The sequence below is a fragment of the Aotus nancymaae genome, unplaced genomic scaffold (assembly GCF_030222135.1).
Source record: "Aotus nancymaae isolate 86718 unplaced genomic scaffold, 86718_ANA_hifiasm-v0.15.2.pri h1tg000028l, whole genome shotgun sequence".
In the NCBI taxonomy this organism is placed as follows: Eukaryota; Metazoa; Chordata; class Mammalia; order Primates; family Aotidae; genus Aotus; species Aotus nancymaae.
Window position 1 is genome coordinate 39,470,621 of NW_026988441.1, and position 138,789 is coordinate 39,609,409.

General features: G+C 54.6%; 3 protein-coding genes, 1 long non-coding RNA gene, 2 other non-coding genes and 1 pseudogene across 11 annotated transcripts; 5 read left to right on the forward strand and 2 right to left on the reverse strand.

Moving 5' to 3' along the window:
- Window positions 1–7,443: 7,443 nt before the first annotated feature.
- On the forward strand, window positions 7,444–16,882 carry LOC135276673 (uncharacterized). The gene is made up of 3 exons (XR_010344198.1): window positions 7,444–7,637; window positions 16,464–16,561; window positions 16,763–16,882. It is a non-coding gene; the product is annotated as an uncharacterized LOC135276673 (long non-coding RNA).
- A 7,592-nt stretch (window positions 16,883–24,474) lies between these two features.
- TRNAV-CAC (transfer RNA valine (anticodon CAC)) lies at window positions 24,475–24,547 on the forward strand. Its single transcript has one exon. It is a non-coding gene; the product is annotated as a tRNA-Val (tRNA).
- Window positions 24,548–26,430: 1,883 nt separating this feature from the next.
- DPP9 (dipeptidyl peptidase 9) lies at window positions 26,431–78,068 on the forward strand. 5 transcript variants are annotated; one of them, XR_010344379.1, is made up of 22 exons: window positions 26,431–26,645; window positions 29,286–29,376; window positions 35,410–35,666; window positions 44,528–44,640; window positions 46,455–46,628; window positions 46,704–46,872; window positions 48,912–49,025; window positions 49,462–49,590; window positions 51,563–51,624; window positions 54,168–54,268; window positions 57,144–57,321; window positions 58,467–58,629; window positions 62,708–62,787; window positions 63,918–64,070; window positions 64,778–64,913; window positions 67,604–67,749; window positions 68,560–68,706; window positions 69,927–70,079; window positions 70,232–70,366; window positions 70,716–70,858; window positions 73,532–73,643; window positions 76,720–78,068. XR_010344379.1 is itself a non-coding variant. In XM_012436335.3 (21 exons), the coding sequence occupies exons 2-21, from the start codon at window positions 29,321–29,323 to the stop codon at window positions 76,810–76,812; spliced, it is 2,679 nt and encodes an 892-aa protein (XP_012291758.2). In that variant the 5' UTR covers window positions 26,433–26,645; window positions 29,286–29,320; the 3' UTR covers window positions 76,813–78,068. The 5 variants fall into 5 exon arrangements, 4 of the variants coding, with proteins under 4 accessions (XP_012291758.2, XP_064238123.1, XP_012291757.2 ...); XM_012436335.3 differs by lacking the exon at window positions 70,232–70,366 and having other exon boundaries at window positions 26,433–26,645; XM_064382052.1 differs by lacking the exons at window positions 26,431–26,645; window positions 70,232–70,366 and having other exon boundaries at window positions 28,703–29,376.
- Window positions 78,069–81,362: 3,294 nt separating this feature from the next.
- LOC135276836 (5S ribosomal RNA) lies at window positions 81,363–81,481 on the forward strand. Its single transcript, XR_010344394.1, has one exon. It is a non-coding gene; the product is annotated as a 5S ribosomal RNA (ribosomal RNA).
- Window positions 81,482–83,908: 2,427 nt separating this feature from the next.
- On the forward strand, window positions 83,909–100,063 carry MYDGF (myeloid derived growth factor). The gene is made up of 6 exons (XM_012436298.3): window positions 83,909–84,090; window positions 87,146–87,196; window positions 91,020–91,081; window positions 96,008–96,089; window positions 96,766–96,838; window positions 99,536–100,063. The coding sequence occupies exons 1-6, from the start codon at window positions 83,917–83,919 to the stop codon at window positions 99,613–99,615; spliced, it is 522 nt and encodes a 173-aa protein (XP_012291721.1). The 5' UTR covers window positions 83,909–83,916; the 3' UTR covers window positions 99,616–100,063.
- A 4,783-nt stretch (window positions 100,064–104,846) lies between these two features.
- On the reverse strand, window positions 104,847–117,724 carry TNFAIP8L1 (TNF alpha induced protein 8 like 1). 2 transcript variants are annotated; one of them, XM_012436296.2, is made up of 2 exons: window positions 117,688–117,724; window positions 104,847–105,410 (listed from the first exon to the last, which is right to left on the reverse strand). In XM_012436296.2, exon 2 carries the CDS (start codon window positions 105,405–105,407, stop codon window positions 104,847–104,849), a length of 561 nt encoding a protein of 186 aa, XP_012291719.1. In that variant the 5' UTR covers window positions 105,408–105,410; window positions 117,688–117,724. The 2 variants fall into 2 exon arrangements, with proteins under 2 accessions (XP_012291719.1, XP_012291720.1); XM_012436297.3 differs by lacking the exon at window positions 117,688–117,724 and adding an exon at window positions 117,167–117,268.
- A 19,301-nt stretch (window positions 117,725–137,025) lies between these two features.
- Window positions 137,026–138,125, reverse strand: LOC135276829 (small ribosomal subunit protein eS10-like; annotated as a pseudogene).
- Window positions 138,126–138,789: the final 664 nt, after the last annotated feature.

The following is a 138,789-nucleotide window of genomic DNA, read 5'->3' on the forward strand; positions in this document are numbered from 1 at the left end:
TATTTTTAGTAGAGACAGTGATTCACCATGTTGGCCAGGCTGGTCTCGAACTCCTGACCTCAAATGATCCACGTGGCTCGGCCTCCCAAAGTGCTGGGATTACAGGTGTGAGCCACCTCGCCCGGTCTCAAGCTACAATCCTAAGCCCCTTTGAGCTCAAGGTGTCCGGTCCCACAAGAGTAATATTTCCCAAATTGTGGTCAGACACACTGCCCGCCTCTGGGGCCACTGGGACTTTCTGGGGACTGTCCCTGGCTCATCAGTTGTGTCTGTACAGGTCTGGGTGCCTCTGTCGCCAGCTGTGAGAATAAGGGCTCAAGTTTCAGCTCTGCTCGGCTGCTGCCGGCCCTGAGCAGGTGTGGGCCTGGAAGTGAGGCTGATTGGTGAGGACTGAGCCTGATAATCCCCGTGTCCCTCACAGCCCTTGCAGAGATTCCCAGCTCACAGATGACGCCAGTTAGTGGGCTGAAAACAGAGGGGGTTTGTGTTCAAGGTGTCTGCACCAGGTGTCTACCCACTGGTGGATGGGTACGGACTGTGCCCACCCAGGGGGACCTTTGTCAGGAGACAGGATTTGTAGGTGATCTTTTGGTCTGGGTTTGTCCCATGTCTAATTCATTTTCTTTCTTTCTTCCTTCCTTCCTTTCTTTTTCTTTCTTTCCTTTCTTTCTCTTCTTTCCTTCTTTCTTTCTCCCTCCCTCCCTCCCCTCTTTCTTTCTTTTCTTTCTTTCCTTTCTTTCTCTGTCTCTCCCTCCCTTCCTTCCTCCCTCCCCTCTTTCTTTCTTCCTTCTTTCTTCCTTCCTTCCTTTCTTCCTTTCTTTCGTGTTTTTGTTTTTGTATTTTTGAGACAGACTCTTGCTCTGTGGCTCAGGCTGGAGTACAATGGTGTGACCTCGGCTCACTGCAGCCTCTGCCTTCCGGGTTCCAGCAATTCTCCCACCTCAGACTCCTGAGTAGCTGGAATTACAGATGCACACCACCACGCCTGGCTAATTTTTATATTTATTTTAAGACAGAGTCTTGCTCTGTCACCGGGCTGTGTTGCAGTGGGTCAATCTCTGCTCACTGCAACCACCACCACCTCCCAGGTTCAAGCAGTTCTCTGCCTCATCCTCCCGAGTAGCTAGGATTACAGGCGCCCACCACCACACCTGGCTCTGCTAATCTTTGTATTTTTAGTAGAGACGGGATCACGAGGTCAGGAGTTCAAGACCAGCCTGGCCAAGACGGTGAGGCTAAAGCGGGCAGATCACCTGAGGTCAGGAGTTCAAGACCAGCATGGCCAACATGGTAAAACCCCATCTCTACTAAAAATACAAAAATTAGCTAGGCATGGTGGCGCGTGCCTGTAGTCCCAGCTACTCAGGAGGCTGAAGCAGGAGAATCATTTGAACCCAGGAGGTGGAAGTTGCAGGGAGTGTGATCGCACCACTGCACTCCAGCCTGAGTGACAGAGCAAGACCCTGTCTCAAAAAAAAAAAAAAAAGAAAGAAAGAAAGAAAATGAGGTAGAGGGAGTGGGTGAGAGACTGGGACCCGGAAAGAACTCAGTGTCCAGGGTTCTTCAGACAGACAGGCAGCGGGGAGGGGGCAGGGCAGCCTCATGGCCCCAGCACTAGCTTTGGCACCTGGTAGACCAGCGCTGAGTCTCACCTTCCCTCATCTTTTTTTGCCGGGGGGATGAGTCTCGCTCTGTAGCCCAGGCTGGAGTGTAGTGGCGTGATCTCAGCTCACTGCAACCTCCACCTCCCGGTCCCGGTTCAAGTAATTCTCTTTCTTCAGCCTCCAAGTAGCTGGGATTACAGGCACTAATTTTTTTATTTCTTTTTTTAAAGAGACAGGGTTTCATCATGTTGGTCAGACTTGTCTTGAACTCCTGACCTCAGGTAATCCACCCACCTCGGCCTCCAAAAGTGCTGGGATTACAGGCGTGAGCCACCTTGCCCGGCCTCTAATTTTTGTATTTTTTAGTAGAGATGGGGTTTCACCATCTTGGCCAGTCTGGTCTTGAACTCCTGACCTCATGATCCACCCACCTCGGCCTCCCAAAGTGCTGGGACGACAGGCCTCCCAAAGTGTCACCGTGCCCGGCCACCTTCCCCCATCTTATTTGTCTTACACAAGAATAAGGACAGAGCAGGAGGGTGCTGTGCCGGTGACCACTGCCAGCCTTGCTAAGGCTGCGTTCATCTGCCCTTCCAGAACACTGAGTATATTGTCTGTTAGATCCAGGCAAAACTCATACCAAGACAGCAAATGTTTTTCACAAACACACACACACACATACATACACATACACACATACACACACATACATACACACACAGACACACACAGATACATACACACATACACACATACACACAGACACACATAGATACATACACACATACACACATGCATACACACAGACACACACAGACACAGACACACATACATACACACATACACACACACACACACATACACACGCAGAGAGAGAGAGAGAAACTGGCTAATACAGACAACATCCTCCTGAAACCATGGTGACTAGTACAGCTTGGGGGTGGGGGCGCTGACGACATTAATAATTCTCTGTGCAGATTTTTCCAGCACAGCTTATGGTACTAGCAAGGCAGTGTGTGTGTGGGGGTGGGTGTGCGTGTATGAGTGACTGTGAGTGTGGACGTGGGTGCACGTGTGTGTGTGTGCGTGACTGTGTGTACATGCATATTTGCGTAGCTGTTTGAATGTGCATTGCAACCCCATGTGTGCGTCTCTGCGTGGCTGTGATACGTGTGTGCACTTTCACAAAGGTACTCAGAGCTGTGAGTGCACAGCAGGGTTCCTTTCCATGAACCGTGTGATGGGTTGTGTGCATGTGTGCGTCTGTGGTGTGACTGTGTCCTGCACTTTTCTGCAGTCTTTGTTTTCTGGCTTTCTGTTTCTTGGCTTTTGTGGGGCTTTTTGAGACAGGGTCTGGCTCTGTCACCCAGCTTGCAGTGCAGTGGCACAATCTCAGCTCACTGCAGCCTCCATCTCCTGATTCAAATGATCCTCCTACCTCAGCCTCCCCACCTACAGAGGCCAGGTACAGTGGCTCACACCTGTAATCCCAGCATTTTGGGAGGCCGAGGTGGGAGAATCACTTGAGCCCAGGAGTTTGAGACTTGCCTGGGCAGCATGGAAAGACCCTGTCTCTAAAAAAAATAAAAATTAAAAAAATTAAAAAGGAAGAAAGCTGGTAATGTGGCTTACACCTGTGATCTCAGCACTTTGGGAGGTTGAGGTGGGTAGATCTCTGGAGGTCAGGAGTTCAAGACCAGCCTGGGTAACATAGTGAGAATCCATGTCTACAAAAAAATAAAAAATTAGCTGGGCGTGGTGGTGTGCGCCTGTAGTCCTAGCTACTCAGGAGGCTGAGGCGAGAGGATCTCTTGAGCCCAGGAAGTGGAGGCTGCAGTGAGTTCGCAGGCGTGCACCACCACACCTGGCTAATTTTTTTAATATTTTTAGTAGAGACGGGGTTTCTCTATGTTGGCCAGGCTGGTCTTGAACTGCTGGCCAACATAGTGATGGATGATCCACCCACCTCAGCCTCCCAAAGTGCTGAGATTAGAGGTGTGAAACAACATAATCTACCTTATTTTTTTTTTGAGATGGCGTCTTGCTCTGTCACCCAGGCTGGAGTGCGGTGGTGCAATCTCAGCTCACTGCAACCTCCACCTCCCAGGTTCAAGTGATTTTCCTGCTTCAGCCTCCCGAGTAGCTGGGACTACAGGTGCAGGCCACCACGCCTGAATAATTTTTTGTATTTTTAGTAGAGACAGGGTTTCACCATGTTAGCCAGGATGGTCTCAATCTCCTGACCTTGTGATCCACACGCCTTGGCCTCCCTAAATGCTGGGATTACAGGTGTAAGCCACTGCGCCCGGCCTCTTTTTTTTTTTTTTTGAGACAAGATCTCGCTCTGTCGCCCTGACTGGAGTGCAGTGGCATGATCATGAATCACTGCAGCCTCTACCTCCTGGGCTCGAGATCCTCTCGCCTCAGCCTCCCGAGTAGCTAGGACTACAGGCGCACACCACCACACCCAGCTAATTTTTTATTTTTTTGTAGACATGGATTCTCACTATGTTACCCAGGCTGGTCTTGAACTCCTGACCTCCAGAGATCTACCCACCTCAACCTCCCAAAGTGCTGAGATCACAGGTGTAAGCCACATTACTTTACCTGCTTTCTTTCCTTTCTTTCTTTCCTTCTTTCTTTCTTTCTTCCTTTTTCTTTCTTTCTTTCTTCTTTCTTTCTTTCTTTCTTTCTTTCGAGACAGGGTCTTTCCATGCTGCCCAGGCAAGTCTCAAACTCCTGGGCTCAAGTGATTCTCCCACCTCGGCCTCCCAGAATGCTGGGATTATAGGTTTGAGCCACTGTACCCGGCCTCTGTAGGTATTTGAAACTGCCTGTGTGTATGTGGTGTGTGTAACTGTGTGTGAGCAACTTGTCTGTTTGGACATAGGTGTGTGACTGTGTGGGTCACGTGCAGTGTGTGACTCCAGAAGTGTGTATACATATCTCAGGTGTGTGTACAAGAGGGATGCTTAACGTGGAAAATCAGGAAACAGAGCTCTGTCATCTAGGGAGCAGCGTGGGCCCACAGCTGTTTCCGGCTTTGAGAATCGTTTGAGTTCTCTAAGACGCTCCTCCCGGCGGAAACGGGGTGAAAGGTACAGGGCCTGCTGTGCAATTTTTTTTTTTTTCATACAGTCTCGCTGTGTTGCCAGGCTGCAGTGCAATAGCGTGATCTCGGCTCACTGCAACCTCCGCCTCCCGGGTTCAGGTGATTCTCCTGCCTCAGCCTCCCAGGTAGCTGGGACTACAGGCACATGCCACTACGCCCGGCTAATTTTTGTATTTTTAGAAGAGACGGGGTTTCATCATGTTGGCCAGGATGATGTCAACCTCTAGACCTCATGATCCGCCCGCCTTGGCCTCCCAAAGTGCTGGGATTACAGGCGTGAGCCACCGCGCCCGGCCTGGCTGCGCTATTTTTGCAAGTTCCTGTAGAGCTTATTGTTACTTTTAAAACAAACTTTTTAAATATCTGGAAGTGAGAAAAAGAAATGTGAACTTCACACATTGTGTGTATGTGTGTTCTCAAAACAAGCAGGAGAAAACAGAAGAATCTTGACAAATCACGGAGGGTTTTTTAAATAAGCCTTTCACTGAGAACTCACGTCGATGTGCCCAAGCGTCCCAGGTGGAGGTGGTGACCCCAGCGCTGTGTCGGGGAGGGGAGGGGCTGGGGCGGGCAGACCCAGGCAGGTGCGGGGGTGCGTTGTGCAGGCGGCCATCTGGTGACCCGGGAGTAGGCTGGGAACGCGCTGAGCGGCCCAGGGATCAGGCTGCCTCAGGAAATGTGTGGGGCTTCCCCGGTGGAGGAGAGGCGATTTAATCAAGGTGCAGCAAAAAAGTCCGTGGGGGCAGAATAGCTCGTGGGTGTTGTCGGGTCTCCATGTGCAAGCCTGGAGCCTCAGTCTGAAGTCCTGCTCGTCTCGGCTGATGTCTCCCACCCACCGCCTGCGTTCACCTTTGTCCCTAATCGCCCGGAGGCGGAGCTTCCCCGGACCAGCCCCTCACCCAACCCTGCCATACTAACTGTTCTTATGGTAATGTGAATACCTCTCACCCACCCCGGCCATTGTAACTGAACTTGTGGTCAGGTATACTCCCTTGCCCCTACCCCCCACCACTGCAACTGAACTTACTCTGCAACACCCCTGCCCCCCGAAAAACTACCCAAACCTATAAAACCAATTCCTATTCAACCGCCCTTTGCTAACGCCCTTTCGGCCTTAGCCCAACTGCACCCAGGTGAAGAGACCAGAGAGACACACAAAGAGAGACAGAGGCAAGACTAAACACGCAGAAAGACAGGAACGGAGATAGTGACAGCGATAAAAAGAAAAATGGAAATAGAGAGCTAGAGACAGAGACAGAGAAAGACAGGGACAGAGATGGAGAGCTCTAGAGAGAGATGAAAACAGAGAGAGACAGAGACAGAGAGTCAGAGATACAGAGTAAGAGACCCCAGTCCAGGAGCAGTGGCTCACACCTGTAATCCCAGCACTTTGAAAGGCTGAGGTAGGAGGATCACTTAAGGCCAGGAGTTCAAGACCAGCCCGGCCAACGTGGCGAAACCCCGTTTTTACTAAAAATACAAAAACTAGCTGAGCGTGGTGGTGCGTTCCCGTAATCCCACCTACTCGGGAGGCTGCTGTAGGAGAATCATTTGAACCTGGGAGGGGAGGTTCCAGAGAGCCGAGATCGCGCCGCTGCACTCCAACCTGGGCGACAGACTCCATCTCAAAATAACAACAACCACAAAGAAACAGAGATGGGGACAGAGAAAGTCAGAGACACAGAGCAAAAGACCCCAAAGCAAAAGAAACAACCGGAGACACAGAGAGACACAGAGGAACACAGAGACAGGGAGAGACCCAGAGAGAGACTGAGCCTGACTCCAGGCAGATGGCACCGACAGAGCTTCACAAGAGTCCAAAACCCCACCAGAGACAGAGACATGAGGACAAGGAGAGGAGAGACAGCAGTCAGGCCCGGCCGGGAGGTGATAGTGGGAAGAAGCTGTGGGAGATCCGAGCCCTGAAAACCAGCGTTCCTGTAAACAGGAAGCTGCTGATCTTTGACGATCTAGCCCGGGAAGGCCCCTGGCATCACTTCCACAATACTCTGTTGGCTGAAGCCATCCAGGCCTGCCCAGGCTTAAGGGAAAGGGAACCAAAGTCAGCCTCTCCGTGGCAGGAATATTTTTAAAAAGCAAGTGGACTTTTTTTGTTTTTGTTTTGTTTCTGAGATGGAGTCTCGCTCCGTTGCCCAGGCTGGAGTGCAGTGGCACGATCTCTCGGGTCACTGCAACCTCCGCCTCTCGGGTTCAAGCGATTCTCCTGCCTCAGTGTCCTGGGTAGCTGGAATTACAGGTGCACGCCACCACACCCAGATAATTTTTGTATTTTTAGTAGAGACAGGGTTTCACCATGTTGGCCAGGCTGGTCTCGAACTCCTGGCCTCAGGTGATCTGCCCGCCTCCTCCTCCCAAAGTGCTGGAATTACAGGTGTGAACCACTGTGCCCGGCCCCAGACTTCTTTACACAGGCCTCCAAATAGGCAAACATAAATGCTGTGAGGCCTCTCACAGTCTCGCCAGAGAAATCACACATTGTTTCTATTCTTTTTCTATCTTTTTTCTTTTTTTTTGAGATGCAGCCTCTCTCTGTTGCCCAGGCTGGAATGCAGTGGTGTGATGTCAGCTGACTGCAACATCTGCCTCCCGGATTCAAGCGATTCTCCTGCCTCACACTCCTGAGTAGCTGGGATTCCAGGTGCCCGCCACCACATTCAGCTAATTTTTGTATTTTTAGTAGAGATGGGGTTTCACCATGTTGGTCAGGCTGGTCTAGAACTCCTGAACTCATGATCTGCCTGCCTCGGCCTCCCAAAGTGCTGGGATTACAGGCGGGAGCCTCCGCGCCCGGCCACACTGTTGCTTTTACTGCAAGTTTGTTGCTCAAAGCTAGTTGCCTGGTCATCCCAGATTCGAGGAGAAAGGAACAATATTTCACCTCCGGATGAGAAGAATAGCATGTAAGTACAAGGATGTAAACGGGCCGGGCGCGGTGACTCACACCTGTAATTCCAGCACTTTGGGAGGCTGAGGTGGGTGGATCACAAGATCAAGAGTTCAAGACCAGCCTGGCCAACATAGTGAAACCCGGTCTCTACTAAAAATACAAAAACTAGCCAGGCGTGGTGGCGCGCACCTGTAATCCCAGCCACTCGGGAGGCTGAGGCAGGAGAATTGCTTGAATCTGGGAGAGGGAGGTTCAGTGAGCTGAGACTGCACCACTACACTCCAGCCTGGGTGACAGAGCAAGACACTGTCTCAATTAAAAGAAAAAAAAAGGAAAGAAGTGAGAGAGGGGAGGAAAAAAGAGTGGTCATCTGAGAGTTTAGTACCCAAAATCTATAAGGAACTGACACAAGTCAATAGCAACAAAATCCAACAGGATTCAACAACGGGCAAAGGAACTGATTAGACATTTCTCTAAAGGCACGCGGATGACAACAGACACACGAAAAAGCGCCCAACTTCACTAATCATCAGAGAAATGCTAAGCAAAACTACAAGACTAAACCGCCGTACACCCATTAGAGTGGCTATTACCAAAAAGACAGATGTCACCAGCATGCGTGGGGATGTGGAGGAAGGGGAACCCTTGTGCTCTGTCGGTGAAAATGGAAATTGCTATAGCCATTATGGGAAACAGCGAGGAGGTTTCTCACTCAGGAAGTTAAAACTGGAATTACCATATGATCCAGCAATGTCACTTCTGGGAATACATCCGAAGGAAATGAAATCAGGAGGCTGGGGTGAGGGCAGAGAACAGGGACAGGCGTGGGAGGGAACGGGAGACTATTGCTCTGTGGGCAGGATTGCTGCTAGAACAGGAACAAAAAATGAGTCATCCGTGAGATCGTTGAGAGACAGAGCCTTAAGATGTCACTGGGCCTGGAAGAGCAAGCCGTGGGAAGGGATGGAGAGAAAAGGAGGGATTCGATATTGTACCCACCTGCAAGGGAAATGGCCTGTGTGCCCACATGCGTGTGTCGCGTGGGGCTTTGCATGAACACACCAGGGAGCCTGTGATGTGGACCATGACTCTCTGTTTTTTTTCTTTGAGACAGAGTCTTGCTCTGTCACCCGGGCTGGAGTGGCATGATCTCGGCTCACTGCAACCTCTGCCTCCCGGGTTCAAGCGATTCTCTGGTCTCAGCCTCCCGAGTAGCTGAGATTACAGGTACCTGCCACCATGCCCAGCTGATTTTTTGTATTTTTAGTAGAAACGGGGTTTCACCATGTTGGCCAAGCTGGGTTTTTTTTTGTTTTTTGATATATATATATATATTTTTTGACAGTCTGGCTCTGTTGCCAGGCTGGAGTGTAATGGTGCGTATTGGCTCACTGCAACCTCCACCTCCCGAGTTCAAGTGATTCTCCTGCCTCAGCCTCCCAAATAACTGGGACAATAGGCGTGAGCCACTACGCCCAGCTAATTATTTGTATTTTTAGTAGAGATGGGGTTTGATCATGTCGACCAGGATGGTCTCTATCTCTTGACCTCTTGATCTGACCTCCCAAAGTGCTGGGATTATAGGCGTGAGCCACCGTGCCCAGCCATAGGCTGGTCTTGAACTCCTGACCTCAGGTGATCTGCTCACTTCGGCCTCCCAAATCCTGGGATTACAGGTGTGAGCCACTGCACCCAGCTGGACCATGACTCTTTCTTTTTCTTTTTTTTTTTTTGAGACGGAGTTTCGCTCTTGTTACCCCGGCTGGAGTGCAATGGTGCAATCTCGGCTCACTGCAACCTCCGCCTCCTGGGTTCAGGCAATTCTCCTGCCTCAGCCTCCTGAGTAGCTGGGATTACAGGCACGTGTCACCATGCCCAGCTAATTTTTTGTATTTTTTTTTTAAGTAGAGACGGGGTTTCACTATGTTGACCAGGATGGTCTCGATCTCTTGACCTCGTGATCCACCCGCCTTGGCCTCCCAAAGTGCTGGGATTACAGGCTTGAGCCACCGCGCCCGGCGACCATGACTCTTTCAAGCCCTCAACTCAATCTTTGAATTTCTGGGTGAAGAGCACACAGTGGCTGAACTAGACAGAGTGCTGGGGCACAAAAATTACCCCAATTGTCCCAGGCGTAGCCGTCCCTACAGTCATGACATAGCATATTGTATCAGAGGATGCAAAGTCTCTGCTTGTGTTTGTGGTGGAAACAGTGAGATCTCAGAAACCAAGGATGTATCTGTTAGGGAAGGGTGTGTTTAGGACTGGAGAGCAGTGGGGTTATCACAGCTCACTGCAGGCTTGAACTCTCAGACTCAAGCCATCCTCCAGCCTCAGCCTCCTGATTAGCTGGGACTACAGGCACGCACTGCCAGGCCTCACTACTTTGTTTTTTTTTTGAGATGGAGTCTCTTTCTGTTGCCCGGGGAAGGACAATGGCGCAATCTCGGCTCACTGCAACCCCCACCTCCCAGGTTCAAGCAATTCTTCTGCCTCAACCTTCCAAGTAGCTGGTATTACAGGCACGCGCCGCCACGCCTGGCTAAGTTTTGTATTTTTAGTAGAGACAGGGTTTCACCATGTGGGCCAGGCTGGTCTTGATCTCCCGACCTCAGGTGATCCACCCATCTCGGCCTCCCAAAGTGCTGGGATTCCAGACTTGAGTCATTGTGCCTCTGTCTCTTTTTTGTCTCTCTCTCTGTTTCTTTTGGACTCTCTCTCTCTCCCACCTGTCCCTGCCACCTCCCTGTCTCTTTCCCTGCCTTGGTGGTTCCTGGCTATCTCCATGGTGATAAGTGAGCCTGCACCTGTCTGGTTCCTACCTCTGCCTTCACCCCCTTTTAGGTCTCCATCTATCTCTGGCTCTGTCTCTCCTTCTCTCTGTCCCTCGTTCCCTTCCTGCCTTCATCAGACCTGTGTGTGAATCTCTGCCGTGCCCCTCCCCTCTGGCCTCGGTCTGTGTCTGCGGTGTGCTCCCTCCGCTCCCCATCCCTATCCCTGCCTAGAGGAGAAAAACGCTGTCCTGCTGAGCGAGCGATGCCCCCCTCCTCGGTTACTAGGGTGCTTGCTGGATGGGGGACTGCGTGCGCCTCATTACCCTAATGGCTGGTGAGGCCGCGCAGCCTCCCAGGAAATGGGCCACTTAAGCCTGTTCCAGCTGATGGCAGAGGCCGCTTCTCCCCTCGTGCTCGGCAGAGAGAGGGGGCCAGAGCAGGAGAGGAGGGGAGAAAGGCGGGAGGAAAGGAGAGGAGGAGAGGGAATGAGGGACTGCAAGGTGTCGGGGACACCTCCACTCTTCAGGCCTGGGTGTGTCCTGGGAACCTGTGCCGGACCGGCTAGGGGCTGGGAGAGGCTGGGCCCGAGGGGCTTCTTCTAAATGCACACACACCTGCCACTCGGAGTCGCCCCAGGGCCACACACACTGAAAATCACAGACACTCCCTACCGCTCAGACAGCCCCTGAGCTCTCTCCTGTCCCTCTAGGGCCCCTGGAGACAGCCCTGCAGGATCACACGGGTATGTGCCCAGACACACACACACACACGCACGCGCGCACACACACACACAGGTGTGCACATGCGCGCACACACGCGTGCACACACACACACAGCCTTGGAGCATGACTGTCTCTCTGGACAGACAACAGCCTCGGGACAGGATTCCCGGCAGAGACCCATCACAGCCCAGCCACAAGCTCGTCCAAGCACTTTCAGATAGTCACGGGTACACACACACACACACACACACACACACACACACACACGGTTACAAGTACAATCACGAACAGGACACAGACATACATTCATGTGCCCATGAACACGCCCATACACGGGCGTCCCCATGCACACAGATGTAGCCACAAAACACAGTCACAGAAGTGCAGATCATAGCACACGCTCTCTCTCCCACACACGGTCAGGCGGGGACGGTCGCAACTCCAGAACATTCCAGCAAACTAGACTTCACACGCAACACAGAGGCTCACAGGGGCTGGGCGCGGTGTCTCACACCTGTCATTCCAGCACTTCAGGAGGCCAAAGCAGGCAGATTGCTTGAGCCCAGGAGTTCAAGGCCAGCCTGGGGGACATTAGCAAGACCCTGTCTCTACAAAATACAAAACTTAGCCTGGCGTGGTAGCCTGCATCCGTGGTTCTGTAGCAGGAGCGGCCGAGAGAAACAGACCTCTCAACACCGAACTGCAAAGGAAGAAGTTTGTTATTATTATTATTATTATTACCATGGCTGGGAGCCAGGTGATGATTTGTCTAAGTAACCCAGGTCATGTAACAAAGAGAGGCTCTGCCTTTATATAGGCTTGCACTCTAGATACTACCTGTGAAAGAATCTTAGGTTTACAGCCTTAGAAATTCCGAGTGAAAGGGTTTGGGATTTACAGCTTTAGGAATCACATATGAAAGGGTTTCGGGTCTACAGTTTTAGGAATCTCATGTGAAAAGGTTCTGGTCTCTGGATGGAGGAGTAGGGTGGGGGGTTTGATCTTGTTTAAGTAAAACCAGTGTCTTCCAAAGAGTTTCCCCAATACCAGGCGTGCTATTTACGGGAAGGTGATCCAGGAGGTGGCAGTCCGCCAGCCTTTTCTTCTATTGAAATGCAGCGTGGAAGTCAAGGGGGAGGTGATCCCAGATGCCTGGGTCTCCTTCCTCAGTTCCAGCTACTCGGGAGGCTGAGGCAGGAGGAGGGCTTGAGCTCAGGACTTCAAGGCTACACTGAGCTATGATTGTGCCATTGCACTCCAGCCTGGGCAACAGAGCAAGACCCTGTCACAAAAATAAAATATAAAAGATACACTCTGGGCCGGGCGTGATGGCTCACGCCTGTAATCCAAACACTTTGGAGGCCAAGGCAGGCGGATCACCTGAGGTCGGGAGTTCAAGACCAGCCTGACCAACATGGTGAAACCTCGTCTTTAAAAAAAAAAAAAAAAAAAAAAAATTAAGAAAACAAGTCAGAAACAGTGAAACAAAGAGACACATAGGAAAAAGCCTGGGAGGGTCCCCAACAAAGCTTCCATGCCCTCTTTTTTTTGAGACAGAGTCTGTCTCTGTTGCCCAGGCTGGAGTGCCGTGGTGTGATTTTGAGTCACGGCAGCCTCGCCTCTCAGGTTCAAGTGATTCTCCTGCCTTGGCCTCCAGAGTAGCTGGCACCGCAGGTGTCTGCCACCACACCCGACTAATTTTTTATTTTTAGAAGAGGTAGGGTTTCACCTGGCCAGGCTGGTCTTGAACTCCTGACCTCAGGTGATCTGCCCGCCTCTGCCTCTCAAGGTGCTGGGATTACAGGTGTGAGCCACCGCACCCAGCCCAGAAAAGGACTCTCCTAAAATATATAATCCCATTATCATCACCACCCTTGCAGTAATCCTTTAATAGTATCAAATAGCCTGACAAGGCCCACAGATATTTTTATAAAACTGGTTCATTCATTCAAATCGGGACTCAAATATCCCACACACAGTGATGCAACACACTTTTCTTCTCTTTTCTTTTTCTAATCTAAAATAATTTTCAACGAAAAGTTACCAGTGGGGAGTGGAATTATTAGTGGCTGCTATTTTCTTGTGGTTGTCAATGGTAATGGTGACAGTTAAAAATTTGTTTTAAAAATGTTAAATGGGGGGCCGGGCACGGTGGCTCACGTCTGTAATCCCAGCACTTTGGGAGGCCGAGGCGGGTGGACCACGAGGTCAAGAGATCGAGACCATCCTGGTCAACAAGGTGAAACCCCGTCTCTACTAAAAATACAAAAATTAGCTGGGCATGGTGGCACGCGCCTGTAGTCCCAGCTGCTCGGGAGGCTGAGGTAGGAGAATTGCTTGAACTGAGGAGGCGGAGGTTGCCGTGAGCCAAGATCGTGCCATTGCACTCCAGCCTGGGTAACAAGAGCGAAACTCCATCTCAAAATAATTAAAAAAAAAAATGTTAAATGGGGATGGGCACGGTGGTTCGTGCCTGTAATCCCAGCACTTTGAGAGGCCGAGGCGGGTGGATCCCAAGGTCAGGAGTTCGAGACCAGCCTGGCCAACACAATGAAACCCCATCTCTCCTAAAAATACAAAAATTAGCTGGTTGTGGCTGCATGTGTCTATAATCCCAGTCACTTGGGAGGCTGAGGCAGGAGAACCACTTGAACACGGGAGGCAGAGGTTGCAGTGAGCAGAGATCGCGCCATTGCACTCCAGCCTGGGCAACAAGAGGAAAACTGTCTCAAAAACAAAAAAAAAAAAAAGAAAAGAAAAGAAAAGAAAGGGAGAAGATGGGACTCACAGAGGAGGGTGAGTTCCTAGAAGATGGGGAGTGGGGGTTAGAGAGGAGATGGGGAAGGGAAGGTCCCTGGGAATCGGAGATTCTCCGTGGTAAGGCCTTAGGCAATCCTGGAGGACGTCCAGGAGGTATGGCTGGCCTTCCCTCAGGTTACTCCTACCCACCTCCCACCTCTTTGCCTCTGGGTGTACCCCCCACCCCCACCCAGAGCCACAGTAGCTACCAGAGGGACAGAACAGCTGATGCTTGTTGACCAAGGAACAGAAGTAAAGGCCATGGGAGAGGGAAGGAGGAGTGCTGGCTGGGTCCCACTGTCTCTTCTTCTCCGTGGTTGGGGGGGCTTGCTCTTATGGGGCAACCCCATCTTTCTAATCAGCCACTGGCGGCAGCGGGCAGGTGTGAGGAGGAAGAATTGAACTGCACCCCCTTGGGTTTTTGGGGGTGTCAATGTATGTTCCCACAGTATGTCTCTCCACACAGGTCTCTGTGGACCCGAGGACCCCTCGCTGGCACCCCCTCCCCGCGTTCACGTGATCCCCTGCCCCCTTTCCTCCCTCCCACCTCCTGTCCCGGCCCTCTGGGCCCCTGCTATCTTTAATTGGCCTTCGTGAAGCTGAATTCATTGAGACTCTGACAGCCGGGTAGGGTGGGGAGGGGGAGGGTCAGGCCGAAGCTCCCCCGCCTCCCTGCCTGGCTAATTTGGGGGCTCTATTGCCAAGAGGCAGCCCCCCAGCCCCCTCTCCACTCCCCTCCGCGGTTGGATTGCTTCCGCAGACAATGCTGAGAGCTCCTTGTCCTGAAGGGCCGGCAGCTGTAATTTAGTCTAATTCAGCCCAGGAGGGAGACGGCGATTACAGCTAATAAACAGACCCCTAATCAGCTCTCTCTCCCACCCCACCCCTGCCACCCAGCTCCCCTCCCCTCTGGGGAGCCCTCCCTTCCCCCAGCCAGGGGAAGGACGGAAATAATAGAACAGCCCTGCCCTCTGAGTCTCAGTTCTGTCTTCAAGAAATGGGCATCGCTTTGAATGCTGCCAGGCGACTGTGTGCCCAGCTGCACCGTGGTGGCAGGTGCAAATCAGACTACTGTGGAGACACCCCTGGCCCCATCCCTTCCTTGGCTGTCCCCTCCCTGTCTCTCTCTCTCTCTCTCTCTCTCTCTGTTTTTTGGAGAGAGTCTTGCTCTGTGGCCTAGAGTGCAGTGGTGCAATCTCGCCTCACTGCAACTTCCGCCTCCAGAGTTCAAGCAATTCATTTGCCTCAGCCTCCCAAGTAGCTGGGACTACAAGTGTGGGCCACCGTGCCCAGCTAATTTTTTTTTTTTTTTGAGATAGAGTCTCACTTTGTCACCCAGGCTATTTGTGTGCTTTTTTTAGTAGAGATGGGGTTTCAGCATATTGGCCGGGATGGTCTCAATCTCTTGACCTCATGATCCACCGGCCTTGGACTCCCAAAGTGCTGGGATTACAGGCGTGAGCGACCGAGCCTGGCCTAATTTTTGTATTTGTAGTAAAGACAGGGTTTCACCACGTTGGCCAGGCTGGTCTCAAATTCCTGAATTCAAGTGATCCACCCGCCTCGGCCTCCCAGAATACTGAGATTACACGCGTGAGCCACTGTGCCCGGCCTTAATGGTTTATATTTCTAAAACTTATTTTAGAGACAGAGTCTTGCTCTGTTGCCCAGGGAGGAGTACAGTGGCACAAACACAGCTCACTGCAGCCTTGACCTCCTGGGCTCAAAGGATCCTCCTGCCTTGGCCTCCCAAAGGCTGAGATTTCAGGTGTGAGCCATCCCTCTGGTTGATGGCTCTCTCTTTACTCCGTGGTAAGTTCAAGGTCAGGGTTTGTGGTGAGGTTGGGGGCAGTGGGTCAGGGTCCTGGCAGAACGAGGCTGGTCTGTTCCAGACTGGGTACCAGAAAGGCATTCTACCCACAGGAGTGTGGGAAGAGCTAAGAGAAACCGATCATGGGGTGCCGCCTGCAGGGCCAGCAACACCAGGGCGCCTCACCGCCCATGGCGGGCACAGGGGCTAGGGCCTGCTGGAGGGGAGCTGGGGGCCAGGCCAGGCCGTTAAGAAAAAAAAAAAAGCCAGGCGCGGTGGCTCAGGCCTGTAATCCCAGCACTTTGGGAGACCGAGGCGGGCGGATCATGAGGTCAAGAGATCGAGGATGAGACCATCCTGGTCAACATGGTGAAACCCCGTCTCTACTAAAAATACAAAAAATTAGCTGGGCACAGTGGCGCGTGCCTGTAATCCCAGCTACTCGGGAGGCTGAGGCAGGAGAATTGCCTGAACCCAGGAGGCGGAGGTTGCGGTGAGCCGAGATCATGCCATTGCACTCCAGCCTGGGTGACAAGAGCGAAACTCTGTCTCAAAAAAAAAAAAAAAAAGAGACAAGGTTTCAACATGTTGGCCAGGATGGTCTTGATCTCCTGACTTCAAGTGATCCACCTGCTTCGGCCTCCGAAAGTGCTGGGATTATAGGCGTGAGCCACAACGCCTTGCCTTTTTTTTTTTTTTTTTTTTTTTGATGAAGTTTTGCTCTTGTCACCCAGGCTGGAACACAGCGGCACGATCTCGGCTCACCGCAACCTCCGCCTCCCAGGTTCAAGCGATTCTCCTGCCTCAGCCTCCTGAGTCGCTGGGATTACAGGTGAGCACCACCACACCCGGGGAATTTTATATTTTTAGTATAGACTGGGTTTCACCATGTTGGCCAGGCTGGTCTCGATCTCCTGACTTCAAATGATCCACCCGCCTCGGCCTCCGAAAGTGCTGAGATCACAGGCCTGAGCCGCCGTGACTGGGCCCTAGGTACTTTCCTTCTTTTAATCTTTTTTTCTCTTCTCTGCAGCCCTTGCTGAAGTTTCCTGGTGTGGTTCAGCACCAGGTGGGACTGGCCCCCAACCATGCCTGCTGCGAAGGCCCGCCTGGGGACCGGAATTTATCTGCAAATACAAGGCTGTGGACTGGAGGGGGGAAGTGTCTCACTTTGAGAGGCTGAGGTCTGGGGCTGGGAGTGGGGAAGAGACGGTAGGCTAAGAGCTACGGGGGTGGGGGTGGGGAGACACCGAGTGAGGCCAGCTGTGCTTCTGCTGACACCTAGTGGAAAGATGACACTATTGTTCTTTTTTATTTTTTGAGATGGAATCTCTGTTGCCCAGGCTGGAGTACAGTGGCACGATCTCGGCTCGCGGCAGCCTCTGCCTCCCGGGTGTAAGGTTAGCCGTGAGAAACAATAGCTCCAAAGTCAGGCAAGCATGCTTTATTAACCCGCCGGGCTGCCCCAGAACAGCCGCAGGAGGCAGCCCTGAGCTTACAACACGAGGGGTTTATATGGGGGGAGAGTTTCGGGACTGAAATCATTTATCAGTTTGTAACAGGCACAGAGCTAGTTTGTTACCTTGTGACAGACTTACAATACATGATTCCGTGACTTTTGTGGTGGGAGTTTAAAAAAAGAAAACCCAGGATTTTTACAGGTATGTGTCAAACAGGAGTTTACACGTGTGGATAACAAACACTGGTTTTCCCTGTCCTCCCCTAGGCTGCCCGGATGGCTGTAATCAGGTTTTGCTTAATCGTAGCGCGTCTGGCAGCCTTGCTGTGGCACCTAGGGAGGGTTCAGGAATGCAGCTGCACAGCAGAGTGGGGGAAGGGGTCACTCAAAGGGCGGGGGTTTCTGAGGCAGCTTGTCTCCAACTCTGGGTTCAAGCGATTCTCCTGCCTCAGCCTCCTGTAGCTGGGATCACAGGTGTGCGCCACCATGCCCGGGTAATTTTTGTATTTTTAGTAGATACGGGGTTTCACCATGTTGGCCAGGCTGGTCTTGAACTCCTGACCTCAGGTGATCCACCCTCCGTGGCCTCCCAAAGTGCTGGGATTACAGGCATGAGCCACCATGCCCGACCCCAAGAAACCACTTTAAAGGAGTGTTTAGTTTGGTTTGGTTGGCTGGTTTTTGGCAGGTTAGTGAGTTCTCAGGACTTGTTGGGGTTTCTTGGGGAGGTGATATGTTCTCCCAGGTTTGCCCCCTCCACTAGGAAGTCCACCTGTATTACCTCACTTCCATCACCAACCCCCAAGCCTTTTCTCTCCTCTGGCCGGCTATGCATTTGTTCATAATTTTTTTTTCTTTTTGGAGACAGAGTTTCATTCTTCTTGCCCAGGCTGGAGTGCAATGGCGTGATCTCAGCTTACCGCAACCTCCGCCCCCAGGTTCAAGCGATTGTCCAGCCTCAGCCTCCTGAGTAGCTGGGATTACAGGCACGTGCCGCCTTACCCAGCTAATTTTGTATTTTTAGTAGACCTCAGGTGATCCGCCTTCTTCGGCCTCCCAAAGTGCTGCGATTATAGGCATGAGCCACCGCGCACAGCGTGTTCATAATTTCAACAAATGTAAGCCAGGTGCGGTGGCTCATGTCTGTTATCCCAGCACTTTGGGAGGCCAAGGCGGGTGGATCACTTGAGGTCAGGAGTTCGAGATCAGCCTGACCAGCATGGTGAAACCCCGTCTCTACTAAAAATACAAAAATTAGCTGGGCATGGTGCCTCATGCCTGTAATCGCAGCTACTCGGGAGGCTGAGGCAGGAGAATCACTTGAACCCTGGAGGCGGAGGTTGCGGTGAGCCCAGGTTGCGCCATCGTATTCCAGCCTGGGTGACAAGAGCAAAACTCTGTCTCAAACAAACACACACAAAAAGTTTCCTGAGACTTAGTGACACCATAGGAAACAAAAGAGACTAAAACAAATAAGAAAAACTACTGCCAGTGAAGCTTATAGCCCGGCTAGTGAAACGGAGAAAATAGCAAACAGATCTACAAAATGTGATTATTTCAGAGACTAAAAAGCCATTGGGAGGATATGTTTATTTTTATGTTTTTAAGATGGAGTATTGTTCTGTTACCCAGGCTGCAGTGCAGTGGCATGACCTCGGCTCACTACAACCTCCCCCTCCAAGGTTCAAGCAATTCCCCTGCCTCAGCCTCCCACGTAGCTGGGACTACAGGCGCCCACTACCACGTGTAGCTAATTTTGTATTTTTTGTAGAGACAGGGTTTCACCGTGTTGGCTAGGCTGGTCTTGAACTCTTGTCCTCAAGCTGTCAGCCTCCTAAAGTATTGAGACTGCAGGCATGAGCCACTGCACCAGCCTGGAAGGACATGTTTAAATGACAGGTACCAAGTTTGTGGGTTCCAAGGTCAGGTAGGACAGGCTACCACTCAGCCAGGCTCAGGCAGGAAGGACCCTCTGAAGAGGGAACCTTGGAACCAAGACTTGAAGGAAGGGAGGACGTGAGCCTTGGAAACACCTGGGTCCGCCAGAAAGCACAGCCCGTGCAAAGGCCCAGGGGCAGGACAGCAATTGGCGTGTTGGAGGAGCATTGAGGAGGAGCAGAGTGAGCAAGGGAAATAAAGGGAAGAAGGGAGGGCAGAGGGGATGGGGCAGGTTGTGCCAGGTCTGGTAAGACATGGGGAGGACTCGGGCTTTGACCCTGAGAGAGGTGGGAGCCATGGAGGGTTGTGGACGGAGAAGGGAAGGGATGGGATGTCACTCAGGTGCTCAAAAGCACCCTCTGGTGGCTGCTGCTGGGTGAACATACCGTGGGGATTGAGGGCGGGAGCTGGGGTCCAGGTGGGGGTGACTGTGTTGGCCCAGGTGAGTGATGCTGGAGGCTGGACCAAGGAACCACTGAGTGGGAATGCTGTGATCACATACTAGGTGCATTTTTTTTTTTTTTTTTGAGAAGGGGTGTCGCCCTGTCACCCAGGCTGGAGTGCAATAGCATGATCTCGGCTCACTGCAACCTCTGCTTCCCGGGTTCAAGCAATTCTTCTGCCTCAGCCACATGAGTAGCTGGGATTACAGGCACACACCACCATGCTGGACTAATTTTTGTATTTTTTTTTTTTTTTTTTTTTTTTGAGATGGAGTTTCGCTCTTGTTACCCAGTCTGGAGTGCAATGGTGCGATCTCGGCTCACCGCAACCTCCGCCTCCTGGGTTCAGGCAATTCTCCTGCCTCAGCCTCCCAAGTAGCTGGGACTACAGGCATACGCCACCACGCCCAGATAATTTTTGTATTTTTAGTAGAGACAGGGTTTCACTTTGTTGACCAGGATGGTCTCGATCTCTTGACCTCATGATCCACCTGCCTCGGCCTCCCAAAGTGCTGGGATTATAGGCGTGAGCCACCGCGCCCGGCCTAATTTTTGTATTTTTGTAGAGACAGAGTTTCTCCATGTTAGCCAGGATGGTCTTGAACTCCTGACCTCAGATGATCGTCCGCCTCTTCCTGCCAAAGTGCTGGGATTACAGGTGTGAACCACCACACCCGGCCAACTAGGACTTTCTGAGCAAGAAAGGGGACACTGAGGGGGCAGGGGCATAAATTGGGAATGTCCTAGCCAAAGCCAGGTATATGGTCACCTTAGCTCGAAAGAGAATTGGAGGCTGGGCATGGTGGCTCATGCCTGTAATCCCAGCACTTTGGGAGGACAGGGCCAGAGGATCACTTTAGGTCATGAGTTTGAGACCAGCCTGGCCAACATGGTGAAACCTGTCTCTGCTAAAAATACAAAAATTAGCCAGGCACGGTGGCGCACCTGTAATCCCAGCTGCTCGGGAGGTTGAGGCACCAAAACCGATTGAACACGAGAGGTGGACGTTGGAGTGAGCTGAGATTGCACCATTGCGCTGCTGCGGCCTGGGGAACTGCCGGAGACTGTCTCCAAACAAAAGAAAAAGATAATTGGAGAAGAGAAAGTGGAGCTGGAGAATGAGGACATCTCATATTCAATGGGTTTCCCTCTAAGGAGAAACAGATGTGTAAATGGGTAACATTGTGATCGAATTGTAGCAACAGGGATTTCCTGGCGTTGGAAATCCAAAAATAGGGGATTGGTTAATTAGTTGGAATTCATCAAACAATGGCTAATGCCTCTCTGTGTCATAGCTCCCCTCCTCCAAAAGGTAAGTTAGAATCCTAACCCCCTGGTTTCTAAAGAACAGGACCCTATTTGGAGATAGGGTCTTCACAAAGGCAATGAAGTTAAAATGAGGTCATTAGGGTGGACTGTCGGCTGGTAGCATGGATATCCTCATAAAAAGGGAACATGGGCTCTGAGCTGCAGCTCGCATCTGTAATCCCAGCACTTTGGGAGGCCAAGGCGGGTGGATCACCTGGGGTTAGGAGTTCGAGGCCAGCCTGGCCAACATGGTGAAACCCTGTCTCTACAAAAAATTAGCTGGGTGTGGTGGTGGGAGCCTGTAATCCCAGCTACTGGGGAGGCTGAGGCAGGAGAATTGCTTGAATCCAGGAGGTACAGGTTGCGGTGAGCCAAGATTGTGCCATTGCACTCCAGCCTGAGCGACGAGAGAGAGACTCCGTCTCAAAAAATGAAAAATAAAAATAGGCCGGGCGCGGTGGCTCACGCCTGTAATCCCAGAACTTTGGGAGGCCGAGGCGGGTGGATCACGAGGTCAAGAGATCGAGACCATCCTGGTCAACATGGTGAAACCCCGTCTCTACTAAAAATACAAAAAATTAGCTGGGCATGGTGGTGCGTGCCTGTAATCCCAGCTACTCAGGAGGCGGAGGCAGGAGAATTGCCTGAACCCAGGAGGCGGAGGTTGCGGTGAGCCGAGATCGCGCCATTGCACTCCAGTCTGGGTAACAAGAGCGAAACTCCATCTCAAAAAAAAAAATAAATAAAGTCCAGGCACGGTGGCTCACGCCTGTAATCCAAGCACTTTGGAGGCCAAGGCGGGCGTATCACCTGAGGTCGGGAGTTCAAGACCAGCCTGACCAACATGGTGAAACCCCATCTTTAAAATAAATAAATAAAAATTAAACAAAAACAAAAACAAAAAACCCGGAAGAGTACCATTATGATAGTGAGGTTTTTTTGGTTGTCGTTTTCTAAGATGGAGTCTTGCTCTGTCGCCCAGGCTGGAGTGCCATGGTATGATCTCACCTCACCACAATCTCTGCTTCCCAGGTTCAAGCAATTCTTCTGTCTCAGCCTCCCAGGTAGCTGGGATTACAGGCATCCACCACCAAGCCTGGCTAATTTTTTGTAGTTTTAGTAGAGATGAATTTTCACCAAGTTGGCCAGGCTGGTTTCAAACTCCTGACCTCAAGTGATCTGCCCGCCTCAGCATCCCAAAGTGCTAGGATTATAGGTGTGGGTCACTGTGCCTGGCCTAGAATACATTCTTAGTGTTGTGAGTTTTAATATATCTACTTTTAACGTTTCAATATGTTTTCAACAGTGTTCTGAGGGAAATAACCATTAAAATACATAAAAACAGGCCAGGCATGGTGGCTCAGCCTTGTAATCCTAGCACTTTGGGAAGCCAAGTCGGGAGGATCTCTTGAGCGCAGGAGTTTGAGATCAGCTTGGGAAAGATAGCGAGACCCCATCTCTACTAAAACTTTTAAAAATTTGCCAGGCTTGGTGGCACGCACCTGTGGCCCCAGCTATGTGGGAGGCTGTGGTGGAAGGATTCTGTGATCCCAGGGGGTCGAGGCTGCAGTGAGCTGTGATTGCACCACTGCACTCCAGCCTGAGTGACAGAGTGAGACCCTGTCTCAAAAACACCCAAAACCAAACCCCTCAAAACACATAAAAACAGGCATTAAGAGGCCTTGCAAAACTCCAAGAGTCTGGCAAATCACTACCAAAACCTGTCTCGATGGAAATTTTTGACAATTTGTTCATGATGGAGTTATTTGCCAGTAATTAATTTTTTAAGTAATATTATGGCAGGGTGCGGTGTTCAGGCCTGTAATCCCAGCACTTTGGGAGGCGGAGGTGGGCAGATCACTTGACTTCAGAGTTCAAGACCAGCCTGGCCAACATGATGAAATCCTGTCTCTACAAAAAATACAAAAATTAGCCAGGCATAGTGGCTCATGCCTGTAATCCCAGCTACTAGGGAGGTTGAGGCATGAGAATAGCTTGAACGTGGGAGGTGGAGGTTGCAGTGAGTCAAGATCGTGCCACTGCACTCCAGCCTGGACAACAGAGAGAGAGAGAGAGAGAGAGAGAGAAAGTATTGAAATATTATTTATCATGATTATTGAGAGTTTTTTGGCACCTCTTTAATTTTTGCACCTGGTACCAGTACCTTACAATGCCTTAGTCTCCTCACCCTAATCCCAGCCCTGCAGGAGCGAGCGTGTGTGGAATTTTACAGCAGTCTGATCCTAATTTCTTGCCATCATACCCCCACTCCTTCTACTGTCTCTTTAAGAAAGAGGCTGGGGGCCGGGCGCGGTGGCTCAAGCCTGTAATCCCAGCACTTTGGGAGGCCGAGGCGGGTGGATCACGAGGTCAAGAGATCGAGACCATCCTGGTCAACATGGTGAAACCCTGTCTCTACTAATACAAAAAATTAGCTGGGCATGGTGGTGCATGCCTGTAATCCCAGCTACTCAGGAGGCTGAGGCAGGAGAATTGCCTGAACCCAGGAGGTGGAGGTTGCAGTGAGCCGAGATCGCGCCATTGCACTCCAGCCTGGGTAACAAGAGCGAAACTCCGTCTCAAAAAAAAAAAAAAAAAAAAAGAAAGAAAGAAAGAGGCTGGTCATGGTGGCAAAATCCTGTAATCCCAGCACTCTGGGAGACTGAGGCAGGCGGATCTCCAGGTCAGGAGTTCAAGACCAGCCTGATCAACATGGAGAACCCCTGTGTCTACTAAAAATACAAAATTAGCTGATCATGATGGCACATGTCTGTAATCACAGCTACTCGGGAGGCTGAGGCAGGAGGATCACTTGAACCTGGGAGGTGGAGGTCCGGCCTGAGAAAGCTCTTTTACAGAGTAGTTGGGGTTGGGTGCGCTGGCTCACGACTGTAATCCCAGCACTTTGGGAGGCTGAGGTGGCCAGATCATGTTTGGTCACAAGTTCGAGACCAGCCTAAACAACATAGTGTAGGCCCTTCTATAAGTCACCGTCTCTACCAGGCACATTAAAAAAAATTTAGCCAGGCGAGGTGGTCCCTGCCTGTGGTCAGGGCATTCCAGGGGCTTAAGTGGGAGGATTGCTTGAGCCCAAGGAGTTGGAGGCTGGAGTGAGGGATGATCGTACCACTGCACTCCAGCCTAGGCAGCAGAACGAGACTCTCTCTCAAAAAAAAAAAAAAAAAAAAAGAGTAGTTTGATGATCTAAAGCAAAATGGCGAATATCAAATATCAAGTACAGATTTTATCTATGAGATGAACTAAGAAAGAGTTCATTTGACCCCTGGATGGGTTTCTGGGCCATTTGACTTGCATTGTTTTAAATGGAGGGTGGACTGATGATAAAGTAAGAAGTGTGTGTGTGTGTGTGTGTGTGTGTGTGTGTGTGTGTGTGAAAGGGTGTCTACTGGATTTCTTTTTGTCTTCCATACTTTCCTTCTTTCGATCTCTACTGTCTCAAGTACAATAACAGCTATTCAGGAAGAGCCGATATTACTTGGCTGACAGCAGCAAAACTGTTTCTTTGCCACACTGGAATGTAACAATCTCTCCAGTATTATCTCTATGTGAGAGTTCAAAGAATTATAGTCTTTACTGGTTTCCGTAGTGTAGCGGTCATCACGTTCGCCTCACACGCGAAAGGTCCCCGGTTCGATCCCAGGCGGAAACACTGGTGCTCTTTTCCCTAATGGAAGAATGTTATTTTCAGGTTTCACCGAACCAGCAATTCTGGTTCCCTTCTTTCTCTTCCACCTTCCTACTGCCTTTTAGAAATTTTTATGGTATTTGGAAAGTGATTTCAAAATAAATTTAGGCCGGGCCTGGTAGCTCACGCCTGTAATCCCAGCACTTTGGGAGGCCGAGGAGGTGGATCACCTGAGGTCAGGAGTTTGAGACCAGCCTAGCCAACATGGTGAAACCCCATCTCTGCTGAAAATACAAAAATTAGACAGGCGCGCTTGTAATTCCAGCTACTTGGGAGGATGAGGCAGGAGAATCTCTTGAACATTCGAACTGGAGGTTGCTGTGAGCCGAGATCGCGCCACTGCGGTACAGCTTGGGCGACAGAGAGAGACTCCGTCTCAAAAACAAACGAACAAATACAAAAAATAAAAATTGCAAACTGATGAAAACCATGCGTTGGCCGGGAATCGAACCCGGGTCAACTGCTTGGAAGGCAGCTATGCTAACCACTATACCACCAACGCCACGACGGAAAAAAAGCACTTCTCCGTATATCCTTAATAGGGGGAATCACGTGCTTGGCTGAGCGATACCAAATCACACGGGGGTGTTTTTCCCTACCGCACCGGAAGATGTCGCTCTTGGGCATTCTGCGCCGTACGCCGCCAGCGCCACTCCGCGAGGTCACCCCTAACGCCGCGGACGTCTTGGTACGTGCCTGGAGGTGTCCAATCCCAGGCCGCCGCCTGGGCCGCTCAACTTCCGGGTCAAAGGGGCCTCAGCCGGCGGGTCCCCCGTGTCCGCCACCGCTGTCGTCCCCCACGCCCGCCACTTCCGGGGCCGCAGTCCTGGGCATGGAGCCGCGAGCGTGAAGCGCCGCTGGCCCCGGGACGCCCTGCCCAGCCCGGCCGCCACCCCGCGCCCCGGTGAGCATCGCCCGCGCGCGTCGTCCCGCCCCGGCCGCGAACCTGAACCCGCCATTGACCGGCCCCGCCTCGGCTCTGACCCTGCACTCGCCATTGCCCGGCCTCCTCGCACCCTGGCGCCGTCATGCACCAGTCCCTGGGTCCCTCCGGCCCCCTGCCTCGTTTCCCCTCCGCCCTGGGCCCCCCTCCACTTTCTTTCCCTCCTGGATTCCTGCGCTGGCCAGGCCACCTCCTAGTTTCTCCCCTTCCCGGCCTGGCCTCCCACCCATCCCGTTGCTGCCCAGGCTACCCGGCTCTGACCCCTTCCGGGGGTGACCGCACCCAAGAACGCCCTCGCTGCTGCAGATCTTGACACCCTGTCCCCTTCCGTGCAGGCTCTGGAGTTCCCGGTCTCCCTCTCCCCATGCAAACGCTATATGTGCACAGAGGCCACTTCCCTGGACCTGCATCCTGTCATCACCCCTTTACCCCTTCCCCCCACCTTCGCCCCAAGGCTTGGTCTCCCTCGACCCAGTCCTGATCCTCAGCCCCACTTGATCCCTCTATTAAGGTCATCCAGAGACCGGTTTTCCTGCCGAGGCGTTAGTGGTGTGGTTAGCATAGCTGCCTTCCAAGGGGCCGGCCCACAGGGTCCAGCCCCCTTCTCTCAGCCTCCCTTAGCCGCCCACCTTCTTCCCACTCAGCCTTAGGCCAGCCCTGACACTTCCCTATCCAGGCTGCCTCTGAGCTATTGAAAGTGGGCTATGCCCTTCGCCTCCACCCCCTGATCTTTCCCTGGGGCTCCCTGAGGAAGTCACTTGCCTCCTCAGCAAGAACCAACCTGCTTTCGAGTAGCTGGGACTAAAGCCCAGGAGGTGTGGACTGTAGGCACCAATCCCTGCATTCCTCGTCTGGGTCCCGGGGGAATCGGCGCCCGTGGGATGGCTTCTCTCCCAGATTCTGTCCAGGGCATGGAGGCAGTGCTGCAGGGCTTCCAGGCAGAGCTAGAATCTAGCCAGGTAGAATCAGATCTGGCAGTCTGCAGCTTCTGAGTGAAGGGGAGACTGAACGGCTGGCCAGTGCTTCCATTAACCTGTCACCTTCATGACACATTTATCCTATCAAGGTCTGTGTCCCACGCCTGCAGCTGGAATGGAGGCTCTCTGGACCCTTTAAAAGGTCAGTTGTGCTGGGGTTTGGCAGCCAGGAAGGCTGGGGTGGGGGCTGGTGGGATTCCTTTGCCTGCTGTAGAATATAGAGATTGGCAGGAAATGGTTTTTTGTGGCTCTGGGTCGTTGTCTTCTCCAGGGCAGTGGCTGCAACTTTCTGTGCACTCGCCGAAGGCTTTTATTTTTACCCCTGTACCCCTCTAGCTGCCCCTGGGAGGAACTTTCTGAAGGGTTCTGGGATAGAAAGGGGAGAGTGCTGATTTCATCAGGATGTGGTGGAGGGGTGGCTGTATCCCCTACGCTGCCTGACCTGATCAGTAAATGGTGAGGATTCTGGTTCCGTGGCCCCAGGCGTAGATACTGTCATCCCGTGTTCTCGATGGGGAAGTGGAAACTCGGAGAGGTTCAGTGACTGCCCCAGAAGTAGCAGAGTTAGGATTTGAACCCCTCTCTCTGACACCAGAGCCCACGCTTTTCACCACTGGACTGAGAGTGCAGCCAGTGTTGCTTCGTGGTAACTTTACACTTAACCTCTTCCATTAGATGTGAGACAGTCTCAGTCTGTCGCTCAGGCTGGAGTAAGTACAGTGGCGCGATCTCAGCTCACTGCAACCTCTACCTTCTTGGTTCAAGTGATTCACCTGCTTCAGCCTCCTGAATAGCTGGGATTACAGGCTTGCACCACCACGCCCGGCTAATTTTTGTATTTTTAGTAGAGACATGATTTTACCATGTTGGCCAGGCTGGTCTTGAACTCCTGACCTCAGGTGATCCACCCGCCTCTGCCTCCCACAGTGCTGGGATTACAGGCGTGAGCCACGGCGCCCAGCTGGCCCTTTCTTCTTTAAGCCTTTGAGGAACTGCCTGTCATGGGACCTGGCTTACCTGAGAAGGTATTTGGGTGTCAACCACACAAGGGGTCCCTTTGACTTTAGACAGCATCCAGGAAAGGACAGCGGCTCATTCAACCTGAAATGCTTTTCGAGGGCCAGGCACTGTCTGGGCTCAGGCAGTCTGCTGGGACCAGGATAGATGTGGCCTGCCCTGTAGAGCTGACCTTCCAGTGCTGAGTGCCGCCTCACTCACAGCAGGGTTTCTCAGCCTCGGCACTGTGACATTTAGGGTTGGCATGGTAGAGGGTTGAACAGCATCCTTGGTCTCCACCGGCCACGTGCCTTCCTGCACCGTCCCAGTCATGGTAACCAAAACTGTCCCCTAAAGGGGCCAGTTATCCCCAGGCGAGGCCCCCTGGGTTAGGGGATACCGTGGACCCCCAAGAGACTCTGTGTCCCCTGATCCTCTGCTCAGGTCCCAGGAGGCTGCACACATTGAAATCCCTACCCTGAGTGGGGAGAAAGGAGGTGAATCCCAGGAGCTGGGGGTTCCCCTGGTTTAGAATGCTGATCCCATGGGAAGTTTATCCCGGTATTAATATGAGTGTAGGAGCTGAACTCAGGTTTCTTCCCACATAATGGATGCAGGGGTCTCCGGCTTGACACTGCTGAAATTTGGGGTGGATCTTTCTTTTTTTTTTTTTGAGACGGAGTTTCGCTCTTGTTACCCAGGCTGGAGTGCAATGGCGCGATCTTGGCTCACTGCAACCTCCGCCTCCTGCGTTCAGGCAATTCTCCTGCCTCACCCTCCTGAGTAGCTGGGATTACAGGCACGCGCCACCATGCCCAGCTAATTTTTTGTAGTTTTAGTAGAGACGGGGTTTCACCATGTTGACCAGGATGGTCTCGATCTCTTGACCTCGTGATCCACCCGCCTCAGCCCCCCAAAGTGCTGGGATTACAGGCTTGAGCCACCGCGCCCGGCCACTGGGGTGGATCTTTCTTTAGTTCTTTCTCTGAAGAACTCTCTCTAGGGTGGGTCATCCTGGGCACTGTGGGGTGCTAAGCTGCATCCCTGGGCTCCACCCACTCCATGCCAGGGGCACCCAAAGTTGTAACAGCCATAAACATCTCCAGACATCACCCAGTGTCCCCTGTGGGGGAGGGGCGAATCATCCCCAGTTGAGAACCGCTCTCCCAGGGGAAGGGGAGCACAAGAATGATGGTCCAGGCCATCTTCGCGTCTGGGTGTAGTGATGGGGCAGTCAGGTGGCATCTTCAGATGGGCGCTCAGGAAAGACCTCTGAAGAGGTGATATCAGGACCCACAGGGTAAGAAGGAGCAAGTCCTATCCAAAGCAGGGAACTGGCATTTCAGGCTGAGGGGCGTGCCGTGCAGACCGCAGTGTGCTGGGAAGGAGGGTGTGTTGAGGGACCAGAAGGAGGCTAATGAAGCCGGAGGTCACAGTCAAGGGCAAAGCGAGAAGCCAAGGTCACCAGGGCCATCAGGAAGCATCCACAGTGAGGAATTTTGGATTCTTCTGTTTCCAGCAGGTGCCCTGGGGTGGTTTCCCCGGACTCACTTGAAATTCCCAGGGAATTTCACAGAAACCTCCTGTTGAGAAAGATTCGAGTCTGTCCAATGCCGCAGAGCCTGAAGCATCCATCATCCCTTCACAATGCGCTTGGCCTCAGGGTGCTCCTTGGAGGCTTGGAGGGCGGCCTGGAGACATGGGGAGGGGGTGACAGGGGCAGGAGAACCCACTCCCCACCTGCCCAGGTGGCAGCCCTGTGGTCTCTCTTCCCGCTCGCCCGCAGGCACCCCTGCCCTCCTGAGGTCAGCTGAGCAGTTAATGCGGAAGGTTAAGAAGCTACGCCTGGACAAGGAGAACACCGGAAGTTGGAGAAGGTGAGGCCGGCCTTGGAGGCCCTGATGAGTGGGGACGTGGCCCAGCTTCCGGAATTCCCCAGTGAACTGAGCTCTGGAAGGCCCCTTCTGTCCCTCTCCCCTGGCTTCCCCCGCACTTCGCCATGTCCCCAAGGCTGTCCTGGTTATTTGAAGCGAGGAGGCGGCATGTCCTTGCGCGGGGTCTCCCCTCAGCACTGTGGACGTTGGGGCTGTAGTGTTCTCTGGGGCGGGGCTGTCCTGGGCACCGCAGGGTGCTAGGCAGCGTCCCTGGCCCCCACCCACTCCATGCCAGGAGCTCCCTCAATTGGGACAACCACCAGTGTCTCCAGATATCACCAAGTGTTTGCTGGGGGCAGAATCACTGCTGGGTGAGAACCACTGACCTCACTGGAAGCATGTGGGTTTTGGGGTCCAAGGGATTGGGGTTCCACTCCCCTTTCTCGCGGGGTGACGTTGGACAGGACATTCAGCCTCACTGAGCTTATTTGAGGAAGACCTCAGAACTGAAGCGCTCTCCTGGAGTCAGCTGCGGATCGAATGCAGTTAGACACGCAGCCCCGGGGCAGTCAGCAAACTCCACGTCTCAAGCCCTGGCAGGAGATGAACAGGCGGCAGGAATTCCTCAACCCTGCGGACATAACTCAGTATAGGGTTTCGGTTTGTTTGTTTGTTTTTTGAGACGGAGTCTCGCTCTGTCGCCAGGCTCAAGTGCAGTGACTTCGATCTTGGCTCACTGCAACCTCCGCCCCCGGGTTCAAGTGATTCTTGTGCCTCAGCCTCCCAAGTAGCTGGGATTGCAGGCACCTGCCACCATACCCAGCTAATTTTTGTATTTTTAGTAGAGACGGGTTTCTCCATGTTGGCCAGGCTGGTCTCGATCTTCTGACCTTGTGATCCGCCTGCCTCGCCTCCCAAAGTACTGGGATTAGAGGTGTGAGCCACCGCGCCCGGCCAGTTTCTAATACTCTAAGGCGCGTTTGCTTTGACAGAGCACACGCAGTCGGGAAGGGAATGGAAGAACGACCTGGGGAGACAGGGATGGTATGAAGGGCTCTGACTTCCCTGGCCGTGGGCTCTAAAACCGGGCAGTCCTGGTATCTGGCGGGCACATGCCTTAGGGATCCGTTACCGAAGGTGATCCGTGTCCCTTCCCTGTACACCCTTAGTGTCCCTTCTGGGCACAGGCTGCAGAGTGACTCTGTATAGGTTGCTCATCAAAGCTAAAGACCTGGACAGTGCTGGGGGCAGTTTGGGTGGCACAGAGGATGGCGTGCTATTTCCCCGGCAGCCCTTGCTTGCGGGGGCACTTGCCTGGCCCGGGCTAGCTGCCTGAAGTCCACTTTGAGGCATTTCCCCATCCAGTGCATGGGTAGGACCCTGCCTCCCCACTGCCATCTGCCCCTTGCCCCATGTCAGCCAGTGGCTTCTGACTTTCTTTCTGTCTTACCACCTTGTGGTCTGCCTGAACTCAGAACCGCAGTTAGCATTGAGAATCTGCTTCCTTCTAGGCGTTTGAATACTTCCCCCAACTCTGACTACTTCCCCCAACCCCTGCCTGCCACCGAAGCATCAGCTCAGACGCTGAGATCACAGCGCTTTGGAGCTGGGCGCCGTGGTTCCACCCCCTCATCCCAGCTATTTGCTAGGTTGAGATGGGAGGATTGCTGGAGCCCAGGGATTTGAGACCAGCCTGGGCAATATAGCTAGACCCATCTCTCTCTCTCTTTTTTTTTTTGAGATGGAGTTTCATTCTTGTTGCCCAGGCTGGAGTGCAGTGGTATGATCTCGGCTCACCACACCGTCGGCCTCCTGGGTACAAGCGATTCTCCTGCCTCAGCCTCCCGAGTAGCTGGGATTACAGGCGTGCATCACCACGCTTGGCTGATTTTTTGTATTTTTAGTAGAGAAAGGGTTGCTCCATATTGGTCAGGCTGGTCTCGAACTCCCGACCTCCAGTGACCCGCCAGCCTCGGCCTCCCAAAGGGCCAGGATTATAGGCGTGAGCCACCGCACCCGGCAAGACCCCATCTCTTAAAAAAAAAAAAAAAAGAAAAATTAAAAAAGGACATCCCAGATCTGCCACCCGGCCGTGACAGAGACCATGCCAGGAGGTCTGGAGCTGTTTGCTGGCGGCCTCACAGGCCGCACAGGCACCTAGCTGATTGGCTGAAGGAAGGCGTAGGTAGGCTTGAGTTAGTGGCCTGGAATCCACTTTCATCTCTGCAGCTGTGTAAACTCTTGACTCCCCTGAGCCGCAGCATAGGGTGGTGCTAGGTGGAGAAGGCTCTGCACAGGCTCGCCTCCCTCCCTCACTTGCACCAGCCTCTCTGCAATCCGGGCTTTGCCTCCAGGTAGAAGAGAGGTGAACGCAGAGGGCCAGGCTCTGGCACCGAGCTTCGGCCTGTCCGGAGCCTCAAGCTAGAGTCTAGCCACCGCCGGAAGATTCCTGGAAGTTCCTGCCGATGTTTCATTTCATTTCTCATCTCCGGGATCGAATTTTTGCTTCTTGGGCTATCTGTGGTGATCAGAGGCAAGATGGGTTTTGTTATTGTTCTTTGCTATGGAAATAAGCCACGTGGGTCTGCAAGCGCTTCCGGCCAGGCTCTCAGCTCATGGGTGGCTCTAAAGGTCACATTTTTTTTTCCTTTGCTGCCATGAGCCAGGCTTGAATTGGGGCAGCACAGCATAGAGGGGTGCCTGGGCCACTGAGAGGAGCCCCCAGGCTCAGTTTTCTGGGCCTGTTGCCAGCAGTGGTCGGGGCTGTGTGGGTTCTTTTTTTTTTTTCTTAACACACAACTTTGCTGAGATGTGTGGGTTCTTGGGCGTTCAGGCGGTCCTGGTCCCAGCCCCTGCCTAACACTGCTGGTGGCTCCCTGCTGCCTTGGAGGGGAACCGCCTGAGGTTCCCCTCAGGCGTGACCTGAGAGCCCCGTAAGTGCTGTGACCTGAGAGCCCCGTAAGTGCTGATGTCCTTTGGTTCGTGTCTTCATTTCAGTCCTGTGCGTGACCTGAGAGCCCCGTAAGTGCTGATGTCCTTTGGTTCGTGTCTTCATTTCAGTCTCAGGAGGAGGTGAACTAATGAACCGTGCTCCTTCTGGCTGGAGGGCAGGACACGCTGGCCCTGCCTGGATGGGGTAGATGAAACAGGAAGCATCTTCCCCTGTCCTTTCTTTGGGGCCAGCGTTGGAGAAGCGCCTTTGGAAATCAGCCCACAGCCGTACTACTCAGAAGCTGCCTTCCCACGGGCCCCCTGCCCCATGGGCCTTTTGTACGTCCCAGGCTGAGGCGGTCTCTGCTCTCCTTGGCTTCTGGGACCTTCCCATAGGACATGGCTGTCTCTCAGAGCACGGCACATGAAGCTCTCTGGGCTGCACTGTGGCTTGTCCTGCTACAATCGCTGAGCTTGTCACATAGCAGCTCAGGGGGAGGCCAGGGGCCGGGCGGCCTCCACCAAACCCCTTTTGCTCATCCACTCGGCTTTGATTGGGAGCGAGTTCCAGTGCCCTCCTAGCCTCAATTTCCCCACCTGTAGAATGGACTGTCACAAGCCCAGGTGGGGTGATGATTGCAGGGCCTGATCTTTCGAATGCGCTTAGTGACATGCTTGTGGCTCTTTCTTCCTTCCCTCTCAGAGCGGGCTGGGGTCCTTTCTCTGGCAGTGGTCACCCTGTGGAGTCTCCCCTTGGCAAGAGGCAGAGTCTTGCAGGAACTGGCACGCTGCAGAGTCAAGGTGGCCGGCTCATCTGTGCCGTTGACTTCTCTAACACCCGGTCCCTGCTGTCCACTCCCGCGGGTCTTCCCACTTCCTCCAAGCGAGCAGCGACTTCCCCGAGCCAAGCTGTTGGTCCCGGAGGACTGGCCTTCCATTAAGGTCATCAGTCACCCGGAGCCCTCAGAGGGAAGCGAGACCAGCCCCATTGCCACCCTTTCTAAACCACTGGCTCTCGCAGAACTGGGTCATCGCAGCTATGTTTAGATTTCTGTAAAACAAATATTTGCCTGGCCAGTCCAGGCAGGTCGGGGAGTGTGCTAAGTGGCAGGAGTGAAAGTTGGGATGGTGGGCGCCATGACACAGCAGTGGCCGCTCTCAGTGGCTCCTCTGTGCACCCGGCACGTCCCGAGTGGGAGGAGCAGGTGGGATGCTGTTTGGGGAAGGGTGTGCACACTCGCCCTCTCACCTGCGTCTCCCACATCCGCGAGGCTCTGGCACTTCCAGTGACGGACAGGTGTCTCCCTGGCTGGATATTGAGCCAACAGCACAGGTGACCGGGATGGCTTTTCATTCCTTAACGCCCTAGCCTCTCCTGAGACCCAGCGTGTCTCCCAGCGGGCTCAGTGAAAGAGAGTCATTCCACAGTGCTCCGTAGAGTACCTGCCACGTGCCAGGCACCGCCTGAGGTTCTGGAAGCACAGCTAGGAATGGGACAGACGTGGGGGAGTGGGGGAGGCAAGGGTCCCATGAATAACCACTGTGAGGAAGGTGGGGGGAGGGGGACAGCCAGGTGGCGTGTGAAAGATGACTAGAGAGACCAGCTTCAGCGTGGATGGTTGTGAAAGGTTTCTGAGGTCCTGCCGAATATTTTAAGCTGAGATCTGATTAGAAGTTGGTCAAGCAGGCCGGGTGTGGTGGCTCACAGCTGTAATCTCAGCACTTCGGGAGGCTGAGGCACGTGGATTACTTGAGGTCAGGAGTTCGAGAGCAGCCTGGCCAACATAGTGAAACCCTGTCTCTACTAAAAATACAAAAAAAGTAGCTGGGCGTGGTGGTGGGTGCCTGTAATCCCAGCTACTGGGGAGGCTGAGGCGTGAGAATCTCTTGAACTTGGGAGGCAGAGGCTGCAGTGATCCACAGTCACACCACTGCACTCCAGCCTGGGTGACAGAGTAAGACTCTGTCTCAAAAACAACAACAGAAAAGTATATATATGTTAAAGAAGTTAAGCAAAGTGAGGAAAAATGTGCTCGAAGCAGGAGGGCCAGCATGTGTGGAGGCCCTGCGCTGGAAAGGAATCTGGCCTGTTTGAGGAGCTGGGTGAAGGTTGGTTTGGCTGGGGCACGGGGACAAGGAGGATGATATTCAGGGGCCTGGCAGAGGTTGACAGCAGACTTGAGGTAGTGGTGAGGACTGGTTTTGTCACAGGGGCTGTGGGAAACCAGGAAGGGATTTAAGTGATGGGGTCTCGGCAGTAGCTGTGGAACGTCCTGGTGGGAGGCGGTTTCAGTCATTCAGCCAGAGCCCAGCATGGTGGCTCACACCTGTAATCCCAGCAACTTGGGAGGCTGACGCAGGAGGATTGCTTGAGGCCAGGAGTTCAAGACCAGCCTGGGCAACATAGTTGAGATCCTCATCTCCAAAAAAAAGAGTTTTTAACTTTTTTTTTTTTTAAGATGGGTTTTTACCATGTTGGCCAGGCTGGTCTCGAACTCCTGACCTCAAGTGATCCACCCACCTCAGCCTCCCAAAGTGCTGGGATTACAGGCGTGAGCTACCACGCCTGGCAGAAAGTTTTTAAAAATCATTCATTCAGCTAGGTACTGTGGCTCATGCCTGTAATCCCAGCACTTTGGGAGGCTGAGGCGGGTGGATCATGAGGTCAGGAGATGGAGACCATCCTAACCGGTAAAACCCCGTCTCTACTAAAAATACAAAAAGCTAGCTGGGTGTGGTGGTGCGTGCCTGTAACCCCAGCTACTCAGGAGACTGAGGCAGGAGAATCGCTTGAACCCAGGAGGCGGAGGTTGCAGTGAGCCGAGATCTCACCACTGTTCCAGCCTGGGCGACAGAGAGAGACTCCTTCTCAAAAAAAAAAAAAAAAAAAAAATCATTCATTGGAGAGGTGATGGTGGCTTGGGTCTTAGCAGCATTAGTGACATGAAGAGAAGGGGACTACCCCAAGAAGTGTTTAGGGGGCGGGGAGGGTGGCACAGGTGCAGCTCGCCTGGAAGAACCTGAGTGTCTCGCATGGGGCAGCGTGGGGGCAGCTTGCGGGTAGCCCCGTTCTCCCTTCTCATGGTCTTTGCTTCATCCCTGCAGCTTCTCGCTGAATTCTGAGGGGGCTGAGAGGATGGCCACCACTGGGACCCCAGCGGCTGACCGGGGCGACGCAGCCGCCACGGATGACCCAGCCGCCCGCTTCCACGTGCAGAAGCACTCGTGGGACGGGCTCCGGAGCATCATCCACGGCAGCCGCAAGTACTCGGGCCTCATCGTCAACAAGGCGCCCCACGACTTCCAGTTCGTGCAGAAGACGGACGAGTCTGGACCTCACTCCCACCGCCTCTACTACCTGGGTAAGCTGGGCCCTGCAGGCCGCCTAGGCGGGGGCAGCGTCTGGGGCCGCGGTTCCCGGGTCCTTTCTGTTCCCAGAGGTCTGTAGGAGTTGGAAGATCTGCTTGGGTGGCCAGGCCCTCGGCGTGCTGTCCTTCAAGGCTCAGCCACAGATGGCTCTGACTACAGGGAAGGACCGCTGCGGGCTGGGAGGGGACGTCCCCGAAGCGTCAGCTGTGCAGGGAGCTGTGCACAGGGCAGCCCCGCTGCTCCGTGTGGCCGGGATGCTGTGGCTGAAGCTGGCCCGGTGGCTCTGAGCCCGGAGATTGTTTCCAGTGCTAGTCAGCCGGGTCCACCCCCTGAGTCACTTCCCAGCCACCTGGTCCGGGCTGGGTGGGGCTCGTGACGAACAGGACTGGGCTGAACCATTCCCGGAGGGAGTAGGGAGTAATTCCAGGATGAGCTCGACGCGGAGGTGCGTCATACAGGGTCCTGAGGCTCCGGGAAAGCCGCCCAGATGGTGGAACCGGGTCTGCCGCGAGTGACACACAGGGCAGCTTGCCACGTACCTGCAGCCCCTGCTGCAGGCCCTGGGTCGTCACTTCCTCCCCTGGGCACGTGCCTGCACGCGGCTCCTTCTGCATCGTCCGCAGTGCCTCGTGGGATTGGGCTCCCCTGCACCACGAGCGCCGTCAGAGCCTGGGTTAGACTGCACGTCCTCCAGTAGCCTCTGCGGCCACTGCGGGCCTGGCTCCCGTGAGGTGGGCCGTGGATATCTTGACACTGCCCGCTGCTCGCAGAGACCTTAAGAGCTGGGAGGAAGGACACCTTGGAGAGATCAGGCGGGCCCATGTCTTTGAAAGCAGTGTGACACACAACTGGGAACCAAAGGCAGAGCCTCTCCCACTTGGCACCATGGGCATTGGACCTGGATCGTTGTTTGGGGTGGGGTCGTCGTGGGCACCGCAGGGTCCTGAGAAGTGTCCCCGACCTCCACCCACTTCATCCCAGGAGCAGCCACATCCCAGTGGTGACAACCACAGATGTCCTCCAGACATGGCCAAGTATTCCCTGGGGGTGGGTGGCTCCAGGATGCTTGTCCAGGCTGGCACACTCATCCCTGGGACTCACAGAAGAGCCCTCAGCCCCTGAGCCCAGGCCCGTGTGTGCTGCGGCCCCCAGCCAGCGCTGGAACCAGTAAATGGGCATCATCCTCTGCTGGAGGCTGAGCACATGCTCACAGCGGTGACTGAGGTGGACACCAGGTGGTCACCCTCTTCCCGCCGTCAGCGCAGGCCCTCTCCACAGACGGGCTGTGTGGAAATCAGATACTGGTTTGGCAAACAAAGAATTTAAAAGGAATAATCATCCGAAACTGGGATCGGCAGGTGACAGCCGTCTTCAGAAATCAAGTTTTCCTGGTCCCCTTTAGTTTCCTGACGTTTTTGACTGTTCCCAAGCTGGGCAGGAGAGTCACCGTGACAGAGATCATATGGCCCATGTGGCCGAAAATATTTACCGTCTTTCTTTTATTTCTTATTTTTTTTAGAGATGGGGTCTCACTCCATTGCCCATGCTGGGAGTGCTGTGGTGCCATCACAGCTCGCTGCAGCCTGGAACTCCCTGGCTCAGGTGATCCCGCTGAACTCAGCCTCCCAGGTAGCTGGGACTATAGGCATGTGCCACCATGCCCAGACCATTTTTTGTATTTTTTGTAGAGATGAGGTTTTGCCGTGTTGCCCGGGCTGCTCTTGAACGCCTAGGCTCAAGTGATCCTCCTACCTCAGCCTTCCAAAATGCTAGGGTTTCAGGTATGAGCCACTGCACCCGGCTTTTCTGGCCCTTTAAGAATGCTGGCCAATTCTAGGAGAAATTGGACTGGAATGCCTTGAGTTTCAGTTACCTGAGAGAGCTTGTCTGCCACGACCACAAGTGTCCAGACCAAGGCTGCCATGGGCCGCTGCCTCTCTTTTTCATCCTGCAGTTCCGTGGCCTCATGGGCCCCTCGTGCATGTCCACGGTCTCAGGCCACTTGCTCCCATTGGGGTTGCTGTCCTGGTCAGGGTGCTTGGAGGAGCTTTCTGTGGCTGCCATTGTGATGAATGGTGTCCGAGTTAGTGCCATACAGCAACAGAAAGTGATTCTCTTACAGTTCTGGAGGGCAGAAGTCCAAGATCAAGGTATCATCAGGGTCACGCTCCCTCCAGAGCCTCCAGAGGAGAACCAGCCCTGGCCTCTTCTAGCTTCTGGTGGCAGCCGGCATCCCTTGGCTTGCGGCCACAACATTGGAACCGCTGCCTTGATGGTCACACAGCCCCTTTCTCCTCCTCCTCTTCTGTCTGAAATTTTCCTCTGCCTCCTTTTTTTGGTTGTTTCGTTTTGAGATGGAGTCTCTGTCACCCAGGCTGGGGTGCAAGTGGTGCGATCTCGGCTCACTGCAACTTCCGCCTCCCAAGTTGAAGCGATTCTCTTGCCTCAGCCTCCCAAGTAGCTGGGATTACAGGCGTCTGCCACCACACCCAGCTAATTTCTGTATTTTTAGTAGAAGTGGGGCTTTGCCACATTGGCCAGGCTGATCTCAAACTCCTGTCCTCAGGTGATCCGCCTGCCTGAGCCTCCCAAAGTGCTCAGATTACGGGCATGAGCCACTGGGCCTGACCTGCCTCCCTGTGATAAGGACTCATGATGCCATCGGGCTCACTTGGGTAATCCAGGATCATCTCCCCAGCTCAGGAGCCTTCACTTAATCCCAGCTGCACAGGCCTGTCTCTCTATATAAGGTCGCCTCACACCCAAGCTCCAGGATGTGGACACCTCTCTGTCAGGGCCATCATTCAAGTCTCCATGAAGATGCTAAAAGGGACAGAAACTCTCCAAGCTAGCTGAGCCACGAAGCACCCCTTGGAGTAAAGGGAGGGGGCGTCTTATGGAACCCAAGAGCAGAAATTCCCGAGGACCTCAGGAAGCAGTGCCTGGGAACTGCAGTCTTCCAGAAACCAGGCATCTGTCCGTGTGTACCTCTCCATGGATCCACCCCACCTCTCTGCTCACCTGCCCTCCGCAACCCCTCCACGGCCCCCAGGATTCCTTGCCTCAGGTTCTAGCCACCAGCAGAAACAGAGGAGCTTTCTCCAAGTTTCCAGGACAAGGAATCGGATTGACTTTGCATAGATGAGATTGTGGGGTCGTCTGCGGCTTGTGTGTGCGCGTGGAGCTGGGGCCGGCAGGTCTCACAGTATACAGGAGGTGCTGAGGGCCCACCCTAGTGGGCATGAACTTGGCAGAGACCCCAGAATGTACCTAGAGCAGCTCAGACATCAGACTATCCCTTTTGGGGTGACATTCACCCTTCAACTAATCCAGTCTGTCACTTAGCACACATCACATCACATCCAGATTCTTGGAGCAGGCCTCCCTACAGCCCCTGAGTAATAACACTTCTTAGCACTAGCCAGTGTCCAGACTCCAAGGCCAGGCCTGGCCTGCTGCCCAAAGCATAGGACTCGTCCCCTCTGCTCCCTCTGGGGACCTGTGTCCTCAGCAGGCACCAGGTTTGTTGTGGGGCATGTGGAGCTAATCACTGGGGCCCTCCTGCAGGGCTCTTTCGGATCCACATGGTAAAGCCCCCAGTGTCCAGCTAGCGGGACCAGCGGGGAAACGTGCAGTTCCTGCTCCCGGTAAGGTAGGCTGGGGCCGGCTGAGGTTCCAGGCCTGAGACTGCAGCATTGGATACGCCCCTGTCCCATGCAGATCGGCCTCTCCCGGCTGCAAACAGTGACTTCTGTGGCTGGAGGAGGCCACAGGGTTCCAGGCAGCTCTGGAACTCCCTCAGAGGGAAAGCAGGAATTCTTGTCTCCCGGCACTCCAGGCCAAGATCCAGGGGAGAGCCCCAGCCCTGTGTGGATCACAGTCCCCCGCCGGGCCAGCCACTGGGGCCACAGTGCACGGTGATGGGAAGTGGTGTTTGCACAGGCCTGGGTCACCAGGGCGTGGGTGGATGGCAGGTTGGCAGCAGGCGTGTTTGCAGGGGCAGAGCTGGTGAGGGAAGTCCGAGGAGGGACGGGTCAGTAGAAATCCACAGCTCTTGGCAGTCATCTCCAGCCCTTACCTCAAAGGCCAGTTGTCACCATCATGGTGCCACCAGCAGCTTGCCCGAGGAATGTGCTGGCAGGGGCCATTTGGTGATCACTGATTAATCAGCCTGGAGGGAGGTGGCCCCAGCGTCCTTGACAAGGCTGTGGCTTTGGCTTCCTGTTTAGAAGGCTCAAGCTCTCCTGAGAGTCCCCGTTGGACCAGGCCGCCCCAAGTGGGACACAGCCACCCGGCCCCTCCCATCCCTCCTCCTGGCCCAGGGTGCTTTTAAAAATTGAGATGTCATTCACATTGCACAATTTCACTTTCGAAGGTGCGCAGCTCAGTGACCTTTAGCCTTGCACTCACAGAGTTGTGCAGCTATCAGCCCTGTCCACTTCCAGAACATTCCACCATGACAAAAAGCAACCCCATCCCCATCAGCCATCACTCCCCAGCCCCGGGCAACCACGAATCCACTTCCTGTCTCTGTGGATTGGCCTGTTATGGGCATTTCACATGAATGAAATCACACATCACTTGACTCATCCCCACGGGCGGCTGGACTGTCAGGGTCCTGGCAGCTTCAAGGGCTCATAGAGGTTGTGTCATGTTTCCAGCACTTGGGTTCTTTTGCTCACTCCCAACTCTCCACACGATTTTTCTCCTTCCCATACACATCTCACTGAACTTTGCATTTTTTGTAAATCCACTTTAAAAGGAATCCTGTACATCTAATCTTTTTCTTTAAGTACGTCTTTCCATCACTACTGTACTTCACAAGCACACTCCATCATGCATAGGGAACTTGTGTTCCTTGCCACGATCAGAAGTTGCTGTTTCTTTCTTTAAAACAACAAACAAGAGATTTGGGTCTCTTCCTAAGCCGGCGCTCAGCAAGGAGGAGGCCACATTCAGTTTGAGCGCTAAGATCGTGAAGCCCAATGGCGAGAAGCCAGATGAGTTCGAGTCTGGCACCTCCCAGGCTCTTCTGGAGCTGGAGGTGAACTTGGACCTCGAAGCTCGGCTCAGGGAGCTGAATATTATGGCAGCCAAGGCAATTGAAGTTGGTGTTGGTCACAAAGCTATCATCTTTGTTACCCTTCCTCAGCTGAAATCTTAACAGATGATCCAAATCCGGCTAGTATGCAAATTGGAGAAAAAGTTCAGTGGGAGGCATGGTGTCTGTATTGCTCAGAGGAGAATTCTGCCTCAGCCAACTCGAAAAGCCGTACAAAAAATTAGCGAAAGCGTCCCAGGAGCCGAACTCTGACAGCTGTGCACGATGCAATCCTGAGGACTTGGTCTTCGCAAGCGAAATTGTGGGCAAGAGAATCTTCATGGACCTGGACGGCAGCGGCTCATAGCGGTTCGTTTGTACGAAGCACAGCAGAACAATGTGGAACCAGGGCTGAAACTTTTTCTGGTGTCTGTAAGAAGCTCACGGGCAAGGATGTTAATTTGAATTCCCAGAGTTCAATTGTAAACAGAATATGACTAAATCAAATACATGTTCACAGTAACGAACAAACAAACCGGCCGGGCGCCGTGGCTCACGCCTGTAATCCCACCACTTTGGGAGGCTGAGGCGGGCGGATCACGAGGTCAGGAGGTAGAGACCTGTCTGACTAACATAGTGAAACCCCGCCTCTACTAAAAATACAAAAAATTAGCCGGATGTGGTGGCCTGTGCCTGGAATCCCAGCTACTCAGGAGCCTGAGGCAGGAGAATCACATGAACCTGGGAGGCAGAGGTTGCAGGGAGCCGAGATCCGCACCACTGCACTCCAGCCTGGAGACAGAGCGAGACTCCGTCTCAAAAAAAGAAGACACTTTTATTTTAGGTTCAGGGGTACATGTGTAGGTTTGTCGCGTAGGCACACGTGTGTCACAGGGGTTTGTGGTACAGATTGTTTCGTCACCCAGGTACTAAGCCTAGTACCCAATAGATATTTGGTCTGCCGCTCTCCCTCCCCCGCCCGCCACCCTCCAATAGGCCCCAGTGTCTGTTCTGCTCTGTGTGGCCGTGTGTTCTCATCATTTAACTCCCGCTTATAAAGTGAGAACACGTGGTATTTGGTTTTCTGTTCCTGCATTAGCTGTCTGAGGATAGCGGCCTCCAGCTCCATCCTGTGTCCCTGCAAAGGACGTGATCTCATTCTTTTTTATGGCTGCATAGTACTCTGTGGTGAATATCTACCACATTTTCTTCAGCCAGTCCACTGTTGATGGGCATTTAGGCCGATCCCATGTCTTTGCTGTTGTGAATAGTGAGCAGCTTCTGTCTCATCCCACTGAACCCACAGCTGCAGTCACCCCAGAAGCAGCAGCAGGGGAGTTCCCACAAAGGAGTGCCCTCTACCGTCCTGAGATGGGGCTGATTGGGATTCCAAAGCAAGGAACCGTAAATGCCAGGGGGATTAGTCTGAAGCATTTCCTAGGTGGCCTTCTGTGCAGGGTGGGCGTCAGCGTCCTTGCGACAGGCGTCGGAGAAAAGTGCATTCTCTACCCCGGGGTGTCCTCAGCAAGGAGGTCAGGGTGTGGAATCGATGTGAGGGTTGAAGGATTTTGGCTCGAGGCCGGGGCTGGCTTTCAGGGTTTATCAGTGCCTGGGAATGTCCTAGGCCCTGGTTCAAGCCTGTAGGGAGAAACCTGCAGCTGGCTGGGCCATAGAGGTCAGGGCACTCACTCTGTGGTTTTCATTCAGGACACACAAAGAAAGCAGGGGAAACTGGGGGACCCTGCAGCTGCCTGTAACAATAAATAAAAATGGCACAGATACTATTTATTAAGCACTAATCTCAGAGGCACTGAGCTTGTGGCCTTCCTGTTCTCCGCTTCTTAAAAAAGCAAGCGAGGGCCGGGCATGGTGGCTCGCGACTGTAATCCCAGCACTTTCTGAGGCCGAGATGGGAGGATCACCTGAGGTCAGGAGTTCGAGACCAGCCTGGCCAGCATGGTGAAACCCTCTTCTCTACTAAAATTACAACAAAATTAGCCAGGCATGCTGGCGGGTGCCTGTAATCCCAGCAGGAGAATCGCTTGAACCTGGGAAGCAGAGGCTGCAGTGAGCCGAGATCACGCCACTGCACTCCAGCCTGGGCAACAGAGCGAGGCTCTGTCACAAAAAACAAACAACAACAAAAAAAACAGCAAACGAGTATGAGGAGGTCCTGAAAAGAGGACAGCACCAATCTGAGGCTTCCTCCTGGAGAAACTCAGGGTTGAAAGCGGAGGGGCCACGGAGGGGCCAGGCTCCCAGGTGTCTGTGACTCGTCGTTCACTGCGTCATGTTTGTGGGCTGCTGGGCAGCTTTATGCTTGGAGGGGCCCTCCTGGTTTTCCAGGAGAGAGAAAACCAAGGCTTCCCGGGAATTACCGTCCTGCTTCTGCCATTCGCTTTATTAATGACAATGGTACTGTCATCCAGCAAATCTAAGACACAACCAGTTGGAAGATACGCAGTTATTTTATTTGTCACTAAGAAACGATTGCACCTTCCACAGTAAGACCCATCCCAAGCTCAGAGACGCACGTACGTGGAAAGCCGCGGCTTACTGATGAAATACACTGATTTCGCGTTGCGTCTGTTTCTTACCTCATGTAACCCACCCAAAACCCTCACTTGGCAGCTCCCACTACTGTCATTTGCTGCGGAAGCTTCGATTAAATGGGTGGTTTGAGGTCAGGGGTGATTCTGCCCTTGCAAGGGACACTGGGAGATGTCCGGGGATATGTGTGGTTGTCACGACTGGGCGGTGCCCCTGGCATGGAGTGGGTGGAGGACACGGATACTGCTCAGAGCCCCGCAGTGCCCAGGACGGCCACACCCCGGAGGATGGTCCAGGCCTGCATGTGATCAGGGGCGAGGCTGGGAATACTGGACTAGGTGTACGTTTCCCCATTTTATTTTTTTTTAAGGCAGACTCTTGTTCTGTCCCTCAGGCCGGACTAAGACGCAGTTTTCCCCTTGTTGCCCAGGCTGAAGTGCAGTGGTACGATCTTGGCTCACTGCAGCCTCTGCCTCCCGGGTTCAAGCAATTCTCCTGCCTGAGCCTCCTGAGTAGCTGGGATGACAGGCATGTGCCACTGTGCCTGGCTAATTTTTGTGTTTTCAGTAGAGATGGGGTTTCACCATGTTGGCCAGGCTGGTCTTGAACTCCTGACCTCTAGTGATCTGCCCGCCTTGGGCTCCCAAAGTGCTGGGATTACAGGCTTGAGCCATGGCACGTGGCCCTCATTCCTTTTTGACAGTTTTGCCCTCCCTTTAATTCTACATCAATTTAATTCTTGTCCTCTGCTGAAGCCTTGATAAAGTAGGGCCTTGGAGAGCCAAACCCAACCTGTTGAGAGCTGGTTCCTGTTCCTGACTGGGGCCTTGTTCTCTTGTGTGCGATTTCTTTTTCTTTTCTTTTTTTTTTTTTTTTTTGGCCGGGGGAGGTGACAGGACCTCACTATGTTGCCCAGGCTGGTCTCAAACTCCTGGGCTCAGGCAGTCCTCCTGCCTCGGCCTCTTAAACTGCTGGGATTACAGATAAGAGCCACCGTGCCCAGCCTCTGCGTGCTGTTTCTTTGGTAATTTAGGCCATGAGATTCGGCAGAAACATCTCAGGTGGAAGGCCCTTACTGCCTACATATGCAAACCCAGGATCCATCGCTTTCGAGGAGGGCCATCCCGCCAGCGGCCTGGCAGAATGTCCCAGAAGCAGAGGGAACCAGCTGGGCCCAGCCGCAGGGAGCCAGCATCGTGGCTGAGGGCGTCTCCCCATCCTGAGCCAGGGTACCCATTCTAGGCGTTTCCTTTCTCCCCGTAGGGATGCCGTATGGCAGCCGAGAGAACTCCCTCCTGTACTCCGAGATTCCCAAGAAGATCCGGAAAGAGGCTCTGCTGCTTCTCTCCTGGAAGCAGATGCTGGATCACTTCCAGGTGAGCTGTTCACTTGGGCCCTTCCGTGGGCGAGGAGGTGGACAAAGGCCAGCCCCGCGGGCTGCACACACCTTCCGTCGCCTCTCCCGCCCCACCTGCTCTGAGTTCCTGCAAACCGTCCGTGCTCTGGACTCTGGTGGGTGGGTCTTCCCTCGTCCCCACCACCTGTACTCAAGCAGCAGAGAAACTCTTATCAAAAGCATCTCTTCCCTTCAACAGCATCACCAAAGACTGGGAATTAACTTGGCTTGAGGCCCTTTTAGAGAGACCTGTTAATCGTTATTCTTATCCAGCGTTGACTCTCTGGGATGGTGGAGGGATGAAAATGGCTTTTGCATTGGCATGGTTTTGTGTTTGATGATTGGGAGGCCGAGGCAGGAGAATTGCTTTTGCCCAATAATTTGAGACCAGCCTGGGGAACACAGCAAGACCCCAATCCCTACAAAAAATAAAATTAGGCTGGGTGCGGTGGCTCACGGTTGTAATCTCACCACTTTGGGAAGCTGAGGTGGGTGGATCATGAGGTCAAGAGATTGAGACCATCCTGACCAACATGGTGAAACCCCGTCACTACTAAAAATACAAAAATTAGCTGGGCGTGGTGGCAGGTGCCTGTACTCCCAGCTACTCGGGAGGCTGAGACAGGAGAATCGCTTGAAAGTGGAGGTTGCAGTGAGCCAAGATCGTGCCAACAAACTCCAGCCTGGTGACAGAGCAAGGCTCCATCTCAAAAATAAAATAAAATAAAATTAGCCAGGCCTGGTGGCCCTCAACTTGTAGTTACAACTAGTTGGTAGGCTGAGATGGGAAGATCACTTGAACCTAGGAGTACAAGGCTGCAGTGAGCCCCAGTCTCACCAGTGCACTCCAGCCTGGGAGACAGTGAAGCCCCTAAAATAGTAACAATGTAACAATAACATCACATAATAACAGCCTAAGTGTAACAATGTTACAATGAAGCCATGAGCACTGTGGCTGAGATCACGACACACGCCCACCTTCTCCACCGCTGGTTCAGTGGCCCTCACTTTGGCCTGTCTCTGAGTCCCCAAGCCAGCCAATGTCCTTGTATTTATGCTGCTTTTGATTCTGTGTTTTTGTTTTTGTTTTTATTTTTGAGATGGAGTCTCGCTCTGTCCCCCAGGCTGGAGTACAGTGACTTGATCTCAGCTCACTGCAACTTCCACCTCCTGGATTCTAGGGATTGTCTGGCCTCAGCCTCCCGAGCATCCGGGACTACTGGCACACACCACCACACCCAGCTAATTTTTGTATTTTTAGTAGAGATGGGGTTTCACCATGTTGGCCAGGTTGGTCTCGAACTCCTGGGCTCAAGTGATGTACCTGCCTGGGCCTTCCAAAATGCTGGGATTACTAAATCGAAAGCTCTTGATGGGAAGGGATTGTGAACAGGGTAGGAGTGAGGGGAGGCTACATGACTGACACTGGAGACCCGGAGAGAGTACTCTGTTGGTGTGGGGCAGGGGGCAGCTCCTCCCAGGGGCCCCCATCTGCCGTGGAGAGGGTCTGTGGGGAGGGAACTCAGGAAGTGAGGAAACCTCTGGCCCCAGAGTCTCCCCTGCCACCTCCTAGGACACTCAGCCAGTCCAGCAGGGCCAGGCTTGCCAGCAATCTTTGGCCACCCACTGGGTCAGGGGCTCCGGCAGCCAGTTCTGCGCAGTACAGGAAGTTCTCTCTGGCGAGTCCCAAAGGCAGATTCCCCAGCATTGCCCAGGCACCAGGATCTCTGCCCTGGCCAGTAGGGGATCCTCTTTGCCGGCTGACACTGTCCCCTGTCCTCTGTATTTTTCCAGGCCACGCCCCACCACGGGGTCTACTCCCGGGAGGAGGAGCTGCTGAGGGAGCGGAAGCGCCTGGGGGTCTTCGGCATCACCTCCTACGACTTCCACAGCGAGAGCGGCCTCTTCCTCTTCCAGGCCAGCAACAGCCTCTTCCACTGCCGCGACGGCGGCAAGAACGGCTTCATGGTGAGCCCCGGCCCTGGCTGCATGTGGGGGCGGCGTGGCGGCCCCTCCCCCTGAGCCGGGCCTCTCTGTCCTCAGGTGTCCCCTATGAAGCCGCTGGAAATCAAGACCCAGTGCTCAGGGCCCCGGATGGACCCCAAAATCTGCCCCGCCGACCCTGCCTTCTTCTCCTTCATCAACAACAGCGACCTGTGGGTGGCCAACATCGAGACGGGCGAGGAGCGGCGGCTGACCTTCTGCCACCAAGGTGGGGCCAGCCCTCCCGTGCACGGCCACCTTCCAGAAAGGCCCCATCGTCCCCATAGCCAGGGTCTTCCCACATGCACCCTGACAGCAGGCCATCCTCCCGGGCAGACCTCCTGTGCCCGCCGTGTCTCCCAGGAAGTCCTGGTATTCCTACCAGCTCTGTGGTTTTCTTTTCTGTCTTTTTTTTTTTTTTTCCCCGAGAGAGTCTTACTCTGTCACCAGGCTGGAGCACAGTGGTATGATCTTGACTCACTGCAACCTCTGCCTCTTGGGTTCAAGCAGTTCTCCTGCCTCAGCCTCTCAATTAGCTGGGATTACAGGCACCCGCCACCATGCCTGGCTATTTTTGTGTGTGTGTGTGTGTGTGTGTGTATTTTTAGTTGTGATGGGGTTTCACCATGTTGGCCAGGCTGCTCTCGAGCTCCTGACCTCAAATGATCCACCCATCTCAGCCTCCCAAAGTGCTGGGATTACAGACATGTACCACCATGCCCAGCTGCTCTAGGGTTTTTTTTTGCTGCAGGTGCTGGCCCAGCCACAGTGCTCTGGACCCTCTGCCAGGCACCCCTGTGCACTTCTGCCCCTGCATGCCTTCCTCTCCACTCCGCCTGTCCAGCCCCATCAAGTCAAGGCCATATCTCACCTGCATTCTGCGTTCTCCCCACTCCCCTGCTCACCAGGTTTTGAGTCACTGATCACTGCATTTTCCGTCCCATAAGCCGGGCCCCACTTTCCAAACCTGGGCAATCGATGATGTCCAGAGACCTTTTCTTTCTTTCTTTTTTCTTTTTTTTTTTTCTTTTTTTTTTTTTGAGACAGAGTCTTGCTCTGTTGCCAGGCACCAGGCTGGAATGCAGTGGCGCGATCTCGGCTCGCTGCAAACTCCGCCTCCGGGGTTCAAGCAATTCTCCTGCCTCAGCCTCCTGAGTAGCTGGGGCTACAGCACACGCCACCACACCCAACTAATTATTTTTGTAATTTTAGTAGAGATGGGGTTTCACCATGTTGGCCAGGATGGTCTCGATCTCTTTACCTTGTGATCCACCCGCCTCGGCCTCCCAAAGTCCTGGGATTACAGGTGTGAGCCACCGTGTCCAGCCTTTTTTTCTTTTTTTTTGTTTAGATGAAGTCTTGCTCTGTTGCCAAGCTGGAGTGCAGTGGCTTGATCTGGGCTCACTGCAACCTCCGCCTACTGGGCTCAAGCAATTTCCCTGCCTTAGCCTCCTGAGTAGCTGGGACTACAGGGGTGAGATGGAGTTTCACTTTTGCCCAGGCTGGAGTGCACTGGTGTGATCTCACCTCACTGCAACCTCTGCCTCCCAGGTTCAAGCAATTCTCCTGCCTCAGCCTCCCGAGTAGCTGGGATTACAAGTGCCCATCACCTCACTCGGTTAATTTTTGTATTTTTAGTAGAGACAGGGTTTCGCCATGTTGGACAGGCTGGCCTTGAACTCCTGGCCTCAGATGATCCACCCACCTCGGCCTCCCAAAGTGCTGGGATTACAGGCGTGAGCTACCGCGCCTGGCTTTGGGACGGGGTTTCTCCATGTTGGCCAGGATGGTGTCGATATCTTGACCTTGTGATTCGCCTGCCTCAGCCCCCAGAGTGCTGGGATTATAGTCGTGAGCCACCGTGACCAGCCCAGAGATGTTTTTAGTTGGCCCACTTGGGCGTAGATGCTCCTAGTGTGGCATGGCATAAGTGGAGGCCAGGGACACTTCTCCACACCCTGCCATGCCCAGGACGGCCCCACCCCAGAGACCGAGTGGCCCCAGTGTCCACAGTGTGGGTGGGGCAGCCCTGCTTGAAAGCAGTAGCTCCGAGCTCTCCCCTTCTCACCCTCTCTCCCCTCTCGATCCCTGTCCCTCTCTCTCCCTCTTTTTCCCTCTCTCTCCCTCTGTCTTTTCCCCCCGGCTCTCTCTTACTCTCCCTCTCTCTCCTCCCTCCCCCTCTCTCTTGTGCTGTCCTGGAGCCCCTGGCCATCCCCGACGTCCCTTGGCTGCTCATCCCTTGTCGATGCTCTTCCTCCCTCTGCCTAGGTTTATCCAATGTCCTGGACGACCCCAAGTCTGCGGGCGTGGCCACCTTCGTCATACAGGAAGAGTTCGACCGGTTCACTGGGTACTGGTGGTGCCCCACAGCCTCCTGGGAAGGTAGGGCCCTTCCACTTCTAAACCTGCCCCCACGAGTGCTTGTCCTGCTGGAACCAGACTGTTCTTCCTGCCCTTCACTCCTTTCACCTCACATGACCTCCACGGTCTTTCCATCCGGCACGTAGAGGGTTCCTTTATGACTGGAGACATCGCTGCTGCCCTAAGAGGGCACCCAGTTCAGCCCATTGCACCCACGTGGCCACTTCCCACGCCATTTTATGCTGGGAATGGCCCTGCTTTGATTCCCACTGCACAAGGCAGGAAACTGAGGCCCACAGTTGGGACTGGCATAAAGTGTAGCACATGGCAGAGCCGGTGTTCCAGTTGTAGAGACCACGGTGCCCCTTCAGGCCGCAGTGCTGCAGAAGGGGTTAGGCTGATGGCAGGGACTCCACCTCCGCCATCCTCAGCATCTTGCCTGCCCCCTCGACCCAAGGTCCAGAGGGCCTCAAGACACTGCGAATCCTGTACGAGGAAGTCGACGAGTCCGAGGTGGAGGTCATTCACGTCCCCTCTCCTGCACTAGAAGAAAGGAAGACGGACTCCTATCGGTACCCCAGGACCGGTGAGTGCCCGGGCCAGGTGGGGGGGCCGGGCCAGGGGTCTGAGGCCTTGGGGTGTGGCTGGTGAGGTGCGCTGTCCCCCAGGCCTTCTGCGCTGCACATGTGTGCTCTGGACATCTGTCAGGGTGTAGGAGGAAGGCTTCTGCCCTGGAGGGGACGCCCCCTCCTCCTGGCTTCCCATGGCCTCTGATCACATAGCTCAGAGGTAGGCAAGCTGTCTCTGGAAGGGGCCAAGGCAGAGGTGTCTCAGGCTTCCAGGGCCAGTCGAAGGCAGGCGCTCTTGCAACTGCCCCACCCAGCTGCTGGAGCAGAAAAGCAGCACGTCCAGGAATGGGTGTGGCAGTGTGCCAAGAAAACTTGACCGAAGTTTAGATTGCAAATAATTCACCTTGAGATGTATGTGATTTTCACGTTAGCCAGTCTGTCACTCCTGAGCTGTTTGTTTTCTTAACCATCCCAGAACTAAAGAAGGATTTTTAGCCATACGAAAACAGAAGGCAGGCTGGATTGAGACGGAGTCTCTCTCTGTCCCCCGGTTGGAGTGCAGTGGTGTGATCTCGGTTCACTGAAGCCTCCACCTCCTGGGTTCAAGGGATTGTCCTGCCTCATCCTTCCGAGCAGTTGGGACTACTGGCACACATTGCACCAAGCTAATTTTGAATTCTTAGTAGAGATGGGGTTTCACCGTCTCTTTGGATTTGGCCCTCACACTACAGTGGTTTTTGTTTGATTCTTTTTGAGACAGGGTCTCACCTTGTGGCTGAGGGAGGAGTACAGAGGTGCAGTCACAGCTCACTGCAGCCTCAAATTCCTGGGCTCAAGTGATCCTGCCACTTCGGCCTCCCAAGTAGCTGGGACTACAGGTGTGCACCACCGTGCCCAGCTAAAATTGAAATTTTTTGTAGAGACAGGGTCTTCCTTGCACAGCTAATACTTAAATTTTTTGTAGAGATGGAGTTTCGCTGTGTTGCCCAGGCTGGTTTCGAACTCCTGGCCTCAAGTGGTCCTCTCGTCTCGACCTCCCAAAGTGCTGAGATTACAGACATGAGCCACCATGCCCAGCCACTCGCAATTCTTAAAACAGCTTTCCAATTATCTTAAAAGACCTCTGGAGCCAAACAGAGCACACGTGCAGCCCAGATTCAGCGTGGAGGCCTTGGGTTTGCCACCCCCGTGGGAGCACGTAAGAGCATCGCTATCGCCGGTACTCTGTGAGTGCCTGCTCTGTGCCATGCTAGATGGACGTTTCCTGTGGGGTGTTTCAAGCTTCCACTGCAAATGGGCTAAGGCAGTCTTTTCCCCCTCATTTGACAGATGAGAACACTGAGGCTCAGAGCTGTCACCTGCCCTGGGGGCAAGTGCCCTAGGGCTGGAGTTGAGTTTCTCATAGGTCTAGCCAGAAAAATAAGGATTCTCCACCCTGCTGTGGCCCACACCCTCTTTTTGGAGCCTGAACTAAGTCCCACTCTTCAGAAACCTCTTGGGTCCCTCATATTTCGCCATTGGCCTCCCGAGGGTGCAGGTCGGGCGGTCACACGGGCTCCCTCGCTTTGCATGGGACACATCCCACTTGTCACGTTGTTGGTGGTTTCCTCGTGACGCCTCAGGCTTTGCCGTCTGCTCTGGAGCTCTCCCGAGGCAGGGATGGCATCTTCCTTGTGTCTGCGGCCCTCACAAGCCCCAGCTCTCAGCACAGAGTATGGCCTGTGTTCCTAAATGAGAAGGTCAAATGTCACGTCACTGTTGGGAATGCGATCCAGGCCCAAAGTCAGAAGGTCCCCGCCTGAGGGGCATCAGGCCTATACCAGCGGGGCAAGGTACCTGCAGACTGACCGTGGGACACCTGGTTTCTGCTGCCTGCCCCCCGCACATTGTGCACCTCTCTGTGGACGTCACCCCGAAGGCCGGCCCCCCCGGCTCTCAGCATGCACAGGTGATGCCTGCCTGGCACTCACCTCACTTTGGTTTTTGCAGGCAGCAAGAATCCCAAGATCGCCTTGAAACTGGCGGAGTTCCAGGTCGACACGCAGGGCAAGGTAAGGGGTCCTGGCGCATCCGAGAGAATCTCCCAGATGATTTGGGGAAGGGCTGGGTAGGCAGCCAGGCAGGATGGGCAGATCACTCACCTCCCTTCTGGGGGCACTCCCAAGGCCCCAGCCCTGCTGCCTGGACTGCCTGGGGCCATCCCTGCATGTGTCTGGGCCTGCGGTCTGGAATCTGGCATGGCGAGCTGGCCTCCCTGTCTCACAGAGGGGGTCCTGAGACTCAAGGCCATGCCTGAGGTAAGGAACAAGCATCGGGTAGGGGTCCTGCGAGGACAGGCTGGGCAGGCACTCGCAGGCTCCCCTGGGAGGGCGTGATGTGTGGGTCCAGAGCTGCCCTCTCTCCAAGTTTCTAGAACAGAGAACTCTGTGGGGCAGACACCGGGGGGACCCCAGCCTCGGATGAGGTGTTTCTCCTCCAGTATTTCGGACAGATCCTCGGGTCAGCTACTGTGGGGAGGGGAGTGTTCTGGACCCCCCTCCCTGCCACCTCATTAGCATCCAGTAAGCAGGGTCCTCATCACCTGGGGGTCATCTCAAAGGACCCCACAGCCTGGAGGTGTCATCAGTCAGCAAAAGGTGTCACCAGCAGATTATACCTCTGACCATATCTCCCTCGGCCCCTGCCGTCCCAGCCACCCACCTCCAGCCCAGCATATTCCTCCCGTCTCTCACGTCCCCACCCCCCGGGGGCTCCGCAGCCGCCCTCACTGATCAGTTCTCTCGGAAGTTGCAAATCCCATAAGATCTAGAAAGGTGTCAGGAAGTTAGGTAGTGTCACATTGGAGAACTCACAGACAGAGCCCTGGGCGAAAGAGGCTGGGGCAGAGGAGAGTCATTGACGGTGGGGACACCAGGCATCCAGAGACACCCTCGCTTTCCCTGCACCACAGGATGGAAGGGCAGAGACAAACCAAGTAGGCCCCTGTGTGCTTTTGCAGAAGTGACATCATGTTTTGGGGAAGCGTGTAAGATAAAACGAAGCTGTTTTCATAATTTGGAGGGTTGAATTCTTTTTTTTTTTGAGATGGAGTCTCGTGCTGTTGCCAGGCTGGAATGCAGTGGCATGATCTCAGCTCACTGAAACCTCTTGACTGCCTGGTTCAAGCGATTCTCCTGCCTCAGCCTCCTGAGTAGCTAGGACTACAGGCATTGCCACCACGCCTGGATAATTCTTATATTTTTAGTAGAGACGGGGTTTCACCATATTGGCCAGGCTGGTTTTGAACTCCTGACCTTGCGATCCACCCGCCTCCACCTCCCGAAGTGCAGGGTTTACAGACGTGAGCCACCGCGCCTGGCCAGGGTGGATCCTTTTTGACACGATTAGGCTCTCCAGACCTCTTTTGTATTCTTGACAGGAGCATTGTGACACATTTCAGGTGATCAGTCTGAGTGGCTTTGCCAGTGATCCACATGAAACCACCCTTCAGGCTGGGGTTTGGTTTTATTTGTTCTTGTTTTTTGAGACGGGGTCTCACTGTCATGCAGGCCGGAGTACACTGGTGCAGTCACGGCCCACTGCAGCCTCAACCTCCCAGGCTCAAGGCAGTCTTCTTGCCTCAGCCTCTTGAGTAGCTGGCACTCCCGGCATGCACCACCACGCCTAACTAATTGTAGGTTTTGTAGAGATGGGGTCTGTCCACATTGCCCAGGCTGTTCTCGAACACCTGACCTCAAGTGATCCACCCACCTCGGCCTCTCAAAGTGCTGGGATCACAGGCGTGGGCCGCTGTTTTCGTGGCTCCTTGCACTCTCAGATGTGCAGAGTCCTTAGGTGGGCTTGGGTGATGCCAGTCAAACAAGGCAGCTTGGAGATGTAGGGCTGGTGACCCACTCAAGTGGTAGAGCTGGAGGCCCCGCCACCCTTTCTCCCTTTAATCTCCTGGAGATGCCATGCCAGCCCCATTTAGGTGGGAGGAAGACCCAGTCCCCTTTCTGTCAATCCCCTGGAGACGCCGTGCCAACCCTGTTTATGTGTGGGGAAACCCTGGGTCCAGGGGCTGTGCTTGCCCAGAGCCACCTGGCTCTAAGGGACAGCCCAGACCAGAGCCTTTGGGTCCAGGCACACGCTGGGGTGCTGCCATTGGCTTACCCCACCCACCTGCCCCTGTTGAGTGCCTGTACTCATTTGTTTGGGCCATAACAAACTACCACAGACTGGGTGGCTTATGTGGCCAAAATTGACTGTCTCGTGATTCTGGGCTCAGTGTCCAACACCAGGCTGCTGGCAGGTGGCTCCTTCTCCATGGCTTCTTGGTGGCCGTTGCTTCCTGTGTCCCTTTTCAAGGCGACCTCCCTGTGTGTGTGTCCACATGTCTCCCTTGTAAGGACGGCAGTCTTGCTGGATCAGGGCCCACTCTTCTCCGTACAACCTTGCCTTAACTCAGTACATCTGCAGGGGCCCCATTTTCAAAGAAGGTTACGTTCTGGGGTCCTGGGGGCTGGCACTCCAGCATATGAATCTTCGGGGGACACGACAAAATAGGTGTGGGTCACACTGGGCAGGCCAGTGACCCACACCTGTTTCCCTTCAGATCGTCTCGACCCAGGAGAAGGAGCTGGTGCAGCCCTTCAGCTCGCTGTTCCCGAAGGTGGAGTACATCGCCAGGGCCGGGTGGACCCGGGACGGCAAATAGTGAGTGTCTCCGGCTGGGACCCGAGGAATTCACAGGCAGGGCCCTGGGCAGCCACCGAAGCCGCCTCCCGGCCTTCTGTGCCATTCCTTCCACCTGCTCATATGCCTTCCCGCAGTGCCACCGCAAGGACGGGTCTCAGCCCAGTGTCCAAAGGGCCCTCCTGACCTCGGCCAGTTTCAGGATGACACACTGGACTTGTGAGTCCCAGTGCCAGAGCCACCAACACACGCGGGTCTAGTCTCCCAAAGTGGGGAGGAGACCTACAGAGGGGATCTCAGGTGTCCCCAGACCTCAGGCTCAGTCAGAAAAACCGAGTTGCAAAGTAGAGGTGCTCCCCGTACTCACTCCACAGCCTCCCAGCCATGTCAGGGAGAAAATGCTCTACCACCTGCCTAAATGGGCCAAGCCTCAGCGGGCAAATTTAGCCTCTGCCTGTTTTTGGACATTCCATGAGCTCAGAATGGCATTTACGCTTATTTATTTATTTATTATTTTTTGAGATGGAGTCTCACTCTGTCGCCCAGGCTGGAGTACAGTGGTTCGAGTTTGTATTTTTAGTAGAGATGGGATTTCACATGTTGACCAGGCTGATCTCGAACTCCTGGCCTCAAGTGATTAGCCTGCCTCTGCCTTGGCATTCATGCTTTTAAGTGATTGGGGGTCAGAAGGGAGGGGATTCACAGAAGATTTTGTCACATGTGAAAGTAACGTGACGTCCACATCCTAGCATCCATGCATAAAGTTGTGTTGGCACGCAGCTGCGCCAGCCTGTTTCCGGACTCTCAGTCGCATAATTGAGTAGCTGTGACAGAAACTGTGGCCCACCAAACTGAAAGTATTTAATATCTGGCCCTGTTTCACAGAAAAACTGCTTCCCAAGGCCGGCCGCAGTGGCTCATGCCTGTAATCCGAGCACTTTGGGAGGCTGAGGCAGGCGAATCACGATGTCAGGAGTTTGAGACCAGCCTGGCCAGCGAACCCCCATCTCTACCAAAAATACAAAAAATTAGCTGGGCCTGGTGGCGTGCACCTGTAATCCCAGCTACTCGGGAGGCTGAGGGAGGAGAATTGCTTGAACCCGGGAAGTGAAGGTTGCAGTGAGCTAAGATTGCACCATTGCTCTCCAGTCTGAGCGACAGTGCGAGACTCTGTCTCAAAAAAGTAAAAAGAGGGCTGGGCGCAGTGGCTCACACCCGTAATCTCAGCACTTTACAGCCGAGGCAGGTACATCACAAGGTCAGGAGCTTGAAACCATCCTGGCCAACGTGGTGAATCCCTGTCTCTACCAAAATACAGAAAACTAGCAGGGCGTGGTGGCGCATGCCTGTAGTCCTAGCTTCTCCGGAGGCTGAGGCAGGGGAATTGCTTGAATCCGGGAGGCGGAAGTTGCAGTAAGCTCAGATCACGCCATTGCATTGCAGCCTGGTGACAGAGCAAGACTCCGTCTCAAAAAAAAAAAAAGGTAAAAAGAAAAACTGCTTCCCGGCCATGTACAGTGGCTCGAACCTGTAATCCCAGCATTTTGGGAGACCAAGGTAGGCACATCACGAGGTCAACAGATCGAGACCATCCTGGCCAATATGGTGAAACCCCATCTCTGCTAAAAATACAAAAATTAGCTGGGCATGGTGGTGTGTGCCTGTAGTCTCAGCTATTCGGGAGACTGAGGCAGGAGAATCACTTGAACCCGGGAGGTGGAGTTTGCAGTGAGCCAAGATCACGCCTCTTGAACTCCAGCCTGGTGACAGAGCAAGACCCTGTCTCAAAAGAAAAAAAAAACCTGCTTCCCCTGCGCTACACTGCTAGGTCTTCTTTCCTTTTTAAATTTTTTATATTTTTTGAAGAGATGGGGTTTTTCTCTGTGGCCCAGGCTGAAGGGAAGTGGCACCATCATAGCTCACTGTACCCTCAAACTCCTGGACTCAAGCAGTCCTCCCACCTCAGCCTCCTGAGTAGCTGGGATCACAGGCAGGAGCCACTGTGCCTTGCTAATATTTTTATTTTTTGTAGCAACAGGGTCTTGCCGTGTTGGCCAGGCTGGTCTCAAACTCCCGGGCTCAAGCAGTCCTCCCGCCTTGGCCTCTCAAATGCTGGGATGGCAGGTCTGAGCCCGGCGCCCACTCTCATTAGGGCTTCACATCCCTGTGATGCTTCCCTCTGGTTTGGTTTTCGTTGCTCTTTCTTTGTGTGGAGGTGCTGCTTTTCCACGTAGAGCACTGACATCTCTGAAAATAAATTCAAGTTTAAAAATTGTTCATTCAGGCCGGGCGCAGTGGCTCATGCCTGTAATCCCAGCACTTTGGGATGCTGAGGCTGGTGGATCATTTGAGGTCAGAAGTTCGAGACCAGCCTGGGCAACATGGCGAAACCCCAACTGTACTAAAACTATACAAATTAGCCAGGTGCGGTGGCGGGCGCCTGTAATTCCAGCAGCTTGGGAGACTGAGGCTGTAGAATCTCTAGAACTTGGGAGGTGGAGGCTGCAGTGAGCTGAGATCGCGCCACTGCACTCCAGCCTGGGCAACAAGAGCAAAACTCCGTCTCAATAATAAATAAAATAAAGCAAGCTATGAAATAAAGCCTGGCAACTGTGGGCCAGGAGTCGGTGAAGAGGAGAAACTTACAGCTTGCCGCCCTGAGACTTAGGCCACTGTTTCCGGAACACTCGGATCATGGAGGCTTGTCACAAATCCTGTCATCCCCTAAGCACATGCCAGGAAGGAAGCCTGTGGGTGCTGTGGGGTTGCTTCGCCAAGAGCAGGTGAAACCGGTGCAGGAAGCCCGGTCCTGATTCCACCGGGGTTTGGACACTGCACCCCTAGCTTCTCTGCGGGCCACTGAGGCTCCCTGCTTCCCTCCCGTCTTCCCCCTCAGTGCCTGGGCCATGTTCCTGGACCGGCCCCAGCAGTGGCTGCAGCTCGTCCTCCTCCCCCCAGCACTGTTCATCCCGAGCACAGAGAATGAGGAGCAGCGGCTAGCCTCCGCCAGAGCGGTCCCCAGGAACGTCCAGCCATACGTGGTGTATGAGGAGGTCACGAATGTCTGGATCAATGTAAGCGGGGCAAGCGCCAGCTGAGTGCCAGTGGCAGGGGGTTTGCCCTTGCATGGAGAAGGGAGCTCAGGGCTTGGCCATCCCTGGCTAGTGGGGAAGAGGGTCTGGGAGGCTGGTGAGACTGGCTCCCATTGGAGCCTATCCCTCATACATTTTTTTTTTTTGAGACAGAGTTTTGCTCTTGCTGCCCAGGCTGGAGTGCAGTGATGCGATCTTGGCTCACTGCAACATCTGCCTCCCGGGTTCAAGCGATTCTCCTGCCTCAGCTTCCCGGGTAGCTGGGATTACAGGCATGCACCACCACACCTGGGTAATTGTATTTTTTTTTTTTTTTTTTTTTTTTTTTTGAGACGGGGTCTCGCTCTTGTTACCCAGGCTGGAGTGCAATGGCGCGATCTCGGCTCACCGCAACCTCCGCCTCCTGGGTTCAGGCAATTCTCCTGCCTCAGCCTCCTGAGTAGCTGGGATTACAGGCACGCGCCACCGTGCCCAGCTAATTTTTTTTGTATTAATAGAGACGGGGTTTCACAATGTTGACCAGGATGGTCTCGATCTCTCGACCTCGTGATCCACCCGCCTCGGCCTCCCAAAGTGCTGGGATTACAGGCTTGAGCCACCGCGCCCGGCCTGGGTAATTGTATTTTTAGTAGAGACAGGTTTCTCCATGTTGGTCAGGCTGGTCTCAAACTTCCGACCTCAGGTGATCTGCCCGCCTCAGCCTCCTCAAAGTGCTGGGATTACAGGCGTGAGCCACCGCACCTGGCTTTTTTTAAAAATTAGAGACAGGGTTGCTCTGTTTCCCAGACTGGAGTGCAGTGCAGTGGTTCAGTCATAGCTCACTGCAGCCTCGACCTCCGGGGCTTAAGTGGTCCTTCCACCTCAGCGTCCTGAGTAGCTATGACTGCAAGCCTACACCACCATGCTTGGCTAACTTACCTCTTTATTTTTAGAGGTAGGATCTTACTATGTTGTCCAGGCTGGTCTCTCAGACTCCTGGGCTCAAGCAAGTTTCCCGCCCCAACCCCCCAAACTGCCGGGATTATAGGTGTGAGGCGCCATGCCCAGCCTGCCAGGATTACAGGTGTGAGCCACTATGCCCAGCTGCCCCCGCCTTCTGACGTATCTTCTGTCTCCTTTCCGGACAGGTTCATGACATCTTCTATCCCTTCCCCCAATCAGAGGGAGAGGACGAGCTCTGCTTCCTCCGCGCCAATGAGTGCAAAACCGGCTTCTGCCATTTGTACAAAGTCACCGCCATTTTAAAATCTCAGGGCTATGACTGGAGTGAGCCCTTCAGCCCTGGGGAAGGTGAGCAGAGCTTGACGAATGCTGTTGACTCATTGTGTTAGTCACATGTGGTTCAATATGCTGTTTGTTCATTGACCGGCTCCCCACTCAGCAGGCACGCCCTGCAGGAGGGGGTACAAGGATGGGCAGGAAGCCAGGCTTCCCCAGTGACTGGTCACGATCTGGCAGGGCTTAGAGCAGGCAGCTATTGGCTTATTCAGGCAGCAGATTTACTGAGCACCTCCCCTGTGCCAGGCCCTTAGCATGACCAAGGGTTGGCCGCCTATGGCCCACAGGTCAAATTCGGCCCGCCAGCTGTGTTCATCAATAAAGTTTTATTGGCACTGGGCCACAGCCACTTGTTTACAGACTGTCTGTGGCCACTTTTGTGCTGTAGCAGTGGAACTGAGTAGTCACAGCAGAAACTGTCATGCAAGGCCAAGATTTACTGTCCAGCCCTTTGTAGAAACCCTTGCTGGTGCCTGCTGTAGGTAGTAGTAACAGAATTATTCATCGTAAACAAAAAAAAAAAAAAGGAAAAAAAAACGCTCTTGGGGCATTCTAGTGGAGGAGGCAGTATTCCACAAACCAGAGGTACTGCCTCTGGCATGATGAGCGTGGAGGAAGGAAATGCAGTCAGCAAGAGGCTTGAGTGCAAGGGGCCTTCTTTCTAGAACGGGAGAGCATGAGGATGTCTCTGGATAGCGTGCTGTGGAGCGGGAGCCTGGAGGAGGTGAGGGGTCCACACAGCAGCTCTGGGCAGAGCCACAGCCCGTGCAAAGGCCCTGGGGCAGGACTGTGCTTGGCATGTTGGAGGAATAGGGAGGAGGCCCCTGTGGCTGGAGCAGAGGGAGAACAGGGAGGAGAGGGTGGGGAGGGAAAGAGCAGATAGCGCAGGTCCTGCTGGGCCTCCAGGAGGACTTGGCTTTGACCCCGAGGGAAACAGGGAGTTGTCACCCTCACCTCGGTTTAAGATGACTCCTCGTCCAGGCACAGTGGCTCACACCTGTAATCCCAGCACTTTGGGAGGCCGAGGTGGACGGATCACGAGGTCAGGAGATCGAGACCATCCCGGCTAACATGGGGAAACCCCATCTCTACTGAAAATACAAAAATTAGCTGGGCATGGTGGCACACACCTGTAATCCCAGCTACTCAGGAGGCTGAGGCAAGAGAATCGCTTGAACCTGGGAGGCGGAGGTTGCATTAAGCTGAGTTCGCGCCACCGCCTGGTAACAGTGAGACTCTGTCTCAAAAAAAAAAAAACCAGATGACTCCTCTGGTTGCAGCTTGCACGGGCCCAGGGGCTGGGGGAGGCGACAGGCTTGCTGCCATGGCAGTGGCTGAGCTGTCCTGGTAGGTCTGATTCTGGACATGCTCTGGCAGCTGAGCCCACACCGTCTGCAGTGGAACGGGTTGGGGATCAGAGAGGAGGGAGGCAGCGTGGATGCCCAGAGGTGTCTGCAGGTCCAGCCTGAGACAGACTCCGAGAGGGACTGTTTGAGGAGAGAAAAATCCAGAGTCGGGTTTGGACGTCCAAACCCGCGGAGGCCAAAGCAGGAGGATCGCTTCAGCCCAGGAGATGCTGTGTGGGCCATTTCCCGTGCCTCGAGCTTGGGGAACCAAGCCAGATTCCTGGCGGGAGCGTGGGTGTCCTTGCACGCTGACGGTGTCAGTCTTGGGATGGGACAGAGCTCTCAAGGGTCGAATCTGAAGAGAGAGGCAGGGTGGTCAGGGAGCCCAGCCTGGGCTCTTTAACGTTAGAGCAGGGACACCGTGGGCGCTGGAGCTGGATGGTTCTCTGTGGCACGGCCATCTGTGCACTGAGCAGCATCCCTGGCCTCCAGCCGTGACAACCAAAGATGTCCCTAGATGTGGCCCGGTGCCCTTTGGGGGCAGAGGCCACACAGCAGCCAAGGCAGGTCCCAACACAGGGGACAGAGACTCCAGGGATGGAGGCGTCCAGGAGTGCAGGAGCCGAGGGGAGAATGAGCCAGGGACGGGCGATGCCATAGGCTGCCTCGGAGCTGAGTGCGAACTGAGGGGGCGGGGGGCGTGGTGACAGCTGCTTCAGGCCAGTATTGGGGTCCTCCTGGGTGGGGATCTGTCTTCAGCTCATCGGTGTTTTGCTTTCTGGCTGGCTGGCTCAGCCAGCACTGCCTGGCTTTGGGATTTCATGTAGATGCTTCTTTTGCCCCCATGAGAAAATGGGCCAGCCTGAGCGTTCATGTTTCAAATGTAGTCTCGAGTGGAGCTGGCAGCAGTTACTGCCCTCCAGGGGCACGGACCCTCCAGGCTGCTGCGGTGCCCCCAGGAACCCCCCGGCCTGTGAGGTGGGCACACCAGGTTTCCCAGCACCCTGCTCGGCCCCCAGCACACAACACACATCTCCTAGACAGCAGCTGCACGGCAAGGAGGTGACCCGAGTGATATCCCATCAGAAGGAACACGCTGGGACTCAGGCAGGACCCTGGGTCCCGGGGCTGGGTAGGAACCCCTCTCCTCCCCAGGCCCCGATACCACAAGTAACCCCACCCAGACCTCCACGCCAGGGAAACCAAGTCTCCTCTCCCGTGCTGTTCATCCCTCCCAACAGACAGGTTTGCAGCGGTTTGTTTAGACCCAAAAGGTTAAGAGAGGACAATGAGTCCTCATTTACAGACTCTCAGTGTGTTTCTGCTGCGTGCTGTGACGCGTCCCACACTGTCATTCTTTACTGGTAAGAATGCAAAAGTGAGGTCAACCCTCCCAGCCCTGAAAAAACCAGTCATAGAACCAGCAGAGCCTTGGTCTCCAGCCCTAGCGCTTTCACCAATGTCTTGTTCCAGCCAGGCACGTGGCTCACACCTGGGTTTCCAGCACTTTCAGAGGCCAAGGCAGGAGGATCGCTTGAGCCCAGGAGTTTAAGACCAGCCTGGGCAACATAATACCCTGTTTGTAACCACCCTTGCCCCCCACCAAAAAAAGTCGGCCAGGCGTGGTGGCTCATGCCTGTAGTCTCAGCACTTTGGGAGGCCAAGGCGGGTGAATCATCTGAGGTCAGGAGTTCGAGACCGGCCTGACCAACATGGAGAAACCCCATCTTTACTAAAAGCACAAAAATTAGTCTGCGTGGTAGTGGGCGCCTGTAATCCTAGCTACTTGGGAGGCTGAGGCAGGAGAATCACCTGAACCCGGGGAGTGGAGGTTGCAGTGAACCGAAAACATGCCATTGCACTCCAGCCTGGGTGACAAGAGCAAAACTCTATCTTAAAAAAAAAACAAAAAAAACTCTTGTTCTACAAAATCCTAAAGTGTCCTAAGAGGTGATGGACCCGGTTGGCTCCACTCTCCCCTGTGCCACACACAGATGTCATGTGGCCTTTGGAGGGTTCTAAAATTGGGGAATCCCAATAAAAATCCAGATTCCTAGTTTCTTTTCTTTTTTTTTTTAAAAAGACAGGTTCTTGGCCGGGCACAGTGGCTCACGCCTGTAATCCAAGCACTTTGGAGGCCAAGGTGGGCAGATCACCTGAGGTCAGGAGTTCAATACCAGCCTGACCAACATGGTGAAACACCCTGTCTTTATAAAAAAAAAAAAAAAAAAAAAAAAGGCTCTTGCTCTGTCATCCAGGCTGGAGTGCAGGGGTTCCCTCATAGCTCACCACAGCCTCAGCCTCCTGGGCTCAAGCGATCCTCCCAGCTCTGTCTCCCAAGTAGCTTGGACCACAGGCACATGCCACCATGTCTGGCTAACTTTTTTTTTTTTAGAGACGGGATCTCACTATGTTGCCCAGGCTGGTCTCAAACTCCTGGCCTCAGGCGACCCTCCTGCCTCAGCTTCCCAAAGTGCTGGGATTATAGCCATGAGCCAGGCGCCAGCTGGTTTCTCGTGGGAAACACTGGGCCTGCCATCCACGTGGAAGGAATAGGCCTCACAGGCCTCCTCGCCTGTCTGGCAGGCCTGACCCAGTGGCCTGTGCTGGCGTGTGAGTTCATGGCAAGCTGGGGCTTCAGCGGCTCCGTGGCAAGTTGGCTCGGGTGGAGTTTGGCCTGGGTGCCTTTGTGCGCCTGCACTGCCTCCCAGACCCCTTCACCTCCCTTCTTTCTTTCCTTCCAGGTGAATTTAAGTGCCCCATTAAGGAAGAGATTGCTCTGACCAGCGGTGAATGGGAGGTTTTGGCGAGGCACGGTTCCAAGGTACCAGGGTCTCCTTGCCGTCCTCCCCTGCTCCACACACGGGTGTTTTACACACACACGAACATACATGCATGTGCACACACTCACGCATACGTTCACACAGACCTGTGAGGACTCTGCTTTAAGCAGTTTGCAGGCCTCAGCACAGCATCTGCCGTACACACAAGCCAATCATTTCATCACATCCCTGTCTCATCTTGAACGTTGTGCCATTCGGGTGTTTTATCCTTTTACCCTGAAATTAAGAAAAATGTTGGAAGCCTTTTAGAAATCATGAAAGAGGAAGCATGTCCTCTGCAGGGCTATGCGTGCAGCTGCCTTGTGGGACGAGATGCTCCCCGATCTGGAGGCCTGTGCCCCACTGTCCCAGGAGACCACTTATCCTCAGTTTCTTCACCAGGGGTCCCTGGTCACCCCAGGCTCCAGCTGCCTCCACTGGCCTCTCAGGCCCTGGGCACAGGGGCGACTCCCTCTCATCCCTCGGGGCTCTGTGGTCTCCTGGCTCCTTTCCGGGCATCAGCCAAAGCCTGCTGGCTCCCAGCAGCAGCAGTGGTTTGGAGACTGTTAGTGTCGGAGCGCGGGGGAAGGAGCTGCTGCCGCCTTCGGGCCAGAGGGCCCTGGTGCTTACGCAGTGCAGGCTGCCGTCCCGATCCTCCAGGAGACCCCACTTCGGTGCCTCCTGGGACTTTTCCAGGGAGGTAGGGCCCTGCCACTTCTGAACCCAAGCACCTGGGTCGAAGGAATGGCTGACCAGGCCGGAGTCTGCCAGGTTCCCTGGAGCCTCTGTCTCGGGCGCAGTGCCCTCCCTGGCCTTCCCACCTGGCTCTGGCAGTCCCTCCCAATTCAAGCCCGGAAAGAGCCATCTGGGGGTGGAGTGCAGGCTCCGAGTCCCACCTGAGGACATGCAGTTCCCAGCTCCACCAAGGGCTGCTTTTGGCCCCCAGGGCCAGATAGGCGCATCTCTCAGGGACGGTTCATCTCCAGCCGGCAGTCAGAGCCAGACTTGGGAGAGAACAGAATGCACCCCAAGTCCAAGGAGGAACATGGGGTCCACTTCCGTGGGGCATGGAGAGGAGCGTGGGCTTAGAGGCATCTGGGATGTGTCACAAGGATCCCCTATCCCCCTGCAGATCTGGGTCAACGAGGAGACCAAGCTGGTGTACTTCCAGGGCACGAAGGACACGCCACTGGAGCACCACCTCTACGTGGTCAGCTACGAGGCAGCTGGGGAGATCGTGCGCCTCACCACACTCGGCTTTTCCCACAGCTGCTCCATGAGCCAGGTGAGCACCGCCCAGCCTCAGCACCACCCCATGCCCATCCAGCAGCTCCCAGCCAGAGCAGTCTCTGATGGCCAGGCACAGTACTCAGGGTCATTCTCAGGGTCTCGCATGCTCATAGCTGCCTCGGGGCAGGCGGGGCCCACCCCTTCCTCCCTGGGAATTGCTTACCCAGGAGGCAGGGGTGGGCACCGCCTGCCTCAAGGAGTGAATTGCCCACCACCCCCCGCAGTGTAGTAAATGGTGGAGCCCCTCAGTGCCTGTCTGATGAGCCTGGGCCCTGCCGCTCTGTGTGCAGTGGTATATGGCCCTTAGCCTCTCGGAACATTCTAGAATGTCAGGTGGTAGCCATGCAGAGGGCTACCCCTAGTCCAGGACACGAGTTGGCTGCAGTTTGCCAGCTGTGGAACCAGAAAGCACGCAGGCCTGGGCAACGGCAGAGCCTTCAGCAGATCCCAAGACGTTAGTGACTGCCCATGGGCCCCTGGCTGGGGGACAGGCGCCTCCTAGCCTCAGCTTCCTGCTCTGCAGAAGGGGGCAATGGCAGTGGTGCACACCTTGCAGCAGTGAATGGAGCTTTGAGGTTTTATGACAGGCAGGGGCACAGGGATGGGAGCGGGTGGGAGGGAAGCTATCCCAAAGCTGTGATGGGCACTCAGAGGAGGGGCGCAGCGGCATCCCCTGGAGCTCATTGCCCCATTCCACCCCAGAACTTCGACATGTTCGTCAGCCACTACAGCAGTGTGAGCACGCCGCCCTGCGTGCACGTCTACAAGCTGAGCGGCCCCGACGACGACCCCCTGCACAAGCAGCCCCGCTTCTGGGCCAGCATGATGGAGGCAGCCAGTGAGTAGCCCCAGCCCCCCGCCGCCCCGCCCAGCCCCACAGGAGCCTCAGCTCTCCAGGCTGTAAAACGGGACAAGGGCCCCATGCTGGGATGAGAGGCAGAGGCCTAGGGGTGGCCTGCTTGGCCTCCCCCAGCACCCAAGCCCCTCCCAGGAGCCTGATAACTCATCAGAGGACGTGACCGACAGCCCCCGCAGTCTGTGGGCCCTGCCGCCCGAGACAGTCCTGGGTCTCAGCTGCAGTCAAGGGCTGGACTGCATGGAACCCAGTAGGGATGTCGCTCCGTGCCAACCCCCTGCCCAATGACAACCAACGAGACAGACCCTGTCACTGGGGAGCTCCCAGGATAGTGGGCAGGTGACGAGTAAACATTTTCATCAGCCGGGCATAGCGGCTCATACCTGCAATCCCAGTGCTTCGGGAGGCCGAGGCAGGAGGACTGCTTGAGCCTAGGAGTTTGAGGCCAGCCTGAGCAACATAGCAAGACCCCCCTCTACAAACATGTTTAAAATTAGCCAGGTATAGTGTTGTGCACCTGTAGTCCCAGCTGCTCAGGAGACTGAGGGGAAAGGATGGTTTGAGCCCAGGAGGCGGAGGCTGCAGTGAGCTGTGATTGCACCACTGCGCTCCAGCCTGGGCAACAGAGCAAGACCCTGACTCTAAAAAACGGTAAAACTTAAAAACATTTTGACCAGTGGTGGTCCGTGCAGGGGTGGCCGGGACCCCCGAGTCCACCCACGCTGGCTTGAAACCCACTGGTTCTCAAGCTTTCGCTTCACCTTCTCAGGGACCCTGGAGTCCTGGCCACAGTGGCATGTAGAGGGTCCTTTATGGTGTCCCGTGCCCAGAGGCTGCCACCCACAACAGCACTGTCATTCCAAGGCCTTTGTCAGGAAAAGGAGCAAGGAGTCCGTCACATGCAGAGCCTCAGGAAATGAGGCAGCCCGACACCTTGCCCCAGAGCCTGGAGGTTGGCCAGAACCTTGCACTGGTGACCCTGGGTTCCAGCGCTGGCCCCATCACACACGTCAGTTTATCACTGTGAAGTGTCCTTTATCAACGCAACTGTATACACAGAGTGCAGGATGAAAGCCAGCTGCCCAGCACACTCCCAGGCTCCCAGGCGTCACTCAGTACAAAGACAACCACTCTGGCCCTGGCTCTGCCGTATTGCTGGGCTTCCGGAACATTCTAGCCACAACACATTTCTGGCATATGTTGGGGGGGTGTGGGCTGGAAAGCATCTGTGATGCCCTCACCCTCCGAGCAGAAACAGATCCCAGGCCTCCCTCCAGAGCTCAGTCCCCTAATCTCCCATCTGCGCCGACACGGGCAGGAGCTGGGGCACTGGGTTCAGATGAGGAGACGGGCCAGGGAGGGCAAGGGGCTCAGAAGGGCACGCGGCCCAGCAGTGCGGCAGAGACCGGAACCCCAGCACCCTGAGGAACGAGGGCCCTGTTTCCTGAAACTCTCAATCTGTGCCACGTTTGAAGACTGCCTGCATTAGGAGTCGGCCGACGGCTGCCAAATCCAGCCGCGCGCCATCTTTCTCGTGTGGTGTGTGGCCAAAGAGACACAGCGCACAGTGTGCCCTGCCACACCATCCCCTGAGCCCAGTGGATTTGCCGTCTGGCCCTCCACAGTAAACCGCCAGCCCCAGACCTGCAGTGCCCTTTACTCAATAAATTGTCTCACCACATTTACCTACATACATTTCTTTAAAGAAAAAACTTTGGGCCAGGTGCGGTGGCTCACACCTGTAATCCCAGCACTTTGGGAGGCCAAGGTGGGTGGATCACCTGAGATCAGGAGTTCCATGACTGGCTGAGGTGACTCCCGCCTGTGATCCCAGCCCCTTGGGGAGACCAAGGCAGGTGGATCACCTGAGGTCAGGAGTTTGAGACCAGCCTGGCCAATAAGGTGAAACCGTCTCTACTAAAAATACAGAAATTAGCCAAATGTGGTGGCGAGCACCACCCACGCTGGCTTGAAACCCGCTGTGCTTCTCAGCTACTCGGGAAGCTGAGGCAGGAGAATCGCTTGAGCCCGGGAGGTGCAGGTTGCAGTGAGCCAAGATCACACCACTGCACTCCAGCCTGAGTGACAGAGCGAGACTCCATCTCAAAACAAAAACAAAAACAGAAACAAAAAAAACAAGCAGTTGGAGACCAGCCTGGCCAACATTGTGAAACCTGTTTCTACTAAAAATACAAAAACATTAGCCAGGCGTGGTGGCGCATGTAATCCCAGCTACTGGGGAGGCTGAGGCAGGAGAACTGCTTGAATCTGGGAGGTGGAGGTTACAGTGAGTCGATATCGCAAGACTCTCTCTCAAAAAAAAAAAAGAAAAGCCCCCACCATCCTAATTGGTCAGCCACTGTTGCTTTGCAAAAATAGCAGTGACCCTACTCAGGAGGCCGAGGTGGGAGGCTCGCTTGAGGCCAGGAAGTCAAGACCAGCCTGGGCAACAGGGAGAAGAGACCCCATCTCTACAAAAACTGTACAGATTTTATTTTCATTAAAAAACAATTTTTTTTCAATCATCAACCCTCAGGAAGCCTAGGAGAAGAGGGGGTGCTTCGGCCCACCCTCTGAGGCTTGGGGTGGGCGGTGGAACAAGGGTGCCAGGCAGATGTGGCTTCCCTGCCAGCCGGACACCCAGGAGGCCACAGCTGCCCTGTCTCCCGCAGGCTGCCCCCCGGATTACGTGCCTCCAGAGATCTTCCACTTCCAGACGCGCTCGGACGTGCAGCTCTATGGCATGATCTACAAGCCCCACGCCCTGCAGCCGGGGAAGAAGCACCCCACCGTCCTCTTTGTGTATGGAGGCCCCCAGGTGGGTGCACACCTGTCCCCGGGCCCCCACCCCGCCATCCACCCAAGGACTCCCCGGCCACTCACCCGGTGTCCCAGGACCCTGCCTGTCCTGACGACACAGCGTTCTCGGGGTGTCTTACTCCTGCCTCAGTGCCTGTCTGCATGCTCCCCGTCTTTCCTGGATGCCTCCCCTTCCCTCTCCGCCTGCTGACTCTCCCCTCTTCCTCTGGGAAGTCCCCTAGTCTCCAGGTTGGGATACAAGTGGCCATGGGCCCTGGGCCCAATTCCCGGAGCAGGGGTCGGGAGTAGGCAGCAGATTGGCAGGTGGACCATCTTAGGCACGGATCTCACCCAGAGCAGCTCTGCCCGCCTGGGGGACACAGGGCGATGTCTGGGGACTTTGTGGTTCATCACAACTGGGAGTTCTGGCCTGGAGTGGCTGCTCAGTGCCCTGCAACGCCCAGACTGGCCCTAGCCCAGAGAATCAGCCACCCAGTGTCAGTGGTGCCAGAGTGGTTGTTCCAGGCAGGACTGGGGCAGTGGCCCAGCTGAGGAGCCCTAGCAAGGTCTCAAGTGCAGGCCCCAGAGCACAGAGGGCCCCTCCCACCTCCTCACTCCCAGGTGTCCATTCAGAGCCTCCAGGGCTGCCATGGCCTCATGCCGAAGCACAGGCACCTTCTTTAGGCTCTAAGGCCCCAGCCAGGCCCAGTCCCCAACCCGCCAGCATCTCCCCAGCCCGCCGGCGTCTCCCCTGCCCGCCGGCATCTCCCCTGGCCTGCCCATCCTGCCTGGCGTCTCCTGCTGGACTTCTGCCCTCACTTCCCCACAGGTGCAGCTGGTGAATAACTCCTTTAAAGGCATCAAGTACTTGCGGCTCAACACGCTGGCCTCCCTGGGCTACGCCGTGGTCGTCATTGATGGCAGAGGCTCCTGTCAGCGGGGGCTTCGGTTCGAAGGGGCCCTGAAAAACCAAATGGTAACAACTCCTTCCTGCTGGGTCCTTCCGGTCTTGGCAAGGGAGCCCTGGGCCGTGTGGGCGTGGACGTGAGGGCAGCTCTGGAATCCCACCCACAGAAGGGCACTTCTGGCTGGGGTGACGCAGGCTCAACGAGGTGGCCTTTTAGAATGAAAGGGGACATATGCTTGCTGGTCAGCCCTGGGCTGCACCCTGCAGGGACACAGGCATCCATGTAATCTGCCTGGTGCCTGAGCACACACAACTCAAGTGGCTGCAACCCAGACGCAGTCAGACACCGCGGGACGGGACGGGTCCTCAGGAAGTCCCAAGGGCGGGGCTGGACAGGGCTGGTGGCGATGACACTGGCGATGACGGTGGTGATGGCGATCATCTTAGCCTCTTTGTGCTGCTGGGACAAAACCCCACAGCCTGGGGATTTCTAAAGAACGGAAATCTCTGACAGTTCTGGAGGCTGGGAGGTCCAAGGCCAAGGCAGGGCTGAGTCGGGGAGGGCTGCTCTCTGCCCCCACTCAGGATGCCCAGTGCTGCCTGCTACATGGCAGAGGGGTTGGGAGGGGTGGAAAAGGAGTGATCTCCCTCCATCAGGCCCTTTTATAAGGGTCCCTCGTCCTATTCATGAGGGTGGGCCCCATGGCTCTGTTGCTTGAAGGCCGCAGTGGTGATCTCAGCACGGACTTCAGAGGGGACACCAGCATTGAAACCATGGCAGTGGCAGTGGTGGGGATGCGGCTGGTAGTGATGACAGTGACGGTGATGGCACCAGCCATTCTTTGTGCCCTAGCACATGCCTGGGCACCCTTGTCTCTTTTTTTTTTTTTAAAGAAAAAGAGACGGGGTTTCACCATGTTGGTCAGGCTTATCTTGAACTCCTGACCTCAGGTGATCCACCCGCCTCGGCCTCCCAAAGTGCTGGGATTACAGGCATGAGCCACCACGCCCAGCCAACCCTATCTGTTTCTTCCTCGCGCCTTCTGGAAAATGGGTCCTCTTCTTGTTAACATTCTGTATTAGAGATGGGCAAACTGAAGCCCAGAAAGGGGACATAGCTCCCAGAGCCACTTGCCTGGGAGGTGGCAGAGCAGGGTAGCTGCAGGGTTGGCGGGCCTGGAGGGACGGTGGGCTTCCAGCGAGAGACGCCCCGAAAGGGGCAGAGGTGTCACTGCAGAGGAGGGGTACGCCGGAAGGAGGCAACTGAGGTGCCCGGCTTCGTCCCCCAGGGCCAGGTGGAGATCGAGGACCAGGTGGAGGGCCTTCAGTTCGTGGCCGAGAAGTATGGCTTCATCGACCTGAGCCGAGTCGCCATCCATGGCTGGTCCTACGGGGGCTTCCTCTCGCTCATGGGGCTGATCCACAAGCCCCAGGTGTTTAAGGTGGGTCCCGCCCCGGGCCAGCTTCAGCCACACCCCTCCCCGCCCCCTTCCCCGTCTACGCCGCGTTCGCCCACCGCCCGCGCCACCCGGAGCCCACCCCCCGGGGAGGCGCCTTGGCAGGGGCCTTGCCACGTGGCTGTTTCTCCCCGCAGCAGCCCCACGGGGCCGAGCCCCCCTCCTCATTGCCCGCCACCGCCGACCACAGGATGGCATCCGGCTGCACAAAACCCCACCAGCAGCTCTCTGTGGGAGGCTGAGCCCGGGACCCCGGCCTCGGATGGGCAGAGGTGGGGCATGGTGTGCAGAGCGGCGGGGGGGCCCCAGGCCGGCGGCAGTCAGGGCACTGCGGGGCGGCGGCGATGAGGAGGAGGAGGAGGCAGACGGGCAGTGGGACCCGGCCCTCTGCGGCGGCGGGGAGGGGCCGCACCTGCCTGCCCGTGGCGCCCTGCCCGCCCTCGAGCCACACATCGTCCACGGGGGCCACGAGGTCTGAGGGCCCCTCCTTTGCCGGCCCCGTGTGCATGAGCGCTCCTCACAGGCTCCAGGGCAGCCCCGGGACAGTGGCTGATGCTGGCTCTAGGACCCGACGCCTCTCTCTCTCTCTCTCTGCCCCCATCCGTCTGCTGGGTCCCTCAGGTGGCCATCGCGGGTGCCCCGGTCACCGTCTGGATGGCCTACGACACAGGGTACACCGAGCGCTACATGGATGTCCCCGAAAACAACCAGCATGGCTATGAGGCAGGTTCCGTGGCCCTGCACGTGGAGAAGCTGCCCAACGAGTAAGGCCACCACCCTGCCCTATGCTCCTCCCCAGGGCTTCTCCTGCACCTTGCCCCTGCTGTCTCCATTGGGGTGACCTCCCGCTCCAGTGGACCCCATCCAGGGAGCCTCAGGCCATGCTCCCACCTCCCCAGCTGTGCTCCTTTGTGGCGTCTGCCTGCATGTGCCTCCCAGTCCCCTCCTGCCCACCCTCCCGCCTCCCTGCCCCTCGCAGGAAGGGGCACCTGGAGATGCTGGTCTGGGGAAGGAGGCTCCTAGCCCTGCCCTGGGAAGGATGAGGGAATTCGAGTCACTGCTTTTCACAGGCAGGCCTCCCCTACTCCCCAAAAGCACTCCCCTGCCCTGCACCCACCACGACCCGTTACAGCCTCTGTCTTGTGCTCCTAGACATAGATGTCCACTGGGCCAGGGGCCAGCTCTGATGTCCCATTTTCTGCTTTTGACATGGGTCTTGTTCTCTGATGGAGAGAAAACAGTATTCTCATTTTCTGGCACATCTCCAGAAAACGTTCCCCAGAGTCCCATGCAGTTACCTGGGGGCTTAACAATCTGCCTGGGCACTTCGGGAGGCCAAGGCAGGAGGGTCGATTGAGGCAGGAGTTCAGACGAGCCTGGCCAACGTGGTGAAACCCCATCTCTACAAAAAAAATACAAAAAATTAGCCGGGCATGGTGGTGCACACCTGTAATCCCAGCTACTCGGAAGGCTGAGGCAGAAAATCACTTGAACCCAGTAGGTGGAGTTGTAGTGAGCTGACATCATGCCACTGCACTCCAGCCTGGGTGACAGAGAGAAACTGTCTCAACAATAATAATAGGCCTACCGGGCACAGTGGCTCACGTCTGTAATCCCAGCACTTTGGGAGGCCAAGGTGGGAGAATCAGTTGGAGTCAGGAGTTCAAGACCAGCCTAACCAACAGGGTGAAACCCCCATCTGTACTAAAATATAAAAATTAGCCGGGTGTGGTGACACATGCCTGTAATCCCAGCTACTCAGGAGGCTGAGGCAGGAGAATCGCTTGAACCTGGGAGGGTGAGGTCGAAGTGAGCCGAGATCGCACCATTGTACTCCAGCCTGGGTGACAAAGCGAGACTCCATCTCGAATAACAATAATAATAACTTACTGTGGTGAAAATCACATAACCTAAAAGTCTCCCTAAAGCAGTCCTCGGAGCGGCCCTTCCCTGGTCCCAGAACATTTCTAGCACTCCAGCGTCAAGCCCTGTTCCCTGTATCAGCACTCACTCCCTGTCCCGGGGCAGCCTCCAGTCTGTGCTCTGTGTCAGTGGGTTTGTGAGTTAAGTTAATTTGGATGAATGTAACCTGGAATTTCAGTGGCCGTGTGTGGCCCCTGGCTCCTGTATCGGACAGGAAGGGCTTCATCAGCGTATTCTGGTGAGGCTGCTTGTTGACCTCACCAGTGGCCCAGGCCATGCTCCAGACCACAGAGGGCACCTAGTGCGTTTTATTGTTTTGTTTTTTGAGAGTCTCGCTCTATCATCACCCATGCTGGAGTACAGTGGCTTGATCTCGGCTCACTGCAACCTCTGCCTCCCAGGTTCAAGCAATTCTCTGCTTCAGCCTTCTGACTAGCTGGAATTACAGGGCCTACCCACTATCACGCCCGCTAATTTTTGTATTTTTAGTAGAGATGGGATTTCACCATCTTGGCCAAGCTGTTCTTGAACTCCTGACCTTGTGATCCACCCGCCTCAGCCTCCCAAAGTGCTGGGATTACAGGCATGAGTCTCAGAGCCCAGCCTTTTTTTTTTTTTTTTTAAATCATAATTCACTCGGCCAGGCGCAGTGGCTCACACCTGGAATCCAAGCACTTTGGAGGCCAAGGTGGACGGATCACCTGAGGTCAGGAGTTCAAGACCAGCCTGACCAACATGGTGACACCGCGTCTTAAATTAAAAAAAAAAAAAAAATCATTGTTCACTGCAGCCTCTCAGGGCTCAGGTGATCCTCCTACCTCAGGCTCAGCTGGGACCACAGCTGTGCACCACCACAGCTGTGCACCACCACATCTGGCCAACTTTTTCATATTTTTGTAGAGATGAGGTTTTGCCATGTTGCCCAGGCTGATCTCAAACACCTGGACTCATCCACCCAGCTTGGCCTCCAAAGTACTGAGATTATCAACCTGAACCACTGTGCCAGACCTGGGCTTTTTTTTTTTTTTTTTTTTTTATTTAATTTAATTTAGAGATGGGGTCTTGCTCTGTCACCCAGGCTGGAGTACAGTGGTATGATCATAGCTCACTGTAGCCTCCACTTCCTGGGCTCAAGTGATCCTCCCACCTCAGCCTCCCCAGTAGCTGGGCTACAGGTGTACCACTAAACTCAGCTGTTTTTTGTTTTTTGTTTTTTTTTTGAGATCAGTCTTGCTCTGTTGCCCAGGTTGGAGTACAGTGGTGCAATCTCAGCTCACTGCAGCCTCCACCTCCCAGGCTAAAGCAGTTTTCCCACCTCAGTCTCCCAAGTAGCTAGAATTTCAGGCACCCGCCACCATGCCTGGCTAATTATTTATATATATATATATATTTAGTAGAGATGGGGTTTCACCATGTTGGCCAGTCTGGTCTTGAACTCCTTACCTTGTGATCTGCTCCCCTCCTACCCCAAGGACAATCCTGGGCCTCACACCGTTTTCCTGTCTCTTTTCCAGGCCCAACCGCCTGCTCATTCTCCATGGCTTCCTGGACGAAAACGTGCACTTTTTCCACACAAACTTCCTCGTCTCCCAACTGATCCGAGCAGGGAAACCTTACCAGCTCCAGGTGGGTGGCTCCTTGGGGCTTCGCCCATCCCCAGGAGCTGACAGAGCCTTGAGGGTGGGGGTGGGGTGGGGGGCGCTTCCCACTGTGATCAGCAGCTCCCTGGGGCATCTGGGGCTCCCAGACCCCCACCTCACTGCCCCATGCGCCCGCCTTCCCAGCTCCCAGGATCATTCATCAGTCCTGTCTTGACAGCTCAGGGTTCCCCCTGCCTCTGGTGCTGAGATCACGAGGTCGAGGTCGGTGGGCTGCCACACCCGCCCCAGCTCTGGATTTACTGGAGGGAGGAACCCTTACCGAAACTGTCCCGCAGAGGGGTTTTATTTGAAACTGAGAAATTGCGTAGGAGAAACCGCTTAGTGCTGAAGGCCCTAGCAAGCTCCTTACCAAGGGGCTGGGGCCCAAGAATTCCCCCAGGAGAGAGCCGTGAAGGGTGCCAGAGTGAGTGGCGCTAGCCAGGCTTGGGGGACCCAGCGGGAGGGGAGTGGGGGCATAGGTGGAGCCTTGGCAGCCATGTGGGACTCAGCCAAGGTGGGCGGGGCCTCAATGGGGAGGAGGGTGGGTCTTCTGCAGAGGCACGGGGCCTTAGTAGTATGGTGGGTGGGGCTTCTGCAGTAAATGGATTGTGCTCCGTAGGGAGAGGGGCCTCAGTGGTGAAGAGGGTAGGGCTCCATGGGAGAACAGGGCCTCAGTGGTGAGGAGAGTGGGGCTTCTGCTAAAGGAGCGGGGCCTCGTAAGGAGGGTGGGGCTTCTGCTATAGAGGGGCAGGGCCTCGGTGGGGGCGGGGCTTCGGCTGGATTTCCACCTGAGGGTGATGGGAGATGTCCCAGGCTTGCCATCCCAGGCGTAGAATTGGGCGGCTTGCCGTTTGACCCACATTTCTCTGGCTGCCCTGTGGACAGCCTTGGGGGACAGTGGGGCGTGGTCCATAGTTGTTACGGCGGGACATTCGCGAGGTATTTTGGGGGCAAAAGGGCCAGGTTTGGTTACCTGTGGACTGCAGACAGTCTCTGCTTCCTGGGCCCCTCGGCATGCTCTGTCCTGTGGAGAGTGTCCTGTTGCCATTCAACAGAGCAGGGAAACGGCGCCGCAGAGCAGGCGGGAGGCAGAGCAGCCTTGTAGAGTGATGAGCTGATTTCTTGGCAGCGTCCCCACCGCCACCCCACATCCCAAGCAGCCCCGGGGTGACAGGTGGGCTGGAATGGAACTTCAGATGTCTCTTCCCAGCGTGAGACCCAAGCCCACTGCCCTCCCAAGGGCCCGGTAGCTGGGACGGCGTTCACCCTTGCCCCTCCTTTCTCTGTCTTTGAAATGGACATGATAACTCTGCCTCCTCTGAGGCTGCTGGGGCCAAACGAGTTCTGTCAGAAAAGCATTCACGCAGGGTGCAGTGGCTCACACCTGTAATCCCAGCACTTCGGGAGGCTCAGGCGGGTAGATCACTTGAGACCAGCCCTGGCCACCACGGCAAAACCCCGTCTCTACTAAAAAATACAAAAATTAGCCGGGTGTGGTGGCGCGCACGTGTAGTCCCAGCTACTTGGGAGACTGAGGCAGGAGAATGCTTGAATCTGGGAGGCGGAGGTTGCAGTAAACTAAGGTCGCTCCACTGCACTCCAGCCTGGGCAACAGAGTGAGATTCCAGCTCAGAAAAGCAAAGCATTCAGCAGGTGGGCCCAGGGTCCTGTCTTGCTGCCTCCCTATGAGGAAGTGCAGGCTGAGATGAGACAGGCTGTCGGGGTGGGAACATGGCAATGTGTGGGATGGATGGAGTGCCCCTTACCTTCTGTTTCAAAGACCCCAAAACTTCTGGGCCGGGCAGCTGGTGGCCCCAGACCCTGTTTGGGTACAAATCACATTTGTCCCATGCGGGGCCTTGGGCTTGGTCTGGAAGCTCAGTGGGGAGCCAGACAGACTCTCCCTCTGCTCTCTCAGCCCAAGAGGAAGAAGAAACCAGGCAGCTGGGACCCAGGGTGGCATGAAGGCAAGGGTATAGCATGTGCAGATGGCCAGTGGCAAGGGCAACAGGGTCCGTCCTGGGTGGTGCCAGTGCCAGTCTGGGGAAGGAGTGGGGCCTTGGAGTGCCTGGGGCAGCAGGACCTGGAAGCTGGTCTTGATGTCAGACTGGCAAGTCCTTGCAGAGGTCTAGGCTGGGGATGGTGTCCTCAAACTCATGATTCATCCAGGGATGGATTAAAGATGGCAAGGGTAGAGGAGGGGAGACCAGTGGGTGGCTTGGTGCATTCCCAGGGTGATGGGCAAGGGTGGTGTCGAGGAGCCTGGAGAGGAGGGGATGGTTCAGAAACCCATCTCACTGGCAGGAGGTGGTGTAGAATGGGCCACTTGACCCTGCTGCGGCCAGCCCTAGAGTTCTTTGTGGAGAACCTGGTCATGCCTTAGTCAGTCCCATCAGCCCCTAGGGGGCAGTGGGGAGCTATAGGGGTTGCCCATCAGTGCCTCAAGAGCCCTCCCCCATGGCCAGAGGCAGGACCTGCACCCCCATGTGGATCCATCCCGGGGCCTGGTGTTGGCTGGGCCAGGTCTCAGGAGCCTGGGGAGTTCCGTGTCGCTGCCTGCCCCTTGGCTTGATCACCCTTGGGTGCTAAGAGGACTCAGAAAACACTTCACGATCTTCAGAGGCAGCTGTCCTAAGGCCCAGAGCTTGTCACATGCCTTTTGGTAAAGTGGAAATGGCTCAAGACCAGGGCACCAGATGTCCCTGAGGCTTGAAGCCTCAGCCACCTCCACAGAGATGAGTTGGTCGCATGTCAGCAGGTTTGGGAGAAAGAGGCACATGGTTTCTTCCTAAATCTTTCATCTGTGCAGGTGCACACTGCAAGGCATTTTGTAAACTGTCTTACCAAACCTTCCCAAAGAGTCTGTGAGGTCCAGATTCACCCCATATTTGAGAGGGGCCCAGAGTTACACTGCAAGTCAGCAGCCAGGGTGGGATTCAAACCCAGGTCTGTGGGCCTCAGAGCACCTGCGCCTTCCAGATGCCCTGAGCCAGAATGAGGGAGGAGCCTGGACAGCGGTGGTCCGGCCATGCCCCCCAGCCCTGCCTCCTGTCTCCCTGCAGATCTACCCCAACGAGAGACACAGTATTCGCTGCCCTGAGTCGGGCGAGCACTATGAAGTCACGCTGCTGCACTTTCTACAGGAATACCTCTGAGCCCGCCTGCCGGGAGCCACATCACAGCACAAGTGGCCGCAGCCTCCGCCGGGGACGAGGCGGGAGGGACTGAGTGGCCCACGGGCCCCAATGAGGCGCCTCATCCTGCCCCACGCTGGCCAGCCCCGAGGAGCCGCTGCCTTCACCGCCCCAACGCCTTTTATCCTTTTTTAAATGCTCCTGGGTTTTGTGCCGCTGCTTCTTGGTTGCCGAGACAGAGATGGTGGCCTCGGGTCAGCCCCTCCTCTCCCTGCCTTCTGGGAGGAGGGGATCACACGCTGATGGTCACTAGAGAGGCCAGAAGAGACACAGGAGCGGGGTGCCCTCCGCCCAGGGCTCCCTGTGGCCTCTCGGTCCCCTGGCCCAGCTAGCCACGGTCCCCAGCACCCAAGCATGCAATTGCCTGTCCCCCGCCGCCAGCCTCCCCCTTCATGTTTGTGTTTTCTTTGGGGGGATGTTTTTCATAATTAAAAGACAGGCTGGGCGTGGTGGCTCACGCCTGTAATCCCAACACTTTGGGAGGCTGAGATGGGCAGATCACCTGAGGTCGGGAGTTTGAGACCAGCCTGACCAACATGGAGAAACCCCATCTCTACTAAAAATACAAAAAATAAGCCAGGCGTGGTGGCGCACACCTGTAATCCCAGCTACTCGGGAGGCTGAGGCAGGAAAATCGCTTGAACCCGGGAGGCCGAGGTTGTGGTGAGCTGAGATCGTGCCACCGCACTCCAGCCTGGGCAACAAGAGCAAAACTGTCTCAAAAAAAAAAAAAGAAAGAAAGAGGTGCCTAAATCTAGACTCGGGGTCCACACCAGGCAGCGGGGTTGCAGCCTGGCACCTGGTGAGCTCCGTGTCTTCCCAAGCCCGAGCAGAGGGTTGTGCGGGCTCCACAGGAGCGGCCGGGGCCCGGGGTGCACCACCTGCGGACCGCCCTCCCGTCCCCAGGCTTTCAGGCAGGCACTGAAATGCACCAAGCTTCCGCACTCTGCTGGTCAGTGGCGGCTGTCCCCTCCCCAGCCCAGCCGCCCGGCCACAGGTGTCTGCCTGGCCCGTACACACCGGGGGTTCCGGGGTTGGGAGCTGAACCGTCCCCACCTCAGGGTTATATTTCCCCCTCTCCTTCCCTCCCCGCCAAGAGCTCTGCCAGGGGCGGGCAAAAAAAAAAGTAAAAAAAAAAAGAAAAAAAAAGAAACAAACCACCTCTACATATTACGGAAAGAAAATATTTTTGTCAATTCTTATTCTTTTATAATTATGCGTGGAAGAAGTAGATACATTAAACGATTCCAGATGGAAACGTGTCACCCGCCTGAGGTTCCTTCCAAGTCCTGGGGCTCCTGAGTGGGAGGGGGCTTCCGGGGGGCAACAGGTAAGACATGGCAGAAGGGCACTGCCATCTCCCTGGACTGCCAGGGTGCTGGGGCTGCCTGGGCACCAGCGCAGGAGAGTCGTCATGCCCCGATCAGACTGACTCAAAGAGGACAACAGCCCCAGCTGCCTGATGAGGGCAGTCCTGTCCTCGCTGGTCTAGAAAGGTCAGCTGGTCTCCAGGGACAGGGCTTGGCTGTCTTGTGTGGCCTGGTCTGTCCCCTCTCCCCTGGGCTCCCCAGAGCCACAGCACAACCCAAATGGCAGCATCCTCCATGCTGGATCCTCACCTGGCCCACGCCTCCTTTTCTACCTGAGACTCTACACCCTGAGGACCACGACAGGCCGAGACCCTCCTCACATCTGTCCCAATAGCCAAGACACCCAGGGAGATCCTGTTGGCCACGCTCAGGGCATTTGGGCTCTGTCATTCCTTTCCCCTTTCCAACGGAGTCTCACTCTGTCGCCCAGGCTGGAGTGCAGTAGCACGATCTCGGCTCACCGCAACTTCCACCTCCCGGGTTCAAGCAATTCTCCTGCCTCAGCCTCCCGAGTAGCTAGGATTACAGGCACGCGCCACCATGCCCAGCTAATTTTTTGTATTTTTAGTAGAGACGGGGTTTCACCATGTTGGCCAGGCTGGTGTTGAACTCCTGACTTCAGGTGATCCTCCTGCCTTGGCCTCCCAAAGTGCTGGGATTACAGGTCTGAGCCACCGTGCCCAGCCTGGGCTTTATTTCTAACTTTCCCCATCCTTTGGAATTTTCCACTTTAAAAAAAAAAATAGGCTTAAAAAAAAATGAGGCCGGGCATGGTGGCTCACGCCTGTAATCTCAGCACCGTTAGATGCCAAGGCGGGTGGTTTGCTTCAGTCCAGGAGCTGGAGACCAGCCTGGGCAACATGGCCAAACCCGGCCTCTACAAAAACAAAAACTGGGTTGGGGGGTGGCAAAAAAAAACAAAACAACAACAAAAAAAACCTTAGCTGGATGTAGCGTGCGCCTGTAGTCCTGGCCACTCAGGAGGTGAGGCTGCAGGGGAGGTCGAGGCGGCAGTGAGCTGTGATCACACCACTGCACTACAGCCTCAGCGGCAGAGTAAGACCCTGGTCTTAAAAAAAAAAAAAAGGAAGTATAAAAAATAATAAAATCTCAGTACAGAAGGGTATTTAGGGGACTCAGGCACAGTGGCATCCACCTGTAATCCCAGCAAATCAGGAGACCAAGGCATTCGAGGCCAGAGTCAAAAAAAAAAAAAAACGGCTGGCTGTGGTGGCTCACGCCTGTAATCCCAGTCCTTTGCAAGGCCGAGGCCAACAGATCACTTGAGCCCAGAAGTTTGAGACCAACCTGGGCAACGTGGTGAAACTCCATCTCTACTAAAAATTGAAAAATTAGCCAGGCGCGGTGGTACATGCCTGTAGTCCCAGCTACAGGCAGCAGGCTGCAGGGGGAGGATTGATTCAGCCCCAGAGGAGTAGGAGGTTGCAGTGAGCTGAGGAGGTTTCTCCAGCCTGGGCAACAGAGTGAGACACTATCTCAAACGCGCGCGCGCACGCACGCACACACACACACGAGAAGAAAAGGCCAGGGGCTCACACCTATAATGCCAGCACTTTGGGAGGCCAAGGTGGGCGAATCATTTCAGCTCAGGAGTTCAAGACTAGCCACAGCAACATGGCATAAACCCCATCAGTAACAACAAAAAAATCAGCTGGGTATAGTGCATGCCTGCAGTCCCAGCTACTTGGGAGGCCGAGGATCACTTGAGCCCAGGAGGTCAAGACCGTAGGGAGCTGAGGCTACGCCACTGCCCTCCAGCCTGGGTGACACAGCAAGACCCTGTCTCAAAACAAAACAAATCTGATATTCCTGTGATCAGATCTTTTCCTTTAGGACTGACAGATTTCATACCATGATTAGTGGAAGCTGTGGAATAATCTGCTTTTTTTTTTCCTTTAGAAACAGGATCTCCTCTGTCACCCACGCTGGAGTGCAATGTGATCTCGGCGCACTGCAGCCTCTGCTTCCAGGGCTCAAGTGATCCTCTGGCCTCAGCCTCCCAAGTAGCTGCGACTATAGGCACAAGCCATCAGGCCCAGCTAATGTTTCTGTATTTCTCGTAGAGACGGTGTCCATGTTACCCAGGCAGTTTTTAAGCTCTTGAGCTCAAAGTGATCTGCTCACCACGGCCTCCCAAAGTGCTGGGGCCAGCCGTGTTTTTATTTTAATCCCTGCAGTATGATGATTTGTGGTGGATGGGAGAAACTTGAGGCTGAAAGCTTTCTGCAAAGAAACACACACACACAGAGACACACATACACAGACACACACAGACACAGAGACACAGACCCATATACAGACAGACACACACACACAGACATATACACACAACCTGTGTGGGTTCAGTAGGAGCCTCCTGGCTCCCAGCAGCTCACAACTGAAACTCCCTGTTAGCAGCAGAGCTCAGCCACACACAGTCCTTCCTGGTGACAGGCTGGAAGTTGAACACCGTGGTGAGGTAATGGAGACTCCATTAGTGGAACCATGCTGCGTCAATCACCCAAGGACCAGGGCTGGCTGCACTGTGCTCATCCAGTTTATGGAGACAGCGTCTAATGGGTCCGGAACAGACAGCATGGAGGAAGATACTTATTTACGGACTGAGTCTCGCTCTGTTGCTAGGCTGGAGTGCAGTGGCGTAATCTTGGCTCACTGCAATCTCCGCCTCCCGGGTTCCAGTGATTCTCCTGCCTCGGCATCCCAAGTAGCACCATGGCCAGCTAACTTTTTATATTTTTAGTAGAGACAGGTTTTCACCATGTTGGCCAGGATGGTCTTGATCTCTTGACCTTGTGACCCACCTGCCTCGGCATCCCAATGTTCTGGGATTACAGGCGTGAGCCACCACGACAAGCCTATTTATTTATTAATTAAGACGCTGTCTTGCTTTGTCACCCAGGCTGGAGTACAGTGGCAACACATCAGCTCCCTGCAACCTCTGCCTCCCAGATTCAAGAGATTCTCCTGCCTCAGCCTCCCAAGTAGCTGGGATTACAGGCACCCACCACCATGCCCAGCTATCTTTTTAAGAACATATTATATGTATGTGTATATGCAAACGGGGTCTGACTATGTTGCCCAGGCTGGTCTAGAACTCCTGAGGTCTAAAAAAAAAGAAAAGTCTACGGCCGTACCACCCTGAACACGCCCGATCTCATCTGATCTTGGAAGTTCAGCAGGGTCGGGCCTGGTTAGTACTTAGGTGGGAAACCGCCTGGGAATACCGGGTGCTGTAGGCATTTTTTATATGTAAAAAAGAAAAAAAAACCAAAACTCCTGAGGTCACCCAATTCACACACCTTGGCCTCCCGAAATGCTGGAATTACAGGTGTGATCTACCACACCTGGCCAAGAAGTTTCATAACGCAAGTGTGTATCCCAGTTTACAGCAGGCTGCCACTGCAGAACGGCAGCCGGCCTGGACTTCTGTCATCGGCGGAGGAGTCGGCCTCCTCTGGAGTCCTTCTCCCCTCCCTGGGCTGACCACGCTCTGTAGCTATGGAGCAGAGTGATTTACTTCCTCAAAGTGTGCATTCGAACCCATCTTAGGAGTCACCTATGATGTTTTCTCTCTGATTCTGTTTTTTGCCAGTTGGGAAGGACTGAAAACACCAACTCAATTCTCGACCCTCCAGACCTGGCCACTGGCATTGTCTCGAAATCTTAGCCATTTATAATCAAAGAATGACTTTCTTCTCTAGTTGAAAATCTGGGGGCTGGGCGCAGTGGCACACGCCTGTAATCCCAGCATTTTGGGAGGCCGAGGTGGGTGGATCACCTGAGGTCAGGAGTTCAAGATCAACCTGGCCATCACAGTGAAACTCCATCTTTATTTAAAAAAACAAACAAACAAAAAACCAAATATGCAGACTGGCCAGGTGCGATGGCTAACACCTGGAATCCCAGCACTTTGTGGGAGGTTGAGGCAGGCAGATCACTTGAGGTCCGGAGCTCCAGACTAGCCTGGACAGCATGGTGAAAACCCGTCTCTAATAAAAATGAAAAATTAGCTAGGCGTGGTGGTGCATGCCTGTAGTCCCAGCTACTCCGGAGGCTGAGGCAGGGGAATCATTTGAACCCAGGAGGTGGAGGTTGCAGTGGGCTGAGATCGTGCCACTGTACTACGGCCTGGGCAACAGAGCGAGACTGTCTCAAAAACGAAACAAAACAAAACCCCACAAATACACAGGCCTTAACAGAATGTAGCCATTTCTCCCTCCCTCCTTTGTCTAGGCCGGGATCCAATCCTGCATCCAGCTCATATTTAGTTGTCTCGCCGCCGCCGCCTCAAGTCTCTGTCTCACAGGACACTTTGAAACACTCCCGACGGTTATTCTGTAGAATGTCTCTCAATTTAGGTTCACCTGGTGATGAGCTAATCATCTGTGAGGTCATGCATGTTTGCCTAAGACATCTCCACTATAAAATTGCTATTTTTCCATTTCTTTTTTTTTTTTTTTTTTTTTTTTTTTTGAGACGGAGTTTCGCTCTTGTTACCCAGGCTGGAGTGCAATGGCGCTATCTCGGCTCACCGCAACCTCCGCCTCCTGGGTTCAGGCAATTCTCCTGCCTCAGCCTCCTGAGTAGCTGGGATTACAGGCACACGCCACCGTGCCCAGCTAATTTTTTGTATTTTTAGTAGAGACGGGGTTTCACCATGTTGACCAGGATGGTCTCGATCTCTTGACCTCGTGATCCACCCGCCTCGGCCTCCCAAAGTGCTGGGATTACAGGCTTGAGCCACCGCGCCCGGCCTATTTTTTCATTTCTTTTAAAAAATTTTTTGAGACGGAGTCTTGCTCTGTCAGCAGGCTGGAGTAAAGTGGCGCCATCTTGGCTCACTGCAACCTCCGCCTCCTGGGTTCAAGCGATTCTCCTGCCTCAGCCTCCCGAGTAGCTGGGATTACAGGCACCCACCACCATGCCCAGCTAATTTTTGTATTTTTAGTAGAGACAGGGTTTCTACTAAACCCCATGTTGGCCAAGATGGTCTCCATCCTGACCTCATGATCCCAAAGTGTTGGGATGACAGGCGTGAGCCACCGCGCCCAGTCATTTATTTAAGAGATGGGTGGTCTCACCATATTGCCTAGGTTGGTCTCGAACCCCTGCGCTGAAAGGATCCACCCGTATTGGCTTACTAAAGTGCTGGATTATAGGTGTGAGGCACCGCACCAGGCCCACTAATTTTCTCTTTGCGGTCTGTGGGGAATGCTTTGAGGCCGTGCAAATATCCTGTTTCCCATCCTACTTTCCCCCCAGCTCATTTTGAACATCAATGCAGACACATCTTGGCTGCGAAGATTTTGAGAAGTTTGGCTAATGGTGACCTTTGATTTCCCTCATTCCCTGTACATTTCCTAACTAGAAGAGCTGTTAGGAAGTCACACGGCTGGTGAAGGACCCTGACCCCCAAAACTAACTCCAAGACCACCTGAGGGACCCTCCAAAGATCACTAAGCTCTTCAGAATCCCTGGGGCGAGGCCGCCTCCTCGGCAGACCCCGCCCCCTTGGCAAAGTCCCGCCCCAAGATGGCGGCCCCGAGCGGTGGAGAGGGCGGGGCACGCCGGATCACGTGCCCCCACCGACGCCTACGTGGCCTCCAGCGGACGCCCCACGTGTCCCTCGCCGCGCCCCGTCCACCCGCCCCTGCCCTGAGGACCCTAGTCCAACATGGCGGCGCCCAGCGGAGGGCGGAACGGCGTCGGCGCGAGGTTCTGGGCCGCACTGCTCCTAGGGGCCGTGGCGCTGAGGCCGGTGGAGGCGGTGTCCGAGCCCACGACGGTAGCGTTTGACGTGCGGCCTGGCGGCGTCGTGCACTCCTTCTCCCAGAACGTGGGCCCGGGGGTACGTGCCACCGCCGTCCAGGGTATTTGAGCGCTGGCAGGCACGGGGAGGGGGCGCGGAGCATTGGGGGCGGGTCCTGAGGAGGGGGCGTGCTGCGGAAGTGGGTAGTGAGGAAGGGGCGCGGACTCTGTTAGGGTCGGAGGCTGAGTGGGGGGGGGCGCCGGACCTTGAGGCCGGCGTCATCCCTAGGGCAGGGGTGAACTAGGGAGCGGGGCCTCGTCGGCGCCGGCGGCATTGAGGGGGCGTGGTCACCTGTCACCTGCCTGGGGTGTCCAGGCAGCCCTGCCCTCCAGACGCAGAGGTGGGAAGGGGGTAGTAATGTGAGCGGCCGGAGGCTGAGGGGTATCTGCCCTCCTGGGCCTGGAGGAAGTCTGTCGCTGCAGCTCCAACCAGGGAGGAAGTGCGTCTTCCTTCCATTGCGATTTCCCCTCACCTAGGGTGTGAGGCTGGGCCCTTCTTGCCTGGAAGCAGCAGGCTTGGGGCTAGCCCAGCCCTCTACTCAGCTGGTCGGGAAAGTCCCTTCCCTTCTCAGCCTCCCTTTTCCTGCCTGTAACTGCAGTATCGATACTGTTTTTTGACTGTTTCCTTTTTTTTTTTTTTTAGACTGGAGTGCAGTGGCGCGATCTCGTCTCACTGCAGCCACCGTCTCCTGAGTTCAAGCGACTCTCCTGCCTCAGCCTCCCCAGTAGCTGGGACTACAGGCCCGTGCCGCCAGGCTCTAATAATTTTTATTTATTTAATTTTTTTTGAGACGAAGTCTCATTCTATCACCCAGGCTTGGAGTGCAGTGGCATGATCTTGGCTTACTGTAACCTCTGCCTCCCGAATTCAAGTGATTCTCCTGCCTCAGTCTCCCAAGTAGCTAGGATTATAGGCGTGCACCACCATGCCTAGCCAATTTTTGTATTATTAGTAGCGATGGAGTTTTGTTGTGTTGGCCAGGCTGGTCTCAAACTCCTGACCTCAAGCCACCTGACCACTTCAGCCTCCCCAAGTGCTGGGATTGCAGCGTGAACCACCGTGTCAGGCTGGTTTGTTGGCTACTTACTTATAGCTAGGTGTGATGCCAAGTCCTTTGTATGTTAGGCCCAAGTTACAGATGAGAAAATGCTTCAGATAAAAAAGAGAAACAGAGAAAATAGAGGCTCAGAAAGGTTTTCCCTAGGTGTTCCTGCTGTTCTGTTTTGTTTTGTTTTTTAGACAGAGTTTGGCTCTTGTCGCCCAGGCTGGAGTGCAATGGCTAGATCTCTGCTCACCGACACCTCTGCCTCCCAGGTTCAAGCGATTCTCCTACCTCAGTCTCCCAAGTAGCTGGAATTACAGGCATGCACCACCACGCCTGGCTAATTTTTTTTATTTTCATTAGAGATGGGGTTCCTCCATGTTTGTCAGGCTGGTCTCGAACTCCTGACCTCAGGTGATGTGCCCGCCTCAGCCTCCCAAAGTGCTGGGATTACAGGCGTGAGCCACTGTGCCCGGCCTGGTGTTCCTGCTTTCAAAGCCCGTGTTCCTAGAGGGATGGGTGCTGGAGTGAGGGTGAGCTCCTGCTTCTTGTTCTTCATCCCCCAGAGGCCATGTGGGTTATTTATCCTGACCCAGGAGCTCCACAGAAGGAAGGCAGACAGCGGACTTATAGGTCTGCAGCCACTGGGATGCCTTGTAGGGCTGACCCCCACAGACATCAGCCAGAGGGATCTCACTTTGCCTCTTTCACTTTTAGTACAGATGTTTGAAAGTGGAGTCTTGATTTTTGGCATCCTTAGACCCTGTAGATCCTTAGACCCTTCTAGCCAGGCGTGGTGGCTCGTGTCTGTAATCCTAATACTTTGGGAGGCCAAGGTGGGACTATCACTTGAGACCAGGACTTCAAGACCCACCTGGGCAACGTAGGGTGACCTTGTCTCTACAAATAATTTTAAAAATTGGCTAGTGGCCAGGCGCAGTGGCTCACGCCTATAATTCCAGCACTTTGGGAGGCCAAGGTGGGTGATCACGAGGTCAGGAGTTCGAGACCAGCTTGGCCAACACAACAAAACTCCATCGCTACTAACAATACAAAAATTAGCCGGGCGTGGTAGCAGGCATCTGTATTCCCAGCTACTTGGGAGGCTGAGGCAGAAGAATCGCTTGAACCAGGGAGATGGAGGTTGCAGTGAGCCAAGATCACGCCACTGTACTCCAGCCTGGGCAACAGAGTGAGACTCCATCCCCCTACGCCCAAAAAAGAAAAAAATTGGCCAGGGCCAGGCGTAGTGGCTCATGCCTGTAATCCCAGCACTTTGGGAGGCCCAGGTGGGTGGATCATGTGAGACCAGGAATTCAAGACTAGCCTGGTCAATATAACAAGACACTGTCTCTGCTAAAAATTAGCCGGGCATGGTGGCACACACCTGTAGTCCCAGCTGCTCAGGAGGCTGAGGCATTAGAATCACTTGAACCTGGAAGGCAGAGGTTGCAGTGAACTGAGATCGTGCCACTGCACTCCAGCCTGAGCAACAGAACAAGACTCTGTCTCAAAAAAAAAAAGAAAGTAAAAATTAGCCGGGTGTGGTGGTTTCGCACCTGTTGTCTCAGTTACTTCAGAGGCTAAGGCAGGAGGATCGCTCAAACCTGGGGGTTGAGGATGCAGTGAGCTGTGATTTCGATTCTGCACTCCAGCTTGGGTGACAGCGAGACCCTGTCTCTTAAACAAAATAAAAATTACCTTCTACCGGCTGGGCATGGTGGTTCATGCCTGTAATCCCAGCACTCTGGGAGGCCAACGCAGGCAGGCAGATCATGAGGTTGGGAGTTCAAGACCAGCCTGGTCAACATGGTGAAACCTTGTCTGTGTTAAAAATTAAAAAATTAGCTGAGCATGGTGATGCGTGCCTGTAATCCCAGCTACTTGGATGGCTGAAGCAGGAGAATTGCTTGAACCCAGAAGGCAGAGGTTGCAGTGAGCCAAGATTGCACCGTTGCACTTCAGCTCTGGTTGATAGAATAAGACTCCATCTTGGGGGGAAAAATAAAAATTACCTTCTACCAAACCTCTTTTTTTCCTTCCATTCTCTAGGACAAATATACGTGTACGTTCACTTACGCCTCTCAAGGAGGGACCAATGAGGTGAGTTGTGCAAAGTCCCTTCTAGCTTCTGTGACAGCGTCTGTTGTACGGAGCTGTTTTGCAGCAGACAGCAGGGTTGGATCTCACATACATCACCTTACCCTCATTGAATGATTCTTCCTGAGCCAATGAAAAGGGAGAGTATTGGCATTAGACAGTGATCACTGATTGTGCTGTCATTATTCCACAGAGCAGGCAAATATCTGGACAAAAGGAGGGATGGGAGATGGGAGCCTGCCATCCCCATAAGCATCTATTGCAGTGTTCTATTTTATGCGCAGTGTAACAAGTTATCACAGCTGAGGGGCTTAAAACAGCACCCATGTATTATCTCATAGCTTTGAAGGTCGGAAGCCTGGGTCAGCTCAGCTGTGTGCTTCATAAAACCAAACTCAAGGTATCACAGGCCAGGCATCATGGCTCATGCCTCTAATCCCAGCACTTTGCGAGGCCAAGGCAGGCGGATCACCTGAAGTTAGAAGTTCAAGACCAGCCTGGCTAACATGGCGAAATCCCATCTTTACTAAAAATACAAAAATTAGCCGGGCGTGGTGGCACATGCCTGTAGTCCCAGCTACTCGGGAGGCTGAGGCAGGAGAATCACTTGAACTCAGGAGGTGGAGGTTGCAGTGAGCCAAGATTGTGCCACTGCACTCCAGCCTGGCCGACAAGCGAGACTCCGTCTCAGTAAATAAAGAGAAAGAGAGAGAGGTCACTGGCAAGGCATAGTGGCTCATGCCCATCTCTACAGAAAATAAATAGATTAGCTGGGGGCATGGTGGTGTGCACCTTTGGTTCTAGCTATTTGGGAGACTGAGATGGGAGGATCTCTGTTTCAAAAAAAAAAAAGTGATTTGAAGCACATGACACTCCACTGCTGGCCTTGAGGGCACCACAGGGCAGGGAGTGCAGGCGGCCTCTAGGAGCTGAGAACAGCCTCTGGCCGGCAGCAAGGAAATGAGGACTTCAGTCCTCCAACCGAGAGGAAATGAAAGCTGTCGCAGCCACAAGAGCTTGGAAGAGGACCTCCAGCTCCCATTGAGAGCCTGGCCCGGTGAACACCTTGAGATGGGATTTCGCCATGTTGACCAGGCTGACCTTGGACTCCTGGCCTCAAATGATAGGCCCACCTCAGCCTCCCAGGGTGCTGGGATTACAGGCGTGAACCACCAGCCCGACTTCCTAGAGATTGTTCTGTATTATCCTGTGTAATGTGCTTCAATTGCGTGGACATGTGGAGTTGACTGGACAACCCCATGCTAATGGATTCAGGGTTACTTCCAGTCCAGTCCGGGAATGACCTTGGCTGGAGTTCATTGTACAAGTGCGTTTACATCTGTGGGAAAACCACCCAGAAGTGGGATTCCTGGGTCTTTTTTTTTTTTTTTTTTTTTGAGACAGAGTTTCACTCGTTACCCAGGCTGGAGTGCAATGGCGTGATCTCGGCTCACCGCAACCTCCGCCTCCTGGGTTCAGGCAATTCTCCTGCCTCAGCCTCCTGAGTAGCTGGGATTACAGGCACGCGCCACCATGCCCAGCTAATTTTTTGTATTTTTAGTAGAGACGGTGTTTCACCATGTTGACCAGGATGGTCTCGATCTCTTGACCTCGTTATCCACCCGCCTCGGCCTCCCAAAGTGTTGGGATTACAGGCGTGAGCCACCGCGCCCGGCCTCTTTTTTTTTTTTTTTTTTTTTTTGTCTGAGACGGAGACTCCACTGTCGCCCAGGCTGTAGTGCCGTGGTGTGATCTTGGCTCATTGCAGTCTCCGCCTCCTGGGTTCAAGCAGTTCTCCTGCCTCAGCCGCCCGAGTAGCTAGGACTACAGGCGTGCACCACCACGCCCAGCTAATTTTTTTGCGTTTTTAATAGAGACAGGGTTTCACCATGTTGCCCAGGATGGTGTCAGTCTCCTGACTTTGTGATCTGCTGCCTTGGCCTCCCAAAGTGCTGGGGTTACAGGCGTGAGCCACTGGGCCCAGCCTTTTTTTTTTTTTTTTTTTAATAGAGACAGGGTTTCACCATGTTGGCCAGCCTGGTTGTGAAGGTCCATTTTCTTTTTCTTTTTTGAGACAGAGTCTCACTCTGTCGCCAGGCTGGAATGCAGTGGCGCGATCTCAGCTCACTGCAACCTCCACCTCCCAGGTTTAAGCAATTCTCATGCCTCAGCCTCCTGCGTAGCTGGGAATACAGGAGCGTACCACCACGCCCAGCTAATTTTTGTATTTTTAGTAGAGATGGGGTTTCACTGTGTTGGTCAGGATGGTCTTGATCTCTTAATCTTTTGATCCGCCCACTTCAGCCTCCCAAAGTGCTGGGATTGCAGGTGTGAGCCACCGTGCCTGGACCAGCTTTACTTTTAAGAAAATGGACCATAGCCGGGTGCGGTGGCTCAAGCCTGTAATCCCAGCACTTTGGGAGGCTGAGGCGGGTAGATGACCTTAGGTTGGGAGATTGACACCAGCCTGGCCAACATAGTGAAGCCCCATCTCTACTGAAAATACAAAAATTAGCAGGGCATGGTGGCGGGCGCCTGTAATCCTAGGTACTTGGGAGGCTGAGGCAGAAGAATCGCCTGAACTTGTGAGGCAGAGGTTGCATTGAGCCGAGATCGTGCCACTGCACTCCAGCCTGGGTGATGGAGCGAGACCCTGTCTCCAGAAAAAACAAAATGTAAAACTGTATGTTTTGAGATTATGGTAGATTTATATTCAGTTGTAAGAAATCCTACAGAGAGGGCCGAGTGCGGTGGCTCACGCCTGTAATCCTAGCACTTTAGGAGGCCAAGGTGGGTGGATCACGAGGTTGGGAGTTTGAGACCAGCCTGGCCAATATGGTGAGACCCCATCTGTACTAAAAATACAGAAAAAAAAAAAAAAAAGAAAAGAAAGAAATCCAGAGAGAGATCCACGTGCTCTTTAACCAGTTTCCCCAGTGGTAACATCCTGCAAGATGCCAGTTGTTTTAGAGACGGGGATCTTGGAGTGTTGCCCTGGCTGGTCTTGAACTCCTGGGTTCAAGCGATCATCCCATCTCGGCCTCGCCAAGTGCGGGGATGACAGGCGTGAGCTACCCTGCCCGGCCTGCATTCTCCATTTTGCTTGTAGCTGTTGCGGCTCCACCGATGCCATGGAGAGCCTTGGCTTCCACACGCACGTGGTGCGGGAGCAGACTGCGGGCTTTCGCCCTTCGGACTTGTGAGAAAAGGGCGTCTTACTGCAGTCCAGCTTGCTTGTCTGTTGTTTTCATACATGATATTGGACGTCTTTTCACATGTTTAAGAGTTGTTCTCAGGCCTGGCGTGGTGGCTTATGTCTGTAATCCGAGCACTTTGGGAGGCCGGGGTGGGAGGATTGCTTGAGGCTAGGAGGTCGAGACCAGCCTGGGCAATATAGCAAGACAGCGACTCCACAAAACAGAAAAACCAGCTGGGTGTGTGGTGGGGACCATACGTCTGGTCCCAGCTCCTAGTGAGGCTGAGGTGGGAGCATCGCTTGAGCCCAGGAGGTGGAGGTTGTAGTGAGCTGAGATCACGCCACTGCACTCCAGCCTGGGCCACCGAGAGACACCATTTCAAAAAAAATTAGGGTGATTTGCACTAGAGGCACCACTTTTACTGGAAGGACGTGGCTCAGGCAGGCTCCCTGATCACAGATGGACAGCAAACCTCAGGCCACCCGGAGGGCAGGGCGGGGGATTGATTGGCCAGCCCCTGAATTGGGAGGCACGGAAGAGCTGCCCTGACTGTGGAACTGGAGGCATAGCTGGAACTCTCCAGGAGTGCCCATGTGTCCCGGCTGACCCGCACCGTCTTCTCTCCCCAGCAATGGCAGATGAGTCTAGGGACCAGCGAAGACCACCAGCACTTCACCTGCACCATCTGGAGGTGAGACTCGGGGTGGGGATGGCATTTCCAGCTGCTGTGGGCCTGCCCTGTGGCCTCAGGAGCAGCTTCAGAAGGCAGGGAAGGAGAGGGGAAGAGGACAGACAGACAGATGGTGGCTGCACCCCTAGAGGGGAATACAGGCCAGCGGGGACTCGTGCATGTGGAGGTGGGGGCTTCCACATGGGGCGGCGGCGTCGCTGGGGTGGGAGTGCTCCTCAAGGAAGTGTGTTGACGCTGAGGCTCGGGGAGACTGGGGGGGCTTGTGCGGGGCAACGTCCCAGGGAGGGAGAAGCAGCTCAGACGTGGAATATGGGGCAGGGCCTGGGAAGGCCCCGGAAGACTCCACCCTCCCTTAAGCATGACACAAAGTCACCAAAGGGCTTTTTGGCAATTTTTTTTTTTTTTGAGATGGAGTCTTGCTCTGTCGCCTAGGCTGGAGTGCAGTGGTGCAATTTTGGCTCATTGCAACCTCTGCCTCTTGGGTTCAACCAGTTCTCCTGCCTTAATCTCCCAAGTAGTTGGGATTACAGGCGCGTGCCACCACACCTGGCTAATTTTTGTATTTTTAATAGAGATGGGGTATCACCATGTTGGCCAGGCTGGTCTCAATCTCCTGGCCTCAAGTGATCCGCCTGCCCTGGCCTCCCAGAGTGCTGGGATTATAGGGGTCAGCCACCTTGCCTGGCCCTTTTTGGCAATGTTTAAAAATTGAGATAAAATTCCATAAAATGCAGCATTGTAAGCTTACACTTCAGCGGCATGTAGTACCTTCCCAGGGGTGTGCCCGGACCTCTGTCTGCGTCCAGAACATTTTCATCCGCTGAAAAGAAACTCTGCCCCCATCAGAGTCACCCCACTTCGCCGGGGCCTGGCAGCCACGCATCCTCTTCCTGTCTCTGTGGATGGGCCTGTCCTGGACATTTCATAGAAATGGGATCAAGCCCTGTGTGGCCTTTGGTGTCTGGCTTCTCTCACCGATCATGACGTCCTCAAAGCTAATCCTCCTTGAGGTCTGTGTCAGCCTCGTTTCTCTTCCTGGCTGAGTCCTATTCCAGAGGGCTCCCTGCAGGAACCTGCAGAGCTCAGATCCCTCTGGCTGAAGGAGGCAGGCTGAGGCAGGGAGCCCCTCCAGGCACTGACCAGGAAAGATGGGGAGGGCACAGATTGTAGGCTGCGTAGAATGAGGATGGAGTGGGCACAGATTGGAGGCTCTGTAGAAGGAGGAGGGGGAGGGAAGGAGGGTGTAGATGGGAGGCTGTGTAGAGGAGGAGGGTGTAGATGGGAGGCTGTGTAGAAGGAGGAGGGTGTAGATGGGAGGCTGTGTAGAGGAGGAGGGTGTAGATGGGAGGCTGTGTAGAAGGAGGAGGGTGTAGATGCGAGGCTGTGTAGAGGAGGAGGGTGTAGATGGGAGGCTGTGTAGAAGGAGGAGGGTGTAGATGGGAGGCTGTGTAGAAGGAGGAGGGTGTAGATGGGAGGCTGTGTAGAAGGAGAGGGTGTAGAAGGGAGGCTGTGTAGAGGAGGAGGGTGTAGATGGGAGGCTGTGTAGAAGGAGGAGGGTGTAGATGGGAGGCTGTGTAGAAGGAGGAGGATGTAGATGGGAGGCTGTGTAGAAGGAGGAGGGTGTAGATGGGAGGCTGTGTAGAAGGAGGAGGGTGTAGATGGGAGGCTGTGTAGAGGAGGAGGGTGTAGATGGGAGGCTGTGTAGAAGGAGGAGGGGGAGGGAGGGAGGGTGTAGATGGGAGGCTGTGTAGAAGGAGGAGGGTGTAGATGGGAGGCTGTGTAGAGGAGGAGGGTGTAGATGGGAGGCTGTGTAGAAGGAGGAGGGTGTAGATGGGAGGCTGTGTAGAAGGAGGAGGGGGAGGGAGGGAGGGTGTAGATGGGAGGCTGTGTAGAAGGAGGAGGGTGTAGATGGGAGGCTGTGTAGAGGAGGAGGGTGTAGATGGGAGGCTGTGTAGAAGGAGGAGGGTGTAGATGGGAGGCTGTATAGAAGGAGGAGGGTGTAGATGGGAGGCTGTGTAGAAGGAGGAGGGTGTAGATGGGAGGCTGTGTAGAAGGAGGAGGGTATAGATGGGAGGCTGTGTAGAAGGAGGAGGGTGTAGATGGGAGGCTGTGTAGAAGGAGGAGGGTGTAGATGGGAGGCTGTGTAGAAGGAGGAGGGTGTAGATGGGAGGCTGTGTAGAAGGAGGAGGGTGTAGATGGGAGGCTGTGTAGAGGAGGAGGGTGTAGATGGGAGGCTGTGTAGAGGAGGAGGGTGTAGATGGGAGGCTGTGTAGAAGGAGGAGGGTGTAGATGGGAGGCTGTGTAGAAGGAGGAGGGTGTAGATGGGAGGCTGTGTAGGAGGAGGAGGGTGTAGATGGGAGGCTGTGTAGAGGAGGAGGGTGTAGATGGGAGGCTGTGTAGAAGGAGGAGGGTGTAGATGGGAGGCTGTGTAGAGGAGGGGGGTGTAGATGGGAGGCTGTGTAGAGGAGGAGGGTGTAGATGGGAGGCTGTGTAGAAGGAGGAGGGTGTAGATGGGAGGCTGTGTAGAAGGAGGAGGGTGTAGATGGGAGGCTGTGTAGAAGGAGGGTATAGATGGGAGGCTGTGTAGAAGGAGGAGGGGGAGGGAGGGAGGGTGTAGATGGGAGGCTGTGTAGAAGGAGGAGGGTCGGGGGCAGGGTATACATGGAGGCGGTGTAGAATGAAGATGGCGAGGACACAGATTGGAAGCTGTAGAATCAGCCAGCTGGGGTGGGAGGAGGAGGGAGGTACTGGGCCGAGTCTTGGTAGAACTGGTGGGGCAGGTGCAGTTCGGGCTGGGGAAGAGGCGGACTGGGACGAGCCGGGTGGGTAACAGGTATGGGAGGCTGTGGGGTCGTGGCTCTGGAGGTTTGGATGATGCCATCTCCCAGGGAGTGTGTCCCGCCAGTAGGGGCCCCAGCGTGTCCTCCTGTGTCCCCTCAGGCAGGTCTTTACCAGCATGTTCTTTCTGAAGGACCCGCCTGGTGGCTCATAGCCGTCTCGGAGTGCAGACATCTGGGAATCAGATTACACTCTCTTCCACCTGGCCAACACACGTGCCTCTGGGTCCACAGCCCCTCCCCAAGTCTCCCTACACCGCCTGGTTCTGCCCCTGCCGCCATCCTCAGTCAGGCTCATGGTTTATGGGTCCCCAGCTCCACTTGTCTCTTTCTCATAACCCCACTGCCTCGATCCCGGCTTGATCTGGGAGTGGACGTGATGGGAAGGAAGCTGTCAGGCCCCCAGTCGGGGGGAGGGGTCAGAAGGCTTCAGGAATCTTGTCCCTTCTTCCCTGATCCTTGGTCCAGAATATCTCAGCCCAAACAGTGGGTGTTTCTTGAGCATTTATTTTGTGCAGACATTTTGGAGGGAGAACTCCAGGCTGTAGTTCCAAACGTGACGAAGGCACGTTGACAAATGGGTGACGGAGACCAGGGAGTGGCAATGTTTAATTAAAGGACAGGGTGTGATTTGATGCCACATATGGGCGTTGGCCCGCTGTCCCCTTCGGGGCGCTTCACAAACAGCAGATGTTTACTCAGTCATTTCCGGGGAGATTTTCACCGGCTCCATGGAACTGGCTGTGTCACAGGCAGCCTGAGGCCCCAAGAGGCATCGGCAGGGTCATTGAGAGGAGACAGGCCCCATCAGCCCAGAGAGACCCTGCAGAGGCCTGGGACCCTCTGAGCCCCGGCCGCCCTATAGTCATGGGGAGGCCCACGGTCGCCATCATGTCTGCAGGCCCCCGCCCAGCATGGACCCCTGAGTGCCAGCTCCCCAGAGGGCATCTGGGTGGGCACAGGCCCAGAGCAGTTGAGATGGGGGCTGGGCTCACCCTGAGCCTGAACCCTCCTGTCCAAACCCCGAGAAACTCCCCAAGGACATGCTCAGCCCGGAGACCTGCCACCCCAGGCCTCCCCGTCTCAGACAGTGACTGGCCCTCCCTGACCTGGCCTGTTGGCAGTTGCTAGGGCTTAAAGGGCAACCTAGGGGCTCCCTGGATCCCCCACCCCACCCGTGCACACAGAACCCCAGCCACAGAAGTGGCCCCTCTGCTGTCCCTCCACCCCCATCACACTCTCTTCACATGGCCAGAGGCGCTCTTCACACCAGAGATGCCATCATCCCCTGTTGTCACCTTCTGGCACCTTCCATCACTCCAGTTCCATAGAAGCCCCCATTAGCAGCCTCCTGGAGACCTGGGCAGATGCTCCTCCCCTTTCCTAGTTAACTCGTGTACTTCCTGCCCTCTGGGAAGCCTTTACTGGCCTCTCATTGCCCAGCCCCCGCCTCCACCACAGTACCTGGATTGCTGTCAGCACCTGAGAAGCCACGTGCAGTGAATGGACATGGGGTCCTGTCCCTGAGCAGCTCCCTGCCCACAGGGGAGAGAGGCACGTCCGTGAATGAGCTGGAAGAACATTCTAGCACAAAGGGGCTGAGCACAGTGGCTCACGCCTGTAATCCCAGCACTTTGGGAGGCCGAGGCAGGCGTATCACTTGAGGTTAGGGGTTAGAGACCAGCCTAGGCAAAATAGTGAAACCACATCTCTACTAAAAATACAAAAATTAGCCAGGCATGGTGGCAGACACTTGTAATCCCAGCTACTCGGGAGGCTGAGGCAGTAGAATCACTTAACCCAGAAGGCAGAGACTGCCATGAGCTGAGATGGTGCCATTGCAATCCAGCCTGGGCAACAGAGTGAGACTCTGTCTCCATAAAAATGAAAAGAAACATTCTGGCACAAAGGAAAGAGGGTCCCGTCCGTCCTTCCCAGAGTCAGCAGTGGGCAGGAGCAGCGTCCATGCTGAGAAGCCGGCGTGAGACCTGCTGACCCCAGCCCGGGTCCCTGCTGGGGCTACTTGCAGGGCACCCAGACCCAGACCCAGCAGCCCTGGCCTGATGCCCTCGCCCTCCTTCCTCTGCAGGCCCCAGGGGAAGTCCTACCTGTTCTTCACACAATTCAAGGCGGAGGTGCGGGGCGCTCAGATCGAGTACGCCATGGCCTATGTGAGTATCCTGGGGCGGGGCAGGCTCTGAGGGTGGCTTCTGTGCATGGGGCAGCTGTGAGATGTCCTGCCACGAGAGGGCTCCATGGGGACAGGGAGGAGAGGGGACAGCCAATCCTGCAGAGGGAGGGTATGTAACTTGGAGGAACCTGGCACACAGACCCCCCCAGGCCAGGAGACGCCAGGGCATGGGGGTTCGGTAACCTGCCTCTGCTGGCTTCTCTTGTATATGCCAGAAAAGCCTTCTCCAGGCTGGGTGCGGTGGCTCACACTTGTAATTCCAGCACTTTGGGAGACCGAGGCAGGAGGATTGCTCGAGACCAGAAATTCAATACAAGGCTAGGCAACATAGCGAGACCCTATATCTATCAAAGTAAAAAAAAAAAAACCAGGCATGGTGGCATGCACCCATAGTCCCAGCTACTTGGAAGGCCAAGGCAGGAGGGTCGCTTGAGTCCAGGACTTCGAAGCTGCAGTGAGCTGTGATTGTACCACTGCACTGCAGCCTGGACAGTAGAGTGAGGTCCTGGCTCAAAAAAAAAAAAAAGTCTCCTCTGCCTCTTGAGTAAAAGTGCACAGGTTTAGTCTCTGCTTGTCTGGAAAGCAAACTGCATCTTTTTCCTAATGGTGATGAGCATTGCTAGGGCCCTGCTAAAGTTCCGCTCCTCCCCTTTCAGTCTGCAGCAGCGTTTGAAAGGGAAAGCGACGTCCCCCTGAAAAATGAGGAATTTGAAGTGACCAAAACATCAGGTACGGAAAGATGGGGATGGGGGAGGGGTGGCGACACCCGCTTCCAAGCACGGGCAGTCGGGGGGCGGTGTGGAGAGGGAGGCCAGCCAGAGGGGTCCTGGAGACTGTAGACCAGGCATCCACATACTGGTTTTGTAAAGGCCACCTCGTCAGTATCTTCAGCTTTGTAGCACTGTGGGTTCTGTCTGAGCTACGCCGTGTGGCACGAAGGTGCTGTAGACAGTGTGTAGACGAGTGGGTGTGGCTGTGTGCACTAGAACTTTATCTCAGCCGGGCGTCCTGGCTCGTGCCTGTTGTCCCAGCTGCTCAGGAGGCCATGGTGGGAGGATCATTTGCGCTAAGGAGGTCAAGACCAGCCTGGGCAACACAGTGAGGCCCTGTCTGCAAAAATTAGGCTGGGTGTGGTGGTTCATGCCTATAATCCCAGCACGTTGGGGAGCCAAGGCGGGCGGATCACTTGAGGTCGGGAGTTCGAGACTAGCCTGGCAAACGTGGCATCTGCTAAGATGTTGTCATCTCTGGTGTGAAGAGCGCCCTGGCCGTGTGAAGAGAGTGTGATGCTGTTGGAGGGGCAGCAGGGGGGCCACTTCTGTGGCTGGGGTTCTGTGTGCATGGGCGGGTAGGGTATCCAGGGAGCCGCTAGATTTAGTCGACAAACCCCACGTCTACTAAAAATACAAAAATATTAGCCAGGTGTGATGGTGCACACCTGTAGTCCCAGCTACTCGGGAGTTTGAGGCAGGAGAATTGCTGGAACCCAGGAGGCAGAGGTTGCAGTGAGCTGAGATGGTGCCATTATGCTCCAGCCTGGGAGACAGAATAAGATTGATATCGAAAAGCAAAACAACAAAACAAACTCAGTCGGGCGTGGTGGTGCACAGCTGTGGTCCCAGCTACTCAGGAGGCTGAGGGGAGAGGATTGCTTGAGCCCAGGAGGTCGAGGCTGCATTGAGCTATAATCATACCACTGCACTCCAGCCTGGGCATCAGAGTGAGACTGTCTCAAAAACAATAAACAGGGTTGGATGCAGTGGTTCACACCTATAATCCCAGCACTTTGGGAGGCTGAGGCGAGCGATCACCTGAGGTCAGGAGTTCCAGACCAGCCTGCCCAACATGGTGAAACCACATCTCTATTAAAAATACCAAAATTAGGCCGGGCGCGGTGGCTCAAGCCTGTAATCCCAGCACTTTGGGAGGCCGAGGCGGGTGGATCACTAGGTCAAGAGATCGAGACCATCCTGGTCAACATGGTGAAACCCCGTCTCTACTAATACAAAAAATTAGCTGGGCATGGTGGCGTGTGCCTGTAATCCCAGCTACTCAGGAGGCTGAGGCAGGAGAATTGCCTGAACCCCGGAGGTGGAGGTTGCGGTGAGCCGAGATCGCGCCATTGCACTCCAGCCTGGGTAACGAGAGCGAAACTCCGTCTCAAAAAAAAAAAAAAAAAAAAAAAAAAAAAACCAAAATTACCTGGCCGGGCGCGGTGGCTCACGCCTGTAATCCCAGCACTTTGGGAGGCCGAGGCGGGTGGATCACGAGGTCAAGAGATCGAGACCATCCTGGTCAACATGGTGAAACCCCGTCTCTACTAAAAATACAAAAAATTAGCTGGGCATGGTGGCGTGTGCCTGTAATCCCAGCTGCTCAGGAGGCTGAGGCAGGAGAATTGCCTGAACCCAGGAGGCGGAGGTTGTGGTGAGCCGAGATCGCGCCATTGCACTCCAGCCTGGGTAACAAGAGTGAAACTCCCGTCTCAAAAAAAAAAAAAAAAAAACCAAAATTAGCCAGGTATGTTTGCACATGCTTGTAATCCCAGCTACTCAGGAGGCTGAAGCAGGAGAATCGCTTGAACTTGGGAAGTACAGGTTGCAGTGAGCCAAGACTGCACCCCTGCACTCCAGCCTGTGCGGTAGAGAAAGACTCTTGTCTGAAAAAAATAAATAAATAAAAAACAATAAATAATTTAAAACAAAGTAGAAACCATCAGGGTGTTGAGGTTGGGATTGTGGTATGCTGAGGGGAGCCTGCAGGGGTCACTGGGAAACATCAGGGCCCTCCTTTGGTTGCCTGAGAAGCACCAGGGTCCTCAAGCCACATTCAGCTGCTTGGGGCCAGTGCCGAGCAGAAAGAGGAATGCCGAGCTGGGGTGGGAGTGGGAGGTGAGGGAGTGGGAGGTGAGGGAGTGGGAGGTGAGGGAGTGGGCGGAGCAGGTCGGGCCGCAGCAGTGGGTGTAGCAGTGGAAGCCAGAGTTCTGACCCTGCTGGAAAAGTGTCATGTGGGCCTCAGACAGGTTCACCCAGTGAGCAGGAGCTCTTGCAGCCTCACCCACCTTGCATGCTGTTCAGGCCTGGATCCTCTCCTTCCTGGGCTGCTTCTTGTACCTCCTCCCATCCTCCTCCCATCCCTTCTTGACAACATGGCACAGATGACCAGGGTTCTTCCTACCTCAGGTCTTTCTGTGGCTTCCTGCTGCCTGCCATCTACGTTAGCCCCACTGACCTCACACTCCATGCCACTGATTTTTCTGTCTGTCACCTGTAAGACTTTCAGTGCCCAGGGCCTTTTCTCATGGGAGTCTGCTTTGGAGACTGCTCCGCTTCCCTGCTCTGCCCCGCTGTGGGCCCTGCTCCAAATCCTCAGGACTTCTGAGAGTTTTCAATATTGAGGGCCCAACCCTGTGTTTCTTTCTTGCAGTGGCTCACAGGCCAGGGGCATTCAAGGCTGAGCTGTCCAAGCTGGTGATCGTGGCCAAGGCATCGCACACTGAGCTGTGACCAGCAGCCCTGTTGCGGGTGGCGCTTTCTCATCTCCACTGAAGCTGAAGGGGCCTGGGGCACTGAAAGGGCCGGCACATCACTGGTTTTCTAGGAGGGATTCTAAGTTTTCTGCCTGGGCTGACGTTGTCTTGTCCAGAGGGGTGTGAACGGCGGCTGAAGCCCTGGGGCAGAGAACAGCGAGCCCAGGGCCCTGCTGGGTCCCGACAGCTTCCCCGTCCCTACTTCTGCTGAGCTCTTCTGGACTCAGGATCAGGGGAACAAAGAGGGTGGGAACACAGGGGTCAAGCTGGGGAAAGCAGCCATGCTCCCTCCACCCCAGCCGAGCGCCCTCCGTGAGCCAGCAGGACTGCCTTCCTGTGTTTGCCCAGGGGACCTCCTTTCAGATGAACTGGGAAGAGAGAAAATGTTTTTTCATATTTAAATAAATAAGACCGTTAAAAAGCAACCCGAGAGCCTGGGCCTCCTGGCTGGCCGTTGCAGGTTGGGGGCTCAGACGTGGCTGACGCTGCCCCACCATAGGTGGGTGGGTGGCGGTGTCTCGGTGGGACTTTCCTGCAGGCATCAAAGCGCTGGATCCCAAGGCGGCTGTCTGTGAACTTGCCCCCTTTCCCCTTGGCACTTGCTGTCCCTGTGCCCCCCACATGCTGTGAATTCACACTCAGTTCCCCGCGGCTGCCAGAGGCCCCACCGCAGGACGGTGTCCAAGGCCAACCTGCTCTCCGGAGCCTGGGCTTTGGTTTCCCTTAGTTTTTCTTTTGAGACAGGGTCTTGCCCTGCCACCCAGGCTGGAGTGCGGTGGTGCAGTCAGCTCACGGCAGCCTCCACCTCCTGGGCTCAGGTGATCCTCTCACCTCAGCCTCCCAAGTAGCCAGGACTACAGGCATGCGCCTCCACACCCAGCTGATATCTGTATCTTTTTTGGATAGAGACGGGGTTTTGCCATGTTGCTCAGGCTGGCTTCGAACTCCTGGGCTCAAGCGATCTACCTGCCTCGGCCTCCCAAAGTGCTGGGATTAGGCGTGAGCCACTGTGGCCATCCTCCCTTCGTTTTTTGAAGCTGGGTTGCAGCACAATGACTTTAAAAAACAAAAACAGGTGGTTTACCCCTCTAAATCCCAGCACTTTGAGAGGCTAAGCCGGGAGAATCGCTTCACACTAGGAGTTCAAGACCAGCTTGGGCAACATAGCAAGACCCAATCTCTATAAAAAAAATTAAAAATTTTAAAATTGGCTAGGCATGATGGTGCTCACCTGTAATCCCAGCTACTCCGGAGCCTGAGGCAGGAGAATCGCTTGAACCCAGGAGTCCAGGGCAGCAGTGAGCCGAGATCAAGCCTCTGCAGTCCAGCCTGGGCCACAGAGCAACATCCTGTCTCAAATAAATGAAAAAAAAAAAAAAAAAAAAACCAGTCAGCCTTGACTTTCCATTACACACTCTATGCCACCATGCGAGGAAAGGCTTGACAGCCAAGCACGTCGGCAGGAAGGGCCCCTAGACCAAGGGTTCTGAAGTCCGGGGACGCCTCCAGGGCCGGGAGCCTTTCCAGCTCTCGACTCTGAGGCTCCACAGGGCATCCTCTGCAGAAAAGGCCATGGGAAACTGCCCACCACCCAGATCCTGGCCAAGGAGCGGGGCCTCTTTCCCAGTCAGCTGGGAATCCCCGAAGCTTCCAGATCCCTGGCTGTCATAAGGATGCTTCCCCGGGTGGCCTGGTGTGCCAGCACCCGTCAGGGCCTCTTGGGACATGCAGGAGCTTCCCCTCTGACCCCATGTGTGCATGTGTGTGCTTTTTTTTTCTTTTTCTTTTTTGAGACGGAGTCTTGCTCTGTCGCCCAGACTGGAGTGCAATGGCGCGATCTTGGCTCATTGCAACCTCCACCTCCCGCATTGAAGCAATTTTCCTGCCTCAGCCTCACAAGTAGCTGGGAGTACAGGTGTCTGGCTGTAGTGTTTTTTTTTTGGGGACAGAGTCTCACACTGTCACCAGGGCTGGAATGCAGTGGCGCGATCTCAGCTCATTGCAACATCCGCCTCCCAGGTTCATGCGATTCTCGTGCCTCAGCCTCCCAGTAGCTGGGATTACAGGCGCATACCACCACACCCGGCTAATTTTTTTTATTTTTAGTAGGGACAGGGTTTCACTATATTGGCCAGACTGGTCTGGAACTTCTGACCTTGTGATCTGCCTGTCTTGGCCTCCCAAAGTGCTGGAATTACAGGCGTGAGCTACTGCACCCAGGAGTTTTTTTTTTTTTTTTAGTAGATACGGGGTTTCACCGTATTGGCTGGACTTGTCTTGAGCTCCTGACCTTGTGATCCACCCGCCTTAACCTCCCAAAGTGCTGGGATTACAGGTGTTAGCCATCAAACCCAGCCTTTTTTTTTTTTTCCAAGACTGGATCTTGCTCCAGCACCCAGGCTGGAATGCAGTGGTGTGATCTCAGCTCACTGCAGCCTCTATCTCCTGGGTGCAAGCCATCCTCCCAGATAGCTGGGGACCACAGGTGCATGCCACCCTGACCAGCTATAATTTTTTATTTTAAAATTTTATTTCTGAGTTGCCCAGGCTGGAGTGCAGTGGCACAATCTCGGCTCACTGCAACCTCCACCTTCCAGATTCAGGTGATTCTCCTGCCTCAGCCTCCCAAGTAGCGGGATTACAGGTGCCCACCACTATGCCTGGCTAGTCTGTGTACTTTTTAGTAGAGACGGGGTTTCACCATGTTGACCAGGCTGGTCTGGAACTCCTGACCTTTAGTGATCCACCCATCTCGGCTTCCCAAAGTGCTGGGATTACAGGTGTGAGCCACCACTCCCAGCCATATATTATATATATATATATATATATTTTTTTTTTTTTAGAGATAGGGTCTCGCTGTGTTGCCCAGGCTGATCCGCCTCCCAAAGCATTAGGCTTACTGGAATGCACCACTGTGCCCAGCGTGGTGTGTGCTTTTATTTAAACTGTTCCATAGCTCTGTTTGCTTTGTTTCCTTTAATTAAATCTCATATTTACAAGAGTCCAGACAGCCTGGCCAGCCCAGCAGGGACCCAGACAGTTATGCGCATTGATGTCTCAGTGGCCCAGGATTCCATCGGGGGCTTCATGAGAAAACCTCAAAGAACTATCTCGGTGTGAGATAAGCCGAGAAGGTTGCCTTGGAAGCGTGGGGTAGAGGTAGGACCAGCTGGCTTTCTGGCCAAAGCCTTTGGCCTTTTTGCAGAAGCAAGAAACCAAACCACAGGAAGGCTGCTCCAAGTCTGGGCTCAGAATTTCCTATCAGTGAGTGCAGCAGGCCAGGGAGAGGCGAAAGGGAGTGGAGAGGACTCTGGCGAAAGGGAGAGGGGCGGCCCCCGCACAGCTTCACCAGGGGTCAGCGCAGGCTCAGGCGGCTCGACGGGCAGGTTTGCAAGACAATCTCCAAATCCAGACGGGTGTGTGCGATCTCGTTTTAAACGCTGGCAAATTCCAAATGTCTCAAACACTGGATGGAGCCAGCTACACCTACCTTCTCACCGAGTAAGGTCCACGGGCCCCTTTCGCAACCTCTACCTTCCACAGACAGGTTCTGCAAAGCAGTCATGGGACCTCGTTTCCCCTCCCCGACAGGCACCCAAAATAACCTTCCCGACCTGGAGCAGCATTTTGCAACCTTCGAGAACCCATGCCCCTTTCTGACAAACAAAAATGGCAAATAGACTCCCCCACACCCCACCTCCATGTCCCGAGCTGAAATCACCACATCTGGTGGGTGGTGCCAGAAGCCAAGAACATGGGCCGAGCTTTGCTTTCTTGGGTCTGGCTTATAAAAGCAACATGGCTGGCTGTTTAGTTGCTGATTCTCCAGACATGAAATCACGATTTTACAATGTGCACACTTGGGGAGCCCAGGAGTTTGAGAACACCCCAGGCAACATAGTGAGACCTTGTCTCTACAACAGTTAGAAAAATCAGCCAGCTGTGGTGGTGCACACCTGTGGTCCCAGCTACTTGGGGCGGAGGTGGAAGGATCACTTGAGCTCAGGAGTTCGAGGCTGCAGCGAGCCAAGATCGCACCCCTGCACTCTAGCCTGGGCGACACAGCGAGACTCTGTCTCAAAACAATAAATAAAATGTGCACACATCTTAGGTGGGTTCCCCCTCAGCCCTGGGTAGGGGTCATGCTCTGTCCCCTCCCACGTGGCAGTCCCTGGATTGGAGCAGTTTCCCCTCCCCACCCAGGGCACAGGTCTCTGGCCTCATCAAGGCATCCTGGCTGAACAGGCCAGCATTGGCTAGCGCTTTTTCAGATGGAGTCTTGCTCTGTCGCACAGGCTGGAATGCAATGGCACCATCTTAGCTCATTGCAACCTCCGCCTCTCGGGTTCAAACGATGCTCCTGCCCCAGCCTCCCGAGTAGCTGCGATTACAGGCGCCCGCCACCATACGCGGCTAATGTTTGTATTTTTAATAGAGACAAGGTTTCTCCATGTTGGTCAGCCTGCTCTCAAACTGCCAACCTCAGGTGATCCACCCACCTCAGCCTCCCAAAGTGCTGGGATTATAGGCGTGACCTACCGTATGTGGCCCAATTCCCCCCTCCTTTTTTTTTGGGGGGGCTGTGACTCAGATCCAATCCCCCTTTTTTAAGGACACCAGTCAGTGAATTGGGGTGGCCCTACTCCAAGATGGCGTCATCTGAACTCATTCCAGCCGTAGTGAGCCTCTTTCCAAATCAGACCATCTTCTGAGGTCCCGCGGTTAGGACGTGAATTTATGGATTCTGGGGGGCCACGGCTTGCCCCCTAACACGCCTTCCCCCAGTTCGCCATGTGAACTCCTAGTCTGTGGGCAAGGGATGGAAACCCCAGGCAACGTCATCAAGTGGGAAGCAGCAGCTTTTGGCTTACATCAAGTGGGCCAGGGGTCGGCACGGCCCAGGAAATGCAAACAGAAGTGGAAGGTGGGCCCTGGCGAGGCGTGGTCTACAGAGTAGGGCCGCGAATTCCTCTCCCCATTGGATGGGAGCCAGGAGGAGAGGCGACATCGGTGTTTGAAACTGCTGCTACAGATGGCTCTGTGTCCTCTCAGAGGGGACAGTTCACCCACCTGTCTAGGGGAGTCTGGCCAGAGTCTGCCTGGGAGAAAAGAGGTGGGGAAAAAACCCACAAACCCTACCTGCACCCCACGCCCAGCAGAGGAGCCCCAGCAGGCGTGAGGGGTGCGGTCGGGCGGCCCCTGGGGGGCTCAGAGGCTGCCCTCGTCCAGCATCCGGCCCAGGCCCTCGCAGATCCTGCGCAGGTGGGAGCGGTAGGGCTCGGCGGGGCCGTAGAGCGCGGCCAGGAAGTCGCAGTCGGCCAGGTGGCCGAAGACGTGGTTGATGCGGCTGTGGGACTTGGCAGTGAGGTGCGGGCCCACGGCCTGGTGCAGCAGGTCGCGGCACTCAAGCAGCCCGGCGGCCAGCACGCGCCGGTCGAAGGTGAAGTCCACCTGGTGGAAGCTGACGGCTGTCATGGCCAGGCAGCGTGCCCGGTGGCGGAAGCGCCGCAGCAGCGCCAGTTCCTCCCCGCCCAGCTGGTCCCCACGCAGCAGCAGCCCCAGCTTCAGGGCCACCTTCACCAGGTTCTTGAGCATCTTCTGGGCCTCCTTGCGGCTGCGCGTGAACTCCTTGGTGGCTCGGTACAGCTCATCCAGAACCTCGCTGCTGGTGTCATCCACCAGCACAGCCACCACTGCCTTGGACGCCATCTTACTCAGGAGCTTCTTCTGCGCCTGCAGCGCCAGGCTCTTGGTGCTGAAGCTGTCCATGGCCTGCGGGGGACACAGACTGGCCATCAGTTTCACAGGCTGCGACACTCACACGGAAGAGGTGACAACACCACAGACCCCAGGGGGCCTACGGAATTTGTTTCTTAATGAAAGTGTCGGCTGGGCGCGGTGGCTCACACCTGTAATCCTAGCACTTTGGGAGGCTGAGGCGGGCGGATCACGAGGTCAGGAGATCGAGACCAGCCTGGCCAACATGGTGAAACCCCGTCTCTACTAAAAATACAAAAATTAGCTGGGTGTGGTGGCACATGGCTATGATCCCAGCTACTCAAGAGGCTGAGGCAAAAGAATCACTTGAACCTGGGAGGCAGAGGTTGCAGTGAGCCAAGATTGCACCACTGCACTCCAGCCTGGCGACAGAGTGAGACTCCATCTCAAAAAAAAAAAAAAAGTGTCATGCTGGGCACAGTGGCTCATGCCTGTAATCCCAGCACTTTGAGAGGCCAAGAAGGGCAGATCACCTGAGGTCAGGGGTTTGAAACTAGCCTGGCCAACATGGTGAAACCCTGTCTCTACTAAAAATACAAAAATTAGCCGGCGTGGTGGTGGGCGTAATCCCAGCTACTTGGGAGGCTGAGATAAGATAATCACTTGAACCTGGGAGGCAGAGGTTGCAGTGAGCTGAGACTGTGACACTGCATTCCAGCCTGGGCAAAAAGAGCAAGACTCTGTCTCAAAAGACAGAAAAAAGTTATGCTGGACTCGGTGGTTCATGCCTGTAATCCCAGTGCTCTGGGAGGTTGAGGCGGGAGGATTGTTTGAGCCCAGGAGTTTGAGACCAGCCTGGGCAACACAGCAAGACCCTATCTCTACAAAAAAGTCAAAAATTTTATTTTTTATTATTATAGAAAGGGAAGGCCCTTCTGAACTGCACTTTCTGTAGGGCCTGACACCAGCCCTCAAACCCACCATACCTTGAGTTGAGAAGGGGCTCAACGTGATTATTATGGGGGGTGCCGTTCCACCCCCACTAGGTCCAGCTCAACACTCCCTCCTCACCCCACAGCTCCGTGAGGTGGGGTTCTGAGTGAGCCCCGGACCCCGGGCTGTTCAGGGTGGCAGAGACCCGTTACTATGGCAGTGTCTCCAGCCCCACTGCCCGCCCGCACAGAGTTTACAATAGACAGGGGTGATGGGTTCCCAGGGGGACATTTGTGGGGTTTCTGGGCATGGATGGCTCCAGTGATTCCTCCAACAGGCAAACACTGACCTGGACAGCCCCGTCCAGGCTGGGGTGGGGAGGTGGCCAAGGTGAGAGGCTGGCCAGCACTCGGGGCACAGAGGCTAGCCTCTGACTGCAGAGCCATCCCCCTGTCCCTGTCTGCTCCTTTTCTCTGTCTGCCCCACCCTGCAGCCTGCCCCATTTCCCCAGCCCTGGAGCCTCCCCCTCCACCCACCTCCTTCTTGCACTCCGGAATTCTTCCTAAATCTTAGAGTGGGGCATAGCCCTTCCCTGCTAGGAACCAACTGACAGCTCCCCGAAGCTCCCAGGACCAAGCCTCACATCTCACTTGGAGCCCTGACTCTTCCCTGTGGACCCCCAATACTCTAAGGCCCTGTCTCCTCCCTGGTGCACTCCTATACATCCCCCAAATCCCTGACCCCAAGCTCTTGCCTCTTCCCTGGTAAACTCCTATACATCCCCCAAAGCCCTGACCCCCAAGCCCCTGCCTCTTCCCTGGTAAACTCCTATACATCCCTCAAAGCTCTGGCCCCCAAGCCCCTGCCTCTTCCCTGGTAAACTCCTTCCTATACATCCCCCAAAGCCCTGGCCCCCAAGCTCTTGCCTCTTCCCTGGTGAACTCCTATACATCCCCCAAAGCTCTGGCCCCCAAGCCCCTGCCTCTTCCCTGGTAAACTCCTTCCTATACATCCCCCAAAGCCCTGGCCCCCAAGCCCCTGCCTCTTCCCTGGTGAACTCCTATACATCCCCCAAGGCCCTGGCCCCCAATCCCCTGCCTCTTCCCTGGTAAACTCCTATACATCCCCCAAGGCCCTGGCCCCCAATCCCCTGCCTCTTCCCTGGTGAACTCCTATACATCCCCCAAAGCCCTGGCCCCCAATCCCCTGCCTCTTTCCTGGTAAACTCGTATACATCCCCATCACTTTGGCCTCCAAGTCTCTGGCTCCTCTGCATGCAGGTGCCCCAGGCAGCCCCACTGCTCCTCTGCTCCCAGCTCTGCACCCCCACTGGTCTGCCTCACCCCAGACTGCAGGGGAGGTCATGGGCCCAGTTCCTTATCCACGATGTCCCTGCAGAGTCCAGAAACATCTGCCGAATGAAGAGGGGAATGTGGAAGAACTGGGGGAGGAGGGAGGGCCTGAGACCCGCCCCCGGTCTCTCGCACTGCCCCAGGCCCTGCTCAGCCTCCACTCCCACCCCGGCACCAGGCTGCCAGCCTCGGAATGCCACGTAGGCACCCACCTACCCTGGGAGCCCGTACAAAGCCAGTCTTTGTGAGTTCAGACTCCGGAAGAAGTTCCAAACCCTCGGCTGCCCTCTGAGGTCAGGGCAGGCACGGGAGTTACTGGAGGGGCTGCCCCTGCCCCCTGACCTTGGTCACCAGACCCTGGCTCTGCACAGGCCTGGGCCAGAAGAGGAGTGCTGTTGACTCAGCGCTGCATGGCAGGCTCTAGCCAGTGATGTGTGCCCATGTTGCCATCCACTCTGGGTACTGGGCAGGTTGCCTATTTTGCAGAAGAGACCACAAAGGCCCAGAGAGGCTGAGCCACTTCTGCAGGGCCACACAGCAGTGCAGTGACTGCTGGCTCCCAACGCCCTTTAACCCCAACTCCCTCTGCCTTCCCCACCTAACGCCCTCAGCTGGCCCTGAGTCTTAGAGGAGAACCCTGGTATTTAAGGCCTGCTCCCAGCTCTGGCCTCCACAGCAAGCAACTTAACAATGACGTGCCTCAGTTTCCCCATCTGAAATACGGGAAGATCGGAACTAACTTTGTCTTGGGGCAGAAGCTTGTGACCCATTCCCAATGTCTCCCAAGCTGTGAGCTTCCTCTGGACAAGAGGCTGCAGCCACTGCCTGGAGTTCTGCCGCTCCATGCCCGCCTCAGCTCCGTGAACTCACAGACCGAGTTCTAGCTCAGTGAGATTCCTTGTGCAACGAAAGAAGCCACACACGGCCAGGTGTGGTGGCTCACACCTGTAATCCCGCACTTTGGGAGGCTGAGGTGGGAGTATCAGTTGAGGTCAGGAGTTCAAGACCAGCCTGGGAGACGTGATGAAACCCCATCTCCACTAAAAATACAAAAATTAGCCAGGTATGGTGGTGGGCGCCTGTAGTACCAGCTACTTGGGGGGCTGAGGCAGGAGAATCACTTGAACCCATAAAGTGGAGTTTGCAGTCAGCTGAGATCGCACCACTGGACTCCAGCCTGGGCAACAGAGCGAAACTCTCTCTCAAACAAAAAAAAAAAGCATGTCTGCAGATTTCAAGAGGGAACTCCCGAGCCCCTGGGTCCAGCCTCCCCAGTTCCTAGATGAACAAGCCGCGGGCGCTCTAAGAGGAAAAGTCCTTTCTCTGCATCTGGGGATGAGGCCCCTGGACCCCGCAGCCCTGGAGCCCACGTCTTTCTGCCCATTTCAGGAGCTGTGTGACCCCAGGCAGGGCTGTGCCCCTCTCTGGGCCTTGACTTTCCCATCTGTGAGTCCTGAGGCTGGAGAAGAAGGTGATTCGGGAGGGGAATCGGGCCTGTTTACAGCTTCAGGAAGGGCCTGGGCTCCCAAGAGCAACCCCCGCCCCTGCAAGGCCAACAGGAAGAGGGGTGGGTGCCGGCAGCTGTGGCCTCCCTGCCGGCCCTGACATTCCTAAGACCGTGGGGCAGCCCCAGGACCTGCTGACACCTGGGGTGGCCCAGCTGCCTGGCCTTCCCCTTCCTCTGCCCTGACCCATTGTTCTGCCAGGCACCTCCCATCCAGGCAGCCAGACAGGAGGATGACCGCTTTCCCAGGGGAATGGCCAAGGACCAAAATAAACCTGGGTCTTCCTTCCTGCAGGAGGTGGTGTGGTGGCCGCATCATCCCTTACAGGGCAGGCAGGGACCTTCCCAGGGACTGCCTGGGGCCTAGGGGCATCGCCCTCCAAATGCCAGGGCACCCTGCTATGGTCACACGCACACACAGCCAGCGAGCTACAGTGCCTGGGATTCAGGTGTGACTCATTCAGGGCTCAGCGAGCATGTATGGAGCACCAGCTGTCCTGGGGCAGAAGCTTGTGGCCAGACCCCAATGTCCTGAGCCAGCGACATGTGCCTATTCGTCATTCCCACCTGGCACAGGGCAGGTTGCCTGTTTTGCCAAAGAGACTGAAAAGGCACCGGGGATATGGCAGGCATCAAAAGAGATCCCACCCCTGCCTTGCTGGGGCCCTGGCCTTCTCGACCCCAAGCTGCCTCCTCATTACAAAACCATCTGGGCCGAGCCAGGTAGCTCAGGCCTGTAATCCCAACACTTTGGGAGGCCAAGTCAGGGGGATTGCTTGAACTGGGGAGTTCAAGACCAGTCTAGGAAACAGCGAGAGCCTATCTACAAATTTTTTTTTTTAATTCGCTGGGTGTAGTGTGTGAGCCTGTGGTCCCAGCTACTCGGGAGAATGAGACGGGGAAGATCGCTTGAACCCAGGAGGCTGAGGCTGCAGTGAGCTATGATCACACCACTGCGCTCCAGCCTGGGCGACAGAGGAAGACTCTGTCTCAAAAGAAAAAAAAAAAAAGGCCAGGTGCAGTGGCTTATGCCTGTAATCCCAGCACTTTGGGAGGCTGAGGTGGGCGGATCACTTGAGGTCAGGAGCTGGAGACCAGCCTGGCCACCATGGTAAAAGCCCTTCTCTACTAAAAATAAAAAAAAATCAGCTGGGTGTGGTAGTGCGCACCTGTAATCCCAGCTACTCTGGAGGCTGAGGCAGGAGGATCGTTTGAACCTGGGAGGTAAAGGTTGCAGTGAGCCAAGGTCTTGCCATTGCACTCCAGCCTGGGCGACAGAGTGAGACTGTCTCAAAAACAAAACAAAACAGTCTGACGGCTCCCCAGACATTTAAAGATGAAGTTACCATAGGACCCAGCAATGTCATTCTGGGGGATCTACCCGAGAGAAATGCAAGCATGCACCAGGCAAACACTTGATTTGCACATGGCACTTTACAGCAGCACGACCCAGCGTAGCCCGCAAGTGGAAGGAACCCAAATGTCCACATGTCCATTAATGGGTGAATGAATAAACACAATGAGATCCGTCCAAACAATGGAACATTCTCTAGCCATAAAAGGAGAGAGGCTCACACACAAGTGTGGATGCACCTTGAGGACGTCATTCCCAGTGACAGAAGCCAGACACACAAGGCCACACAGTGTGTGACCCACTTCTATGAAACGTCCAGGACAGGCCCGTCCACAGGGACAGAAAAGAGATTGCTGGGTGCTGGGGACTGGAAGAGGGGAAAATGGAAAGGGATTGCTAAAACGGGGACCAGGTTTTTTTTTGGGAGGGTGGTAGCGGAATGTTCTGGAATGAGAGATTGGTGATGGTCACATAACCAATTCTGGTTATGACTTGTACACTTTAAAACAGTGAATGGCCAGAGACGGTGGCTCATGCCTGTAATCCTAGCATTTTGGGAGGCAGAGGCAGGAGGATCACTTGAGGCCAGGAGTTCAAGACCAGCCTGGCCAACACAGTGAGACCTGGACTCAAAAAAACAAACAACAGAATTTAAAAGAGTAACTTTTGGCTGGGCACAGTGGCTCACACCTATAATCCCAGCATTTTGGGAGGTCATGGCAGGTAGATCACCTGAGGTCAGGAGTACCAGACCAGCCTGACCAACATGGTGAAACCCCATCTCTACTAAAAATACAAAAATTAGCTGGGCGTGGTGGCGGGCGCCTGTAATCCCAGCTACTCAGGAGACTGAGGCAGGAGACTCACCTGAACCTGGGAGGCGGAGGTTGCAATGAGTCGAGATTGTGCCACTGCACCCCAGCCTGGGCAACAAGAGCAAAACTCCGTCAAAAAAAAAAAAAAAAGTACTGTCCCCCTGCTGGAAGGAGGAGGTACCAGTAACAATAAACAGAAAACAGGTTAATTGGTTAATTTCAGGGAGAGAGATACGGGCCCTGGGGGTGGGGGATGAAGGTCAGGGTAACCAGGAGGGCCTCTCTAGGAAGGGGCTGGGCTGGTGGAGCCGGGCCTGCGATGACGCGGTCTGTGGGAAGATGCTTCAGGCAGAGCGCACTGCCTGTGCAAAGGCCCTGGGGCAGGGCTGTGTCATGCTTGTTATAGGAACAGCCAGAAGGCCTCAGCCCCCGTCCAGGTCCGTCCACAGTTCTGAGGTCTCTCTGCTCTGACCCCATGCATGAGGACAGCTTTCCCATCTGTAAAATGGGTCACCAGGCACCAATTCTGTGGCTCCCTGGACTCTTGCCTCGGTCCCTAGATTCCTCCCCAGAACTGCTGGCCCTGGACTATGCCTCAGACTCTTGCCTGCTGCCACCCCCATGTTTACTTTCTGTTTTTTCTTTTCCTGTTCGTGTGTGTGTGTGTGTGGCTTTCTAGCATTTCTAGTTTCACCATGTTGGCCAGGCTGGTCTCAAACTCCTGACCTCAAGTGATCCAGCTGCCTCGGCCTCCCAAAGTGCTGGGATTACAGACATGAGCCACCGCGCCTGGCATTTTGTTTTCTTTGTCTGAGACAAGTTCTTGCTCTGTAGCCCAGGCTGGAGTGCAGTGGTGCGATCATAGCTTACTGCAGCCCCGACCTCCCAGGCTCAAGTGACCCTCCTCCCTCAGCTTCCTGAAAAGCAAAAAAAATTTTTTTTGCTCAGCCCTGGCCTCCATCTCTATAAATGAAAAAAAATTGTTTTTTTTTTTTTTTTTGAGACAGAGCCTCACTCTGTCGCCCAGGCTGGAGTGCAGTGGTGTAATCTCGGCTCACTGCAACCTCTGCCTCCAGTGTTGAATCAATTCTTCTGCCTCAGCCTGCCGAGTAGATGGGACTACAGGCACATGCCACCATGCCCGGCTAATTTTTGTATTTTTAGTAGAGATGGGGTTTCACCATGTTGGTCAGACTGGCCTTGAACTCCTGACCTTGTGATCCGCCCACCTGGGCCTCCCAAAGTGCTAGAATTACAGGCGTGACCCACTGCACGCGGCTGAGATTTTTGTATTTTTACTAGAGAAGGCGTTTGGCGATGTCGGCCAGGCTGGTCTCGAACTTCTGGCCTCAAGTGATCCACCCTTCTCGACCTCCCACATTGCGGCGTGAGTCACCTCGCCCAGCCTTAACTATAAGTTTAATACTCTCACGTTAAATAATGCCTTTGTTTAACAACCAGATAGCAAAATTCCCGAAAACGCAGGAGGTGGCTCTCGTGAGCTGGCTGCAATTATGCCACAAGTCCATGGCAGCCCCACCCCTGTCCCATGAATTCTTCATGCCTGTCACAGAAAGTGTCAATAATTGATGGGCCTGCTCAGCAGGGCCACACCAGCCACTCCATCTGTCTTGTCTCAGCCCTGGCTGCGCTTCGGGGGCCCGGGGCGGCCTCAGGCCTCTTCCCGCTGAGGCCAGTTCTCCCAGGTCTCATCCCAATGCAGGACCCGCCACCAACTCCCAGGCTCCCACTGCACCAAGCCCTTTAAGATCCATGACTCACGGCCGGGCGAGGTGGTTCACACCATAATCCCAGCACTTTGGGAGGCCGAGGTGGGCAGATCACGAGGTCAGGAGATCGAGGTTGAGGCTACAGTGTTATAATGGTACCACTGCAGCCTCCTGAGTAGCTGGGACTATACGTATGTGCCACCATGCCTGGTTAATTTTTTAATTTTTTTGTAGAGATGGGGTCTTGCTATGTTGCCCAGGCTGGTCTCAAACTCTTGGGCTCAAGTGATCTGCCTTGGCCTCCCAAAGTGCTGGGATTACAGGCATGAGCTGCCACATCTGGCCAGTGTCCGTTTTATTTTATTTATTTTATTTTTATTTATTTTTTTTGAGACGGAGTTTTGCTGTTGTTGCCCAGGCTGGAGTGCAATGGCGTGATCTCAGCTCACCGCAGCCTCCATCTCCTGGGTTCAAGTGATTCTCCTGCCTCGGCCTCCCAAGTAGCTGGGATTACAGGCATGTGCCACCATGCCTAGCTAATTTTTTATTTTTAGTAGAGACAGGGTTTCTCCATGTTGGTCAGGCTGGTCTCAAACTCTCAACCTCAGGTGACCCACCTGCCTTGGCCTCTCAAAGTGCTGGGATTACAGGCATGAGCCACTGTTCCTGGCCCATTTTATTTTTTATTTATTTCTAATTTGAGACGGAGTCTCGCTCTGTTGCCCAAGGCTAGAGAGTGCAATGGCTCAATCTCGGCTCACTGCAACCTCCGCCTCCCGGGTTCACACCATTCTGCCTCCGCCTCCCAAGTAGCTGGGATTACAGGTGCTCGCCACCATGCTCAGCTAATTTTTGTATTTTTAGTAGAGACAGGGTTTCACGATGTTAGCCAGGTTGGCCTCAAACTCCTGGGATCAAGTGATCCTCCTGCCTCGGCCTCCCAAAGTGCTGGGATGACAGGCGTGAGCCGCCACGCCTGGTCAGTGTCCATTTTAGTTATGGCAAAAGAGAGGGGAATCTGCTGGCCCAGGTTGGGGGTGACATCAGTTGTTCTCAAACTGGGTTCCCCAGAACCCTCAGGACCACCCCACGGATGGGCAGGGTCCAGCCACCTGCTGGGTTGTGGCGAGGAGCCTGGACACCTTCACCAGTGGCCAAACTTTCACTGAAGAAAGGGCTTGGGGGCCAAGCATGAATATCAGATATGCACAGCCCATGGATCTGCAGAGGAAGGGACAGACTTGCCTCAGCCTGAACAGAAGCCTAGGGTCACCTGGGAGGAGGTGCATGCAGCCCTTAAATATGTCCCAGCGTAAGGCACTTCTTACCTCCCCCACAGCCTCCGTCCTGGTCCCCTCGTCCCGTGACACCATCCCCCATGCCCCCATCTATCCTTCCTGTAGCAGCCAGAGAGTGCCTGTGTGAGTCAGCTTTCATCCCTCCCCTGCCCACCACCCTCCATGGCTCCCACTTCCCTTGGGGTCAAAGCCAAGTGTTCCTGGCAGCCCACAAGACCCTACACACCCTGCCTGTCCCTTCCCTGCCCTCCCCTCCTCCTTCTCTCCCCCTCCTCATTGCTCCAGCCCCACCAGCCTCCTTGCTGCTCCTCCAACACCCAGGCACGGTCCTGCCCCAGGGCCTTTGCACCACCTGTGCCCTCTGCATGAGCTGCCCTTCTCCCAGGTCTCAACATGGCTGTTTCTTTCTTGTCATCCAGGCCTGGGCTGACATGCCCCCTCCTCAAGAGGCCCTCCCAGATCCCCCATCTATTTTATTTATTTTATGTATATATTTTTAATTTTCTTTCTTTTTGAGACGGAATCTCACACTCTGTCACCCAGACTGGAGTACAGTGGCATGATCTTGGCTCACTGCAACCTCTGCCTCCTGGGTTTAAGCGATCCTCCTGCCTCAGCCTTCCAAGTAGCTGGGATTACAGGCACCCACCACCACACCCGGCTCATTTTTATATTTTTAGTAGAGACGAGGTTTTGCCATGGCTGGTCTTGAACTCCTGACCTCAGATGAGCCACCCGCCTACCTCCCAAAGTTCTGGGATTGCAGGTGTGAGCCACGGCACCTGGCCAATTCTCTTCTTTTTCTTTGAGACAGGGTCTCACTCCTGTTGCCCAGGCTAGAATTCAGTGGTGCGATCTCAGCTCACTGCAGCCTCAACCTCCCTGGGCTCAGGTGATCCTCCCACCTCAGCCTCCCAAGTAGCTGTGATTACAGGCGCACGCCACCACGCCTGGCTTTTTTTTTTTTTTTTTGTCTTTAAGTAGAGGCAGGGTTTCGCCATGTTGCCCAGGCTGGGAAATTCTCTAGAAGGACCTGCAAGTTTGTGGTTATGAGGAAACTGAGTCAGAGAGGGCCAGGAGCTTGCCTGTTTATAAAGCAGTAACGTGGCAGAATCGGAATTTGAACCCAGCCTTTAAACCAGGGCAATCCTTTCCTCATCCCAGCCCACTGCATATTTGGGGTTCAATCTCCTCTCCTAGAGCCCACCCCAGAGGGGAAGGGTCGAAGCTTTAGGAAGCTTCTGGAAGCACCGTGTCCTGTTATTCCCTCCTCGGGCCTTTGACGATGTCTTGCTGAATCTCCTCCACTCCTCAAAGCACCCTCTCTCCCCCCAGTTATCTCAGCCTCTTTCCACAAGAAAAAGATGACCAACCCTGTTGGACAGATGGGGAAACTGAGGCCTAGAAGCTGGGGATTTACAAGATGCCAAGAACTCTGCTAGAGATACCTGGGTCAAAGCCTGGGCGGGTGTGATTTCAGGGAGGTCGTCTGCTGAGGGGAGTCGGGGGTGCTGGGAAGGGGCAGGCACCCTGTGGAATTGGGCCTTCGGTTCCTGCTCCTCTGCCTCCTGGAGCCCCTCCTGGTCTGTAACGCCTCAGGCTGTACCTGGGCAGGTGTGAGTCATTTTTCAGCGCTGACTTCTCTCTGGGCGGAGTGTTTCCCTGACAACGGCTGGGTTCTGTCCTCAAGGCACCCTCTCTTGGCCCCACTGGACAGACAGGGACACTGAGGCCTCCGGAACCCACCTTATTGAATTGTCAATCAAAAGACCCCTCGCCCACCTGGGCTGACCCCTGGGGGAACGGGGGTGAGGAGAAACTGAGGCTCTGGGAAAACCTGACCTGCAGTCCAAGGCCACACAGTGAGAGGGGCCACACCGTGGGGCCTCAGACCTGTACCCATCTGCAGAGTCTCTTCCTTTAGGAACCCCCTGGCACCCCACTATCAGAGCAGGGTTCAAGTCCCCCCCCCCCAGGCCCGTATTTCCCCCAGGGGTCCAGGCACTCACCCAGCACCTACACCCCAGGCTGCTCCAGCCTCTGTTCCGTGCTCAGTTCACCCAGGTGTTTGTGTGGCTGGAGGCAGCCCTTTGTTCACGGTTTCCATAGGTACAGCGTCCCTGAGTGGGCCCCTCCTCCGCCCCTCCCACCCCCTGCCCTTGCGGTCCTGGCCCGGCCCATCCTGGGAGCTTGTTATGTTTCAAAGTTGGCGCCCTCAGACCTCCGGTGGTGGCAGAGGGCACAGCCCGTGCAAAGATCCTGAGGCAGGACCTCGCCTGGGGTGCTGGAGGAACAGGAGGAGACCCGCGTGGCTGGGCAGAGCCACAGCGAGGAGTAGGGGTGTTATGAGCAGGGCCTGTATCTGCATCGGATCCCCCAGCAGCCCACAACTGGGGAGTTGTGACCCGCTCCTATTTTAGAGACGAGGAAACAGGCTCAGAAGAATTGAAAAATTGGTTCAAGGTGCCATGTGGGTGGCAGAGCTCAAAGCTCAATTTGTCCAACCTCTGTCACCACCAGGCTGACTCCCATGGGGCCTCCCGGGGCGTTCACCACCCCCAGCTGAGCTGGGACAGGCTCAGGACAAAACCTCTGGTGGCCTGTTTACACCTGGGGCTGCTCCTCCCCCGCTCTTCCCCCCACTATAGAGAAGGATGCAGAGAAAATAGATTCCGTGTGCCTCTGTCCCCACCTCCCTGGCCTGACAACGGAAGCACTGGCCTCTTTCTAGCCCTTAGTTTACCATCCCAGGAAATGGGCCCAGTTCCACTTGACAGAAAAGGCCAGGAGGCGACAGATGTGCATCGGATCACCTGCCAATTACCTTGGCAGCGACGATCCCAGTTCACAGCTGGCAAAACAGGCCGAGGCCCCACAGGCCACTTGGCAGCTCGCTAGGGTCTGGTCCGGGTGGGCCTGGGTGGGCAGGCCTGGGCCTGGCTCCCCGTCACCGATGCCTGGTTTGGCCAGAAGCTACAGTCATGCCCACCTCCGCACGGCTGGCCCCCGCCTGCTCACCCCTGGAATGCCCTCGGGGTTCTGGAATCTGGCCTGAGCACCTGCGGCCCTGTAGTTAAAGGGGGCAGAGTCCAGCAGAGTCGAAGTGGGGGGGTGGGGGTGCTGGTCCCAGAGCAGAGCCCAACGCCAAGGGGGGCAAATGAGACTCAACCTGCCTCCCCAAACCTATACAGCGACAGTGACAGACAGACAGAGGGAAACTGAGGCAGGAATACCGACAGACAGACGGCGGGGTGCAGAGGCATTACCGAGCGGGAGAGACAGAGGGCGGTCAGGTGGCCCCCGGGATGCGCTGAAACGGGGGGTGCCCCGGCCCTGCTCGCTCACCTGCTCTCGGAGCAGAGTCCGTGCGTCCGACCGTCCGGGGTCCGTCCAGCCGCCTCCGTGGGCCGGGGCAGTTGCCGGGGCGGTGGGAGCAGCGCCGGAGCCGGGGCCGGGGCGGGACAGGCAGCTCGGCCCCGCCCTCCGCTGGCCTCGCCCCTCGGCAGGCCCCGCCCCTCCCCGCCCCGCCCGCGCGGAAGGGACCGGAGAGTTGCCAGGCGTGGAGGGCGGGCCGAGCGCGCCGGATTAGCCAATGGCAGCGCGGGCGCTGTACAAAGAGGCCAATGGGAGCAGGGCATTACGACGGGGCGGGAGAGGACGGGGAAGGGGCGGAGCCTGGGGCGGGGTCAGGCGGCTCTGGGGGATTCCTTCGGAATCGCGAAGGGGCCCGGATGCGGGGGCGAGGCTGTCGTGGAGGCGCTGGCCACAGAAAGGGGAAGAAAGAGATAAGACTATGGGACAGAAAGAGAACCTGGGGAGGGAGGCACAGAGACCCCGACAGGAAGAGACCAGGGAGCCAAAAGCCAAAACAGACCAACCACGTGTTTCTGCACGGGTCCCTTCCTCCTCCTGGGGCTCAGTTTACCCACCTGGGTCATAGAAATTTAGGCAGAAGGATGTTTCTCAAAGTACGGCCTCGGGGAACCCTTCGCATCAGAAAGATCTGGGAGCCCCTTTAAAAATGCAGATTCCCCCTAGGCGTGGTGGCTCACGCCTGGAATCCCAGCGCTTTGAGAGACCAAGGCAGAAGGATCCCTTGAATCCAGCAGTTGGCAACCAGCCTGGGCAGCATAGGGAGACCCTGTCTCTACAGAAAAATAAAAATTAAAAAAAGATAATAAAAAGTTAAAAATACAGATTCCTGTGCCACCAGAAGGGATGAATGTAACCCAGGTTTGTGGGGCTATAGATAAGTCTTTGGGGTGAGGTGGACGGCACCTGGAGACCCCACCAGAGGATCCCGAAGGTCCAGCCTCGATTTCCGTCGGAATGAGCTCGCAGGACACACGGGAACCTCCCATCTGCGGAGCTCCAGCTGGGCCCCTCGAGGGAGGATGCAGCTGTGAGTCCTGGGAACCAGGCCCTGGAGCGGCTCCCAGCTCCCCTGCAGCTCCATTTCCTCCCTGCAGCCCCAACGCTGGGTCCCGGTTGCGGCTAGGGCCAGGGAGCCCATAGCAACGCGGCTGCTTTTTCCTCCAGGAAGCCAGACGACACATTGTTGAGGGCCTGTGGTATGTCCTGAGCTGCACACCGGATTCAGGAAGACCGTGGCGCAGGCCTCAGGAGGCAAAAGTAAGTTCAATATCTCATTGGCCGGTCGTGGTGGCTCACGCCTGTAATCCATGCACTTTGGGAGGCCTAAGTGGGCGGATCACCTGAAGTCAGGAGTTGGAGACCAGCCCGGCCAACATGGTGAAACCCCGTCTTTACTAAAAATACAAAAATGAGCCGGGTGTGGTGGCACATGCCTGTAATTCCAACTACTAGGGAGGCTGAGGCGGGAGAATCGCTTGAATCCTGGAGAGGAGGTTGCAATGAGCCTAGATCAGGCCATTGCACTCCAGCCTGGGCAACAGAGCAAAATTCCATCTCAAAAAATTAAAAATAATAATTAAAAAATCAGCTGGGTGTGATGGTGCACGCCTGTAGTCCTAGCTACTCTGGAGGCTGAGGCAGAGAATCGCTTTCTTGGAAATCGATGCTCAGTGCCGCAAAGAAAAATTAGCGCCAAGACAAAGGATCTTTCAGCAACGCAATTTTTACTTCCTGGGCTGCAGGGAGGGTACTCCCAGTAGCCATCGTGCCACAAGAGTACAAAGAACAAAGAGAATACACAGACATTTATCCCTTATGCATTCGGGGTGGTCCTTACTGCTATGTCTGATCTCTTGGCTGGAGCCAGACCTCACAATCTAAACTAAAACCCGATTGGCTAACAACTTAAACCTTTTTTAAACAGGTAAAAGCAATGGAGAGATGTGACATGCCTGTGAGCACGTCCAGCACAGATATCTTGGTTAAAGTGCAAGGACATAGAATGTACTACGTGCCTGTAAGCATGGCACGTCCAGCAGCTACACAGGATAGGGCTTCACAACGTATGAGCACACTTACTCTTTAACAAGAAAACTTTAAAAAGGAACTGTTCTTCTTCCCACAACTTGAACTTCGGTGGAGGCAGAGATTGCACTGAACCAAGATCATGGCACTGCACTCCAGCCTGGGCGACAGAGCAAGATTCCATCTCAAAAAATGAAAAATACAAAAATGCAAAACAAATTAGCCAGGCGTGGTGGTGCAGGCCTGTAGTCCCAGCTACCTGGGAGACTGAGGCATGTGAATCACTTGAATCCAGGAGGCAGAGGTCACAGCACTACACTCCAGCCTGGGCGACTCCATCTCAAAAAACAAAACAAAACAAAAATCTCCTTATTTCGTTTTGGAGGAGGAGACTGAGGCCCGGAGAGAGGAAGTAACTTCCCTGAGGTCACATAGGCACAAGTTGGTGGTCAGGAGTGACTGTCCCATTTCACAGATGATGAAATGGAGCCCCAGGGGGAGGACTTGATGGGTCCCAGGCCACACAGCCAGGATGGGGGAGGGGTGAGATTAGGACCTGATTGGATCTGACTTTGGTGTTGTGTCTACAGCTCCTCTCAGCAGCCCCAGCATCAAGGGGGTCTCCCCGTCAGGGTGGGGGGACTGTGGGCATCTGAGCATAGTGTGATACTGTGATTTGGCCTTTTATCTGTCTTTTTTTTCAGACACAAAGTCTCATTTTGTCATCCAGGCTGGAGTGCAGTGGTGCAATCACAGCTCACTTTGACCTCAACTTCCTGGGCTTAAGCAATCCTCTCACCTCGCCCTCCCAAGTGGCTGGGATCACAGGTGTGCACCACCGTGCTCTACTAATAAAAAAAAAAAATTTTTTTTGAGCCATAGTTTAGCTCTTGTTGCCCAGGCTGGAGTGCAGTGGTGCGATCTCAGTTCACCATAGCCTCCGCCTCCTGGGTTCAAGCAATTCTCCTGCCTCAGCCTCTGGAGCAGCTGGGATTACAGGCGTGAGCCACCATGCCAGGCCAATTTTTTATTTTTTTATAGAGATAGGGGAGGTCTCACTATGTTGGCTAGGCTGGTCTCAAACTCCTGGCCTCAAGTGATCCTGCTGCCTCTGCCTCCCAAAGTGCTGGGGTTACAGGTGAGAGCCACCACACCTGGTCTCTTTTCTATATCAGATGAGAAAGCTGGGGCTCGGGAGGGCTGGGGTTCAGTTCGGTGTGTAAGTGAGGGAGGGGTGATCTTGGCCAGGAATGCAGGCTCACCGGGAGATGGGATTCAGCAAGAACAGGGGCTGTGCTGGGATTGGACTCTGTCTACGGTAAGAGTGCAGCCTAGGGTCAAGGTTCAGCCCAGAGCTGGAGGCTCTAGCCAGGGTCCAGGCTCAGCCCAGGGTCGGGATTTAGGCGGGCTCGCAGGCTCTATCCCGGGTCAGACCCAGCCTAGAGAGGGGCTCAGCCCTGAAATGGGGGCTCAGGCGGATGGAGACTCTACTGGGTTTGAGGCTCAGCCCAGGAACAGGGCTCAAAGAGGCATCAGAGGCTCTATCCAAATTTGGGGTCTCAGCCAGGGTCCCAGCTCTACTGGGATTGAGGTTTAGCTCAAGGCGGAAGCTCAGCCCAGTGTCTCGGTTCTGTAGGAGGTCGGGGACTCCATCCAGAGTTGGGGGCCCTATAACCCGGTAAAGCTCAGCCAGGTGGGAGTCCCGGGGATCCCGGGGGTCGCCGCTGTGCCACTGCGCCGCTTCCGATCGTGCCCGGCAGAGGGCGCGCTCTGCCCACAGCCCAGGCTGGCGGCGCCTTCGCTTCCCCGGAACCCGCGGCCGGGGCGGGGGTCCCCGGGCCGGAGTCTCCCCAGAGCCTAGACCCATCAGCGTCACCCGTACCCCCAGGCCAGGCCTCGCACCCCGCCGGGCTGTGCCACCCGCAGCAAGCGACCCCCTTCTCTGGGCCTCTGTCCCGGGCCAGAGACATGGGACCCCGGTTGGAAGAGCTATGGGACCTTGAATGGGGGGCGATGGTGCTCCGTCTGGGGGGATGGTGGGACCCTGGTTGCAGGGGGATGGGACTCCATTTGTGGGGTGATGGGACCCCCATGAGCCAAGATCGTGCCACTGTACTCCAGTCTGGGCAAGGCTCTGCCTCAAAAAAAAAAAAAAAAAAAGAAAAGAAAAGAAAAAAGAAAAGAAGAAAACCTGGAGAATTGCCCCACCCAGAGAGCGGGAAAGCTGTGGTATTTCTCTCCCCATTTTCAACAAGCATCGGCCAAGGACTGCTCCCAGGAGCCTTAGATCTGGGCAGAGAGAACGCCCCTAGAGATGCGGGGCGGTGGGGGGAGGTTGGGGGGATGAGATCCCAGTTGGAGGGCTTGGAGGAGGCAGCTTGTTCTGTTCTGCAGGCGCCTGGGGGACTCCTCTTTGGGGCCAGAACGCACTCCCCTCCCCCAGTGGTAACTCCCACACGTCCGCCATCCATCTGTCCCAAACCCATCTGTCTGTCTCTGCAAGACCCTTTCCAAGGCCACTTGAGAAGGGAGTGGGTGGGCGGGCCCCGAGTGGGACGGAGGAGGGAGCGAACCCCCACCTCTCAATGTCCAGTCCCGGGGGTCTCCTGGAACTTTCCCAAGGTCACTGGAAGAGAGGGAGAGGCTGTCACCCTCCCTGGGGTCAGCGGCGCCCCACTAAACCAACTCCCTGCATCTTCCTCCCTGCTGGCAGAGAAGGAGCCAGCCTGCCCCCGAGGGAGGGTGGACTTACAATGTCAGCCGTGCAGACGCCAGCGAGTATCAGCCGGGTGTCTGGGAGGTAGAAGGCACGTGTGTGCCCGTGTGCCCCTGCGTGTGGGTGTGTGTGTTCGCAGGGAGGGCAGCCCAATCTGCTGCTGCCCCTGGGCATAGAGAGTCCTTAGTCATTCCGGGCAGGAAAAGAAACTTCACTTTTTGGAACCTCAGTGACTGCATCTGGAAGATGGGTACAGTGGTCGTAGCCGATTCAGAGATCTGTGAAACTGCAAGGACACAGTGCTGGGACTCAGCACTCTTGTGTTGGCCGATGGCCTCAATAAGAGACCAGCGTGGTGGCTCACGCCCATAATCCCAGCACTTTGGGAGGCTGAGGTAGGCATATCGCCTGAGGTCACGAGTTCAAGACCAGCCTGGCCAACATGGTGAAACCCCGATTCTACTAAAAATATAAAAATTAGCCGGGTGTGCTGGCAGGCGCCTGTAATTCCAGCTACTCTGGAGGCTGAGGCAGGAGAATCGCTTGAACCCGGGAGGCGGAAGTTGCAGTGAGCCGAGATTGCGCCATTGCACTCTAGCCTGGACACGGAGCCAAACACAGTCTCAAAAAAAAAAAAAAAAAAAAAAAAAAAGAGCCCAAGTAAGGACGTGGGGCTGAGACTGGGACACAGAGGCAGTTGTGGGAGCCCAGGCTATGAACCAGACCCCATGGAGGGGACACCTGTGACCAAGGAGGACCAGGCTTCGGTCTGGCTGAGGAACTCCAGGGGACAGTGCAGAAAACACATGGCCGGGCTCAGTGGCTCACGCCTGTAATCCCAGCACTTTGGGAGGCTGAGGTGGGCAGATCATCTGAGGTCAGTTCGAGACCAGCCTGGACAACCTGGTGAAATCCCATCTCTACTAAAAATGCCAAAATTAGCCGGGCGTGGTGGTGAGTGCCTGTGGTTTCAGCTACTTAGGAGGCTGAGGCAGTAGAATCATTTGAACCCGTGAGGCCGAGGTTGCAGTGAACCGAGATTGTGCCACTGTACTCCAGCCTGGGCGACAAAGCAAGACTCTGTCTCAAAAAAAAAAAAAAAACCGAGAAGAAAAGAAAAAGAACACCAGATAATTGCCCCACCCAGAGAGCGGGAAAGCTGTGGTATTTCTCCCCCGATTGTCAACAAGCATTGGCCAAGGACTGCTCCCAGGAACCTTAGCTCTGGGCAGAGAGAACGCCCCAAATCAGGGAGATATGTCTGTGGTTCTGAGCAGCTGCTACAGGGCATGCATGACTCAGTGTGGGCTGATGAGAGCCAGCCCCGGGCCTCAGCCCAGAACTGCAGAGGAGGCAGCACCAGGCTGGGGAATTACCAGCTGGGATCAGCTGAGGACCAAAGCCAGGGGAGGAAAACAGAGCTAAGTCCAGGAAGGAGACTGAATGCTGGGGCACCTTGATCAAGCTGTGCCTGAAGCCCCTCTAGATTAGGCAAGGACATTCGTGTCTCTCTCTCTCTCTCTCTCTCTGTGTGTGTGTGTGTGTGTGTGTGTGTGTGTGTGTGTGTACTCTCGGCCTCAAGAAAACCTCCTGCCTCAGTCTCTCAAAGCACTGGGATTACAGGCATGAGCCTCTGTGCCCAGCCCTAATACCTTGCTTTTATTTTTTTTTTTAATTTTTAGTTTTTATTTATTTATTTAAGACGGAATCTTGCTCTATCGCCCAGGCTGGAGTGCAGTGGCGCGATCTCGGCTCACTGCAAACTCCACCTCCCAGGTTTAAGCAATTCTCCTGCCTCAGCCTCTCTAGTGGCTGGGACTACAGGCGTGTGCCCTGACACTCGGCTAATTTTTTGTATTTTTAGTAGAGACGGAGTTTCACTGTGTTAGCCAGGATGGTCTCAATCTCCTGACCTTGTGATCCACCCACCTTGGCCTCCCAAAGTGCTGGGATTACAGGCGTGAGCCACCTCGCCTGGCCCGTTTTTATTTTTATTTTTGAGACAGAGTCTTGCTCTGTTGCCCGGGCTAGAGTGCAGTGGTGCGATCTTGGCTCACTGCAACCTCTACTTCCCGGGGTTCAAGCGATTCTTCTGCCTCAGCCTCCCGAGTAGCTGGGATTACAGGTGCGTGCCACTGCACCCAGCTAATTTTTGTATATTTAGTAGAGATGGGATTTCACCATCTTGGCCAGGCTGGTCTCGAACTCCTGACCTCATGATCCACCCACCTCAGCCTCCCAAAGTTCTGAGATTACAGGCATGAGCCACCGCGCCCGGCCCACACCTTGTATTTTAACAGCTCGGTGACATCAGGTCCCCTGCTGGACTGAGAGCCCTGGGAGGGCAGGTCTGGGCCCATCTTTCTCCTGCCATGTCCCTGGTGCCCAAAACAGGGCCTGACACACAGTAGATGCTCACTTAAATGAGCGTTAAGCAATCAAATGCTATTTCTTCTCAGTCTGTGGTTGAGAAAGCAAAGCTGAGAAAGGGTAGTGGGCTTGTCCGCAAAACAAGTGGGAATCAGGGTCAGGATTCAAATCAAATCTGATGTGGCTCATGCCCCAGCATGTCCCTTCACTTCTGCCATCGGCTCTGACTGTCCTTCCCCACCATGGCTCGGTCTGGCCAGCCTCTCTGCTCCTTATCGCCCTGAAATGGCCCCCACCCCTGCCACAGCTTCCAGGGAGATCCCACGGGGCCCAGGCAGTCTGGGAGGGCTTCCTGCAGGAGGGGTGCTGGGAGCTGTGTCTGACTGTGAAATGCCGGTTGATTTGCTTGTCTGCATCTTTGCAGGAGGCAGAGGGCATGGGGGGGCGGGGGGTGGGGAGGAGCCGGGGCGGGGAGATAGTTTCACACCTGTCTTCACACCTACCCGTTTGTCCCGGTGACTTCATCAGAGCCTGAGCTGGGGGTGTGGCTGACCTCATCTTCCCACCTCCCAGAGTGTGGTGAGCAGAATCCTGACCTGTTAAAAGTGTGAACTCAGCAGCCCCACGCCTGGCCTGAATCTCAGGCAGGCGGCGAGCTCCTTCTGCTCATTATCGGAGTCTCTGCCTGCTGTGAAAGTTCCCCTTTTAGCTGATAAGGAAAGCGAGCCCAGAGAGTGACTTCCGTTGCCCCGGAGACACACAGCGAGGGGTGCTCCTTGGCCTCTGCCCTGCCTCTTCGGTGCATTCTCTGCAAAGCCACTAGAGGGCGCCTGTGAGCACCCGACTCGGGTCCAGTCTCTGCTCTGCCCACAGTCCTCCATGGCTCCCACCTCCCTCAAGGTCAAGGTCCAAGTCCTTCCTGCAGCCCATGAGGGCCTGCGTGACCTGCCCCGTCCCCTGCCCCCCCTCCTCTCTCTCTCCCCCTCGCTCACTCTGCTCCAGCCACGCGGGCCTTCTCACTATTCCTCTAACACAGCAGGTGCAGTCCTGCCCCAGGGCCTGTGTACGCTTTGTGCCTGTGCCCTGGGATGCCGTTCCCTGGAGATCTTCAGAGAGCAGCTTCTCTAATCAGCTCAGGATGAGCAGGAGAAAACCACTCACAGAGGGGAAGGGAAATGATGATGAAACGCTGTCTCTCTTTCTTTTCTTTTTTTTCCTTTCCTTTCCTTTCTTTTCCCTCCCTCCCTCCCTTCCTTCCCTCCTTGCCTCTCTTTCTTTCTTCTTTTCTTTTCTTTCTTTTTTCTTGATGCAGTTTTGCTCTGTTGCCCAGGCTGGAGTGCGATGGCTCAGTCTGGGCTCACCACAATCTCCGCCTCCCGGATTCAAGCGATCCCAAGTAGCTGGGATTACAGGCGTGCGCGACCACCGGCTACTTTTTGTATTTTTAGTAGAGACGGGGTTTCACCATGTTGGCCAGGCTGGTCTCGAATTCTTGACCTCAAGTGATCTGCCTTCCTCAGCCTCCTAAATTGCTGGGATTACAGGCGTGAGCCACCACACCCAATAGGTGAAACACTTCTAGTTCCCTTCATCTCTCCTCCTGAAGAAAGAGCTTCTGCCCACCTGGTGAGTCATGATCATGGGAATCCTCCCTCTTCCCTGTGCCTCTGTTTCCCCATTTGTAAAAGACAGGTAACGCTTCCCAAATTCGTGACAATGGCTTCTCACCTTTTCTTCCCTTTCCTCATATTCACGATTATCTAATTAATTTTCCTTTAAACCTCACCTCAGAAACATCAGTCAGTGTATTTTAAAAATCTTTTTAGCTGGGTGCGGTGGCTCACGCCTGTAATCCCAGCTCTTTGGGAAGCTAAGACAGAAGGATCTCTTGAGGCCAGCTGTTCCAGATCAGCCTGTAACATAGCAGGACTCCATCTCTACAAAAAAAATGCAAAATTTATCAGGCGTGGCGGTGCGCACCTGTGGTCCCAGCTACTCAGGGGGCTGAGGTGGGCAGATCGCTTGAGCCTGGAAGGTCGAGTGATACGCTGTGGTTCTGTGTTCTCACACAAATCTCATCTCGAATTGTAATCCCACGTGCTGAGGGAGGCAGGTGATTGGAGCATGGGGCGGTTCCCCCATGCTGGTCTCGTGATAGAGTGAGTTGTAACGAGATCTGATGGTTTGGTTTTGTTTTTGAGACGGAGTCTCGCTCTGTCGCCCAGGCTGGAGTGCAGTGGCACAATCTCGGCTCGCTGCAACCTCCGCCTCCCGGGTTCAAGCGAGTCTCCTGCCTCAGCCTCCCGAGTAGCTGGGATTACAGGTGCGCGCCACCACACCTGGCTAATTTTTGTATTTTTAGTAGAGTCGGGGTTTCACCATGTTGGTCAGGCTGGTCTTGAACTAGTGACCTTGTGATCCGCCTGCCTCAGCCTCCCAAAGTGCTGGGGTTACAGGGCTGAGCCACCGCGCCCGGCCTGATCTGATGATTTTATAAGTGTTGGAAGTTTCTCCTTCGTCCGGCCGTCTTATGAAGAAGGTACCTCCTTCCGCTTCCACCATGATGGTAAGTTTCCTGAAGCTTCCCCAGCTTTGCGAAACTGAGTCAATTAAACCTCTTTCCTTTATAAGTTACCCAGTCTCAGGGAAGTTGTTATTTTTTTTTTTTCATGAGGCAGAGTTTTGCTCTTGTTGCCCGGGCTGGAGTACAATCGCGCAATCTCGGCTCCCTGCAGCCTCCGCCTCCCAGGTTCAAACAATCATCCTGCCTCAGCCTCCCGAGTAGCTGGGATTACAGGCGCGCACCACCATGCCCGGCTCATTTTCTATTTTTAGTAGAGACAGGGTTTCTCCATGTTGATGAGGCTGGTCTCAAACTCCCGACCTCAGGTGATCTGCCCACCTGAGCTTCCCAAAGTCCCGGCCAGGGAAGTTCTTTATAGCAGTGAGAACAGACCGATCCATTGAGGCTGCAGTGAGCCGTGATTGTGCCACTGCATTCTAGCTTGGGCGACAGAATGAGACCCTGTCTCTAAAAATATAAAATAAAAAATAAATCTTTTTTTTAATCACAAAGGTGAAAAGATAATCAACTTCTCTCACCATAGATTGAAGGTAACTGAAAATATAATTTAGTCTGATTAACCTAAATGGATCCCCCAGTTACCGAAGGGATGACAGGTGGGAGAGACATAGTTACCCCCCGGCTGCCACCCCAGCAGGACCCAGTGGAGACTGGAGAGGGAGGGAACAGACATTCAAAGGGCTTGCTGTGCAAATGGGGCTCGAGCTCGTTTCATACCATGACAAACGCTCTCTGAAGTCATGTTTTGTTTTGTTTTGCTGTTTGTTTTTGAGGCGGAGTCTCACTCTGTTGCCCAGGCTGGAGTGCAGTGGCGCAGTCTGAGCTCACTGCAACCTCTGCCTCCCGGGTTCAGGTGATTCTCCTGCCTCAGATATCGAGTAGCTGGGATAACAGGTGCGCGCCACCACGCCTGGCTAATTTTTGTATTTTTGGTAGAGACAGGGTTTCACCATGTTGGCCAGGCTGGTCTCAAACTCCTAACCTCAGGTGATCCGCCTGCCTTGGCCTCCCAAAGTGCTGGGATTCCAGGCGTGAGCCACTGCACCCGACCCGTGTTGTTTGTTTTGTTGATAAAGAGTTTCACTCTGTTGCCCAGGCTGGAGTGTAGTGGCGCGATCTCAGGCTCACTGCAACCTTTGCTTCCTGGGTTCAAGTGATCCTCCTGCCTCAGCCTCCCAAGTAGCTGGAACTACAGGCGTGCACCACCATGCCCAGCTAATTTGTTTAAAAAAAGAATTTTTTTGGGTACAGATGGGGTCTTGCTGTGTTGCCCAGGCAGGTCTCCAACTCCTGAGGTCAAGCGATCCTCCCACCTTGGCCTCCCAAAGTGTTGGGATTACAGACGTGAGCCACTGTATCCAATCTGTCTGTCTTGTTTTCTGCTGTGTTCTCAGGACCTAGAACAAGTGAGCACACAGTAGGTGCTCAATAAGTGTTTGTGAAATAAATGAAGGCACCCATGTCTGCACCTCCTTATGGCCCGTTGTGCTGGACGGAATATTGACACCTCCCCTGTGTAAAGATGCCAACATCCTAATTCCCAAGTCCTATGTATATGGTACCTCAATTGGCAAAAAGGACTTTGCAGATGGGATTAGTTAAAGATCTGGGGATGAAGTGATGATCCCGGATTATCCGGGGAAGCCCAGTGCAATCACAGGGTGCTTATAGGATGGGAGCGGGAGGCTGGGGCGGGGTTCATGTCTCTAATCCCAGCACTACGAGAGGCTGTTGCAGGCTGATCACCTGAGGTCAGGAATTTGAGACAAGCCTGGCCCACATGGTGAAATCCCATCTCTACTAAAACTACAAAAATGATCCAGGCATGGTGGCAGGCGCTTGTATTTGCAGCTACTCAGGAGGCTGAGGTAGGAGAATCGCCTGAACCCGAGAGGTGGAGGTTGCGGTGAGCTGAGATTGCCCCATTGCACTCCAGCCTGGGTGACAGAGTGAGACTCCGTCTCAAAAAAAAAAAAAGGAGAAGGGGAGTTTCCACAGTTAGGTTGCAGCCGAATCCTAGAAAGCACTTGGGCATTAAATAGTCAGGTGAACCAGGCACACATCCAGTGGTCCAGCGATCCCATTTCTAGTCATAGTTCTTAGAGAAATACTTTGCCAAGTGCATAAAGATATAGGAAAAGAGTTGTTTGTTGTTTTTTTTTTGAGACAGAGTCTCACTCTGGCACCCAGGCTGGAGTGCAGTGACGCAATCTCAGCTCACTGCAACCTCCACCTCCCCGGTTCAAGCAATTCTGCTGCCTCAGTTTCCCAAGTACCTGGGACTACAGGCGCCCACCACCACACTCGGCTAATTTTTTTTGTATTTTTAGTAGAGACAGGGTTTCACCGTGTTAGTCAGGATGGTCTCGATCTCCTGACCTGCTGATCTGCCCGCCTCAGCCTCCCAAAGTACTGAGATTATAGGCGTGAGCCATCACGCCCGGCCAAAAAGACTTTTCTTTTTCTTTCTTCTTTCTTTTCTTCTTTCTTTCTTTCTTTTTTTTTTTTTTTTTTTTTTTGTTGTTTTTGAGATGGAGTTTTACTCTTGTTGCCCAGGCTGGAGTGCAATAGCGTAATCTCAGCTCACCACAACTTCTGCCTCCCAGGTTCAGGCGATTCTCCCGCCTCAGCCTCCCAAATAGCTGGGATTACAGGCACGCACCACCATGCCTGGCTAATTTTGGATTTTTTTTTTTTTTTTTTTTTGAGACGGAGTTTCACTCTTGTTACCCAGGCTAGAATGCAGTGGCACAATCTTGGCTCACCGCAACCTCCGCCTCCTGGGTTCAAGCAATTCTCCTGCCTCAGCCTCCTGAGTAGCTGGGATTACAGGCACACGCCACCATGCCCAGCTAATTTTTTTGTATTTTTAGTAGAGACGGGGTTTCTCCATGTTGGTCAGGCTGGTCTCGAGCTATTGACCTCAGATGATCTGCCCCCATCAGCCTCCCAAAGTGCTGGGATTACAGGCATGAGCCACTGCCCTGGCCAAGACTTTTGATAGTAGCAGCATTTCTAATATTAAAAACCAGGAATAGGGCCGGGCGCGGTGGCTCAAGCCTGTAATCCCAGCACTTTGGGAGGCCGAGGCGGGTGGATCACGAGGTCAAGAGATCGAGACCATCCTGGTCAACATGGTGAAAACCCGTCTCTACTAATACAAAAAAAAAATTAGCTGGGCACGGTGGCGCGTGCCTGTAATCCCAGCTACTCAGGAGGCTGAGGCAGGAGAATTGCCTGAACCCAGGAGGCGGAGATTGTGGTGAGCCGAGATCGCGCCATTGCGCTCCAGCCTGGGTAACAAGAGCGAGACTCCGTCTCAAAAAAAAAAAAAAAAAAAAAAACCAGGAATAGAATGGGGTGTGGTGGTATGCTCCTGTAGTCCCAGCTACTTGAGAGGCTGAGGCAGGAGGATCTCTTGAGGCCAGGAGTTTGAAGCTGTGGTATGCTATGAGCGTGTCTGTGAATAGCCACTGCACTGCAGCCTGGGCAGCATAGGAAGATAGCATTTGTTTTGTTTTGTTTTGTTTTTTGAGACACGGTCTCACTCTGTCGCCCAGGCTGAAGTGCAGTGGCGCTATCTCGGCTCACCGCAACCTCCACATCTCGGGTTCAAACGATTCTCCTGCCTCAGCCTCCCAAATAGCTGGGATTACAGGCATGCACCACCATGCCCAGCTAATTTTGTATTTGTAGTAGAAACAGGATTTCACCATCTTGGCCAGGCTGATCTTGAACTCCTGACCTCAGGTGATCCACCCACCTCGGCCTCCCAAAGTGCTGGGATTACAGGCGTGAGCCACCTCGCCTGGCCGGAAGACTGCATTTCTAAAACAAAAACCAGGAATTAAACTAAAAGTTCATTGAGAGAATGGGGCAAAGTGACTCACACCTGTAATTCCAGAACTTTGGGAGGCTGAGGCAGGTGGATTGCTTGAGGTCAGGAGTTGTAGACCAGCCTGACCAACATGGATAAACCCCGTCTCTACTAAAAATGCAAAATTAGCCGGGCGAGGTGGTGCATGCCTGTAATCCCAGCTACTCAGGAGGCTGAGGCAGGAGAATTGCTGGAACCCGGGAGGCAGAGGTTGCAGGGAGCCAAGATCATGCCATTGCACTATAGCCTGGGCAACAAGATTAAAACTCCATCTCAAAAAAGAAAGAAAGAAAGAAAGAAAGAAAACCTATAGCAGAGGCCAGGCACAGTGGCTCACATCCAAGGTAGGCAGATCGCTTGAGGTCAGGAGTTTGAGACCAGCCTGATCAACATGGCAAAATCTCGTCTCTACTAAAAATTCAAAAAAATTAGCTGGACGCGGTGGCGCGTGCCTGTAATCCTACTCAGGAGGCTGAGGCAGGAGAATCACTTGAGCCTGGGAGGCGGAAGTTGCAGTGAGCTGACATTGTGGCACTGCACTCCAGCCTGGGCAACACAGCAAGAGTTCATCTCAAAATAAATTAAAAAAAGGAAGGCAGCCAGTCACAGTGGCTCACGCCTCTAATCCCAGCTCTTTGGGAGGCTGAGGTGGGTGGATCACGAGGTCAGGAGTTCGAAACCAGCCTGACCAACGTGGTGAAACCCCGTCTCTACTAAAAATATAAAAACTAGCCAGGCTTGGTGGCGCATGCCTGTAATCCCAGCTACTCAGGAGGCTGAGGCAGGAGAATCATTTGAACCTAGGAGGCGGAGGTTGCAGTGAGCCAAGATCATACCACCACACTCCAGCCTGGGTGACAGATGGAGACTCTGTCTCAAAAAAGAAAGAAAGAGAAAAAGAGAGAGAGAGAGACAGGAAGGAAAAGAAAAGAAGGAAGGAAGGGAGAAGAGGAAGAGGAGGAAGAGATGATGATGTGAGAGAAAACAGCTTGGCAGCTTCTTTAGTGAGGGTGGTCAGGGAGGGCTTCCTGGAGGAGGTAACCTTGGAGCTGAGCCCTAAAGATTGAGAACCTAGACCTAAAGATGGGAAAGGATGGGCATGGTGGCACGCGCCTGTATTCTCAGCTACTCTGGAGGCTGAGGCAGGAGAATTGCTTGAACCTCAGAGGTGGAGGTTGCACCACTGCACTCCAGCCTGGGTAACAGAGCGAGACTCCGTCTCAGAATTTAAAAAAAAAAAAAAAAAAAAAAAAAAGACGGGAAAGGAGGAGGAGGCAGAGGGAACAGAAACAACAAAGGCCCCAAGGCAGTGACAAGTGAACAGGCGGTTCCAGCACGGGGTGACCAGGGTGTTTCGGGGGACACCCAGGGTGTCCGAAGATCTGAGGGGTGGGCCTGGCTCAGGCACAGAGCAGGCAAGGCTTCCGGGAGGAGGCAGCTGCAGTGGAGGCCTGACTTAACCTGACTTAACCTCCGTCCAGCCCTGTCACTTGTGAGCAGAAAGGCCAGCAGCCTGCCCGCAGCGTCCCCGAGGGAAGCGGCACCTGAATTGACGCGTTTATTTTTTTCCAAGGGAGTGAAAGTGAACATGACCATCTCTCCATCCATCCGCCTGTTAAATTTAGCCCAGTGCACATGGAACTCAGTTCAGGAAAAACAAGAAGTTATAAAAATATAATTCCATTCTTCATCACGGGCAGCAGAGGGAGCGAGGCGGGGAGAGACGGGGGAATTCAGAGGATGGAGAAGGTAGAAAACTCAGAAACGGCTCCAGAGGCAGGGCTGCCGGGAGGCGAGGGTCCAGGGGCCCACCTCCGCCCTGGCCTCCACAGACATCCACACCCTGCCGTGTCTCTGTCCCTCCCTCCCGTCTGCCCAAGGGCCCTTCCCCAGCGTCTCCCGGCTTCTCCAGTCCTGCCTCCAACAGCTGGGGCCCCACACGGCCAGGACCAGACTGGTAAATGTAAAATCTGGAATCTGGCCAGCACGGTGGCTCACGCATGTGATCCCAGCACTTTGGGAGGCCGAGGCGGGCGGATCTCGAGGTCAAGAGATCGAGACCATCCTGGCCAACATATTGAACCCCCCTTCTCTACTAAAATGCAAAAACTTAGCTGGGCATGGTGGTGCGTGCCTGTAATCCCAGCTACTCAGGAGGCTGAGGCAGGAGAACTGCTTGAACCCGGGAGGCAGATGTTGAAGTGAGCCGAGATCTCGCCACTGCACTCCAGCCTGGGCGACAGAGCAAGACTATGTCTCAAAAAACAAACAAACAAACACTCTTCTGCGTCAGTCTCACCTCCAAGCCTAAACCTGGGCTGTTCCCTTGCCCTCTCTTCCGTCCTTCTGGAAATGGAGCTGGAGGAAGTCCTGCCATTCGTGCTTGTCATCATTAGCTGCCTAAGAGTTATCCGAAAACGTAGAGGTTTAAAACAGCACACGTTTAATTAATTTTATTTTTAATGAATTAATGTTTTTCCTCATTTTTTAAGAGACAGGGTCTCTCTCTGTCCCCCAGGCTGGAGCGCAGTGGCATGTCCGTAGCCTGCCTGCAGCCTCAGACTCCTGAGCTCAAGCAATCCTCCTGCCTCAGCCTCCCAAGTAGCTGGGATTACAGGTGGGTGCCACCACACTCCACTGGCATGCTTTTTATTATGTTGTAGTTTCTGTGGGCCAGGAACCCAGGCACAGCTTAGCTGGGCTCTTTGTCTCAAAATCTCCTAAGGCTTCAGTCAAGGAATTAGCCAGGGTCGTGGTCTCATCTGAAGGCTCAACTGAGGCAGAAGTGGCTTCTGAATCTATGCAGGTAAGAGTTGGCAGCATTCTCAGCAAGGAATTGAGAAGGTGGCCTTCTCCATCAGAGAGGGACTCAGCAAAGTGAAAGTCACATTAGGTAACTTTCATCCCAGAAGAAATAGTCCCTTTGCTGTATTCATTGGTTAGAAGTGAGACACAGGTCCTGCCCACATCTATTAGGGTTTGCAAATGAGGGTGTGACTACCAGGAGGCAGGAACCACTGGAGGGCGATTCTAGAAGTCCACCTGCCGTATCTTCTCACAAGAAGCTCTGCCCAGGCCGGGCTTGGTGACTCACACCTGTAATTCCAGCAAATTGGGAAGCTGAGGCAGGCAGATCATGAGGTCAGGAGTTTGAGAGCAGCCTAGCCAATACGGTGAAACCTTATATCTACTAAACATACAAAAATTAGCTGGGCATGGTGGCAGGTACCTGTCGTCCCAGCTACTTGGGAGGCTGAAGCAGGAGAATCGCTTGAACCCAGGAGGCAGAGGTTGCAGTGAGCCCAGGTTGCACCACTGTACTCCAGCCTGGGCAACAGAATGAGACTCTGTCTCAAAAAAAAAAAAAAACAGCTCAGCCTTGGAGGTAGGAGCAGGAGCTTGTAAGCTGCCTGACTGCCCAGTAATTGAGGCTTCATTAAGAAGATTGTTTATGATCATGCAGTGCAATATCATACAGCTATTAAAAGTAATCAGGGTGGGCCGGGCACAGTGGCTCAATCCTGTAATCCCAGCACTTTGGGAGGCTTAGGTGGGTGGATCAAGGTCATGAGTTCAAAACCAGCCTGGCCAAGATGGTGAAACCCCATCTCTACTAAAAATACAAAAATTAGCCAGGCGGGGTGGTGGGCACCTGTAATCCCAGCTGCTCGGGAGGCTGAGGCAGGAGAATTGTTTGAACCCGGGAGGCGGAGGTTGCAGTGAGCCAAGATCGAGCGTCTGTACTCCAGCCTGGGCAACAGAGCGAGATTCCATCTCAAAAAAAAAAAAAAAAAAAGTCCCTACCCTGTCCTTGTGGATCTGATGCTCCGGTAGGGAAGATGGAGAGTTAACAAGATAAATATATAAGCTCCACCAGCACTTTGGGAGGCCGAGATGGGTGGATCATGAGGTCAAGAGATTAAGACCATCCTGGTCAACATAGTGAAACCCCATCTCTACTAAAAATACAAAAATTAGCTGGGCATGGTGGGGCACGCCTGTAGTCCCAGCTACTCAGGAGGCTGAGGCAGGAGAATTGCTTGAACCCAGGAGGCAGAGGTTGCGGTGAGCCGAGATCGTGCCATTGCCCTCCAGCCTGGGTAACAAGAGCGAAACTCTGTCTCAAAACAAAAATATATATGTATATATATATATAAGCTCCAGGTGGGAGGGGTGTTATGGACAGAATTAAGTACAGTGGGACAGGGTTGTTTTAGACAGAATGTTCAGGGAGGGCCTCATGGAAGAGGTGACACTTTGGATGGACCTGAAGGAGATGAGGGGGAGCCGTGCAGAGATCTGAAGGAAAATGGTTCAGACAGACAGAGGGTGCAACCAGTGCAAAGGCCATGGGGCGTGATCACGCCGGGTCTGTTGGAGGAAGAGCAAGGAGCCCCGTGTGGCTGCAGCAGTGAGCCAGGGAAGGGCGGGGGGCAGGAAGAGAAAAGAGAAGGAGACAGAATTCACTCTGAAAGGCCTGTAGGCTTCGGTGAAGCCTCTGCAATCACTCAGTGCACTGGGGAGCCATGGGAGGCCCTTGAGCAGAGGAGCAATGGGGTTTTCTGTTCGGTTTTATTCATTCATTCATTCATTCATTCATTCATTTGAGACAGAGTTTCGCTCTCATTGCTCAGGCTGGAGTGCAATGGCGCGATCTCAGCTCACTGCAACCTCCACCTCCTAGGTTCAAGTGATTCTCCTGCCTCAGCCTCCCAAGCAGCTGGGATTACAGACACCTGCCACCACGCCTGGCTAATTTTGTATTTTTGGTAGAGACAGGGTTTCACCATGTTGGCCAGGCTGGTCTTGAACTCCTGACCTGAAGTGATCCACCCACCTCAGCCTCCCAAAATGCTGGGATTACAGGTGTGAGCTACCACGCCTGGCCACACAGTTGGGTTTGATTTTTTCTTTTTTCTTTTTTTGAGACGGAGTCTTGCTCTGTCACCCAGGCTGGAGTGGAAGCTCCACCTCCCAGGTTCAAGCATTTGTCCTGCCTCAGCTTCCCAAGTAGCTAGGATTACAGGCGCCCACCACCATGCCTGGCTTTTTTTAAAATTTTTTTTTGGGACCGAGTTTTGCTCTTGTTGCCCAGGCTGGAGTGCCATGATGCAATCTCAGCTCACCGCAACCCCTGCCTCCAGAGTTCAAATGATTCTCCTGCCTCAGCCTCCCGAGTAGGTGGGATTACAAGCATGCACCACCACACCCAGCTAATTTTAGTAGAGACGGGGTTTCTCCATGTTGGCCAGGCTGGTCTCGAACTCCCGACCTCAGGTGATCCATCTGCCCCCACCTCCCAAAGTGCTGGGATTACAGGTGTGAGCCACCGCACCCAGCCAACCTCATGCCTGGCTCATTTTTATATTTTTAGTAGGGTTGGAGTTTCACCATGTTGGCCAGGCTGGCCTCGAACTCCTGACCGCAGGTGATCCGCCCACCGTGGCCTCCCAAAGTGCTGGGATGACAGGCAGGAGCCGCCCCAGAGCAGGGACTTTTGGTTCTTTTGTTTTGTTCGCTGCTACGTTCCCATGCTAGCACATAGTAGCTGCTCAGTAAACACTCATTGAACAAATAAATCGACACACACACAGATTCTTTGACAAATGTCTGCCTCCCCATAAGGCTGGAGCCGCTGGGAAGACAGGGCCAAGTCTGTTTTTTTTTGTTGTTTTTCTTTTTTAAATTTTTCTGGTTATAAGTTTATTCAATGCAAACTAATCCTCTCCAGTTTTTCTAAGATGGCTGACCACGTCCATGACCACATCCGCCTCTAAACTGGAATTCAGTTGCTGGCCAGGTCCCAGCCTTGCCTTCCGGCCAGCACCAGGGGACACAATGCTGCCGCATCCGTGGGTCACCGTCGGCTTCCCCGCTTCGCCTCTCAGGAGTCTTGCAGGGAGCTCACCCTCCAGACCTTTAGGCCGAGGTCGGCCGGTCTCTGGATGGCTGTGGTGTAGAGTGGCAGGCACACTCTGGGGCGAATGGAGGTCATCACGGAGACACTGGATACCCTCATTGGTGAGTACCAGTAAAAATGTCTCCAGGCGGCCAGGCACGGTGGCTCACACCTGGAATCCCAGCACTTTGGGAGGCTAAGGTGGGTGGATCACGAGGTCAGGAGTTCAAGACCAGCCTGACCAACATGGTAAAAACCCCGTCTCTACTAAAAATACAAAAAATAATTAGCCGGGCGTGGTGGTGCACACCTGTAATCACAGCTACTCGGGAGCCTGAGGCAGGAGAATCGCTTGAACCTGGGAGGCGGAGGTTGCAGTGAGCCAAGATTGTGCCACTGCACTCCAGCCTGGGCGACAGAGCGAGACTCCGTCTCAAAAAAAAAATTTGTCTCCAGGCAAACTGTTCCTTCACGTGATCTCACGACCTGAGACACCCTGTAGCCTTCATGGTGTGTAGGATGGGCACGTTCCTGTCTGCCAGCTCCGGGTGCTTAGGCAGGGGACAGCCTTCTTGGACATCATGACTCCCTCCTTAAAAAGGAGTTCATAGGCCGGGCACCAGGGCTCACACCTGTAATCTCAGCACTTTGGGAGGCAGATGCGGGCAGGTCACCTGTGGTCAGGAGTTCGAGACCAGCCTGGCCAACATGGAAGCCCCGTCTCTACTAAAATTTAAAAAATTAGCCGGGCCTGGTGGCGGGTGCCTGGAGTCCCAGTTACTCAGGGGGCTGAGGCAGGAGAATTGCTTGAACCCTGGAGGCAGAGGTTGCAGTGAGCCAAGATCACGCCACTAGCACTCCAGCCTGGTCGACAAAGATTCCATCTCAAAAAAAAAAGTTCCTAAATGGCAATTCGGTTCTTCTTAGCCATCAACATCCCTGCGATTGTCAGGGCCGGGGCCGGGGTGGGAAAGGGGGCCGAGTGTGTTTTTGTCTCTACTGTTTCTTTCCCTAGTAAATGAATATCCTGCTACGACTGAATCTCTGTTCTACACTCTGGGGTCCCTAAGACCGCCGAGTCTGGGGTCAACTCTGCTGAAGTTTGGAGGGCCATGGTGGGGATCCTTTCCTGGCCAGAGAAACATAAGATCCCACATATCAGCACCCCCTTTTTTTGAAAACCCCCAGACCCTGGACGGCAGTGGTCTGGATCGTGTCTGTCAGCTTCATCTCCGTTGCTAGGCAACCCCAGTGCGCTCCTCCACCCCCACCTCCCCGCATTCACACTTATTTCTTGGTGAAACAGACAAGCTTCCCAGCCGCCTCGCTCCAAACCCGTGTGCTCATGGCTACCCTTTCAGACAAAATTGGCCTCTGGAGGAGGGTCGCACACGAAGCTGGCCCCTCCCCACCTCCCATCCTCCTATTCCGCCTCCTGGGAATAGGTATCTATTTTTTTTTTTCTGTTTTTGAGACAGAGTGTTACTCTGTTGCCCAGGCTGCAGTGCAGTGGCACAATCTCGGCCCACCGCAACCTCCACCTCCCAGGTGCAAGCGAGTCTCCTGCCTCAGCCCCTTGAGTAGCCGGGATTACAGGCATG

Excerpts from the sequence above, each read along its gene's own strand:
- MYDGF (XM_012436298.3), top strand. The coding sequence starts at position 83,917 with ATGGCGGCGCCCAGCGGAGGGCGGAACGGCGTCGGCGCGAGGTTCTGG. Across the intron at positions 87,197-91,019 it reads CTCAAGGAGGGACCAATGAG|CAATGGCAGATGAGTCTAGG; the intron begins GTGAGTTGTGCA and ends TTCTCTCCCCAG. Across the intron at positions 91,082-96,007 it reads TTCACCTGCACCATCTGGAG|GCCCCAGGGGAAGTCCTACC; the intron begins GTGAGACTCGGG and ends CTTCCTCTGCAG.
- TNFAIP8L1 (XM_012436296.2), bottom strand. The coding sequence starts at position 105,407 with ATGGACAGCTTCAGCACCAAGAGCCTGGCGCTGCAGGCGCAGAAGAAG.
- DPP9 (XM_064382052.1), top strand. The coding sequence starts at position 29,147 with ATGCGCTTGGCCTCAGGGTGCTCCTTGGAGGCTTGGAGGGCGGCCTGG. Across the intron at positions 29,377-35,409 it reads AACACCGGAAGTTGGAGAAG|CTTCTCGCTGAATTCTGAGG; the intron begins GTGAGGCCGGCC and ends TCATCCCTGCAG. Across the intron at positions 64,914-67,603 it reads CAGCATGATGGAGGCAGCCA|GCTGCCCCCCGGATTACGTG; the intron begins GTGAGTAGCCCC and ends TGTCTCCCGCAG.